General features: G+C 33.6%; 9 protein-coding genes across 19 annotated transcripts; 4 read left to right on the top strand and 5 right to left on the bottom strand.

Moving 5' to 3' along the window:
- Positions 1-1656: 1656 nt before the first annotated feature.
- LOC101219634 (dynamin-related protein 4C) lies at positions 1657-17539 on the top strand. 5 transcript variants are annotated; one of them, XM_031881282.1, is made up of 5 exons: positions 1657-1811; positions 5073-5141; positions 11917-12043; positions 15069-16009; positions 16323-17539. In XM_031881282.1, exons 4-5 carry the CDS (start codon positions 15085-15087, stop codon positions 17402-17404), a joined length of 2007 nt encoding a protein of 668 aa, XP_031737142.1. In that variant the 5' UTR covers positions 1657-1811; positions 5073-5141; positions 11917-12043; positions 15069-15084; the 3' UTR covers positions 17405-17539. The 5 variants fall into 5 exon arrangements, with proteins under 5 accessions (XP_031737142.1, XP_031737143.1, XP_011649036.1 ...); XM_031881283.1 differs by lacking the exon at positions 11917-12043 and having other exon boundaries at positions 5073-5110; XM_011650734.2 differs by lacking the exon at positions 11917-12043.
- On the bottom strand, positions 2585-4633 carry LOC101220189 (sugar transport protein 10-like). The gene is given in 5 exon segments (NM_001287460.1): positions 2585-3055; positions 3286-3915; positions 3996-4226; positions 4228-4319; positions 4501-4633. Coding segments are annotated over 5 exon segments (1557 nt in total).
- Positions 7542-10108, bottom strand: LOC105434574 (sugar transport protein 10). Its single transcript, XM_011650733.2, has 4 exons — positions 9632-10108; positions 9128-9450; positions 8418-9047; positions 7542-8187 (listed from the first exon to the last, which is right to left on the bottom strand). Exons 1-4 carry the CDS (start codon positions 9762-9764, stop codon positions 7717-7719), a joined length of 1557 nt encoding a protein of 518 aa, XP_011649035.1. The 5' UTR covers positions 9765-10108; the 3' UTR covers positions 7542-7716.
- Positions 17540-19568: 2029 nt separating the features above from the next.
- On the bottom strand, positions 19569-22418 carry LOC101219236 (mitotic-spindle organizing protein 1A). Of its 4 annotated transcripts, none has more exons than XR_004214584.1 (3): positions 22200-22418; positions 21514-21600; positions 19569-20041 (listed from the first exon to the last, which is right to left on the bottom strand). XR_004214584.1 is itself a non-coding variant. In XM_011650732.2 (2 exons), the coding sequence occupies exon 2, from the start codon at positions 20030-20032 to the stop codon at positions 19817-19819; it is 216 nt and encodes a 71-aa protein (XP_011649034.1). In that variant the 5' UTR covers positions 20033-20041; positions 20479-21351; the 3' UTR covers positions 19569-19816. The 4 variants fall into 4 exon arrangements, 1 of the variants encoding a protein (XP_011649034.1); XR_004214583.1 differs by having other exon boundaries at positions 21502-21600; positions 22200-22415; XR_004214582.1 differs by lacking the exon at positions 21514-21600 and having other exon boundaries at positions 22200-22365.
- Positions 22419-24314: 1896 nt separating this feature from the next.
- On the bottom strand, positions 24315-45630 carry LOC101218993 (ALBINO3-like protein 2, chloroplastic). The gene is made up of 14 exons (XM_004138848.3): positions 45125-45630; positions 44362-44468; positions 43320-43447; positions 40737-40808; positions 40312-40413; positions 39293-39352; positions 39110-39175; positions 38297-38344; positions 30859-31035; positions 30705-30760; positions 30455-30572; positions 25379-25468; positions 25093-25202; positions 24315-24953 (listed from the first exon to the last, which is right to left on the bottom strand). Exons 1-14 carry the CDS (start codon positions 45553-45555, stop codon positions 24797-24799), a joined length of 1722 nt encoding a protein of 573 aa, XP_004138896.1. The 5' UTR covers positions 45556-45630; the 3' UTR covers positions 24315-24796.
- Positions 45631-46880: 1250 nt separating this feature from the next.
- LOC101218763 (DNA-directed RNA polymerases II, IV and V subunit 3) lies at positions 46881-54716 on the top strand. The gene is made up of 3 exons (XM_004138847.3): positions 46881-47392; positions 47721-47958; positions 54011-54716. Exons 1-3 carry the CDS (start codon positions 46941-46943, stop codon positions 54281-54283), a joined length of 963 nt encoding a protein of 320 aa, XP_004138895.1. The 5' UTR covers positions 46881-46940; the 3' UTR covers positions 54284-54716.
- A 7087-nt stretch (positions 54717-61803) lies between these two features.
- On the bottom strand, positions 61804-66663 carry LOC101219953 (GDSL esterase/lipase At1g29670). Of its 2 annotated transcripts, XM_011650731.2 has the most exons (7): positions 66567-66663; positions 66299-66334; positions 64912-65238; positions 64676-64800; positions 63283-63528; positions 62501-62747; positions 61804-62313 (listed from the first exon to the last, which is right to left on the bottom strand). In XM_011650731.2, exons 3-7 carry the CDS (start codon positions 65228-65230, stop codon positions 62093-62095), a joined length of 1158 nt encoding a protein of 385 aa, XP_011649033.1. In that variant the 5' UTR covers positions 65231-65238; positions 66299-66334; positions 66567-66663; the 3' UTR covers positions 61804-62092. The 2 variants fall into 2 exon arrangements, with proteins under 2 accessions (XP_011649033.1, XP_031737227.1); XM_031881367.1 differs by lacking the exon at positions 66567-66663 and having other exon boundaries at positions 66299-66547.
- An 8014-nt stretch (positions 66664-74677) lies between these two features.
- LOC101218528 (protein PELOTA 1) lies at positions 74678-83103 on the top strand. Of its 3 annotated transcripts, none has more exons than XR_004214701.1 (16): positions 74678-74869; positions 75064-75146; positions 75754-75832; positions 76108-76182; positions 77048-77104; positions 77475-77520; positions 78034-78109; positions 80055-80130; positions 80250-80282; positions 80416-80484; positions 80663-80769; positions 80871-80943; positions 81046-81146; positions 81852-81946; positions 82340-82446; positions 82818-83103. XR_004214701.1 is itself a non-coding variant. In XM_031881487.1 (16 exons), the coding sequence occupies exons 1-16, from the start codon at positions 74819-74821 to the stop codon at positions 82889-82891; spliced, it is 1140 nt and encodes a 379-aa protein (XP_031737347.1). In that variant the 5' UTR covers positions 74691-74818; the 3' UTR covers positions 82892-83103. The 3 variants fall into 3 exon arrangements, 2 of the variants coding, with proteins under 2 accessions (XP_031737347.1, XP_031737348.1); XM_031881487.1 differs by having other exon boundaries at positions 74691-74869; positions 81046-81084; XM_031881488.1 differs by having other exon boundaries at positions 74845-74959; positions 81046-81084.
- A 10587-nt stretch (positions 83104-93690) lies between these two features.
- LOC101218290 (phospholipase A(1) LCAT3) lies at positions 93691-110360 on the top strand. The gene is made up of 11 exons (XM_004138845.3): positions 93691-94101; positions 100547-100638; positions 102160-102287; positions 102416-102551; positions 102651-102702; positions 103421-103521; positions 105321-105500; positions 106348-106505; positions 107021-107075; positions 108565-108618; positions 109830-110360. Exons 1-11 carry the CDS (start codon positions 93876-93878, stop codon positions 109992-109994), a joined length of 1347 nt encoding a protein of 448 aa, XP_004138893.1. The 5' UTR covers positions 93691-93875; the 3' UTR covers positions 109995-110360.
- The last annotated feature ends 11536 nt before the right edge of the window (positions 110361-121896 follow it).

Raw genomic sequence — 121896 nt, 5'->3', positions numbered from 1 at the left:
TTTTCTTTAAATTACACCTCAAAGTCATATATATATATATCATTTTTATTTTTATCTCAACTTTTTTTAGCCATTTGCAATTTGAAGTGATTTTCTAACAAAAAGAAATTCAAAAACATAAAAATTAAAGTTAAAACAGTAACCAAAGGAACCTAAAGTACACTAAAATATTGTAATTCATTATTTATCTCATCTTTTTGTTTTCTTAGAAAGTTTAGATTTGTTGGTTCTAATTTATTACGCTTCATTTTTTAATAATGATTTTGTTCACCTCTCTTAAGAAATTTTAGATCAAGTAAATAAGTTTGAAATCAATTGAAGTTTGATCTCGGTTTCAAATTAAATTTAACCCATAAATTGACTAATTTGATGATGTGAAATATTTTTATGGTGACCATTAATTAAATAAAACAATTTGATTCAAATTGATATTAATATGAAAAATTTATGAAATCAACCTACTTTGTAACTAATATTTCATAAATGTCTTAAAATTCAAATATATTTCATGATTATATTCCGAAAACATTTTAGAACATTTTTAATCTTTTGATTTTCTTTTTCATATTTTAATTTTGTAAAATTTTTAAATACAATATATCATTTTTGGATTTATTACACAATCTTATTATAAAATATTATCTCTCCTTAATTATCTTTTAAATATTTAATTATTTTCTTATTAATATATTTCTAAATTTCTAAATTTATTTTTTTATTTAATTATTTTTCTGTGAATATTTTTATTTAATTATTTTCTGTTATATTCACTTACTATATAATATTTTCAATGAATGTCTTCCTTTATTTTAGAAGGCTTTGTTTATTTTCTTTCACATTCTTAACTAAAGTTTGACTACATCTACTCGACATCTCCACTATATGTTAGATGAAATAATACCAATGAATAAAATTAACAAATATTTAAATTTCAAATTTGATTGTTTATTTTCAAACATAATTAATGTGTTTAATTTCAATATTTAAATTTACATTGTACACCTGCATAATTTATTTTGACAAAAAAAAAAAGTTGATTAGTTTTTTATACAAAATATTGATTAGATTATATTTAAATTTAAATTTTCATATAAAACTAACCCAACAAACAATTTGGTGATAAATCTAATTATCTAATTACAATTCAATACCAGGAAGAATTTCATAGGGATTGAGGATGGGAATGGAGAATGACGCCTTCGTCCTACCCCGCCCTGTCCCCGAACATCCCTACTAACATGCATGTTTAAATTATTGTTTTTCATGAAAGTTTGGAGTTTTTTTTTTTAATTACAAATTTGAATTTTTTTTTAGAAAAAATATAGCTATGAATGAAAAATACTAAATATAAATATTTTCTATATTTTGTTATATTTGAAAATGGTTGAAATATTATATTGATAGATTTGAAAAGTAATATAATATTGGAAATTAGGAGGAAGCTCACCCTTTGAGGAAGCCATGAGATGAGTCCCTGTAGAGAATCAAAAGTAGTCTAAGGCCTAAGGCCATCAACTTCAGTGGTCGTCTCAAAGAAAACCCCAACTCCAATAGTTCCCTTCCAACCATCTAATAAATACTAATATAATATGTACGGAAAAGGGGAAAAGTTAATAAAGCAAGTAAATAGCTCACTCCCACGTCATCTCCATGACATATTCATACTCTTCCTTCTCCCAAAACCCAAAGCTTCAAACCCCCATTCTCCTCTTTCCTTTCTCTATAAAATTACAATCAAAAGAATCCCTCTACCTCTGCTTCTAAACAAGTCACCCTCTCTTCATCTTTCTCTTCCCAGTGTCTTCAAATTTGTAAGTGCATTTTATACTCTTTAATGCCTACTTTTGATCTGTGTTTTTGCTTTCTGGAAATGGCTTCTTTCTGTTTTGTCTAAACGTTGATCTTTGATGCATTTACATTTACTTCATTGTCATTACATGTTTCTCTTTGTTTCCCTAGAAATCTCTGTTTTGGGTAAAACGTTTTTTCGTTGGTGTTACTGTATGATCACCACCTGTTTATGTTTATTCTTGGTGACCCTAGTTTTCTCTGTGCTTTTCTGTTTGCTTCCATACAAAACTTTGTATGAGCTTTAGGAAGAAGGAAAGTGAAAATGGTGGAAATAAACTTGTGGGAGTGATTTGGGCATGCCCAAACACCTCCCACTCTGAATTTTCATGATGAGAAGGAATGCTAATTAGTGCTTTGTGAGGAAGCTCACTTGTAGAGTGCTTTCAGAAGGGACGATTGATTGGGAAGGACATTGAGAGCGAGTACAAAACCAAACTTCAAAATCATATACTTTTGTTTGTTTGTTTGTTTTTCTTACTAAACTGCCTATTATAATATCATTACCAAGCAATTTCAAATATACACAAGTTTATTTGCACCACATAAAAGCCCAAATTGTTGAGCATCTTAGAATGTATTCATCAAAATTGTGAGATGAGTTAACTTTATTGAGAATCAAAATTAAAACAACTCCTTACTCTCCTCTCCTTATTATAATTGTCTCATATTCTACCAAAAATCTCAATTCCAAGGACAGAATAAAGCTCATTGCTGTATTCTTGTAACGTCAAATTCAGACACCTTTGCCATACGGCTCCATACTAACATGATGGCCAATCACTGCATCTTCTGGAATGAACTTCCCCCAAAACCAATGTGCCCTCCATACGCTGTTCATTTCCTCAATTGGGACATTCTTGGTCTCAGGCAAAAACCAGTAAATGAAAATGGTCATAAGCGCCACAAACCCTGCAAAGAAATAGAAGAGACCGAACTTCATGTGGCAAAGCATCGAGAGGAACAATTGACCAATGACGAATGTCCAGAACATGTTCACCGACACATTTATAGCTTGTCCAGCTGATCGGATCTCTAGCGGGCAGATTTCACTTGGTACCAACCAACCCAGTGGGCCCCAAGACCATGCAAATCCTGCCACATATACACAGATTAGAGCCAGTAGGATGTCTGCGTCAATACCTCCTGACATTGATCCTTCACCATTGACTCCAAAGTTCTTCCATATCATGCTTCCCACCGCTATCTGGGAACGAATATGCAAAGTTGTGTTAGAGTTGGATAGTCTTTAGGATTTGAAGGAGTGTGAAATAATGATTTTACGGAGCAAGTAATAGGAATATCTTAAATATGTAGGTCAAAACGATATATGAGGTTTTGATTTTCAACTCCAACACCAGCATTTTGAATATATTGGTCTTAGACCTATCAACTTGAGCCTATGAATTAGTGTTAGTTCAGTACGTAGTTGATTACCTGGGAGATGAACATTTGGGCGCCTCCTTCCATGAACAAAAATTTACGACCAAACTTGTCAACTGTAACAATAGATACGATTGTAGCAAGGACGTTAACGGCACCGGATATAACGGCAGACATAAGTGAAGCACTGTCACCAAAACCTAGAGTTTTATAGAGAACAGGAGCATAAAATGTAATCACATTGATTCCTGTAAGCTGTTGGAAGAATGGGATGACACTGCAAATGACAAGTTGAGGCCTGTATCTTGGTTGCATGATGTTCTTCCATGGATGTTGCACTTTCTTTGCAGACTCACATGCATCGACGAGTTCTTGAAATTCAGCGTCAACATTATCCAACCCTCGAATTTTTTTCAACATCTTCCTTGCCTTCTCCATGTCGCCTCGCTCGAGGATTGAGTTAGGAGTGTCAGGTAGAAAGAATGCTCCAACAGTCATCATTATTGCTGGTACTGCTGCAAGAGCTAAAGAAAGCCTCCAACCCCAACCATTTTTAATTTGAGCCGTTCCATAGTTAACAAGATTTGCAACCAGAATACCTATGGTAATGGCCATTTGGAAACCGATATTCAGGGCTCCTCGAATCTTTGGTGGTGCCATTTCTGATAGATAAACTGGAACAGACTGCATTGTTGGAAAAGGAAACTTCAGATATTGTTTGGTACGACAGATTAGAAGATATATGATTGTAGGATCAGGATTACCTGATTGGCAAAGCCAACACCAACACCAAGTAACAAACGACCGATGATTAGCATTTCAACGTTGACGGCAGCACCATTTAAGATCGAACCCACCAAAAACACTGAACCTCCAGTGAGCATTGACATTTTCCTTCCAAATGCCCTGGTTACTACTGAAGCAAGGAAAGAAGCAGCTAGTGCTGCTAAGTATAGTGAAGATGTGAATAATGTGAGTAACTGGCTATCAAACTTGGCAGTATTGGTTCCCTCCAGCTGCCTTGGCTTGTTGTTCATAAACTGATGGAAAAAACTGCTTGAGGAAATGTTCCATTGAAGTCACCCCTCCTGAAAAGAGACAGAAAAGAACAATATCGTACCATATCATATTGGAGATTTGGAGATTTGTTGTAACATGAAGGTTGTAGCATATTTTAGCCTTTACATTTCTTAGTTCCTTAAAAAGTTTGAATCACTTCAAAAAAGACAAAAAACAAGACATAAAAAGAGAGTAGAAAACAATGCTAACCAGAAATTCCAAGATCATATCCAAAGATGAGACCGCCCATCGCGGCAACCAAACAAGTGATAATAACAAAAGTATTTACATTTCCTTCATGGTGCGCTCCACCACCTTGAGAAACAAATCCACCTCCCGCCATCTTTTTTCTTTTCTCTTAATTGTCTAATTTTTAGCCCAAGATAACATGTATCAGAGATTTTTTTTTTGTTATTTTCAACAAAAAAAAATTATAAACTGAAATGAAATACACACATAAAAAAGAAAAAAGAAAAGGATAAAAGAAAAAGAAAACCTTGTTTCTTAAGTTTTATTTTTCATTATTTTCTACCGTTTGAAACAAGAGTTGAGGTTTATATATGGCATTAAAGTGGTTGTTAATGGCTGGAGTTTGAAGAATTTGTGGATCTCATAACGACTTGTGCTGTAATTAAGGCTGTTAATTGGTTTTGAAAGTAGTTGAAAGTGATTTTAAGTGGCTGAGAAGTTTTACTCATTCAAGCTTCTTGGCGTATATACAATTCTGCCATTCAAATTTTAGCTACTGGTATTTTACCAAGTCCATTTGTTCTCAATTCTAGGACCAGCCTCGTCCGCACGGCATCAAACTTTCATAAGGGTACTCATTTACATTTACAAAAAGCAATTAGGTAATTATAACGGGTGACAATTTAAAATAATTGTAAATATAGCAAAACTTATCAATGATAAATTTATCAATGATAAACTTCTATCTTCACTTTGACAGATTTGTTATATTTACAATTTTTTTAAAATGTTGTTATACATTTAATTATTTTGAATCTAATTATTATATATGCAATTATTCCAAATATTTTTAATTTAATTGAATCTAATTGTTATATTTGCAATTATCTCAAACATTTATTTGATTGTTTACTAGACACTATGTTATCTAACTTAGTTTTTTTTTTCTTTTAGATTAATGATAGTTCATTTTTATTGTCAACCTGGATTTTTTTATATTTTTTGCAACAAACTGAATAGTGATCTTTAATCAATAAGTTGAGTATCATTGTTTTTTAGTATAACTATTGGGTGTTAACGATGGATTGAACCTTCTACCTTAAATGGAAGATTAACCAAATTATCATTGAACTAAGCTTACTTTGAGTATGATTGTTTTTTTATCAAAATAAAAAGAAAAAAAAAAAAATACTAAGTTGGATATCTTTAGTGGATCATGATAATGATAAAGCCTTTTAACCTTATGCCTCTCTTTTCAAACCATTTCTTTAGTCAAGGAGCTTAGGTCTTTATCTAAGTATTTTGCAAGACTACCATAAGATGTAATTTAATTTGAAATTAATAAAACAGAATGTAAAAATCATAATTAATTAAATAAAACACAAAAAAATAATCTATGGATACTTTACTTAAAAAACCTACTATCATGCAAGAGACAAAAACCAATAAAGCAAAATAACATAATCATAAAGTTCGAAAACACTCTTGATCTCTCAACTTTGAAAAAAAAGGTAATAATATAGTTAATGTATTTTTAACAATTTTTTTTCTGAATTTTAATAAACAGCAATTTTGGCCCTATATTTTATCATTTGTAACGATAGGTTTGTCCCTATTGTAAAAAATATTATTAAATTCTATTGAAATTTATTATTTAGGTGGATAGACAAATTGAGTAGGAATCAAATTTGTCGCTACTTAATAAAAATTAACATCTAAGGTTGTTGATAAGATTTATCATGATAAGGACTAAATCGTTATATACTAAAGATTCAATGATTAAATTGTTACAAAACTAAATGTAAATAAATTAAAGTTTAAGAAGTGAATAAGGACTAAATCGTTATATACTAAAGATTCAATGTTAAAATTGTTACAAAACTAAATGTACATAAATGGAAGTTTAAGAAGTGAATGGTTACTTCGGTAAAAGCTTGAGGGACAAAATAGTCTTTTTAACCTAAAATGAACTAATTAAAAAAATGTAAACACATCTAGCAAATTTATGGATATTTTAGTCCATATAATTTATAGAAGAAATATTTTGAAGGTTAATGTTTGAATTCTAATTCATGGCAGAGAATTAAACATTTAACCCCTTAGCTGAAGTTAATTTTCATTTTGGAAAATTCTTATAAATGTAAAACAAAATATTTACGAAATATTTACAAAATATATGATTAACCATTGTAGATTTCGAAGTTTTGGTGTAATTTGTAAACATTTTGGTTCATTTTGCTATTTAAAAAATACTCATTTAATTTTTAAAATTATTATGTAACGTTTTAATTTTTGGTAGTTAAACTCTTAGTTTCTAATTAAGAATTTTTTTATATTCCAAAGAACGGAAGAAACGGACTCTCTTTACAGAGGAAAGATGAAGTAAGTAATGAAAAACAGAATTATAATAAAACCCCTCGAAAACAACGAATATCCTTTTGTTTCCCTATCGGACAAAAGGCGACGAAAGCAGAACGAGACACAATAAGAGCTCTCCAAAACCATAAGAACTCAAACTATCTACATATTGTGTTCGTTCTGAGATGCCTCTATTTTCTTTGCTCTTTTCTGTTGGCTTTTAAAAAATCTTACGAAAAAATCAGTTTGAGAGGAAAATTATCTTCCCTTTTTTTTTTTTTTTCTGTACACGTCACTTGGTGTTCCTGCTATGAATATGATCACTACATGTTTGAGTATCTTCTTAGAGTATCTAAATTTCCTCTGTTCGCTTCTGTTTGGTTCTTCCTAGAGAACTTCATATGAGCTTTAGGAAGAAGGAAATATAAAATTATGGGAAAAAACTTGTGTGAGTGCTTTGGTCATAGTAAAACACCTAGCACTCTAAATTTTCATGTTGAGAAGGAATATAAATTCCTTTTTGAGAAAAGTCAATATCATTCTCAACTGCTTTGTGATGAAGCACAGTTATGGATTACTTTTACTGGAAATGATTGATTATGAAGCACTTCAAGATCCAATATAGAACCAAACATCAAAATCTTGTTTTTTACTAAACTGCTTATTATAACATCATTACAAAGCACTCTCAGAGGCACCCATAAAAGCCCAAATTGAGCATCTTAGAATGAGTTAGTCAAAATTGTGAGATGAGTCTACATTCATAAAGAATCGAAATTAAGACAACTCTCTTCTTATTTTAATTATCTCATATCCTACTAAAAATCTAAGTTCCAAACACAGAACAAATCTTATGGCTGTGTTGCTGCAACTTCTAAGTCAGACACCTTTGCCATACGGTTCCATACCAACATGAGGACCAATCACTGCATCTTCTGGAATGAACTTCCCCCAAAACCAATGTGCCCTCCATACGCTGTTCATTTCCTCAATTGGGACATTCTTGGTCTCAGGCAAAAACCAGTAAATGAAAATGGTCATAAGCGCCACAAACCCTGCAAAGAAATAGAAGAGACCGAACTTCATGTGGCAAAGCATCGAGAGGAACAATTGACCAATGACGAATGTCCAGAACATGTTCACCGACACATTTATAGCTTGTCCAGCTGATCGGATCTCTAGCGGGCAGATTTCACTTGGTACCAACCAACCCAGTGGGCCCCAAGACCATGCAAATCCTGCCACATATACACAGATTAGAGCCAGTAGGATGTCTGCGTCAATACCTCCTGACATTGATCCTTCACCATTGACTCCAAAGTTCTTCCATATCATGCTTCCCACCGCTATCTGGGAACGAATATGCAAAGTTGTGTTAGAGTTGGATAGTCTTTAGGATTTGAAGGAGTGTGAAATAATGATTTTACGGAGCAAGTAATAGGAATATCTTAAATATGTAGGTCAAAACGATATATGAGGTTTTGATTTTCAACTCCAACACCAGCATTTTGAATATATTGGTCTTAGACCTATCAACTTGAGCCTATGAATTAGTGTTAGTTCAGTACGTAGTTGATTACCTGGGAGATGAACATTTGGGCGCCTCCTTCCATGAACAAAAATTTACGACCAAACTTGTCAACTGTAACAATAGATACGATTGTAGCAAGGACGTTAACGGCACCGGATATAACGGCAGACATAAGTGAAGCACTGTCACCAAAACCTAGAGTTTTATAGAGAACAGGAGCATAAAATGTAATCACATTGATTCCTGTAAGCTGTTGGAAGAATGGGATGACACTGCAAATGACAAGTTGAGGCCTGTATCTTGGTTGCATGATGTTCTTCCATGGATGTTGCACTTTCTTTGCAGACTCACATGCATCGACGAGTTCTTGAAATTCAGCGTCAACATTATCCAACCCTCGAATTTTTTTCAACATCTTCCTTGCCTTCTCCATGTCGCCTCGCTCGAGGATTGAGTTAGGAGTGTCAGGTAGAAAGAATGCTCCAACAGTCATCATTATTGCTGGTACTGCTGCAAGAGCTAAAGAAAGCCTCCAACCCCAACCATTTTTAATTTGAGCCGTTCCATAGTTAACAAGATTTGCAACCAGAATACCTATGGTAATGGCCATTTGGAAACCGATATTCAGGGCTCCTCGAATCTTTGGTGGTGCCATTTCTGATAGATAAACTGGAACAGACTGCATTGTTGGAAAAGGAAACTTCAGATATTGTTTGGTACGACAGATTAGAAGATATATGATTGTAGGATCAGGATTACCTGATTGGCAAAGCCAACACCAACACCAAGTAACAAACGACCGATGATTAGCATTTCAACGTTGACGGCAGCACCATTTAAGATCGAACCCACCAAAAACACTGAACCTCCAGTGAGCATTGACATTTTCCTTCCAAATGCCCTGGTTACTACTGAAGCAAGGAAAGAAGCAGCTAGTGCTGCTAAGTATAGTGAAGATGTGAATAATGTGAGTAACTGGCTATCAAACTTGCAGTATTGGTTCCCTCCAGCTGCCTTGGCTTGTTGTTCATAAACTGATGGAAAAAACTGCTTGAGGAAATGTTCCATTGAAGTCACCCCTCCTGAAAAGAGACAGAAAAGAACAATATCGTACCATATCATATTGGAGATTTGGAGATTTGTTGTAACATGAAGGTTGTAGCATATTTTAGCCTTTACATTTCTTAGTTCCTTAAAAAGTTTGAATCACTTCAAAAAAGACAAAAAACAAGACATAAAAAGAGAGTAGAAAACAATGCTAACCAGAAATTCCAAGATCATATCCAAAGATGAGACCGCCCATCGCGGCAACCAAACAAGTGATAATAACAAAAGTATTTACATTTCCTTCATGGTGCGCTCCACCACCTTGAGAAACAAATCCACCTCCCGCCATCTTTTTGTTTTTCTTTGAATTTTCTAATTTTTAACCCAAGATTTTTTTTCTTGTTTTACAACGAAAATAAGTATACACAAAAAAAAGGAAAAGAAAAAAAAGAACAAGCCCTTCGTTTCTCAAGGTTTAGATTTCATTATTTGTTGAGTTTAGATTAAGAATGGAGGTTAATATATGGATTTGAAATGGGTGGGTTTGTAGAATTTGTGGCTCTCATAACTACATTTTGCTATAATTAAGGCTATTAATTTGTCTTGATGGTTACTGACTGTGACTATGATTGGTTGATGATTTTGCTGAACCAAACTTTTTGGGTATTTTAAAAACGTGGCAATCCATTACTTACTCCTCTAAAATTGGCAACCTTGACCAGAATGGATCTCTCTTTGCTATGAAATTTCCATTTTTGGTCAAGATTTTTAATTCTTGCATTTCTGATTGCAAATTTTGTAAATAAAATTTAAGGCTCAATATTAAATATTTGCCTTTGATGTTCAGATATGTTCTTGATTGTCCCTAATCACTTCATCATCTTTGTTGATCTTGTCTCCTTTTTTTTTTCTTTTCTTTTCAAATCTTATTTTTCACTATGGAATTTCTTCGCAAAATGATGAGATCACATGAAAATTCATTTTATTAACCTCTACGAAATAAGGGAGGAAGAATGTCATAGTAATTACTGTTTACTTAAGTTCACTTTGATAACTACACACATTTGAATTTGATGAAATAGATGAGTTCGCATGTAAAATTCATAAAACTATTCTTCATATTAAAAATCAGTTAGTAATAATAATAAAAGTATAAATGTGAGCATAGTTCATGAGTAATTGACAATATATTATTTTACTTGAGGTGTGTTTATGTGTTGTGCTAAAAGAAGGTAAAATAGTTTTGAAAAAGTCTAGAATAGGCATGGTGATGATGGTTTGCATTACTGCATGTGCATTTGCTCAATCAGTTTTTATTAAAAGAATTAATCACTATTTATTTTTCCAAACAATTGTGAAAACGTTCTTATAGAGTCTAAATCAATTTTCTTCCAAATTATCATCTCTCTTTTAGATTGAAATTGACGTAATAATTTTGGGATTCCGTTGTGCTTATCCATTTATCTCAGTCTGTGCACTCATCAGTTTTCTCTTCAATTGATTTAAATTATCAAAAACCCATGTCAGGATTATTCATTCCATGTTTTAATATTTTTGGAATAAATTCATATTAGATTAAAGACTAAACTATAACAAAAAATTTCGAAAATTTTCTTAGTATTTTTTTATGAATATAAACGTTTAGTACTTGTTTGAAAGTTATGTTTGAAGTTAATACTACTAATGCATGACTACTCTAAGTCTACCGTATGGAAATACATGTATGTATGTTCATATATGTATACATCTATTATGTGTATGTGATTAATTCGTTTAAAGTTATTTTGAGTTTGAAAATAACCGATTTTAAAGCATATCAAATATTTTAATATATCTCGTATTTGTTTAGTTCTCAACACTAATTTTCTCAAATAGGCTTAAACTTGAAGTCTTTTGTGCAATTGCACCAAATATCAAAATCAAAACCTCATTATGAGAAATTTTGGTCAATCCGAAACTGTTACTAAGTTAATGACTCATAAATTTGTTGAGTATGTAACTTGGTGGATTTGAACTCAAGACCTCTCTTTTTTGAATACGTACATGTGTTAGTTGAGTTGAGTTCAGGTTGGCTAATGAATCTTAAATTTGAAATCAACTATATAAATTTATAAGTTGTCACGGCTCATTATTTTAGGGGTAATTATATTTAGTGACAAGTTTAGGAATAATAATGAAGTATATAGTAACATTTTTAAAAATTTGCAAATATAGAAAAATTTATGAGTGATAGACTTAGAATTCTATCGTTAATCCTCTTATGTTTTACGATTAATATTTGAAATATGGTCTATCAGTGATAGACACAGATTTTGCTATATTTGCAAAATTTTGAAATCTTGTTATATATTTAATTAAAAGAAATAGTTGCAAATTTAACAATTAGATTTAAAATAATTAAGTATATAGCAACATTTTAGCATTTTTGCAAATATAGCAAAATTTATCAAATTCTATCAATGATAAGAGTTCATCACTAATAGACTACGTTGTAAATATAGGTCTATCACAGATAAACCAAAATTTAGTGGAAAAGGTCTACAAAGACCCAAGCTCAAGAAAAGGTCCCCTGTAACTCAAGGAGGTCACTCTTCATTTGGAGAATTTAGTTAAAGATTGAGCCTCAAGGTATTTAAGAATTAGACATTAAGTTATTGTCATTCACCAAAAGGAATCAAAAGTCATAGCGTTTGGTTGAAAGTCTACAAACTTGAGGAAAAAACTCTTGAGTGGATCATCAAGTTAGTAGTTGATCTAAGTCGATCAACTAGCCAAAGGCTGATCCACTTTATCAATAAGGCAAAGGCTAATCCAAATTGATCAACAAGCCAACGATAAATTTAAAATAATCAAAAGCCAAAAGTCGATTCACACTGAGTAACAAATTAAAGGTTGATCCAAATAATCAATAGGACTAAGATTGATTATCTAATTGAATATCATCAAGCCCAAAAGACAATCATCTAAGAAGATTAACAAGTCCAAAGGTCGATCCTCCCAAATTATTAAGCCTAAATGTTGGTATTCTAAAAAGATCAGCAAGTTGATCAACTAAGAAAACCAACAAGTGTATGAATTAAAGTTTAAGCATGCAAGGGAAATAATTAGTGGGTAAAAATTTCAACCTCGAACACGTATACTAAAAATTAAGGACAAAATCTCATGTGAACACTTCTCTTAAAACTTACCAAATACTAAAAAGAGGTATTTAATGATTAACACATGTTATACTACTAACATACAACCTTGTTAAATGATCGACTTAAAGTATGAATGACAAAATGTTTTAGGTAAGTTAGGTCTAAGTGCAAGCATACACAGTCGAAGAAGTAATAATTTCAAAGTATTCCAAGTATCGAACCCACAAAACTAACAATAGTTAAAGTTGTTTGTGGATGCGACTTAATAAAACCAGAGGTATCCAAAGTGAATTTGTGTTGTGAATTGACTAAAAATGTTATTTAAAACAATAGGCGATGATGATCAAACAGGGCTAACAATACTTCAACATTTTGGGCTTTACAGCAAAAGTGATGCTAACGTAGCACACAAAACTATTGAAGTATTCATACGTAAAAATCTACACATGTTTGGTCTTGTATCAAGTTTCTTTAGGAGTTCGAAGAAGCTACTACCTAATGTTTCTATGGGTAGAATAGAAATCTTAGATTATTTAAAGTTCAATTTCTTTACCCTAGGGTGCTCCTTATTCCTAAAGTAACATGACTTTTCCTATTCATAGGTAGCTTTAAGTTTCATATCCTTTTGTGACATCTATTTACACCCTAGTCTTTCCAACACTCGAGTTACACTAGTTTGCTAAATTAAGTGATCAGGTTTTTTTAACATAGCTTTCGATAAAATCAACAAAAAGCAACATAATGGTGTGATCACGCCAGTACTTAAACTATACAAACCTTAAATAAGAAATTGCAAATAAGCTAACTTAACAGCTTTATAGTTTAATAAAAATAATCTGAAAAAAATGTAAAACGTGAGCCTTGAACTTCGATCCAGAAGAGTTGAGAGATAGTTTCACTTCTAGGCTAATTTCTAATATTAATATTATTTAGTTCCTTCTGTATATATATTATATAAAGAGTACAAAGTTGAAGACGTACTCTCAATAGGTGTGCATGTCAGTCACTTTGGCCTCTTAAAAGATATTTTATGTGCTCTATTACCATATCTCTTAGCAAGTAAGAAAAAAAATCAAATCATTTTTCAAAGTAAAAAACACTATAAAATTTATAAAAGAAAAAAAGGAAAGAAAAAGAAAAAGTTTGTGAAAGGATTCTTGACCTTCATTGCAATCTACACAAAAACCAAACTTTGGTTGCCGCAAAGCTTTCGATTTATGAGATCTTGGAGACAAGAAATAGACAATCCAATAAGCATAAGAACTTTTCTTTTCTCCACTCTTTATTCCTCTCCTTTTCTTTTTGCAAAACAATATGCCACTACCAATGGCTTCACAAGTGTTCTTCTTTATCCTTTTATAATTTACTTTTAAGATAGTTGTAAATGAAACAATTAGAAGTAAAGTATTAGCATATATACAAACACGATGTACTAGGATTTGCATATATAGTAAAATATAGATTTAGCTTTCATAGTCTAGCAATGATAGGCTATACTGTTATTAGGATTCTACATTAGAGATAAAACTCATTAGCTACAACAAAGTATATCACCAATAAATTTTGCTATATTTGTAATTCTTAGAAAATGTTGTTATGAACTGATTAAATATAACAATTAGACAATCCAATAAGCATAAAATCCCTAAACCTACTGTGATTATTCTCTAGTTTTTAAGATAGAAAAACCTAAGGAAAAGTCTTTGCTAGATTGGTTAACCATTTCTCATTTCTTCCTCCCTTGAATTCAAATTACCATAAAAAATTAATTTCACATCTGAAAACCTTTTGAATTATTTCGTTCTAAACTTTATCTTTTTTGTCTTTAAACTTTCATGTTTATGTTTATGTCTAATAAGTAATTGAAATTAACTACTATGGGTCGATTTAGTTGTAAAAAGGAAACACAATCTTAATAAAATAGTGAAGAGGTCAGTTATTCAATCCATCGTGATCATCCACTTAGAAATTAATTTTCTACTAGTTTTCTTGTCACTAAGTGTTGTTGGGTTAGGCGGGTTGTTCCATGAGATTAGTTGATATGTGTATAAACTAGTCTGCACAGCCACAGATATCAAAGAAAGTGTATCAAATTTAAAATGTATCTTACAACTTCATAAACTATTGTGTCTAATAGGTAACTTTCAAAATGTTAAATATCCAAAATTTCAATTTTATGTCTAACACAACCTTTACTTTATATCATTAGATTCATAGCACTATAAAAATGTTGGAATAGTTCATGGACTTGTTAGACTTAAAGTACCAAAAATTTAGACTTAAGCAACTTATTTCTCGAGTATAGCTTGTAATTTAACCCCTTTATAATAGAATAAAATACTTATGAAATAAAAACAATAATACAACATTCAAACTGACAAATAAAATAAGGAACAGGAAGCAATATTGAAATGATTGTTATATATATTTACTTGCTCATGATGAATAAGAAAGTATGAACTTGTTTATAATCTCTCTTTTCAAATTCTAACTATGTCTTCTTGCCTCAACAGAGCCTGCAGACAAAGAATGGCACAGTACAGTAATGGTAGCTCATCTGTTCATCAAGGAGAATCAAGCGGCCTCAGCCATTCAGTGTCGGTTCCACCCCTGATCATTTCCTACAATGATCGCATTCGTCCTCTACTTGATGCTGTCGACAAGCTTCGTCACCTCATGATCATGAGAGAAGGCATCCAACTGCCTACCATAGTTGTTGTTGGTGATCAGTCATCCGGTAAGTCAAGCGTCCTCGAGTCGTTGGCTGGGATCAGCATACCTCGAGGTCAAGGCATCTGCACCAGGGTCCCTCTGATAATGAGGCTCCAAAACAACCCTGATTCCGAACCCGAGCTTGTTTTGGAGTACAACGGGAAAATGATCCACACCGAGGAATCCTTCATTGCTGAAGACATCAGTACAGCTACAGAGGAGATTGCTGGCAGTGGCAAAGGGATATCGAAAACGCCACTGACTTTGATTGTGAAGAAAAATGGTGTTCCTGATCTTACGATGGTTGATCTCCCCGGAATTACAAGAGTGCCTGTTAAAGATCAGCCTGAAGACATTTATGACCAAATAAAAGATATAATCATGGAACATATCAAGCCAGAAGAGAGCATCATCTTGAATGTCTTGTCTGCGACAGTTGATTTTCCAACTTGTGAATCGATACGGATGTCTCAAAGTGTCGACAAGACGGGAATGAGAACGTTGGCAGTTGTGACCAAGTCTGACAAGGCACCAGAAGGCCTACACGAGAAGGTCACTGCGGACGACGTCAATATCGGCCTTGGTTATGTTTGCGTTAGGAACCGAATTGACAATGAGACGTATGAGGAAGCTCGAGTTGCAGAAGCCAAACTGTTTTCAACTCATCCTCTTCTTTCCAAGATTGACAAATCTGTTGTGGGCATTCCAGTTTTGGCTCAGAAGTTGGTGCAAATTCAAGCAGGTATCCAAACTAATAACTCACTCAAAAGCTTAGTTTCTATTAGATAACCATTTTGTTTTTGTTTTTTGGTTTTTGAAAATTAAGTTTATTTTCTCTAGATTTTGTACCATGATTTTCATCATTCTTAAATAAAAGAGTCTAATTCTTAACTAAGTTCCAAAAACAAAAAAAGTTTTAATATTTTTTAGTTTTCAAAATTTGACTTGGTTTTGAAAACATAGAACTTTAAATGTGAAAAGGGTGTTCATAGATTTTCATAAACTAAAAACTATTACCAAATGGGACCTGATGTTATTTGTCAATCTTGTTACAGGTAGCATAGCAAGATGCATGCCGGAAGTTGTCAAGCAAATTAACGAGAAGTTAGCTACAAATATTGCTGAGCTCAACAAGATGCCGAAGAAACTATCGACAGTCGCTGAGGCAATGACAACATTTATGCAGATCATTGGACAAGCGAAAGAGTCCCTCCGGAAAATTCTCCTTCGGGGAGAGTATGATGAGTTTCCCGATGATGAAAAGATGCATTCGACAGCCAGGATGGTTGAAATGATCAATCAGTTCTCCAATGAGCTCCACAAGTGCATCGGAACCGACAACACTGCTAACTTTCTAATAGAAGAGATCAAAGTCTTGGAGGAATCCAGAGGCATTGGACTTCCCAATTTCCTTCCCCGTGCCGCCTTCCTCTCGATTCTGCAGAGGAAAGTGAACTTAATATCAAATTTACCAGTTGAGTTTGTGATGAAAGTTTGGGATTACATTCAGGTCATTGTCCTTGCCGTGTTGATGCAGCATTCTGAACACTATCCACAGCTCCAGCAGCCCATCAGACGAGCAGGGAAAAGCGTCGTCGAAGGGATGAAAGATCGATCGATGAGTTGGATAACAGAGGTTGTAGAAATGGAGAAGCTCACCGACTACACCTGTGATTCTGCATACACAACAGAATGGAACAAGCTCATGACCCAGCAACAGACATTCTTAAATCAGGTGCTGAGAAATGATTACCGCCCAGCTACTGTATTCCTGGAGGGGTTTGGAAACATCGAAGTGGGGAATTTGTGGGAGCATCCAGACGTTCTTCAGCAGGCTTTTGATCTGAAGATGAGGATGACAGCATACTGGAAGATTGTATTGAGGAGAATGGTGGACAGCACGGCGCTGTACCTGCAGTACGGTTTGCAGAATCTGGTGAACAAGGAGATCGAGAAAGAGACAATCGGGGAGCTGATGAGTCCATCTGGGGGAGGGATCGAGAGGATGTTGGAGGAGTCACCATCGTTGTCAGTGAAGAGGGAGAAGCTGAAGAAGAGTATCAAGTTACTAAAGGAATCCAAGGAGATTGTTGGGAGCATTGTGGATTCTGTTTCTGTCTCTTACATTGGTGAGTGAGTGAAGTGATTTCATTTCATGCTGCTTTCCATTTTAAATGCTTTGGAATTGGAGTTTCCCTTTTATAATGTACTTTTCACTTTCCACTTTGTGTTTTCTTTAATGGGAACTAAGGATGCTTAAATATTAACCACATAGACGACATATATTATCAATTAGAAAACAAATAACCAAGTTAAGCACTTTTATTAACATAATAATTACGTTTTAAAATGATATAATTAAACTAACAATTTTAATTTTTGAATTGTAAATTTGGAACCAGCAATAGCTCTAAAACAATCTCTCTATTTATATAACTCTATTTAGTATTTGCTCCTTGAAATTGAACCACTTAATATGCTCTATGTTCATCTTCCTTCATTCTTGCATGGGATCTTCTTCACATCCTTGAACAAATGCCATTAGAAGTTTAGAGAGAAAGATGAGAGATAACAACTTAAGGTTGTCTAAGCTAGGAAGCACCAACACTTTTTAAGATGGTCAAGTGTCGATATCGAACACACACCAGCACGACCCCAACACGTGTCGGACACGTCAATTGGATTGTCAATTATTTTATCATTATTATTTAATTTCAGATAGACCCAGACACGATTGGAACGCTTCTACAACATGGAACTGAAAAATCTTTCTAAAACTAACATTTTAAAAGTGCAAATGCGTAGCCCAATGACAGACCATCAATCCCACATCTTAGGCTTATTATTATCGTCTCTGCCCTTTTCTTTTCCTTAAAGACAGACCTCCCACAACCATAATGTCCCTCATTTCCCCACGTCCAAATGGTCACACCCAACATTCACATCCAAACCTTCACACATAAACTCATGAATTCTGATGTTTAACTTGTTTTGATGTTTTCAAATGGAATATTATACAATATATTTATATACATTACATATATTTAATTTTTTAATAAAAAATAATGTATCCCCAATGTGTCGTGTCCTACTTTTTTGAAAATTTGTGTCTCTATTTGTTGTGTTCCAGTGTTTGTGCTTCCTAGTGTATTAGTAAGTTATTGTTGTTTCGTACTGTTTGATTATGTTGTGCGATGATATGAAGGAAATCATGATGCATACATTTTTTTTCTATTCAATCCCAAATGTAAACTTAAATAGGTTTTTAATGAGTCCAAAGTCGAACACAAGAAAATTGTCATCTTTTACTATGAGTTAAGGTTTTAGCCTTTTCCAACATAAGCTATAAATAATTTGAATCAAGTTGTGTTACGCATTCTAAATTAAATTAAATAACTAATGTCTTGGTGATATGTGATGGGTATGTATGGTCAGAAAACAATCAGTCTCGTAATTAAGTAGGCTTTGGATTGTAGGACGAATATATGATTATCTAGGGTTAAGAAGCTTTTCTTTAATCATTTAAATAAATAAAGATAAGAATCATGCGCCCAATTACTAATTAAGGTAAGCACTTTTTTGCTCCTCAATCCCATAAATACTATATTTCTAGATATAAATGATGTATTAATACTATATTTCTAGATGTAAATGATGTATTAGTATGCAAGAGACTTAAGCTTATTACTAAACTCGGTTCCATCTTCATTTAACTTGATCTCAACTACTTACTCGAGAGAGTAGTTAACTATCCTTACTTGAATTGCTCTTTCTGACTCGAGCACTTAACTATTACAAAGGTTAAATAAAATGATAGTTGTCCATGCTTATTCTATCATGTTGAATCTAACTTCCTAATGCGCTCATAAATTTAGCTACTCAGTGCATGGTAGAGAATAGAGATGGAGGCATAATAATATTTGTTTACAAAAATCAGATTTTCTAATACAATCACAAGATGAAAGCAATATGAGACGGAAAAGGGTGAAACTCAAGTCGTGGATCACAATTTCTCAATTTCTTGCTTTTCTCAATTGATCAATGACTATGAAAGCCTCTACGACTGATAGGTGAACAAATGGTGATGGTGATATGGGAATTTAGTAGAGTTTCAGCACTCGAATGTGTGTGCCTTAATTTGTGTGTCTTAGTGATTTTCAATACTAGTATTTATAGGCCTTCAGACGCTCATCGCCCAATAAGCATGTTCCTTGTCTTTCGATGGCCATTTGCACACTTGTGGGATCCATCCATGGTACGTTCAGGTAGAATACTCCCTCACTCTCATTCCAACAGATCTGTATAGAATACATGTGTGCCAATTCTGTTATTTTGACAAAATCAGCTAAACAAGCAATCTGTAAAGCAACAGAATGGAGAAGAAGGGATGAACACAAGATTATGAATAAATTGAACATTCTAAACACCAAGCCCACATCTATCACAAGATGCCATCAAGCAAGCTACATATATAGAAACATTGTTAAAAATACACATTTGTATTTCAACTTTCATCAGAAGAACAAAGTTGTTTCTTTGCTTGGGGAACTTATGACTTGTTACTGGATACGATGGTGTCTGATGAGGGTGGCTCCCGCCGTAATTCCTTGACCACAGCAGCCAGAGCTTCAGGGTTCACACCCATGTCACAGAGAGCAATGAGGACAGAGAGAGTGTGCCGATCGATCCCAGCATCAAGTACATTAGACATATGAAATGCAAGGTCTAGTGATTCTCGAGCAGTTCGTGCAGCCTCTTGATCCATTTAGATAATCTAATAAAGAAGAAAATTACGTTATACAAAATTTTCAAGTCTTTCTAAAATTATTTTAACAATGGTATAAACAGGGATTTGAACATTCCAATGATAAAACTATAAATCATCCAAACTTGGAAAGTTGAATGTAATCCCTATTATCTTCAAAAACACAAAGAGAAACAAGTTTCAAGACATTCAGGTAAAAGTTAGTGAGGTGTCTCAATTACCACAGTACAGGAAAAGGAAAAACGCTCCTGTCTAGAATAGCCAGAGCAACGTGCAATTTTCATTAAATCTTTCCTTGTTTCTTTATTCAAATCATTCATGAACAAAGTAGAAAAATAATTTAATTACATATCCAGTCATATGTGCAAAGATAAATCAAGAAATAAGAATGTCAATGTTTCAGAAAATATAAACGCAGCAAGGTTTCCTATACTATAAATGGTTACCATTTCTAAAAGTAGTTCCATTTTCATTGATACATTCTCGTTCCGTTAGCAAAATCAGGCCTCTTTGTGTGTGTACCCACTCATAATATACGTTTCATCTAAGATTTTAGCACAAAAGAATGAACATATGTGTGTGAAAATATGTGACACCAATCACCTAAAAAACCAATGTGTTAAGAAAGGAGACAGTGAGGGGGGAAGAGAAATTTAGCTAAAGGAGAAAACAGAAGCTACTGTACAACAAGGGGTAAATTCTAGGGCTGTGAGAAATTGCTTATCTTGCCGCTCGAATTATGAAATTCTAATTGAGTCATTCCTTAGATCGAAAATAGAAAAGGGCTCAAAGCCCTTCCTCTGTACTTCTTTTCTTTTTCTTTTTTTTCCTTCAATGTATTGTATCGATCCAACTTTTTGAGACAAACACACGACCAACAAGGAGACAACAGCTTGAATTAGAGAAAACATAAGTAAATAATAGAAACATCATTGAATAAATTTGTTCAAACTAAAATAAATTTTCCATTTGTGATCACTGGGAGAAACAATGAAGAAAGAGATTTATAAAAATGAGGACAAAATTGCCAGTTCTGAAACTATGCCTTATAAAACTGAAAATGTTTAGAAATTTGAACAAAGGTAGAAACAACATCACTACAAGTCATAATCCCATGCCACCATAAATCCAGATCCACTTAAAACCTAAAACAACCGTTCCAAACTATGTATAACCAAGAATAATGGTTATTACTGTTTTATCTAAAAGTATTAGTTTCATTTCATCATTTCAATGAGGCTTGAAGGGAAAAAAAAAAAAAAAAACTGAATTTCCAACAACTATAATTAATCCGAAAGGGATCTAAAGTCCACAGCAAAACGTACTCTTGATCTTGTTGGACAGTGGATGAAACACTTCAAAATCAAGATGCTATAACAAAAACAGAGTGGGTAACTTGTAACTTAATCTCTTGCCAAAAACTTAATGAAGTTCCAAGAATATCCACAAACTTAAAAAAAAAAAACTACCAACACTCTAACCGGCTAGAATCACTACAGCGGTTGGGCGTTGGACGGCGAAGATGCGACAAGATAACCGAAGAATATGAACCAACAAAGGAAGAAGTTCTGCAAAACCAAAACCCATGAGAGAGAGAGAGAGAAACGAGGGTTAGACAGAGACTGAATGGAAACCCACCAAAGCGTGGGAAACCAATCTGTCCTCTTTAAGCCCAAATTCTTTCTCCAACTTTCACTTTAATAAGTTCAAAGCACCTCAATTTAATTCAAATTGGACTTAGGAAACCCAATAATTTGGAAAAAGATAACTTGAAGTTCAGAGAACGGTATAAAATAACCACAAAAACAGCACCATTTCAACAAAATTTCGAGTAGTGCATAAACCTAAAATGAAAGTTCCCAATGTAATCGAAATTCAGAGTTGCAGAAACCAGGAATCGAATCAAAGAAAATAACAAGGATTCAATCGCGACTATATTCATTGAACTGCTGAGCTTAATAATCCAAACCAGAAGCATGTTTTAGCGATCGTTTTGAATCTCTGGATTGGTGTAATTCAAACAAAAAACCAAAAAGAAAAAGAAAAGAAAACCCTAGTGCGCATGCAGAGGGAAAACAAGAAGATTGAATGTATAAAAAGGATGATTAGAAGAGTATGAATTAGAACATAAATGGAAAGAAAAGGGAAATATAAGATTTGATGATACCAGTTTGAAGAGAAGGAGGATGTAAAGAATTGAGATGAAGTTTGAATATGAAGAGAGGGGGAAGGAGATGAGTATTGAGTATTGAGTATTGAGTATTGAAATGGACTCAAATTATGATGCTCAAATAATTTCGGTATTATAAATCTTAGAACATATAAAAGCAGAAAAAGGGAAAATATTTATATGCTCATTTAAAGCCATACTTTACAATCACACCTCCTCATGTTTGTGTGTGTAAGCTATCTTTCATTCTTTTTCTTTTCATTTAATTTTACCTTTCACAAATGGTAACAATATAAAATCTCCACTAACCTACACCTCCTGACAAAAGCATAACCATATCATTCTTATAAATACGGTTAATTACGTCTAATTCTTTAACTATCGTCAATTTCTCTGACATAGTTCAACCCTTGAAATCAACCTTTAGAAGTCTAATTTTTCTACTTACTCTATCTATAAAGAATGAGTAAATTTCTTATTGTGTAGTTTTTTTGTGTATATTATATCATCTCTTCAATCAAAATGAGATGAATGTGGACAAAAAGCTTGTTAGAAAGACTACAGAACTAAGTCCTTGGAAGAGGCTTTGTCACCGTAACTGCCCAAACTTTTAGTGAATTTTTATTAATTATCTTAAATTATTTGGTAAGATAATTTGTGTTGGAATCGATGAAAATTTTAAAATAACTAATTTATTGGATAAGATTTTGTTAATTAAAAAATTGAAATTTGAGTTTGATTTAGGATGTTGAAAAGGAAAAAGCTTGTTACTGTCGAATTGGAATTAATTAAGTAAATATATATGTGGGTGGGTATGTATACTTAATTAATAATTTATTTATTTTTTTCATGAAATATGATATTAATTATTTACACGAAACCAAATCATTAATATGAAAAAGTAAAATTAATTATATAATGAAATATAATTATAATTTTCGAAAAATAAAATAATTTGTTGACCTCCCTTCAAGTTGAAAGTTCGTTTTCAAACGGTTGGATTTAGAAATTATTGGTAAGTGATTTTCCCACTTGAGTCGGAGACAATCAAAAGTAAATAATTATTTTTTTTCTAGTTATGAAACCATATAAGCATGTTATTGTATAATGAAATAACTTGTGTGTTATATTAAGGATATTATTTACATTGAGAAACTTTGGACTGACATTATGCTAAAGCCTATCTATTGTTAATTTGATGTTAAGATTAGCGGTGATTGTTAATGCTCGTGACATGTTTATGTAACCTTATGTTTTGTGCTCCTTCGAGACCACTACTTATGATATGATTTGTGTTCTCTCGGGTTCATTGCCTACACCATGTTATTTGTACATTATATCTATGTTGAAGCAAGTAATTAGTTGTTCATCTAAAAGGTTCTGGTAAGGCATTTATTGAGTATTTTTATATTCATCCTTTCTTATTTCATCTTTTTCAAGTAAGACGAGTGTTGAGTAAGACCCATGATCGTGTAATTTGGATTTAGAGGAGATAAGAGGATTGCTTCTGCTCATATTTGTTTTCAAATTATTTAAATGTTTTGATAAGATATTTGTTTTCAAATTTTGCATTTACTAGGATTGCAGAATAGTAAATGCAAATGCAGCCATAGTGTCCTACTGGAAAAAAGGGCTTAACTAGTGTGGATATCTTTCAACCCAATCCAAGCAGAGTTCAATTTGTTGTGAATAAAGACACTCACTTTCATCTTGTAAAACACTCGTTTAAACATCCAGATAACCCACATAACAAAGGTATAATATGGGCCAATGAATGTTATAAATGTCTTCTATTTATATTGCTAATCTTTTAGATCCTCTTAAAGAAGTAGAAAGTTCAGCATATTGTGTGACTTAATCAAAATTTAGATTTTACATGTTCACAATAAGAAACTATCATCCCATCCAATCGAATTGGGATGCCCCAGATCTAACATGTAGCTTGCTTAGTAGAACATCTCAGAATTTTGGTTCTAGTCAATATAACATCGTCCCTAATAAAAGGGGAGTTGGATCAACACTGGACTATAAACCTAATTCAAGAATATATCATTCACAACTGAAAATCAAATCTCATCCTTCTTATGCTTAAACTACATGAAAAGCAGCACAAAAGTTCAAACTGAACGCATGTCAGCTTAAGAATATTAAATGCACCATACATTTCATAATTGTAGTTTACATCTCATCTAAAACTTCAATAAGAAATAAGAATATAATTATTTTTTTTGTGGAAAAAAATGTAACTTTAATAAGAATATAACAATAAAAGATATTGTTCCCAATGATCGTTCGCAATACTTAATGGACCTCTTCTTTTTTTTTTTAATTTCATTCTAACTATAAAACAATATTTTACTTGAATCAAAGTAAACTACAGGGAAGTTAGCTACCCAATTAAATGTGAGATACGATGCCATCAGCTACAGTGTTTGTCCTTTATTGGAGACCTTAGTTCTGTTGAAACTTGTCCAAACGATCCTTGTAACAAACCAAAAATCAGTCGAATGCCTATATAAACTGTGGATTTCCTCTGATGGATTACTTATCAGTAACATGAAAGGCAAGTCGGCCTTGTTTTTGAAAGGGAGCGATCAATAATCTCCTCTCCTACTGCTGACAAGATCGCCAACTAATTTATCATTGTCGTCCTCGCATTGATCCAAGTATTCTTTGTAGGCAGGATTATAAGCTACAGCTGACTTTAAGTATTTGGTAGCTTCAGCCTTGCGACCTTCATTGTATAGAGCACTGAAATGACAAGAAATAAGATGATAGTAAATTTGCTTGCTGAAGGAAGGGAATGCGAAAGCTTTTCGAAAATCATTTTCCCCTTGGGAAGAAGGGTGGGTTGATGAAAAATCAATCTAATCATTGGTATGGTTGAGACCTTGCTAGCAGAACCAATCCATCATAATAATGGGCTTTGCTTTTTGGTTCTTCTGGCTCTTTCAAATTAGCAACTCTTTCTAGGTGAGCAATGCCTTCTACCATTTTCCCCTGACATAAAAATAATGAAAGAAACGTAGTACTTAGTAGAACATTAACTGATAGTCAGAACGTGAGCTCCAAAAAGCAGTTAACATGGATATCATCCCAAATTAATCCGGAAAAAGAATGATGCAATGACAAATTGCTAGGGCCAGCACTAGAAGAAACCATGGATTTAACCTCACCTGCCTTATAAAGGCAACACCTGCCCATTGGGATGCAAGAATTAGAAGATCTACACCCTCAACTTCCGTAGGATGACCGGAAAGAAATAACTGGATAAGAAATAACTATGGTGTTAGCAAAATAAGAGATTAAAAAAATGGGCATCAGAAATATCTAAATACGTTTAAAGCCTCTTGTTCAGGGACGTAAGGAGATGATGCAACATGATAGCAACATAGATGGACATATGGACGAGGAAAATGTACCTATTAATAAAGCGCAATATTAAATACTTGTTGGAAGATTATCAAACCTCAATTGCTCTACATTCGATGTCGATTTCATATTTAATTATGTAAGTCTAATCTCATTGAAGAGAATATACCGAGTGTTTTCAGGACCTTGGGTATGCTAAAAATAGCTCCATTAGAAGGTTTGTACTCAACAAAACAACAAAACCCTTATCTACTCCTGTTGTCATTAACTTGCTCAAAATTATCAACAAAGAGAACGAATAGGAATATACAAAATGAAGATTCAAAACAAATGAAAATTTTGAAAAAATACAGGGACATACAAAAAATCAAGCCAACAAAAAGTGGAGACTCCCATATGGAAAGAAACCCAAATTTATCCAAAATAGTGCCTAAAAAATAATTATAAAAGGTCTTTGAAATCGAAGTCCAAACCAAAGAAAAATAAGAAGACAAACAAGGAACAAAACCTCATTAGTGTGTTCCTCTCCACCCCTCCAAACACCCTACCATTTCAATCCCCCCATAGAACCTACAAAAGGCCGCACAAACTCTGACAAGCCATAGAAAGCAAACCTTCTCCAAAGAGTGAGGAATTAGAAGAGATTAAAGCAGGGGAAGAGGTTGAAGATTATGAGATTTTGGAGAATATAATCAGCAACGTCCGCAAGTTTTTTGTGGAGGAAGGTGTAGAAGAAGAACAACCTTCTCTCTAGAAATCCCACAACACTTGCATGACATCATCGAAGCTTGTGGTATATCTTTCCTTTGAGTTCTTTAAACTTATCTCCATCATTGAAAGTAGTCTTGGATGTGATAATGTATCGAAAGTACTTTTAGATGTACAAGGGAGGTAGGAGTTAATAAAAGAAAAAAATTGGTACTTAGGAAGTAAATTAAGATGATATCCCAGTTCTGGTTTTGCTACAAGTACCAAAAAAAGTAAAATTTTGATTCAGATTCTTCAAATCCTTGTGGAGTTCTCTTGTACTTTTGATGCTTATGAACCATCTATATAAAGATTTCTGGATCGCAAATGATTATGGTCTGTATGATTATAGAGAGACTGTATTTGGCTGGAACTTATTTCTTTAGAAGAGTTCATTTAGGAGCCTTGATCTTTTGGAGGTAATTTCCAGCAAACAGTATGCCATGTGAAAGAAGAAGAAGTTTAGATGTACAGCAGAAAGTAGTTTGCTGGGAATTTTTGTTTCAAGAAAACTTGATGAAGAAGTGAGTGAGTTTCAGATTCTTATGGTGCTTCAGTCACACTTGAAAGAAAGGGTTATAATTGACCAAAGTTAGCGGCCATTGGCTCCTGTTGGAAATATTTTGTGTTAGTTCATTCCTTTTGTTGGAATTCTTTCCTTTTTTTCTAGGCTTTTTCCTTGTTAGAATCCTAGAATAATTATGGAAAGATTATGGGAATGTATTCCTTATTTTCCTAAATCTTTTCCTTTTTTATTCCATTGTGTACTCTATTTATTCTCCCTTGTACCTATTGCTTTATTCATTAGAAAATAATAACAACACAAACAATCGTGGTTTTTCTCCCGGTACTCGGGTTTCCACGTAAATTGGTGTGAACTCGTTGTCTCTCTTTTCAATACCTTTGAATTTCTGTAATTCTATGGGATTACAGAAGTCTACGTCGAGTCGTTAATCTAATTTGGAAAACGGCTTTTGGACAATGTTTGTATCCTTCAATTTGCACTCTTGCTCTGCCGCTAGTGACTCTTCACACAACATGGTTTTGATTGCTTATTCTCAACTTGATTGCATTGTTGTCAGAATTGTGTTTGGGAAGATTCTAGACATTTTTTCACAGCAAGCTTCTCAACGTAAGACCTCGATGGGGTCATCATCTTTTAGCGTCCTCGTGGTGTTCCTTCTCCAAGGATCTCGAGTTTGTCTCAATGCGAGTTTTTAAGCATATTCAGTCATCTTTTCTTTAGGTGGTTGTTTAGTCTGATTTAATCTTTTAGTCTTTTTATTTGTATTTGTATTTCTTTGTACTTCTTTTGGTTTTGTTTTGCTTTTGGACATTACGCCTTTGCTTTGGTTTTTAGCTTGTTTGGATATGATAAGGGTGCTATGGGAGGGGTATCAACCTAGTTGAGATGTCCAGGTGCACCACTTGATTCGTTGTTACTTGTATAATTCTCTTGTACTATGAGCTTTTGTCTCATTATTATTATATTAATAACGAGGATGTCTCCTTTTCAAAAAAAAAATACTCACCCTTTCCATGTTTCATTTTTCAAGCAAAGGTAAAGACAAACTGGCAAGTGACAAGAGAGACCTGTGACCGTGCCATTAGGGACTAGGCTAGATTGATGCTTCCGCTCATTTTTATTTCTATGGTTTAGAACATTTACGAACTTTTGCTTAGATGGTTTTTGGTTTTATTTAAACATCTAGTTTTCTTTTACTATTTTATTAGGAACCCTGATTCAATTATTTTTATTAATTTATTTAAACATTTTGTTTCCACTTGAGGTTATCTCTATATTTCTTTAATAAAATGATATAAAGTTTGCATAGTTTGGGTTTTGAAATTTTATTTTTACTTAAGTAATGACCTCAACTTAGGTTGAAAAGTTGGGCTGTTACAACCAACTTCCTCACAAGTTAATTCACCGTTAGCACAACCATGTAACACTTTCCACACCCATTAAACTAACAGCGCTTTATTCTGAAACCTTAAATTCTCAATTCCTAACCACCTAGTGATCGGTGTCTCATTTATCTCCCACCTAACCAAATGTAACCCCTACCCTTTTCCTTTCTCCAACCCTTCACAAAGTACATTGTGCATCATCTTCTCCAGGGTCTTACACACCTCAGTCGGGGGTTATAATATTAAAAAGGAATAAGAAACAAAAAGGGATGTTGCTTTTTCTTAAAAGGAAACACAGTTTACTTTGAAATAATGAAAAGAGAAGTCTCGAAGTTCAGCGGATTACAAGTAAACAAAAACAAACTAAACCATTGGATAAAGCATCTCAACTAGGGATGTTGCTCAAAACATATTGAACAAAGGTAAGTCTTACGGTGCTAGAGAAAAAACCTACTTTCTAAGAAGCTAATATTCTTCTAATTTTATTCATCTGAGAATTCCAAAAGGCTAAGGACTTAGAATTACTTCTGAGAGGAAAGCCAAGGTAGAAGGAAGACTCCAGCAAAGTGACAAAGTGAACCTTCTTAGCTTTCTTATTATCATGGCCCAAAACACTACATTTGCTCTTGTTGATTCTATGGACATGATTTTGTATAGTTGGACTACCTTCTTGTAGAGGGAGTCCATTTTTTTGTGGGCTTGTTCTTTTGTATGGTTGTGTATGCTTTCATTTATTTTTCAATAAAAGTCTTTTTTTTTTTAAAAAAAAAGAAGGAACATACAGCATACCATATGTCTGAAAGAACTCTCAAATACTAGTCACAAAATCACACTGCCAAAGAATATGATCCAAGTCTTACTCCGCCTTTCGACAAAGAAACAACGGAAAGCTCAACACGCAAAGGCAACTTCCTCACAAGCTGGTCCAACGTGTTTGTGACCACCACCTACTTTACCCCTCAGACCTCGTTAACAAGGAAGGAAGAACTCGCGTTCCTCAAACATCCCCACATTCATCATATACACCATTTATAACCAAAACCCTTCTTTGCCAACACCTTGACCAAACTATTCCAGTCTACGTTATCATAACCTTTTTCAAAATTGATACTGAAAACCATTCCTTTCTTTCTAACTCTATAATCCTTAATCGCTTCATTAGCCATAAGGGTTGAAGATATGTCTGGGCTTAGAATTAGCCATGTGTGGAGCTTCCTTTCTTTCCACTATACAATGAAGCTATTCTCACTAGTCATCACAGACATATGGATATATTAAAAAAAAAAATCAAGGACTTACATGAACAAGCTACATTCGATCAGGAGGGGGATAATTGAAAAGCTCACTTGAGCCATGACCTTAGTTGAGATCACTTTTTCTTATTTTCTAACCACTTTCCTTGTGTACATAATTTCTTCCATTCCTTTTGTAAAATACCCTTACCTTGCTTTTCCAATCTCTTCTTGCTAATTGGTTCCTACTGAGTTCTTTCCTGTCTTGTTCATTAGCTTTCTTTTAAATTAAATTTTAAATCTATTCCAATTCAATGAAAAGGGCGATTATATCCAATTCTAAGATGACCATATACTGTTATCTGAAACTCAAATAATTTTGTTGGGCCACTGATTATATTACAATATAGTAGGAAGAGTAGTTAGGAAAAAGCACGTGTTTGTGGGAGTGTAGCTGTTGATAGTATGTTTGGGCCCCACAGTTAGTTAGCACCGATTATGTTACAATATAGTAGGAAGGGTGGTTAGGAAAAAGCATGTGTTTGTGGGAATGTAGCTGTTGATAGTATGTCTGGCCCCCAGTTAGTTAGCACCGATTATATTACAATATAGTAGGAAGGGTAGGAAAAAGCACGTGTTTGTGGGAGTGTAGCTGTTAATAGTATGTCTGGACCCCACAGTTAGTTAGGCTATGGGGAGGGGTTTATACGGAGGGAAAGGAGGTTGGTAGGAGTCATGTTCATTTTGGTTGTTAGGGCATTCCGAGAGAGAGTGAGGGGAGGAAGTAGTAGTGTTCTTGTTTTGTGTTTTCATTGTTGTCAATGTCGTGTTTCTCTGTTCCTGTTCTTGTTACAGCCATTGGTTGAACCTTGATTGAATAAGATTCTATTACACTCGAGTTCTAACAAATTCTCAATACCACTGTTATGCACCAGCAAGATAAATCATACAGTAATAATGAAAAAGAAAATGCAACACTGGGACTCAGACCTTGGAAATTGCACGCTCTAAGTATACAGTAGCCTCTGCAGGTTGTGCATTTTGTAACAGAGTTTGCCCCATGACAACCAAAGCTCGAACATACTCAGGTTCCTTGTTAAGTGCCTGTCTAAAGTATTAAATTAGTCATGTGTCGCCAACTTTTTTTTCCCCTTCAATTTAGGCCAAAACAACCTGCCTGAGAAACCCATATAGAACATATACATGATAGTGGAATCTGAGAGAAGCCTAGAGAGCTTACCGCAGTAAAGGAATAGCCTTTTCTTTTTGCCCTTTTGATAGGAGTTGGACAGAAAGCTGTCAAGTTTAACCATTAGCTACCTGAAATGTTTGTATTACATATTTACACTAAATTGAACCAACACAAAAAAATAATTGAGCTCAGCATAATTTACAGCAAGCAATTCCTTAGGAGACAGCTTCTCTACAGAAATTTTTTTCCACTTAGTGGTTGTCTCCAACGGTATTTTGCCTGGATTATTGGTTTCTCTGAGAGTTGTAGTGCCCACAGGAGCATCCCTGGAAGGCAATCCCAATTTACTGCGGACAGCAGGATGTTGGAGAGTTAATTGCTGCAAGATTGACGTAAAAATAAGCTTCACAAAATATGCAAACTAAAACCAAAGAGTTTAAGAAACTACAGAATTTGAAAAGAAGCTTATTACTAAAAACCCAAATTGTTTGACATTGTTTACTTTAACAGGGGGTGGGAGCTTTGCACCCATGCAAGCCCCAAGCCTTAGACTCGACAGATCAAAGGTGATATAAATCGTCCAAAAATCAAATTATTAATGAGATTTTGTTTAATAATTTTGATGTAGTTTTAATATTTTCCAATTTAATCTTTTTTCATAACACAAGTACTGGTAATTTTATCTTTTTATGATCCATAAGGGTTTTTATTGGGAGTCGATTTAAAGTCTAGTCTTTAGATGGTTCAGAAGTGTAAGATTAATCAAATTTGGCTGTTGTGCTTCTTTCAAGTTTAGCCATGGAGATTCTTGAATTTTGCACTTCATGTGTTGAATTGCATGCCGGGAATATTCAAGTGGGATTTATCATCCTATTCATGGAGTGTTCTAATCTTAGGGCAGGGAACCTATTTTTGTTTTAAGATATTTGATCTTAAGGAAATCTGAGCATAACCCAATCCTTAGGGTTGAAATCAAATTGAATTTGGAGGTTTTAGTGATTGAGAACTAGGGGTTCTCATCACAATGGGTTTTAATTCCAATTGTTAGGATTTTGGTATTAAGTTCATCACTCAGATGTGATGTAGCGTTTGGCCATTTGGCTTTTGTAAGAAAAACGAAAAGGCTTTTGATAAAAAGAATTTCCTCTTTGTGAAGAAGCGTTTGGCCATTTGGCTATTAATACGACCAAACAAGAAGATTTTCAAACAATCTTGAAAGGAATCTCAAAATTATTAGTTTGCTCATACGTACTGCACACTATTGCTACTAATGAGAGAAGATTAGGGTCCCTAAGGTAAGTTCTCTCTCTCCCTTTCTCTCCTCTTTCTTTCCCCTCTCCAGTTGTCCTTCCTCCCAACGGAAAAATTGCCGAGTCTTTCTACTGCATTTGGTTTGACAAGGGGCATTTCAATATTGAAGATGTTGATTTTTAAAGAAATCTACAAGTTTCAAAGAATCAACTAAGATGGTCTATTGCTGCTATGTCGAATTTGGTTCATGATGAGGAATATTGTTTCTTTCCCAAAAATGGCAGAGACGCAGATGGTACTACAAGACTCACAAAGTTCAAAGCTCCTTCTGTATGGATAGTCAGATGTGTTGCTCGAAATTCCTTAGGGTTTCAATCCTTTGTGCACGTCTATTCATGGGGTGCAAAACAAGGATGGGTCTCTTTCTTATACATTCTAAAAAGCTTCTTAATGAATCACGATTATGGATTGTCGCACTCGTCTCTTAAACTGGCCTCTTGTTTACATGGAAATCAGATAAATCAGTCTACTCGCCCAGGCCTACTATGTAAATAAAGTGAAGGCCTCAAATTCAAATTTCTCCCCTGCGCAACATATCAAAAAACAGAGTCTGCTACCAAGAGAATCCATTAGTCATCCCTCCTCTCCTCCTTTAGAACTCTGAAGTTTGCAACAACGATGAGTTCGAAACTGTGATGATGTTATTAGAGAGGATTTCAATGATTTATGGATTATTAACAAGTTATTCATCTTTGATTATTGGAATGAAATCAAGAGATTTATTTCAGGTGAAAATCATTATTAACCCTCTTGTTCGTGAACAAATCAATTGTTGAAGTTAAACAAGGTAACATAGCAGATTTGAACCCAACGATGAGACTGCTTTGGTAACATAGAGGGTATAGGCAGCCATAAATTTATGTATTTGAAAAAAGATCCCCCAACCGTCAGAATGCTTTGGACCAATCAGAAAGTTCCCTTGGTTCCCCAAGGATCGCCAAGTGTCCGGCCAAATCTGGCAATTCTTTTATTGCAAAACCCCCGGATTTTGGTATGCATTCGTGGCAGATGAAGAGTCAGAAAAGGTTTCTCCAGTGCTGATTGATTCTTAAACTCCTTGTAATGATTTTTCCTCCAACCAGGATCGCCGATTAATATAAAGAAAAGTACTCCAAACAACAAATCTTCCTCAACATCAATCAAGAAACACCCCAGCGTTTCAAAGTCTTCCAAAAGTTCTTTAGAAAAGGGTGCACATCCTTCCACAATGCTTGGACAGCCTTGGCAAATTCAGATTTGTTGGAAGAAAGTTATGTGAGGCTTCTTACTCCCGATTTCACCTGTAACAGGTCAGCTAGTTCCTCCCCTTCTTTAAATGTTCACTTTTTCCCCTTCAAAATGGCAGGCTCAAATTGTGATTTTGTGCGAGGTGTTCCTTCATCAACAATTTCAAGGGCAGTAGATGAAGGGTCTGAGGATAAAGATTTAGTGATCAGTGTCAGTAGTGAAGAACTAATACAAGAAGAAGATTTATGTACAGAGGAAACAGAAGCGCCAAGTGGAGAGGCAGAAGATATAGATTCCTTTAGATCTGAGTTTGCTAATTTATTTCTCTCGCCAGAAAAAAAGGTGTTAGGCAAGGTCGAGGTTAACAACATTTCTCACCATTTGGTTCCTTTCATTGAAGGTTGTGATATTAAATTAATTTGAGACTCCAGAGAAGCAGAGAAAGTTGGAACTTTGATTCAAGTCATTAAATTTTGTGGAATTAATTAGTTTAAGTTGCTTTGAAATGTCAGAGAAATAGCAAAGTAAGAAAGATTTGAACCATGAAAATTCACTCCTGGAATACCAGGGGGATCCTAGATCAACCTAAACAATTGGCCATTAAAAGACTGCTTAAAAATACCAATCCAGATCTGGTTTTGATTCAGGAAACCAAACAAGAGGAGATTGGCATTAACCTTATCAAAGCACTATGGAGGTCGACCAAAATTAGATGGAGCTTTCTTGAAGCTCATGGAAAATCTGGAGGATTGTTGACTATGTGGGATGAAAGCAAACTTTCTGTTATTGATGTTTTGAAAGGGGGCTACTCGTTATCAGTTAAATGCAGAACAGTGTGCAATAAGTTGTGTTGGGTGACCAATATATATGGACCAACAGATTACTGAGAGGAGGAAATTCATATGGCCTGAGCTACTTTCCCTTACTGGGTATTGTACAGAAGCTTGGTGTTTGGAAGCGGATTTTAATATGATCCGATCAGGTGGAGAGCAGTTTCCAGAGGGAAGAACGACACACAGCACAAGGAAATTCAATAAATTCATTGAAAATTCAAAATTCATTGAAGTTCCTTTACTGAATGGGAAGTTTATATGATCAAGAGAAGGTAGAACAGTTTCAAGATCATTGCTGGACAGATTTTCAGTTTCTTTTGACTGGGACGAGGCTTTTGTGGACACAAGAGCAACCCGACAAATAAAGATCTCCTCAGACCACTTCCTCATTTTACTAGAAGCAGGGGCCTTCCCCCTTTCAATTTTGTAACAGTACTGCCAAATGATTGAAAATTTGTTATCCTTGAGCACTCCGCTGGGCTGGATGGGCTTCGCATTATCAAGTAAACTCCAGAACATCAAGGGTCAGCTCAAATCTTGGCATTTAGATTACAAAAGGGAACGGAAAAGTTAGGAAGAAACCTTATTAAAAGCCATTACACAAGAAGAAAGCAAATATGATCAACCAGAGACGTCCTCAATGTCACCTATTGTTACTTTCATAGAAAGCGGACCTGCTAGCTTTATATAGAAGGGATGAAAAGGATTAAATCCAGAAAAGTAAGTTGAATTGGCTAAAATTGGGGGATGAAAATACAAGTTATTTCCATCCTTTTTTGGCAGCAAAAGAAAAGAAGTCTGATTCCTGAGCTCGTTAGTGATCAAAGAATCCCCACCACCTCATTCCCAGAAATTGAACAATCGTTGATTTCTACAGCAACCTCTATAAGAAATCTGATCATGCAGGTACTTTCCCTTCCACTTTTGACTGGTATGTAGTTTCAGGGGATCAGAATAAAAGGCTCACTACAAAATTCAGCTTGCTGGAAATTAGGGCAGCTCTAAAGTCAATGGGGAGAAATAAAGCCTCAGGTCCGGACGGATTCTCGGTAGAATTCTTTATCAAATTCTGGGATCTTCTCAAGGTTATATCTTTAAATTATTCAACGAGTTCTATGAGAATGGGAAATTAAATGCTTGTGTAAAGGAGAACTTTATTTGTCTGAACAAGAAGGAAGAAGCAATAAAGGTAAGAGATTTCTGACCCATAAGTCTCACTACTCTGCTGTACAAATTGATTGCAAAAGTTCTTGCTGAGAGACTGAAAATAATCATGCCCAACATTATAGCTCCCATGCAAAGTGCCTTTTTGGAAGGCTGCCAAATCCTCAATCCTATTCTTATTGGAAATGAAGTTGAGGATTATAGGCAAAAGAAAAGGCAATGTTGGATTATCAAACTGGACATCAAAAAGGCATTTGATCAAGTTGATTGGGTTTCTTGGAAAAAGTTTTGAATTAGAAGAACTTCAATCACATATGGACCTCTTGGGTCATGGGTTGTGTTAAAAACCCCAAGTATTCAGTATTCATTAATGGAAGGCCTCGAGGAAATTCAAGCCTCAGGGGCTAAGGCAAGGGGATGCTCTCTCCCCCTTCCTTTTCCTTCTTGTTAGTGAAGTGCTTAGCAGTCTCATTACAAATCAACACATGAAGAGTTTGTATGAAGGATTCCGGGTTGAAAAGGATAATGTTCACGTTCCCCTTCTTCAATTTGCCGATTACACCTTAATTTTTTGCAAGCTTGATGAAGATATGCTTGGAAACTTAAAAAAGACACTTGAAATTTTTAGTAGTGTTCCGGGCAAAAGATCAATTGGAAGAAGTCAGCCATTTGCAGTGTTAATATTGAGGACAGCAAGATCTTCTCTGCAGCATCCATGCTGAACTGCAAAATAGAAAAACTCCCTTTGATGTACCTAGGTCTTTCTTTGGGAGGATATCCGAAATGTGCCTATTTTTGGCAGCCTGTCTTGGATAAAGAACCGAAGCTAGATAAATGGAAGCGATTAAATCTTTCAAGAGGAGGAAGACTTACTCTTTGCTCATCGATGCTCTCCAATCTTCCCACCTACTTCATTTCCACTTTTCTCATGCCAGAAAAATATCTAATTTCATTGAAAGAACCATGAGAAACTTCTTTTGGGAAGCAAACTAGGGCAGCAAATTGAACCATCTTGTGAAATGGGACTTGGTTTCCAAACCCAAGGAGATGGGGGTCTCGGTTTGGACAAGCTGAAAGTTAGAAATATGGCTCTCCTTGCCAAGTGGGGGGTGGAGATTCACAGTAGAATTCTCTTTGGTGTAAGGTGGTTCGTATTAATATAATTAGATTATTCTTAGGTGATATTATTTGATATTATTTCCTTAAGTGTATTTCTCTATGGTTATATATAGGTTTGTATCTCTACTAAATAATGTATGAATATATAGATTAATTCCATAAAATCAACATGGTATCAGAGCTATAGGGTTTTAGCCTCCTTGTATTCTAGCCGTCACATCCCCATTCGTCTGCCTCCGTTGATTCGTCAACGGAGGCAGAGCCATACCCATCAGTAATCAATACAAATCATTCCTCCAAGTAGTTCGCTCTGCCGCATAGATCAAAATCCTTGTCTCTGATTCTGCCGCCGTCACCACCACTACTCCTTCCGCTGCAACTGCCGCCACCACTGCTCCTTCCATCCATACAGTTCGCCACACTCTCGCGCCCACATCCGTGTCTCCGTTCATCCTCGCTCAGATCTACCTATTCACACATTGCAACCACCGATTTGTCTGCGCATCTCCGTTCGTGTCTCCAACTTCCAGATTCGTGTCTTATTTTGCCTTCTGCCCAGATCTATCGATCCTGTCCGCCTTCGAACCATACTATTCCAGATTAGACCGACCCGCTACCGCCGCCCCTTGCTCGTACCAAATGACTCCTTTCAGTTGAAAACTCCCAATCCTGACGAAGAAGGTGAATCTTTGTTCAGATCCACGATCCATCGCTCTACCCCACTCATAGACAACGACGCACAGGTTCGACTCCTTCTGCTCTCTGTTCGTGAAGCTCGCCGCCATGAAACCCATCTTCTCTGTTTGCGAAGAACGCCGCAAAGCCCTCTATCCGCTCAACCTCTCAGCTCTGTTCAGTTTTCGCTCTGTTCACCCCAGATTACCTGTTCAGCCTGATTTCGACTTGCTCTAGTTTAGTTTGTTCGGTTCCATTCTGATCCTACGAAACGCTCTTGCTCAATTCAGACCCCGTTTTCGTCCTGCTTTGATCATACTTTGTTTCAATTTTGCTCTTTCATTTTGCCCCCGGAGTTCTTGTTTTGTCCTTCCTAGGTTTTGTTATAGATCTCTATACGATGATCTATGTTTCTATCCCAGAAGTTCTTCGTGGGTTTGTTTTAGCCTAGAAGTTCTTCGTGTGTTTGTTCTTCGGGTTTTTTATTCTATTCTAGATATATAGGTTCGTAGTATCCATGCCAGCAGCATCTTCTGTTGGCACACAAGCTGCAAAGAAAACTCAAGCTTAAGAAGCCCTTGGATAAACATTTCTAGGCAGTGGCGTAAGGTAGAAGCCTTGGCAGTTTTTAAAGTTGGAAAGGGGACAGAATCTTGATTTGGTTGGATCCGTGGCTGGACAGAATTGCTTTGAATACCAAATTTCTGAGTCCGTACAGAATAGCCCTTCTTCCTAAAGGCTCGATTTCCAAATACTGGGACTCCTCCACCTGAGGTCTCTTAATTTTGGAAGATTGTTGAAAGAGGAGGAATCTCCGATATTCAACTTCTCCTTGAATCCTTGGACAATATAAGTCTTTCAAATTTAGAGGATAAAAGAAGCTGGTCACTGGAATCTCATGGGGTTCAGTAAAGTCACTATTAAAACACTTAGCTCCCGCCTCCTCATTGCATTAGGAGGTGCACCCGAGCATCTCAACTAGGTATATATAATCCTCTTGTACTATAAGCTTTTGTCTTAATGTTTATCAACAAATGAGACTGTCCTTCTCAAAAAAAAACAATCTTGAAAGGACAATAAAATGGAAGTGTCAATCTTCTAATCAAATAGTTTTTGTTAGCCAGCAAAGAGAACTAGTCAATGGACTGCAAAGGAATTAGAAATAAAGGAAAAGATTTGCTCGCAAAAATTAACTACAGGATCGCTTCAAAACTGAAAGTGCGTCCACACAACAATTGGTCAAAGTATTCATTCAACAAAATTGGTAGATTTTTGGTTCTTCGTCTAGGAAAAGCTAAGCAAAAACATTACCTGAATTGCAGTGAACGAACTATTCGTAACCCAGTAAACTAGACTACCCTGCCAAAGAAATAATGAGGGAAAAGAAAAATAAAGCAAGTTCAGTAAATTCATACACTAGACCAAATGGGTAAGATGTCATTATTGGTAACTAAGATTGAGAAGAAACAACCAGAATGATTGTTAATAAGAACTGTCAGAAAAGGTAAATGAAGCAATATTTGAGCAAAGACAAACTAACTACATAGGGCAGCTCATCTAGGTTCTGACATAATACCATTAGAGTAAATCAGTCAATCTTTAATGAAAAAGAAAAAGGTTAACCTAAAGTCTATTATTGGTCAGTTCTTCCTCAGATTATATTTGAACTCTCGTCAATCACACTGAATTCTAGTTTAATATTCTTTAGTCTTGACTCTCTTTAATGAATTGTTCTTCATTACTTAAACAAAAAAGGAAAGGAAAAGACTAAATGGAAACGAAAACAATAATTAATTGCTCCTGTACAAAGGTAATCAAACAAGATAACATTTGGTTCTTTCTTTGTTAAGTTTTTAAGCATATAATTTGTCATGGTTTGTGAAACCTTTATATTACCCTTTTTTCCTTGTTACTCCTTTAAGAGTATGTATCCTAAAAGCAAGCATCTCTTTTCTTCTTTATAATGAAAAAGTTATATCTCTTGTTTAAAATTTAAAAGTAAAAATAAAAGAAAATGATAATGATAATAATAAAGTCAAACTGCTTCCATTAAAGTCTACAAGAACGGTGAAATCTTATAAAATTTTAAAATGCCACTTCAAAAGTAATCATGAGCAGAATTACCTGTGGAATACAGTAACCAATAAAAAATAGTGGTACAGTCAGTAGATTCAAATAGAGTTTGTAGTACTGCAGAGAGAAAATGTATTTATCAGTCTGAAATACATCTAAAGCATTGGAACAAAACTATAAGCATGTGTTATTGAGTATATTTCTGTCAACATTAAGAACATCTTAAACACTTACTTTTGCTAAAATCCCAATTATGCCAGTTTCTTTTTCCAATGATGATTTTCTGAAAGACAACTGGGAAAAATAAATAAAGAAATGAGCAAAGAATACATACTGTTAACATTGAAAATTGAAAACGTAGATCATTCTTTGGCGAGATTGAAAAACCAGAAAATTATATTGGCCCAAAAAAAGATGTACAATATGGCAACTATTGGAGATATTAAGAGTCCCACATTGGAAAAACCAAGGAGACTCATACTCCATATAAGATAGATATGGTATCATAGCGCATTAGACCCAAACGGGTATTCGGTCCAAGATAGGTGAAACCAAAGAGGCACCATCTTGAGGGAGCATATTGGAGATATTAAGAGTCCCACATTAGAAAAACCAAGGGGACTCATACTCCATATAAGATAGATGGGCTACTCCTTTCATTGCCAAAATTTAACAGCAACAATAAGTTTAAACAACATAGATGCTTTCTTGACAATCAACAATGAGTAGGCAAGTGAAGAACGAAGAAAAACAAGAGTTTTCTCTTGGCATTCGGCTGATGTGTGATAAAAGTTCATGCATGTTTGTAATTAAATACCACATAATATCACAAAACTCTATTGGAAGTTTCTTCTATCTTCTCATCAAATCCCCTTCCTCTTTTTTCTTTTCAATTATTCACATACCCGATACCGATACGGCAACCATAAAACTCTATTGGAAGTTTCTTCTATCTTCTCATCAAATCCCCTTCCTCTTTTTTCTTTTCAATTATTCACATACCCGATACCGATACGGCAACCATAAAACTCTATTGGAAGTTTCTTCTATCTTCTCATCAAATCCCCTTCCTCTTTTCTTTTCAATTATTCACATACCCGATACGGCAACCATTCTAAGAATCTTAGGATGTATAGCCTCTTGAACACTTACCAATGGCATCGACTAATTTTCACTCAAGCTAGATCAGAAGCACCTAACATACCATTCAAAGAAATCTGTTTGTGCTTGAAAACAAGAAAAAGTAGGAATACCTGAACATTAATGAAGTGCAAGCTGGCAATTAAAAATGGAAATATGGGGCCAAAAACTCCATGTGGATACTCTGTCAGATTTTGGAACCATAAAGCTCCACCCTGCAATTAATACACCCCAAACTTAACCCTTGACTAGTTCCAACTTTAGTTACTAGAAATAAAAAAAATTAAAAACAGTGCAACTACAGCAGCTTGTTGATCATATCAAAGATCGGAAACGAAAGGAATTCCAGGAAGCATCTAGTAGTATAGGTCCTATAGGATGACCAGCTAAATACATCAAACTAGAAAGCCCAACCCATCCATGCCCTTGATTGCACTTTTCAAGAGGCAAAATGAGAATGATAACTTTTTCAGCCTCCTAGTTGTATTGTGTAAGAATTATATTCATATTTTCCCCAAATTTAATAAATCAGCCTTACATAGTCAAATCCAGGATAGTGATCAAGTGACATTTTGCGGATAGTAACCATCCACAATAGGAAGCATGGGACCTGCATGTACATTTGAAAATAAACAAGAAAAAGGCAGACTTTCATCAGAAGAGATAAACGGGAACAACATGCAAATAGACTTCATAGTATATGTGCTTTCATGGTTCTGATAATTCCATTATGGTTCAGAATACTGTCAATTAATTAAAGAACAGGCCATGCTCGTGATGGGTTTAAATGGAAAACCAAAATCCAGCTTGAGACAACTCTTTTTCCCCCTTCTACAAAACCAGAAGAAAATAGAAAATGCAAGGGAATTTGAAAAAGAAAAGACCAGAACTAAAGGATCCATGTAAACAAAGAACACAAGCTATCAAACTACACATTACAGGAAACAAGATGATGTATACCAAATGAGTGAATTTTATTAATGTTTAAAAGTTGTGAATACAAGAAGACGAGTACTTTATTTATAATTGAAAAGCAAACTAATCCTAATCCTAATTAATAAAAGAAATTAATCTTGAATTACATCTTTTTTAAGTTCTTGCAAATGTTCTGAAAATTGCTCTATGTTTTGAATTATCTCTCCCAACAAACGTTGTAATTTCTTGACATCCTTCTTCATTTCTTCAAAAAATTCACAATTGATGTACAAATTGGGTGTTCTTGAATAAACTTCTTCATCAAAATTGTTGTAGGATTGATTCTTGAATTTTCTTGCATATTTCTCAGTCTTTCTTGGTTGTTCTCTATAATGATTTATGTCCCAAATTGTAGTAGTTCTTCTATGAAAGTCCATTCTTGCAAAATCTTGATAGATCTTTGGTTTCTTTTTCTAGATGTGTGTTGTTCGACAATGAGTACGTACAAATTGGGTGTTCTTGAATAAACTTCTTCATCATAATTATTGTAGGACCCGTTCTTGAATTTTCTTGCATATTTCTCCATCTTTCTTGGTTGTTCTCTATAGCGATTTATGTCCCAAATTGAAGTAGTTCTTCTACAAAATTCCATTCTTGCAAAATCTTGATAGATCTTTGGGTTTTTTTTTTTTTTGAAATGTTAAGGGTTCCCCCTTGTTAGATGTGTGTTGTTCGACAATGAGTACAACTCACAAAGCCTCCTCTTGTGATTGATGTCACAAAGAGCTTTCCAATTTTCCACAAATTGCAGTCAATGATGGCCCAGACTGCTACTCTGATACCAATTTGATGAATACCACATATGAAAATTTTATTAATGTTTAAAAGTTGTGAATACAAGAAGACAAGTATTCTATTTATAATTTAAAGGCAAACTAATCCTAATCCTAATTAATAAAATAAATTAATCCTAATCATGACTAATAAAAGAAACTAATCACAGTCCTAATTAGTAAAAGAAACTAATCCTAATCCTAATTAATAGAAAAAACTAATCATAATCCTAATAGGTTATGGATTTGACCATAATGCCATATTCCTACTACATCACAAGACCAGCAATTTAAAAAAATGGAAAGAAAGAATAACCACTAGAAACCTTGGTGAGAAAAGCCCAAGGGCAAATGGTAGATTAAGCCTAGGCAAGCCCAAATCTCCTACCACGACATCCTCTCCCCTCACTTAGCTACTTAAAACCCACCTATTTTCTATAGTCAAATATTAGAAAAAACAGCAGAAAGAGCAGTCTGGGCTTCTACTGATCCTCTCACTCTCTCCCCCCATTTCTAGGCTTCTCTATTACTCTCAACAACTCTATTACTCTCAACAACGTATAACTCTCTTGTACTTTGAGTTTATTAAAAATATTGAAGCTTGTCTCCTTTTCAAAAAAAAAAAAAAAAAGCAGCAAGCTAGAGTTGCCCCTTTATCTCAAAAAGGGAAGATGGAATAAGACCTCATTCATCAATTCATATCCCACCACAATCTGCTATAATCCAAACACCAAAAGTTTCCAAAAGGTTATCCCAAATCATCGAAAACAAGCTAACACCCCCACGAAACATACTAACTTTCCTGAGACCTTCATAGTTTGCATCATCACAGCCCTAAAAAAACAAAAGATCATTCCTGGATATGGTCAATAGTGTTAATCTTCCCATGGAAGACCTAGGCAAAAAACTGACCTTAGGAATTTGTACCTTCCCAATCAAGAAAAAAAGAGAAACAAGGGGCAAGGCCATGCAAACTAAGAAGTATACCTAACAATACATCATTGCTGCGTCTTACAAAAAATCTATCAAAGAAGCCAAGAATACTATAACTATCCATTTTTTCCTTGAAATTTTTAATTTAAGAAAACTTTACAAGTCCATAATCCTTATCCAGAAAAAAAACAAACGTTCTTGAATACTTTGTTGAGTATTTCAATTGAAGGATTACCCCTGACTAACCTTCTCCCATGCTCATCAAGAAAGATCATGAGGTTTTCAAACATTGTTGGAACTTCTAGAAAAATAGACACTGGATGATTAACATTTACAAAGACAATAAAAATAGTGTAAAATAGAAATTTGGTGGAACCCACACATGAGAAAATAGAAAATTTTTCCAAAAATAATATAGTTTCTTATTAGATTAGAATCACCTGAATGAAAAAGTATGCAGCGAACCACAGAAATGAGGGGCATCCAATTGCCTTTCTTTCTTTTCGGAAAAGAGAAATTTGGTCGATGTAACTCCGTCCCGAAAGAGGTGGTGGCAGTGGAGGTGGCACTTTGAGAAATGCAAATAAAAGTCAAACTAAAGTGATTGTGTTAAAAAAGCAAAAAAAAAAAAGGTAGTAATGATTATATTAACAATTTAACTGTGAACAATTAAATTGCATTATTGTGTGTGAGTGCGTGAATATCTTTAAATCAGTCTAACTGGAAATAAAGTTAAAGGGAAAATACAACTTATGCCCTGAACTTTGGGGATGTATAAATTAAAACTCCAAACTAATAATTGTATCAATTTTCTTTTCTTTTTATGAAAACAGCTTTCGTTGAGAAAAAAAGAAGGAATACAAGGGCATACGAAAAAACAAGCCCACCAACACACTCCAACTAAAGGAAGGAGTTCAAGTAAGTAAAATGTTGAGTGAATAGTTACAAAAAAGCTTTCAAACTGAGGCCAAAAGGGAAACATGAAATCTAACTAAGACCAAACCTCACAAGGGTCCCGATCTCTCCCTATTAAAACTCTATCATTCCTCTCCCCCACCAAGCATGCCACACCAACCACCCAAACTACAAAAAACGGCCTTTGTCTATAAAAGGCGGATGGAGGAGGAACTTTGCAAACACAGCACAAACATCACGATGGCCAGCTAACAGGATTGATTTTCTGTTTATAGTATGCAAGTGTTCCTTCAGTATGTTTTCTTCAACCTAGCCTTTGGTTGGTTTTTCCTTTTGTTGTTATTGAGAGAGGATAAAAATGTGGTTTCATCCAAGAGTGTGTGATTCTTCAAAAAAAAATTTACATAATCACCCGTCAGCCTAATTACGACTGCTGGAGTTCCACCATAATTAACAATACAATTATACTTTTCCTTTATTCATTCAGGAGTTCAACAACCCAAGTCAAAAACTTTAATGAGTCAAGCAGTAAAGAGAAATAAATCAATTCGTTACGTTGGAACTTACACTTTGGAAATAATTCTCCAATCCTTTTCAACTTGTTGAGTTGAACAATGAGTATGGGAAGCAACGTAAATCTGAGAGCTAAAGTTGATGAAGCAATAACTGCCCACCTGAAATTGAAAGGATCAGCGAACTAAATTAAAATTTTAATATTTCCAAGAAAACCAAAATCGAAGCTGTCAGTCTTACTAGAAACCACCGTCCACAATCTTTCCTCACCCCAAAAAGATCAAACTGTTAGACATCGAGAACATTAAATTTTTGTGCATCTAACTCAAGTATACACGCGGAGTACAACAATGTAATGGGATGAATATTTTATTGTTATCCATGACAATACAAGGCGGTAATAGAAACTCTCTTATATAGATGAGCTTGAGGAAAGTAACAGAAAATTACTCGGCCAACTTACATGACAAAAGAAAGTCTGCAATAACTGATTACCAAAAGATTGATCAAACTAACTAATGATAACAAAGCTAACAACAATTGAGAACACATAATATGGAGTTGGAAATGCCAGAGTGAGCATAGCAGCTCAACTGGCATTAAGAAAATGCAACACTATACTAAAACTTTCACCCCATCAAAGACAGAGCTCGTTAATTTGGCCATGACATGCCGATATAAGATCAAAGAAATACACTATGACTAAAACACGATTCAAGATGTTCAAAATAGAAATCGAAAAGATCAAAATCCACACGCTCCGTACACTCTTCTAAGTATTCCTCCAGAATCATATGAGAAGCATTGAAATGCTCACCAGGGCATACCGGTATACTGATGGAACCCATCCAGAATCGAAGTAAGTTGCTGAATTGGTAAAATCGAATTCTCCACCGCAGTCGCACCAATGACTTCTTCAACAACTCCTCCAAGTTCCAAGTCTTGAATTCCCGTATCGTCGTTCGAGAGGTGGCTTGATTCAACACCGTAATGGGCAATCCGGTCGAACTCTGAATCGTCGTTTGAACGAGTCCAGAAGGACCGAGAGGAGAATGCGGTGAAAGCACTAAGGGAGCTTATATGAGGATCAAAACGATGGGAGGGAGTGGTGAATGGTTGATGGTGAGAGCTTGAGAGTGTGTGAGCTTCGTGAAGTCGAAAGGGCAGAGGAGAAGAAAGGGAAGAGATGGAGTAAAAACGAGATGGACGAAGACGGCGAAGGTGAGTACAGAGCTTCGACGTTGCCATTTTCGGCGGGGAGGGCAAACTCCGACCAACAGGGGATGCTGACTCTCTCCCACTTCGTATAGCTTTTATTTCCTTTTCATTTATTTTATTTTATTTTAGGGAATTTTTCATGAGATAAAATATTTATTCTCCTGTAACAAAATATGTATATAGCAAAAAAAAATATATATATATATATATATATTTCTACCAGTAATAAACGTTAATAAACTAGAAGTTTATTATTGATATAATTTAAAATTATGTTCATTATATCAAATTTATCATCTTTTACTACTCTTCCTTATTGCTAAAATGGTCTTAAAATGAACAACTTTGTTCTACTCCACCTTTTGGGTTAGTATACCATTAAAATTCTTAGTTAATATTTAAACTTAAAATTCAAGTAATTAATAATTATATTATTTATTTACTTATTATTCTTTTAAATACATTTTTCAAATTTATTTGTCGATGATTTTTTTAAATACATTTTCAAATTCATTTGTTGAGGGCTCCATTTCTTGAAATATGTCTTACTCAATAGTTGTTGCATGTGTATAAATCTAATTATCTAAAAATATAAAGATTTTGATAATATGACTATGAAACAATTCATTGAATCATACTTCAGATCGATTAGTATGTTTTTTTTTATATGTATCATATCGAATATTTAAATGGATTGTAATTTTGGACATCCATGTTGACTTTATTATTATTTGATTATTTGTGTTAATTCTATATATTTTATGTATTTCTACTATATTTGACAAATATAAATATTTAATAAATTTTCCAACAATTATAATTAGTTATTATTTTGAAATGAATAATTAATTTTAATGAAAATATATTATCTAAATAATACAAATAAATAAGACAATTCTTTTTCTTTTTTCGATCCCTCAATTATAAGATCCATAATATACTACGGTAATAAGCACATCATACATTAAAAATATACTTAATTACAAAGCAATACTTTTTATTTTCTTACCATCACGCTACGTCTTCCATCTATGCATGCTCGCAACAATTTATCTGTCACATTAGAAAAATAAAAACTTTCTATTTCATTAATTTTTTTTTTTTTGCAACTCTTTTGGGTTGATTATTGTAGGGTTCTTTTAAAATTTTAATTTTATTTGATCAAATATTGAATTTGCATATTTTTATATAAAAAATAGGGAACAAAATAAATATAAGAAAAAAATTAGAATAGAATAAAATAGATGATTTGATTTTTTTTCGCACCCTTAACAAAGTTATCGAACAATTTTTGTTTTTAATAAACAAAAATTAAATGGGACCTAAAAATGGAGCCTTCTTGCAATAGTTAAACTCTGTTCGTTCATAAACCCTCGAGAGAGTGAGAGTGAGATAGAAGGAGAGAGGAGGAAGTCATGGAAGGGAGTTCGTACCAGCGATTTCCAAAGGTGAAAATCCGAGAACTCCGAGATGACTACGCCAAATTCGAGCTCCGGGACACCGATGCCAGCATGGCCAACGCTCTCCGTCGCGTCATGATTGCCGAGGTTCCCACCATTGCCATTGATTTGGTAGAAATTGAAGTGAACTCCTCTGTTCTCAACGACGAGTTCATCGCCCATCGCCTCGGTCTCATTCCCCTCACCAGCGAGCGTGCCATGTCCATGCGCTTCTCTCGGGACTGTGATGCTTGCGATGGTGATGGCCAGTGTGAGTTTTGCTCTGTCGAGTTTCACCTTCGCGCCAAGTGCCACTCCGACCAAACCCTAGACGTCACCAGTAAGGATCTCTATAGTTCTGATCACACTGTTGTCCCCGTTGATTTCTCCGATTCTGCTGCAGCTACTGGTGAAGCGCTGGATACCAAGTATGTCATCTTCTTACTTTCTTCTCTTTCAGACCTGTTTATTCTTGCCATTTCATCAGATTGTTGCATTAGATTGGTATGTGATGTTTAATATGCAACTCCATTTGCTGTCTGGGTTACAAATGGAGGTTAAGACTTAGGAGTCTACACATCTTAGAGATAGTCCATTTCTACAACTCAGAAGCTCGGCCTCCAAAGTTCTAATTTCTTCTTTCTATGCAACATTGCAGAATGTTTGTTTTGAGAAAAATATCATTTTAATTTGGTGTCATTGTGGTTCATTAAGTAATTGCTCCCCAATTTTGAGCTGCTTTTGTGATGATTGTAGAGGAATAATCATTGTGAAGCTACGTCGCGGTCAAGAGTTGAGGCTGAGAGCCATAGCTAGGAAGGGTATTGGAAAAGATCATGCAAAATGGTCGCCTGCAGCAACTGTGACATTCATGTATGAACCGAGCATTCACATCAATGAAGACCTAATGGAAACATTAACTCTAGAGGAAAAGAGAACTTGGGTTGAAAGTTGTCCGACTAGAGTATTTGAATTGGATACTGTCACTCATCAGGTTCTTCTCATACAACCTTATTTTCTTTTCTTCTTATTTGTTGCTTTAGTACTATTATGTTATTGTCCAGAGGGTTGTGTTGAAGAGGTGATGTGGATGGTATTTGTCCTCTATTATTGCTGCCTGTTGTTTATAGTTTGTCATGCAGAGACTCATGCTTGTAACTTTTAGAATAAATATAGTACTCTGCTTGTTCTCTCATAAATAGGAGAGCTACCAGGTCACGTTTACCTAAGAAGAAAAAAAGTGCTTGTCTTGGCAATTTCCTTCCACAGGCAGAAGAACCTCTTCAAAGTTTTGAAATTGATGGAGCCTTTTAAGTAATCAACATTGTAGTTGCTTTTGACAACCAATCTCCAGAAAGCATCCTTTTCATGTTCAATTCTCCACAACCACTTAATAAGAGACATTCTTTTTTGGAGCTCAAAAAAGATATCGAAGATGGGCCTAAAAGTGTTTTCTTTTTAATATCTGTGTGTGTCTGGGCCAGCTCACGGGACAACCTGCCTGACCCTACAACATTTGGGTATCAAGGAAATTCATAGGAAATTAATTCTTAGGTAAGTGGCCACCATGGATCGAACCCATGATCTCTTAGTTAGATATTGAGAGTGAGACTATATCTCCCTTTTTACCACTAGGTCAACCCATGATGGTTGATGGGCCTAAAAGTGTTAAGTGTCTTCTATGGGAGATTGTATATTCTTGCTTTAATACTATTGATAGGCTCCAAAAATATGTTCTTGACTCCAAATCTCACCATCATGGTGGTGGTGCCTCTGCAAAAAGAGTGAAAAAAACTCAGAATCATGTCTTCTTCGAGTGTCCCTTTGTTGCAAAAATCTGGGCTATTGTCTTCTTTTCTTTTGCTACCTTGTTGGACACCATATCATGGGTCAGATCGTTGTTCATTGATCACCCATTCAAGGAAACAAAAAGGAAATTGTGGGATAGCATAACTTGAGCTGCTATGTGGAAAGTTTGGGATGAGAGGAACTCAAGGATTTTTATAGGACAGGGAAGGTCTGCAGAAGTTGTTCTTGAATTATAATTATTTAATGTTTTTTTCTGGTGTTAAAATATTCAACTTCGGCACTTTCACCTTGAATTTCGTTGTATCTAATTGGAAAAACATTTTGTAAACCCTATATGGGCCTCTTTTATATCACTTTGGATATTCCATTCATCAAGGAAATTGTTTCTTGTCCAAAAAAGGGAGAAATTCTCATAATGAAGATTTTCCACTTCCACCTCCCAAGGAATGATGAGTCATGATCTCATTCCCATTAGACTAAGTTTCATTTTCCAACTCCTTGCAACTAGCTTCAAGGTCTGTTGATAATTGTCATTCTGAAGGTTTTTCTCTTCAACCAATAAGACGTTCAAAGAGACATATTTTCAAGTTGATTTTGAGGAGTCTGATAATGAGCCTATTGTAAGTTCTAGTCGTGAAGACTTGGATCAGTAACATTCTTCATTGGAGAAAGTGAATCTCCAAAGCTCTCGGAGAGGTTTTTGATGATGAAGCTATTGGAGTTGCTTTAGGCCTAAATCTTCTCCAAATTTTCAAGCATCTTCTTAAGGAGATCAGGAGAAGTTCTCTTCTCTCTTAAAGCTTGTGAATTTGAAGTGTATGAGATTCCTAGCCACTCATTATGAAGTGTTTAAGTTTGTTAAGCTACAAGTCTTATCGCAACTGATTCTGTGTTTACTCCAGTTTTGGTACTCTTTATTAAAAGCAGTAAAGTAAAGTAGACATCAATTTACATGGAAACTTGAGTATCGAGAGAAAAACCATGATTGGCTTTCTTATTAATTTCTCACATTAACAAAAGATTCATTACCATCGGTTTCTGTTCTTACCTCAATCTCATCAACAATGGCCTTTTCTACCATATCTTTAGGAACAACAATATCAGATCTGTCATTCTCACTCATTTTACTATCAACTCATGATTCAATAGGATTAGTCATTCCTTGATCTTGAGGAGGTTCAAAGTCTTGGATCGGAGCCAGCTGATCAATAGAGGACTCAATTTTCTTTATGAGATTTCTTCTATAGTAAGTTCTTCAGGGAACTTGGTTTGTGGGTAGGACCATGGGATGAGGATCAGAGTCATGTAAGGTAATAGGAGTAGGATTGATAGACTCTAAGGTATAGTTAGACTCTTCACTCACACTCTCTCCCTCCTTAAAGATGGCTAATGGGAAAGAAGGGTCGATCCTCACAAAAGGTGACATCCATAGTGACAAAGTATTTACAAAAAGGAGGATGGAAACAATTATAGCCTCGCCGATGAAGAGGATACTTAACAAACACAAACGCTTGAGCCCGAGGGGTAAATTTGGTTTGATTAGGAGTCTAGGACCAAAACTATGGACATACATTGTACACCCAAACATAAGAAGGGGAACCTCAGAAGTTAGGCGGGTAGAGGGACAACATAAGGAAATTGCTTCCAATAGGTGACGGTTTTTTTGCTCGGCAACCCCATTTTGTTTAGGGGTGTAAGCATATGAGCTTTGGTGAACTATTCCCTTGGAGGCTAGGAAATCATTAAGGGTATGGTTTTGAAACTGTTGACCATTATGACTCCAAAGAATTGCAATTTTAGCATTGAACTGCATTTTGATGGTCTGATAAAAGTTCTGGAAAACATAGGAAACTTCAAATTTATCAGTGATGAGAAAGACCCAGGTAAGGTAGGTATGATCATCAATAAAAGTCACAAACCACCGTTTCCCAGAGAAGGTAGTGAACTTGGATGGATCCCAAACTTCACTATGGATAAGGGTGAATGGTTGGGTTGGTTTATATGTTTGTGAGGGGAAGGAGACTTGATGTTCTTTGGCCTGAATACACACATCACAAGATAAAGAGGAGACATCAACTTTAGAGAAGAGATTGGGAAATAAATACTTCATATATGTAAAGTTTGGGTGGCCCAACCAGAAATGCCACAACATACAATCTTGTTTGGGAATAGTAAAATATGAAGACAATAAACTAGTCCTAGAGATACTACTAGCAGAGTATCATCGTCAAGGAGATAGAGTCCCCTGCTATGCTGGGTAGTGTTAATTATCCTTCCCGAGCTCAAGTCTTGAAAAGAAAGAAAATTAGGCAAGAAAGTAGCTTGCAGTTCAGCTCACGAGTGATCTTGCTTATAAATATCAAATTAGGAAACCTTAGACACATGCAAAACATTGTGGAGGGATAGCCCTTCGAAAGAAGAAATTTGGCCCTTCCCAGCAATTGGAGCTAAAGAACCATCAACCATTATGATCTTTTCATTACCAGCACATATAATATAAATAACAAAATTCTCAGAGGAACTTGTCAAATGATTGTAGCCCTCGAGTCTAGGATCCAAGGATTATTCCCATCAACACTGATAAGACTAAGGAACTGAGGTATACCTGACTGAGCAGTGTCTCCTAGAGTGGAGGGTAGACTGGGACTGCTTTGGTTTACAGTAGGGCCAAATGGTTGGGAAGTGCCAACAAACTCACTCATTTAATCACGCCCTGAACTTTGTTTATCATTGGAGGAATGTTTCTTACCTCTTGAGGGATGACCATGAAGTTTCTAACACCGATCCTTAGTGTGCCATTGTTTCTTGCAATGCTCTCATATAAAGATTAGCTTCCCGTTATTCTTCTCACTGTCATGGGTTGAGGATCTAGCATTGAATGCAGCGGAGTTAGTAGCAGGAGTAGTCAGAACTGTCATGGCATTTGTACGGTCTTCTTGAAGACGCACTTTAAGTCATAACACACTTCCATTAAGGAGGTAAGAGGTCTCTATCCAAGTATATGACCACAGACAATGTCAAACTTGGGGTTGAGACTTGTAAGGAAGTCATAAATTCGATAAGCTTCTTCAAGTCTAGCATATTGTATACCATCATTCAGAGTATCCCATATCGTCTCTCTGCACAGGTCCATCTCTTGCCAGAGTAGAGAGTTTATTGAAGTAGGTCACATCCAAAGTTTCTTGCTTGCAATCATGGACTTGTTTCCTTAGTGTATGAGAAGCGTTTTGACGCTTTGAATAGAGTTTCTGAGTTGCGTTCCCTCTCCAGAAACGTTTCAGAGCATCATCGGGTGGGGGATGAAGAGTCTTCTCTGTCAGAAAACTGAATTATTGATGACCCTCAAGAAATATTTTGATTGATTGAGACTGGAAAAGTAATTTTGACCATTTAGCTTCTCTCTTGGAAAGACATTTGTAGATGGTGCTCAATAGCTCGTTATAGAATTTGAGGATAAGTAAGGGAGCGAAGTTATCGGGATTTTAGAATACATTGGCAAGATGGTTGGTTTGGATTGCGTCGAAGATTCACCAACTTCAAACTCTGATTTATTATGGACTTGATTGATCTCGGTACCATGGACATGCGGCTGCTGTAAAGAATCAAAGGACAACGGTGAGTGAAACAATGGCAGTCCATAAATGAAGGACAGTGGCAGTGTGTGGAGGTGCAACTGACTAGAAGGGCGGCTGGACTTGGGAAGACAGGTGGGAGTAGACCCGCTGAGCAGGGGAGGCATTGGGTGACAGTGCGTGAGGGTACGAGCCTGGCAGCGGCGGCGCATGGCCGGTCAATTGAAGTGCGTGCGACTGGTTTTCGCCATTGGGCTGCACGACTTACTCTAAGGGTAGGCCCACTGTGATTGTCGGCATGTTCTAAAGTTGGTGGAGCAACTTTTCCATGGCGGTAGTGACAGTGAAGGCGGCTGTCTCTGTTTGGGTTTCATCTACATTGTGTCTAGGATTTCATCTTTACCTAGCTCTGATACCATGTTAAAAGCGGTAAAGTAGAGTAGATACCATAGTTACCTAGTTATGTGGAAACGCGAGTATCGGAAGAAAAACTACAATTGACTTTCTTATTAATTTCTCATTTTAACAAAAGATACAAGAGTGAAGATAAATAGGTTATAACTTATGATAAAAAAGGAAAGGATATTATGAATCCTTTCTTGGGTCAAGCCCACTAATTCTAACACTCTTTTTGACTTTGTTGTTCCAATTGGCTTCCAGCTTTTCATTCGTTTATTTATTTGGGTGACTCCAGATCCGGATATGTATTCCTTGTTTGTGGTTGGTTTGTATTTCACTTTCTTTTATCATAGTATTTTCCCCTGTGGTTGGTTGGTTAGTTGTTTTTTGGCCTAATTTGGATTTTTTTTGGTGTTTTGTGTTTTGTTTAGTTTATGTTTTTGTTTTAAGGCCATGTTTACCGAACTATAATGAAAATTGATGTAATTGTAATGAAATTTCATTGATGGATTAATTGTAATGAGTTTGAATCACAAATGTAAATGAGTTGCTTTTGATCGTATTTACTTAGAATTTTGAATTTTGTTACATTTACCCTTACCTCTAAGGGTCAAGTGGTAGAAGTATCAAAATTCATAATTTTTTCCTCTAGAACAATATTGGTAACCGTAGCGGTACAACATAATTTTCAGACAATTGGATTGAGCACTCTTTGCTCGTCAATCAATTTGTGTTTTTCTCAATTACAGATTTGGAGGTGGATCACATGTGTCATTATAGGTGTAGAACACAAGTAAACAACACTAAAAGTATCAAATGAAATCCACTTTTCAACAACGGGGTAAATGTGGCCTAAATGTATTTCTTTCTTGTTCAGTTCCATTTTCTAATTGTTGGTTCTTTTTGGTGTTTTCCGATATTTCCTTCCTAGGGAGGTTGTATCCCTGAATTTTTTTCCCGTATGTCTATGCATGTTTGTTTCTTGTTTTTCTTAAAAAAGTTAGTTGGTGCATTAGGATTTAGGATGTGATTCGTTCGTTACTATTGCACCTGAATGGTTGTAAGATTGTCAATGAATTAGATTTCTTCATTAAGCTCAACATCCAAATTATACTTTGCCAATGGCTGAAGAAAGTACGAATCATCCTAACTTAGAAATTGTATTGTTTCTAATAGCCAAAATACATGTGTGTGTGTATATATTCCTTTTTGTTCTTTTTTTTCTGTCTTTATGCTGAGTTCTTGTTGCTCATTTACTTTAAAAAGGTTATGGTGGTTGATCCAGAGGCATACACTTATGATGATGAGGTGATTAAGAAAGCAGAAGCTATGGGTAAAGCTGGATTAGTGGATATTACGGCGAGAGAAGATAGTTTTATCTTCACAGTGGAATCTACAGGTGCAATCAAAGCTTCCCAGTTGATACTCAATGCCATAGATATTCTGAAACAGAAGCTGGATGCAGTCCGTCTTTCAGATGATACTGTAGAAGCAGACGATCAGTTTGGTGAGTTAGGTGCACATATGCGAGGTGGATGATCCAAACACCACCAGGCTTACCCATATGATATGTTCCTAGGAGGTGGGTGGAGGCTAACTTGAATTTTGTTTTCATGGAGATGGTGAAAAAACAATTTGTTGTTGGGTATCTTTATTAGGGATAGAAGAGTGACATCAAACATTTGCATTGAAGTTGTTAGACAATTGTTTTGATCTATTGTGAATCAAATAGCGCAGATATGCTTTCTGAAATGGCATTCCAAAAATGCTTTATCCATCTTATTGCCAAAGCAAAATTAAGCTTTGCTCATTGTGGATGAAATTGGTGAAATGATTGGGTTAAGGAGGTTTTTTTTTTTTTAATTGAACGTGTCTGTAATATGTAAAGTTGTCAACATTAGGAATGACTTTGAACTTACTTCTAAGTTCACTGATTTAAGAATTCTAATAGACAGTGGACTCGCCCAACTCAGCCTTGACATCTACTTCGAAATTAAAAATGAAAGTTATGCATAGAAAAGGTTTGGTAAAGTGCGCATAATTGAAAGGTAATTGTTATGTATTACCTTTTTTGAGGTTGATTTTCTACCAGTCGGGTTGTTGCATATACTTTTGGTCTTTAAGAGGTTTGTGGTTGATGACTATTTGATTCATAAAGTTTAAAATGAATAATTCAATTAATCTATTTGATTTATAAAGTTTAAAATGAATAATTCAATTAATCTGACTGTTTGTTTAGCCAACGGAAGAACACGTGGCATTTGAGTTTGGTACTTTCTATTAGGTTAATTCTACTTATTTTATATTTTATTTTTCTTCCATCATTTCATTTTTCTCTCTGCTCTTGACATTTAGACCATAAAGGAGGAGATGCCAATTAAGCCATAAGAATTAGACCATAAAGGAGGAGATGCCAATTAAGCCATAAGAATTGAATAGTGATTTACAACAAATAACTTTTTCGTGCTCTTAGAAATAAAAAGAGGTGTAAGTGGTGAGAAGCTATGAATCAATTTTAAGTTAGATATGAGGATGACTTATGTTTAAATGGTTCTCCATCTAGTGTGGAATAAAACCTTTTGAAAATAAAAAATTGGGTTTATAAAATGTTTTATCAAACGATAGGATGAGCAAATGCATATGTAATATGAATTATGATTTTAAAAAATGTTAATGTGAGACCAAATGGAGAGTATAACACATCATATGATTACACTGGCCTAAAAGCATAAAACCAATAACATTGTTTGAGTTGTAGTCTTACAAAACTATTACATCTTTTTTAAATAGTTCAAACAATTTGTCTTGATCCATCCAGAGCGAGAGCGAGAGCGACCACCAAGATTTGGTTAAGAATTTTTTTTTTTTCAATTTATCAATTGTGTTTTACCTTAATTTATGGTACCTCCTAATGAGAAGTTGGGAGTTTGATGTGTTTTATATCATAAAACTCGTAGATAGTAAAGTAATGCATTGACCGTGATTAATAAAATGTTACTATTATAATTTCAATAAATCGTTATTGATTATATTACTAGTTTTGTCTTAATAACCTAAATCTAATAAACTAACATACTAACATGTTTAACAAGTCTTGAACAATATGTAGAGAAATAGAGAGATCAATGTTCGAGATACAACTTGAAGGGTATATAGTATAGGGATAAGGTTGGATACCTTATCCTGATAACACTATGGATACAACTCACTTTGTATTTGATACAAATGCAATGATCAAATACATTTGTCTAGGTGACATTTGCGTAACGGTATCCTATACAATGAGTTTGCATAAGATGTACCGAACCACGAAATAGTAACCACTAGATATAACTCCATTAACTAGTTAGGTTTCTATTTCATTAAGATGATCTAGGTAACTTAGTTTTAATCTTGAGTGTATTATGAACTCTTGTTTGCAAGAAATTGTCCTTTTATAGGCAACTTTTGATGAAAAATTTCTAATATTCTAAACATGTCAGCACCGAATGTAGTCTTTGTTAAGTCACATCAACTCTAACTACCATTTTTGTCTTCTAGTGAACCTTCCTCCCGTGCTAATGTGGATCTCGCCTAGAAATTGTACTTGCTAGACAAGATCGTCTCACGAGCCTTTGCGCGTGTTCCTCTGCGATTCACTAGTCTCTTCTTTTATTCATAATCATGCGTTAAGATACTGAAAATATGTTGAAATGGGCTAGAGACTTATATATAGTGTATTTATGAATGTTTATGAATTTAATACAACATAAGCTACGCATTTTGACACACTTAATATGCATTTCGGTTTCATCATTCTATCTAGAAGGCTATAATAACTTTTATTTCTACAAGTTATCAATATCCTATGTAAGGAGTTGACATAAGGTCGGACTATATAATAGTACTAACAACTAAATGCAACTCCGTTGACTAGTTAGATTTATATTTCAATAGAATAACTTAGACGACTTAGTCTTAATCTTGAGTGTATTATGAGGCTTAAACAAATCTCCTGTTCACGAGAGGTTTTCCTTTGATTTGTACGAGTGAGAGTGACCAGATTGCCGACTCAATAAGACAACCATTTTAGGAAAAAAACCAAGTGGAAAGCTGAAAATATAATCACACAAGAAGAAATTAACTCATTCTCGAATTTCGGGTAAGTAGATGAGTGTTTCATTAAATGGTGTATTTGAGGCTTGAACAAAAGGCCCTAACCTCTCTATGGCACGAGAGGGGTTTTTGATTATTAGTTAGACTCTAAACAGGTTGTTCATTAGACAAACACTAATATTTAAGGACTAAGAAGTTGTGAGTCCTAGGTTCAAAATGGAAGGGTCATTTTGAATAAGTATTTTGTGTTGACATATATACTATAAATCTATATAATAGATTAACTCAAGATCATTCATTGCCAAATTGTCAAGAATAAGTTACATACATGATTCCATTGATCTTGACTATAAAATGACTATTATCTTCTTCAACCAAAATCCTAAATGCCCTTATAGGGATCTTTATCTTAATGGGACACAAGAAAGACTGAGTGCTTATTGTTTTGGTATATTGGGGACCACAACCCTAAGTCTCTTTATGTACTAGTTCAGTTAGGATCCTCATTAAATCCTAATCAATCTAGAAATAGGCTTCTACCTATTTAATCTATACTCAATTTGGAATATTGGGCCTTAATTAAATAGATCACATAATAAGTCTAATAAAATAAAACAACCCTAATGTGATAAATTATTAATTTACATACATAGCTCACATTTTAATTAGATGTATTATTTAAATATGTCTAACACTTTGAAATAGACATTCTGAGTAGTAATTGGCATTAAAGCTAGGCAACATGATAAGAGGAAGTACATGTTCAATGCTTAGGGTTAGGCATTATGGTATAGCGCGATAAGAAAGTCGGTGTTTAAGATTTAGTATTTCAAGAAAATGTTTAATCTTGAGTTGATAGCTCGTTACGTGTTAAGTTTGAACTTAGTGCACGGTCTGATGAGTTTTAAGCTGACACGTGTAAAGTTGTAAGCATGAGCTGACAAAGCTAAAAGAAGCTCAAGAATAACTAATCATATTAAAGGACTAGTATAAATAAGATTGAAAAGATCAAAGAAGGTGATGTTGTTTTGAGAATTTCGTAAGTGTTGAGCTATTGAAGGAAGTGCTAGGTGAGAAGGAGCTGAAGTTACGCATTCTGAAAGGAAGAAAATTAGATGTTTTTATGAGTGAATTTTATAAAAGAAAGAAGTGTTTTGGAAGCATTCTTTTTTAGTCTTATATTGTATTTATGTTTAATGCATAACACATGTTGATGTTGAAGTTTTTATTTGAAAGAAAAGTTTCTAAACTAATATTTCTTGATTGATGATTGTGATGCTTGTATGAGAGTAAGCCATTAGTCTTATTCTTATCAGTGAGCTAACTATTATGTGTGTACATAATGGATAAAGAAAACCATGTAGAAAAGGACTACATGACGAGATCAACGTGAGCAATGGAAATTAACCAGGGAAATTCCTCAAAGGATGCTGGTAAAAGGAATCTTAGGTCTAAGCGTTGGATGCTGGTGAAGTGAATCCTGGCTCTATGCGACTTGATGTTGGTGAAACGGATCCTAGGTCTAGGCGAGAGAATGGTTTATGTTCTTGGATGGAAAGGAATTAATAAATAAAGGCTAATATGGGATTTATATATTTTATGAAATGAGGGGTTGAGAGCCTTTTTATGAAAGCTAAAAGGAATTTATTTATTGTATTGTATTCCCCGAGGATTTAAAAATCATCACTCACTAAGTATTTGACTTATGATTTCAATTTTCCTTCCCCAGGTATTAGGCGTTGAGGCTAAGTACAAAAGGGTAAAGTGAGATGCTATGCGTTGAGGCGCAAGTTAGTGTTAGAAGTTGTGCTAAGTGTTGAAGGCCTAAAGTTTATGTTTTAAGCCTTGTTGTAAAGAGAGCATGTTCATTGTATTATAGAACACATGATGTAAAGTTAATAAAGAGAAGTTTGATTGTTATATTCCGTCGCGTTGTTTTTATCAAAGATAAGTTGAGATTGGTTGTTGAAGTAAATCTGCTTACTAGGTATTCAGCGTGCTATCTCGCGGGAGATACTTGAGTGTCTAGATGATACGTCTCCACTTGTTTACATAGAGTGACCTTGGGGCGGACTGTAGCACCCCAAAAATTAAGATAATTTTAAATTTAATTATCTTAATTGAATTTAAAATGTGTTGAATTATTTGGATATTATTTAGATAATTGGAGGGAATTGTTTGAAATTGTAGAAATTAAGATTAATTAAGTATTTATTGGAAGAATATTTAATTAATTATTGAAATTTGAATTTTGATATTGTTATGGATTTGATAAAGATAGAATGATTTTGGTAATTGTTTTTTTGTTGTGAGAGTTAAAAGATTTTGCCTAATTATATATGTATATGTATATAATTAATTAATTTATGGAAAGTTATAATAATTATATTATTAGAGATAATATAATTATTAAAAATATTGTATTATTATATTTTGGGAAAGAGATAAAAAGGTTGATCGGATGAGAGATATTTATTGAGGAGGAAAAATGATTTATTTGGTTGGATTTTAAAAAGGAAAAAGGAAAAGAAATTAGAAAATATAATAATAATACAATTATTATTATATTTAAATAGGCCCATGAATAGCATGTGTCTTTGTCTTCTTCCTCTCTTAACCATGTAAACTCTAGCCGCATGCAGCCGCTCTTCTTCGTTTTGCTTCATTGTATGCGACTTGCTCAAACAGAGTCGAAGACCGCCACCCAACCGAGAATCAGATCGTTCGTGCTGCGTTTCCTAGGTTGTTCGAGCGGAGCGTCTTCGTCCAGTCTGCTATGATGTTCCTCTATCTGCACTCTTTCATCTCCGATCATCAAAATCCATCGAAAACTTATAAAAAAGTGGCTCCAAAAAGGGCAAAATATGGCCGAAAATCTTGGGCAGATAGAGTTCCTCTAACTTTGTTTGTTAGAGTCGTACCTATATGGGTGTCCCTCGGGATCACCTTCTATTTATGCTTGTGTGGCTAACTTTTATGAGTGATTCGACAGGATCACTTTTAGTCCGATTCTTCTTTTAGGCGTTCCTTCGAGTCATCGAAAATCAGTTTCTCTTAGGTGTTTTGTTGGGATCACCGAAGACCAGATGTGTTCCTTCGGAATCACGATAGCGTGTGATCGGAAGCACGGTAGGTAGTTATAGGTAGTTATAGGATACCTCCTTATAGACACGTGGTAGGACTAGTAGTGGTCCCTTACTGAGTATATGTTTATAGTCATTCTTTCTATGTTTAATTTTTCAGACAAAGGCGAATGACAAGAAGAGACCTGGTTCGCCATAGAGAAAATTTTAAATGCTTCTATCTTTTGTTTTCAGTATTTTGATATTTTAAATGCTTCTACCTTTATGTTTTGAGTATTTTGATTTACACTATTTTATTTCAAAACTTAACAGTACTCTTATGATATTTTCTTTTTATTTTAAATAGGGTCCGAATTAGTATTTTATTTATTATTTTATTCCTACATAGCTATTTATGAATTATAAATAGGATCGTTTTAAAAAATAGAAAAACAAATTAAAATATTTACGAGTTATAGCAAAATTTGGGATTCCATCAATGATATCTTCTATCACTATAGCATATAAAGGACTATTAGTGATAAAAAAAAATTTATAGGTTGTAAATATTTTTGTAAAATTTGCTATTTTTGAAAATTTTCCTTATAAACAAGTATTTGAGGTTTTTATTGAAAGATTTAGTATCTTCTTTTATTTATTTAGTTTCTTCTTAAAAAATCTTTGTTTAATTTAATAGTAATGACCTCAACTTAGTATAAAAAGTTGAGTCATTACAAGTAAGCTAGGAATAGAATAAAATTTACTAAGTAACCATCTAGTGTGTGGGAAGAGGTGTAGTACTTCCTCTTAGGGTTAAGTAAGAGTGGCTAAGTTACTAAGCAAGAGTTGCATGTGTTAATTGACATAAGTTATCAATGATTAATTAGATAACTAAAATAAATACAATACCTTGGGATACCCAAGCTAAATGACGTTCAGTGTTTTGCTTTTCACAAACCGTGCACGCATTCGCTCTCTCGCATTGATATTGTTTATACATTTTGTTTCATTTTCAATACAACTTACAAGCCCTCCCTTTAGATTGACTTCAAACTTGCTTTTTATCTACTACGTTTTGAGTAATCACCTATATAGATTCATTTGACTTGAGTTGGTTTGGATTTAGACAACAAAATTTGCCCAACCAGCATGACTTTAATAAAAGGCTAAAAGGTTATAAGTTTAGTTCAACTATGACTACCTACCTATGAAATAGCACCTATAAGCTTAATTTCTTTGATACTTAAAAGTTATAAGATCAAACGATTTATCTGGTGACTTGATAACATGTAGAATTACATACTGTTATAACCTTTTATTAAGAATAATTAAAAAAAAAAAGAGAAGAGATTGCCTTAATTTGAAAAATTAAATCGTGCGAACGGATTACACATGTTTACAAAATCCAATGTATTATACGTAAATTATGAGTTATCATAGTTTTGAACAGCAAAAATTGGTAAAAAAAGAAGCGTTTATCTATAAAGAATAATGGAAGCTACAGTTGTGAATGGAAAGAAGGAAGAGGGCAACTAGAACTTGCACTAGCAGAAGTAATCAAGTTAGAGATTACCTTGCATTTAATTTCAGTTCTGTTGCACCATCTTATCGCATCAAAAATTCATTGATTCTAATACGCTTTGGTCGAAGTTGGTTACCAACTTGCTTGATTTGAAAGCTATCAACCATGCTTGTTATTTTGTGTGATTTCTCGTTGCTTTTATGTGTGATTGTCTAGTTCATTTCATCTACATCCATGTCACTTGTTCCATTCTACCTAAATTTGTGAATAGTAGGTTGTATATAGTAGATTTATCATCCAATGCATATATATTCATCACAAAAGTATATCTCTAGGTGTTCAATTCAATAAATCGATAAGTTCCTGTGTTCTACCTTGGATGTACCCAAGAAATCTGTCTTGAGTTTTTTCCCATTAATATATCAACAAGTCCTTGTGTTAAACTTGAACTTACCCAGAAAATTACTTGTCCTGAGTTTTTTATATACTTGAACTTAAAGATAGAAAAAATTGTACAAAAGTGTCAATATTCACTCTTTAGAAGCACGAATACAAGCTATCAGATGAAGTGAACATTCATTGCATACTAGAGATGTAGTCCGATCACTTTGGAACCCATTTAAACGGTTCAAGCACATCTGCGAACAGACATTAAGTCAAGAGATGCTTTTAAGATAGATGAACGAGGTGGTTAATATCAAAAGGGTAAGCTTCACCAGGTTGTTTGGCATTAAAGGCTCTACTTGCTACTAATTTAAATCCACTTTCAGTCGGATGAACTCCATCCCAAAACATATAATCTCCTCTATTCTTACACACTTTTCCAAATGGAGAACATTGCATTGCTCCTGCTCCAACTTCACAGCAAGGAGCATCTAGAACCATTTTACCTGCAATAAATTAATACATTTTCTTTCAATTTTATTTTCTCTATTATATATATTTATCTATTTATTTTCATGATCTAAAAACTAAGAATTTTATCTCCCATATCCTATTTAGTTAATTGAATAATGAATACTAAATTCATATTGGTAACTTGAATTATGATTAAGGTTAAAGAAGAGAGAAAGTTACCATAATTCAAAGGGTCAACAGTGGAAATTTGGAAGACATCAATGAAGGTAAATTTAGCAGAAGGCAAGTTGGCATTAAGGTGTTGAACAAGAGACTTGAGGCCAGAATTGAAAAGTTGAATAGCACTATTTATTTCGTCCACACATGGAAGCCCTGTGTGCTCAAAGTTTTCCCTTGCATATGGAGTACAACCTATGGATCCCACTCCAAAAATGGCCACCTTTCTTGCTCCATAATTATATAGATTCTGCATAAATGTATTTTCTCCAACATATATTAAGCTAACTAATTCAACTTTCTTGAAGAAAACAATAGATGGAAGTGAATACATATATATATATATATATTTATATAGAAAACAGCCTTTTAAGTTTTCACTTTTTTGAAGAGAACATTTGGATTTATTGTGATTATATTCTTTAAAACAAGGCCAAGTTTTTAACTACCTTTTAGATTTCAAAACTCTTCATCACTTTTGAGAATATTATTCAAAAGTTAGACAACAAAATAAAGAATTTTGATTATATATCTTATAGCTCTTTAGAAAACATTTGAAATTCATACCCAAATTTAAACAATAAAAACAATTTTTAAAAAACAAATATATATATACACACACATTTAGTTTTCAAATCTAGAGTTGGATAAATACTTTAAAACAACCCCTAATAAAATAGATATGAAAGTAAAGAGAAATTCATATAAGATATCTTAAGGGCAATATGTGCATAAGTAGTGTAGTTTAATTTAATTAATTAGTAGAAGAATATTGATAAACTAACCTTCAAATGTTGAGAGAGATTTTTGTTTAGGGCAGTGGCAAATGCTTGTGGAGAATATTGAGTACTTGTCATATAGATTTTTGGCATAAAATAGTTATTAAGGTAATCATTGCTTCCAATTTGAACTGTATATAAGCATTCTTTAAGATATCTATTAATTTTACTACTGCTTCCCAACAACGTATGCATCTGTGAAATTGTGTAATTGTGATTTTCCAATTGCTTCTTGATGCTTGATACTTGCCCCTACAAACAAATTAATTACACACATCAATATATATATATATAATTCAATCTACCTAATTCTCACACACACACACACACATATATAGGATTTACCATAATTATCCATTAACTATCATTTAAACATGCTTTATAAATTCACAATCCATTGTTTAAACTTCTAACACCCTACATTATAGGTTTAACTATAACCACTTAATGATCTATGGTGTAGTCTATGTTTTTAGTTTTCTATTTTTGAATTTTATGTTTGTTTCTTCTCAAATTTTACAATTATAGTTTTCATCTTTATTTGAATTAATAAAAGCAAGGTTTTGATAACTTTTTTCCCCAAAGATATTTGTATAAAATTTAATTTATAGGTGAAAATAATATTTATAAGTCTTACTTTTTTTTTTGTTGGTAAAGTTGTTTTTTGGTTTTTAGTTTTAGAAAATCCACCATTAAATTTGTTTAATTAGTTATATTCTTTTTAAAACAACCAATTCAAATCTTAAAATTTGAAAAAGTAGTTCTTAGAAATATTTTTTAAAAGTTTACCTTAGAATTCAATTCATGAAAAACATTGCAAAAATTGATAGAAACTCGATTGCAAAAATTCATAGAAACTCGATTTCAATATTTTTTAAAAACAAACAATTACCAAATAAGACTCAAATTCATTACTGAAGGTATGTTATCAGAACACATCTCCAATCGCTATCACCTTCATCCTAATCAACCAAACTTTGACACACACATTCATTATAATAATCACCAGGTGAATATTTGAAACCTCCAACCCACGTATTGAGCTAAGAAAAATCCACACCTACTTTGTAACTTAACATGCTTAATTATCTATTGACTACACCTGCATGCCATCATCTATATAAAATGGATAAGAAAACATAAAATAACTTATAGGTAAGAATAGGGTTTATAAATTTAATTTTTAAAAATAAAAAATCAACTAGTTATCAATATACGTTGTCCCATGCATGTAGACATATTTCCAATTATCATCCATTCAATCTAACGTAGCAATTATGACACACATATAATAAAGTTTTATATTATTACAAATTCGTTACTACTCGATGGCTAGTGATTACAAGATTAAGGTTCAAATTTTCAGCAATGGAGAAGAATAGAAAAAGTTAGTAATTACCAATGTTCTTCCAGTTTCACGGAGAATTCCTGCACCTCCAGATGCATAGTTTGCACCTTTAAGAATAGTCCGACTCTTTGTAGTCCTAAATGGTGGAATGTAATCGTCAAACCCTAAAAATTTAGCTGAAAAATGAAAAATGAAAAATGAATATGATGATGATCTTTGTAGCAAAATCGATCTATGGTGGTGGGTAGACGACGTACGTAAGAGGGGGGGGAAATAATAATTAGTACCGATGAAATCAGGAACGTTGCGGGCATTGGTGAATCTGCCAGTGGGTATGTATGATGATGATGACGATGAGAAGTCAATGCCATAAGGCTTATAATCAGCTCTTGCACGTCCGTATTCTCTTTCTAACATGTCGTTGTTATTTCCATTGTCTGCTTGAGAGTCTCCAAATACAAAGTAACAACTACATATACCCCTACCACTACCACCTTTCCCTTTGTGTTTTGATGATGTTGATGCAGCTCCATCAACCACACCATTTATTATTACTACTACTACTACTGCACAATAATAATACACCTTCAATAATTCTCCCTTCATTATTGCTGCTGCACATTTTTTCAATGTTAGTCTTCCAAGTTCCAAATACCCAAACAAATTATAGGCCGTCAAGAGAGGGAGAATAAAGTCAGTTTTCAAGAATTGATCTCAACAGATTCTAGTTGGTATTAAGAAGGTTATGTACATTTGTTTTAGAGATAATAGGACATGTGAGAAACTATTTAACATGCTTAATTATCTATTTGTTGAATTCATTTTTTTTAAAAGAAAAGTGAAAGGTAGAATTAGAAATTAATATAGGCAACAAGTATAAACTTAAAAACCAAAAACACAGAATTGTAATCAAACTAGGCTGCTCAATAATATTTTTGTTTTTGTTTTCTCTGATAAAGAAAAGAAAAATGTCTTTGGTTTCTTTTATCATTGAAAAAAAAAAACATATACATTTGGTAATGGTTTCTTGTATTTTATTCTTCCTTTTATGTTTGACAAAGAAAATTGAAAAAAATAACTATAAACAATAAACTTTTTAGGGTTTGCCAATCCTTTGGTATTGGTTTTCAGTGTTTGAAAATGAAACCTACCATCATCCTCTTTACACCTTTAAATTTCTTACTGTCTTATATAGTTTCTAACAATGTTTCAAAAAATCAAAAGAAAGTTTAGAAACTGAAAACAATAGTTTCTTAAAACCGATTGTATTTTTCAAATTTGGTTTAGAATTAAATTCTAATATTAAAAAAAAGATAAAAATTACAGTAAAAATGGGGAGAAAATAAGCTTAGTTTTTAAAAATATAAATAGTAATCCTAATCCGATCTTACTTTTAAGAAACGTTTCAGAAAAACCAGAAAAAGCAATAATAACAATAGTTGTCAAAAGCATTTGTTTCTCAAAAATTCAAAATAGAACAACAATATATATATATATATATATATATCCAAATGGCATATGCATAAATTGTAGTCAATTAAGAGGCAATAAACGATTATTTTATATTGAATATAACAGAATAATGTGTGTTAGTGAAGCAAAATAATGTATTTGAAATTGAAAAAAAGTTGCTAAGAAATTAAAATGTATTTGAATGTGTGGCAAATTTCTTACCAACGGGAAGCTGCTGCAAACCACTTCTCTTCTATTCTGCATATATATGGGTAAAAAAAATGAATAAATGCATCAAAATAGTTATACATGGTAGTTTTCATTATAACACGTTTGGATTGACTTGTTTTTAAAAATGTTTATAAACAATCAGAAAATCAATTCAAACACGTTATAGATAAAAGCATATTTAAGATATTATGTCCAGTAGAAGTTGTAAGATTTCGAGAGAGAGAGAGGATTGTTGTTAAAGAGAATATATGTTCCTAACTTCTCCAAAGGTTCACCAGCATTTCCTCAGCTTTGCTTCTTTTTCTTTTAGATCAAAAGTAAATGAACAAAGCCCGAAAAAGCTTTCTAAATTTTCCAAGAATGAGAGATGTATATGAACTATGTTAATCCTTCTCTCCTCTTTATAAGCCCCACTTTGTTTGACAAATTCTATATCAATCACTTCCTCTTTAATAGGGAGAGTGAATGGTCCATGTTAATTAAAGAAATAATAAATATGATATAAAAATAGAAATCTTTCACATATCTAATGCCTTTTCTTTTTCTTTTTCTTCCATAAAATTGTATTGGGAAGAAAAGTATGATTTAGATTGGATAAAGAGAAAAGGAATTACACATAGCGTAAATGTGCAGACACTATGTACCATTTGTGTCCTAAATTCTTTAGTTGATTAATTTGATTATTAAATAGAACTATTTTAAAAAAATAACAAGATAAATTAAAATATTTACACGCTATGACAAAATTTTTATCAAATTCTATTATTGTCTATCAATATCACTAATATCACTAATAGAAGTATTATCAGCTATATCTATTATTGATTAAATTTAAAAATTTTGTTATATATGTTAGTAAATATTTGGTTAAATTTACTATTTTTTATAATTACCCTATTAAATATACAATATTAAGTGATTGTTAAAAAATCCAAAGTTATTATATGAAATCGTGCACAACAAATAATTGACATGTAGTGGGTAATGTCAAACCCTTACTCTTTCTTTTAACTATGTGTGCTTTTTTGTTTTAATGTCAAGTAATTAAAAGTGTAGAAAGATCGACTCAAAATAGTGGTGTTTCAATTGATGCAAGTACAATATGTAGATCAAGTGTTTCAAGAGGTATATGCATATTATGGAGTCCTAACCAAAGTTATTTTATTAGATTACTATGTTTACTGACTTTCATTGTTTAAGTGTGATTGGGCTAAAATCCATAATGGTGTTAAAGTTGACGAGGGATTTACACTTCTTAATCTGCATCAAAACCAAGGTCAATTCTCAAACGAGCCATACATTCTTGGATCACAAGCTAAACAAGTTTTTTATGCAAGAAAAAATGACAATTCTCCTTAGTATGTTGTATTGAAAGCACGACCAAGAGGATTTCATGAATTAGACAAATATGATGAGAATGTTGATACAAGCTTTGTAGATGATGGATCCTCCCTAGCACTTCATGATATTGATGACAAGTTTGAATGTTGCAACAATTCACGGAACGACTGTGAAGACATCTTATTATGATAACTTACGACTTATGATCATTTTGTAAATTTGCACTAACATGTGACTTGTGGCCATTTTGTGAATTTACACTCGTATAGAGTTAGTGGTCATTTTGTAAATTTACATTAATAGTGCATACTTAACGACACTTAGTATAATATTAGTTGGTTTTTTTTGTGAATATAGTGTTAGCCAGTCATTTTGTAAATATGCACAGACAATTACTAGGTTGTACATTTTACATGTATGGAATATAGTGCTAGCCATGTATAATTATAGTACATTTTGTGAGTATGGAATATTTTACATGTATAATTAATATATATAAGTGTTCTCTTTATTCTCACTTGAACCATCGTTATGCATGCTAGTGCTCTTTTTTCAGATTGTGTGAACTTTTTAAGTCAAAGAGCTTCAACCATTGGGAAGAAAATGAAGTCGAATATGCATGTAAGTTATCTTTAAATATGTATTTAGATATAAAATATCATATATATATACACACACACACACATATATTATACTAATTTCAATGCTTTATGTCTTAGGATTTTGATAAGGAACAAATGAGACAAACTGTTGGGAAGAAATAAAAAAGACCTTGTTCTACAACACATATATTAGAACTACGATGATATGATTGAACATCAGTAAAAACCATGGAGATTTGCAAAGTCCTTTTGTATGGACTTAACTCGACCTAGTAGCGATGATGGTGAGAACAAGAGAGAAGTGATGATGAGAATTGTAAATGATACAAATAATGTTGCCAACCCTAGTACAGAGAGAGAGAGAGATTAGGGAAACATCACCTTATTCCGACCCACTTCACCACAATAACATGGATTTTGAGGAAGCTACTACTCCACTTCCATCTACACATGTCAATATTATGATTCATCCCCAGTCTAAACGACCACAAAATAGGCCATTAGACTCACCTGCTGCTCGTACTAGATCAGCTGTGTGTAAATTACCCATTGAAGAGGTTCAACCTGAGTTAGAAGAAAATGAAAATGTGGATTGTGAGGAAGTTCATACCAAGGAAGTAGGTCCAAAAAAGACAAGAGGTAAGACAAATATGAAAACAATAGCAATGGAGCTTGAAATGAAAGTAAATGTAAGGTACAACAAATATGGACAACCTATTGGAGAAACATCATAGGGGTTGTCCTCATTTTTGGGTTCACTTGTTTGAGAATCGGTGCTAGTGAATGTTGAATCTTGGAAGAAACTTTCAACCCAACAAAAAGAAATATTGTGGCATTCTATTCAAGTATGTAATTTATAGTTATATATTTATATAATGAGTATAATTTGAGCTTTCTTATATACGATTACTATCTAAATGATGTTAGTTGGTTTGTTTAATGAACTATGCTTAGACGCCACTTGTTTCAATCTCTTGTTTAAGTTATTGCCCTTTGAGTAGTGAAGTTTAGTTGAAGTAGGTTTTAAATATTGTGACTTTCTCTAATGCCTTCTGCCTCCACCCCCAATGATCTTTTTTATGTTCCATGTTTTATATACTAAGTATTGACAAAGTATTGGTTAGGCCATTGGATTATTGTCTTCAACTAAATGACTCGTTGCTTGTTCCATGTTTTTTTTAAAGTTATGTTGCCATTTGAGTATTGAACTACCATGTTTTTTAGTTACTATCATTTGAGTATTGAACTGTCATTTTTATAGTTGCTCCATTTGAGTATTAAACTGCCATTTTTATAGTTGTTGCCATTTGAGTATTATACTGCCATTTTTTATAGTTTCTACCATTTGAGTATTGAACTAACATTTTTTTTATAGTTGCTGCCATTTGTGAATTTCTCTAATGCCTTCTTCATCCCCTCCCTCCCCCAATGATCTTTTTTATGTCCTATGTGTTCTTTATTGTTGAGTATTAATTTGTAGTTGGAGTATTGCCATTTGAGTATTGATTTCTTCATCTAGATGACTTATTTCATGAACTATGCTTTACGCCACTTGTTTCGATCTATTGTTTGGTTTTTGCCCTTTGAGAATTAAGGAGTTTTTAAATGTTGTGACTTTCTCTGATGTCTTCTCTGCCCCCACCCCCAATGATCTTTTTTATGTTCCACGTTTTGTTTACTAAGTATTAGTTAGACCATTGGATTAATGCCTTCAATTAAATGACTTGTTGTGACTGTCTCATGTCCCCCCCCCCCCCCCCCCCCCCCCCCCATGACTTTTAAATAGTTACTCTATGTTTTTTTGTTAGAAGCGTATTGAACAAAATCGTGTGGGAGCATCTTTTTCGGGTAGTGTAATTGAAGATGCAATTAGTAGAGTTATCGGTCTAAATCAAGGCTATGTAAGAGGATTAGGATTTGGTGTGACTTGATCGAAGGTGGCTACATCAATTCTAAAAGATAAAACCATCAAATCTCTTGAAAGAAAGTGTAACAACCTAATGTCCGATGTAGATGAGCTGAAAGGTGTGGTAGCTTCCTTACTAAAGGACAAGGTAAATTTGTCATCACACTCTTAAAGTTTCTTAAACTATGTTTTATAGCATATTTTAACATTGTTGTTTAGATAGGAAAAAAACAACTGAACAAAATTTGAATGATCCTGTTGGAGTACCATCATCGACGAATATTCCTACTCCTACTCCTACTCCAATCATAAATTCCCCACTTGTAAATTCATCTGTAACTTTTTTGTTCCTTTATTATTTGAAAATTATTGTTGTTTAAGATTTTTCTAACCATATTATTATTGAAAAAGAGTGTTACTACCAACATTCCCCACAAATGTTTGCTACTAGATTGGATTGGTTCAAGAGAAGTCATTGCTGAAGGTAGATGGATCCGGTCCTCCAATGATCCATCAATTCTTGTCCACCATGTACCTCTTGGCCCCAACGCAGTTCGTGTGTGAGTTGATACAGTAAAAGTATACCAAATTCCTTTTTATGGAGGTTTACTACTGACATTATTGTTATTGACGATGTTGTGGTCACTACTGTAGCATGACCAACGAATAAGGACAAACTATGTAAGAAATTTTATTTACTTTGTGAATTAGGTATTTATTTAGTTTTTTAACTAATTTATTGTTAGAGTTAGATAATGATATTTCTTTTTATTTTTTTCTTGGGTGATTGATGTGTGAAGAAAACAGTGGAACAACACATATGTGGGATTATTTTGGTATTGCTACAATTTGAACATTTTTTTTTACCATATCAAAATTTTGGAATTATATATATGAAGTGATTTTATTTGAATTAAGAATTTAACTATTAGAACAAGTTTAGTTGTTCTAATAGTTAAGGAATTTGTTGGAACTTATAAGCGTTGATGACTATTTCAAACATTGAATGAATATAATGCTTTTTTTTATGTTATAAATTTAAATATTTTGGTTATAATTATGAATGTAGATTTTGATGAATGTGAGGTATATACCTTTCTACTATGACAAATTATGACTTGATCGATAAATATCTATATGATTATAATTTGATTTTACAATAATAATATTGGATAGTTGCTCTTAGCATGTTTTCGATGCTATCGTAACTGATATTTCTTATAGTGTTTGTTATATTTTGAAACCTTCTTATAACCATACTGTTGTAATGATTTCATGGACGTGTTTTCTAAATGTTCTTCCACAATGAATGTTTAAATTATATTTTCAGCTCATTTATGCATTAATTAAAGTAAGTCAGTTCAAGTCAAAGTCAAGTTGGTCAGTAAGTATCATAAGAGGGTTGATGTTTGTTGGCATTATGATAACTTGTAGAAATACAAGTTATAATAGCCTTTTATATTTAATAACGAAGTAGATTCATGATAAAAGTGAGATAACGTGTAACAAATTTCATGAAAAAATGACATATGCGATCTAAGAGTCGCAAAAGACAAAACAACTATCTTATTTCTTATTCGATCATGAACGAGAGGCTCGTATAAGGATAGGAGTGAACTACGTTGAGATCAGAAGCGAGACAGAGAAAACGAGAATGAAAATCAGCGGAATGCGTAGAAGGCGCGAAGCGAAGCGACTGGGAAGGAGTGCAAGGATGACCTTTCTTCTGCTTCCGATATGAAGAACTGCGAAAGATCATTGGGTCTTAGGCTAAATAGAGGTTGATCAAGCCCACATAAGGACCGAACTCACTCTAACCGAAAAAAATTGTCACTCCATGAGACCAGATGAGAGCATGCTGGCCATACATTCATCGTGTACCTCTTGCGAGATGATGCGATAAACACCTAGTAAGTGGAACAACTTTTTTTTTTCTCCTTGTCTCTTTGCAAAATCCTTCCCTTCAACCTTGGGGATTTCAAAAATCTCTGCAATGGAAAATAACTCTTCAAACTTAGCTTCATCACCTGGTACTTAACAATTAGACTCCTTAATTTGTAGGCGATAAGCACAAAGATAAACACAATGAAATTTTTTACAACTTTTGGACTTTGCTTCGTCGTCACAACTCAATTTTAACTTCTAGGCGACAACTCAAAAGATAACAAAAAAGCAGCGAATAAACTTAACTTCTTCTCTTTATTAACTTAACACATACCGAGTTTACAAAATACAAATTACAACTCTTAAACTTGATTGCATAAGATAAAATCAAGTATGATTTTTTTGTGTCCTTTTCACCAAGGTGCAACTCTTCCTCCCGCATCCATTGCCTAATGCTACTCTCTGTAGCGGGGTTTTGAGGAGTATAAGAACTTCAAATTCTCCTTTATACTTAGATCATCGACAATTCAACTCAAGGACATCTTTCAGGTTCTTCCTTTTCTTTCTTCGCCGCTAAACGTCACTTCTTAAGGCAGTACTTAGAGGTGTAAAGACACACTTCGTCCTCCGCCTTGCACGCCCATCCACCATCAACTTTGTAGCCAATGTTTAGGACTTCTTTTCCCTGACTCAGCTCTTCTCGACTCTCTGGCCCTTTGGGTTTGGCCTTATCAATCTGGATACCGCGCTTGCTTTCCTTCTAAATCGGATCATTTGCACTAAGGAGTAATGCACTTACCAACTAGCTCCTTAGGCGTATGATGAAATGTCATGACTAACATGTCATGTAAGACTAAAGAATAACTCTACCTTTCCCTTAACTAGGCTACAACACTTGGGATCCATCTTTTGCCTTGCTTCAATACCTAACAACCTAGGGAGGAAAAAACTTAAAACATAAGTCAAACAAACTTAGTGAGTGACGATCGAGTTTGAGACAACCTTTTGGAAAAATCACATAGAAATAACAACAACAATAATAAAGGTCAATCCCAAAACATAAATCTCATCGCATCAAGCCTCAATGATTCAACTATCACAACAATCAGCGTTACAAGCACCACGTGCTTAGATCACCTTGCACACAAGCTTAACCTTGAGACCTTAGATTCTCCCCTCGTCGACACCTAAGACTTACATTTGACTAGCATCACACGAGTTACTTGGGATTTCCACTAGTGCCCCTTCACAATTAATCATTCTTAGACTTGGAATTCACATTTGACCAGCATCTCACCATTGTCTTGCTTAGACATGAGATTCTCTCCTTGTCGAGACTTGGAATTCACATTCGACAGCATCACACGAGTTACCTGGAATTTTGACCAGCGCTTAGTGTCAAGAACACATAACAAGAAGTCGTCTAGTGTCAAGCACACGACAGCGTCACACGAGTTACCTAGAATTCACACTTAACTAACATCGTCTGTGTTACCTGAGATTTCCACCAGCATCGTGCAATAGATCAAACCACATCACAATGCACCAATCACACATATAACAACAAGGAAGTACGAACTCAAGCTTACTACATAATAGCAAGATCATCGCATAAGCATAATCACAAGATTATGAAAGAATACTTACAAAACTACATTCATGGAACAACAACGAAGATCATAATACAAAAGTTTTTTTTTTCATTTCAACAACTTTTCACAAACATTTACTTAAATATCGTCTACTAAAAAGAAAATAAAGGATGAAAATGGGAAAATTAGAAAAATAGCACACTTTTTATTTTGAAAAGTAGCACATTTTTTTAAACTTGTTAAAATGTTTTTCTCGATCACCGAGATCTATACTGAGATTTCCTAAAATATTAAAATTTTAAAACTTATTGATTGTTTTGAATTTTATTGGTGCATCTAGATACGCAATTAGACTAAGATTCTATCCTTTTTCTAATCTTATCAAATCTTATTTGATTTATTTTTATCTTTTCAAGACAAATTATTCAAACATTCCCAAATCTTCACTAATTTTTGCTATTTTTGTCAGTCTTCCAAATATATATGTATATATTCATTCAAATAAATAATGATTCAAACCTTACCAAACATTAACTAATTTTTGTTATCTTTACCGATTTTTCCAACTAATTTAGGAGCCGAGAATTTGGAAAAGCGAAAAAGAAGAAAGAAGTAATAGAAACAATGAGAGGTGAAATAGTTGATTGGGCAGAAGCAAAAAAGAAAGGGAGCGGTGATGTTTGGTGTGGCAAACCGAGTGAAAGAAGGTTTTGGGTTGAAGAAGAGAAAGCTAGGAAAAGAAAAAATAATAATTTACAAGAAATAGTTGTGAAAATTAGCCAAAGTAAAAAAATAGTTAAGATTTGGGGGAAGGTTTGGAAAAGTTTGAATAATTTGAAAAAGGACAGAATCTCGGTCTAATTGTTTAACTAGATACATCGAAAAAATCCAAAATAATCTAGTTTGAAAATTTTGAAACTGGAATCGATCTTGCCTGAGATTGATCAAGAAAAACAGTTTACGAGTTTTTAAAAATCGTACTAATTTTGAAAACGAAAAAGTAAAAGTAGGCTATTTTTGCCATTTTTCCAGAAAACGTGCCAGAAAAGAATAGTAAGCTGGAGTGTTAATGTGAATTTAGGGCATTTTAATATGCGATATTAACCTCTCTATATGTGATTGAAGTTCGTTACTCTTGGAGGCACTGAAACCTGATATTGGAAATTCAGGCTTCTTTATTGAAATCATGAAGATCGTACGTAAACAGCTTGATCCAAATGGACCTGGTAGCGTCAAGGTATTCCCAAAAAGAGAAGAAAGAAAAAACTTGTTATACTCAATTAAGATTTCTAAATGAATTTCTTTGTAATACGCGATTCTCCTCGTCGTAAGAATTTTTTGTTTTTTTAAAATTTTTTTTATGTGGAACCCAATTGATCAATATACATTTGTGGCTAATTTCTGTTGTGGAATCAATCTTGTTGGGGGCAGATGGTGCCGATTGATTCAGATGATCTATGGCATGCGTTCAATCTGATAGCTCCGGGAGACACTGTCATGGCTGTCACCGTTAGGTATCTCCTTCTCCCATGCTCCACTTCTTATTTCTGATTTATTGGTTCTTGTTTTAGTTCTATTTTATTTTGGGTTTATTTTTCTGACGTGAGTTTGGATGAAAAATCAGTTTGAACACTTGCAGTTAGTTAAGTAACTAATTCTCAGCATTTGAACTTCCAGTTTTGTTAATTGAGCCCTAAATTTTTTCAAAACTACAAAATTCAAAATTACTCACCAATTAAGTACTTAATTATACAGATATCGACAAATAACATAATAAGAAAGCAACCAAACCACAAAAATTCCCAAACCCAACTTCGGAAAGGTAAGAAACCATGCTACAAAATAAAGCAGGTGAAAAGACGCTCCAGCTATAACTTAAATGATGAAATCTAAGTTCATATTTATCAACAACCTAAAGGGAAGAAATGAAAACTAAACTGAGGGAACTAATTTTGAATAATTTTAATAAAATTGAAGGTATAAGGTTAAAATGAGTTTATTGAGCTTAATTCTTATCCAGCTTAGCATGAGTTAATTACAGGGATAAAAATGAGTTCTCCGGCGAATTCTTTAGGCTTCTTATTCATATAACTCTTTTGTCATGCATATGATTGATGACAGGAAAGTCATCAAAGAGAAGGCTTCTGGAGGAAGAGATGCAGAACGAGTGAAACTCAAGCTAGAAATAAAAGTTGAGGAGGTATGACATTCTAACAACTTAGCATTAGCATGGCAAAACAAATGTAGGAATAAGTGATCCTGTAGGAACTGCTATAAGTTCTCCATGATTGTTCATTAACTTGTAAAGCAATTACTCAGAAATATGAAATAGTGATAGTAACTCTTTAGTTTGTTATTCTGAATTTCATACTCACACATCCTTATTCGGCATTTGTTTTGTGTACAATTTATAAATTGGAATTTCTTTGAAGCTGCTATCCCATATAATGCTTGTTCACATGGGACATCTTTTAGGTGGCAGATTATGACAAAGTTGGCTCTATTCTGCGGATACGTGGAAAAAATATTCTTGAAAATGAGCATGTGAAGGTAACTACATTTTTTATTGTTTTATTATTATTATTATTATTATTATTATGTAATAACAAGAAACAACTTCTCATTGATACTGTGAAAAGGAAAAAAAAGGAAAAAATGTTAAAGGGATGCCAACTCAGAAGGGAGTGAAAATGAAGAAAGACAAAAAAGAAAAAAGAAAAAAAAAAAAACAAGAATTTAGATGCAATTACAATCAAATATAGTTTGGTGAATGACATATATTTTATTGAATTTTATTTTTATAAATAGTCAAACTTTACTTGAGAAAAATGAAAGAGTACAAGAGAATATTTGGGCTATGTTGGAGGAGTTCCTTTTGCATCCGCCTTTCAAAGAGAAAGTCCAGTTTGATGGCTTGACCCCGTGGCTTGGGACATTTGGGACGTAAGGAACTAGAGAGTTTTTAGAGGTCTTGAGAAGGGACCCTTACGGGATTTGGTCCTCTGTGAGATTCCATGTTTCTGTTTGGGCTTCAGTTTCAGAGTTGTTTTGTAATTATTCCCCTGGCAACATTTTGCTATGTGGGAAGGTTTGCTTGTAGTTGTATTGTTTGTGTGGTGATCTTTGTTCACCCTTTCTGATTTCATTACTCTAAAAAAAATTGCTTTTTTAATAATAATAAAAAAAGGAGTACTAAGAAAAAAGAGTACAAAAAATAATAATAATAAAAGAGCTCACAATAAGAGGTCCCGCTAATGAAATGGACCCTAGTCAAGTACAATAAATATGTTTAAAGAATAATATAGTAAGTTTTGCTGTTATTAATTTAAGTGATTTTTCCCTAAAAGATTAGGCATGTATTATTGTTTTGATATTCAATGATGAGTTAGTTTATTAATGCTATGTTTCATTTCAGATTGGGGCTTACCATACTCTAGAACTTGAGCTGAATCGGCCATTTGTTTTGAGAAAGGTAAAATTTTGTTTGCCCTTTAAACATTTGGTGGCTATAGTATTTCTGTCCTCCCAAAATATTGTTTTTCTCCATCCAGCATACTCCCCACAAAAAAATTAAAACCTTTTAATAGATGGTTTATGTTTGAAACTTAGAGTGTCCCACCCCGGTTTTGATAAGAATCTCATTCTTTCCCTTAGTTTTGATTCTCTTTAATTGGGGACCCGTTTTGCATATAGCTAGCTAGTTAGTTTTCTTTTGTTGGGTCCTTTTGCTATGGTGGATTTTGTCTCTCCCTATACTCTTTTCTTTGTTTTCTTCATGAAAGACACATTCTGATTTAAAAAAACAAATTATTGACGAGGAGAAAATTTTCTCCATTTTCTAGGATGTTTGGGACTCTTTTGCACTAGATGTACTCCATCAAGCTTCTGGTATGTTTCTGGGCAAACTGTTTCTGCTTCTGTTATGATATAAAGAAAATGTTGTTGAATTGGTTGCATTAAAAATACTACTGTGGATTGAGTTTCTTCATCTAGAGCGCAATTACTATTTTTGAGTTCAAGAGTATGTGTTGGTGAAAATTTGAACCTTCGACATTTTGGCTGAGGATATAATATGGTAACTACTTTTAGTTATTCTCATGGTGGCTAGAGAGAAATTATTATTCATAAGATATCAATATGGTTGATTTTATTGCTGAATATATTTGACCACGTGATGGTAAATTTGATTTTAAGTTTGTTTATCAGTGTGGAAAGAAGTATCTACTGTTTCTGTTTATGAAATTGTTAGGGTTCTTTCACATGAAAAATCAAAATACTTCTTTAGAATGTGATCAGCTAGCTACAGAAAGTGTTTCCTTTTATATAATTATAATTTCCATCTATTAGTTTTTAGCATGTCAAGGACGCTGATGAATGGTTGCTGAATTCTCTAAACCTCAGATCCTGCTGCTAGTGCTGATTTGGCTGTGGTTTTAATGCAAGAAGGACTAGCACATGTTCTCCTTGTTGGAAAGAGGTAAATTTATTGTTGGGATTTCATTGAGGTTTTACCACGTATTGTATGTAAGTAGTCATTTTGATGTACAGATGAATGGAAACTTTTTCTAGCCTATTTATCCTCAGCTTAGTTGTAAACATTGATCAATATTTATTTATGGTCAGTTACAATTTTCGTCCTTGAGCTTGCAAGTTTAGTGTCTATTTGGTCTTATAAAATTCTAAAGAAACACTCCAGTACTTGAGGTTTGAAAAATAGTTCTAAATGGTCCCTAGGGTTAGTTTACTTAATGGAAAAATGACAGGCAGTTAATTGGTGATGAGACTGTAATGACCAGTCATTTTTAGGTGAGCTGACTAAAAATATATATTTTTCTTACTTGGCCTTTTCTCTTTCTCAGTTATTTCTCTCAACCCTACTTCTCCATTTTTTGTTTGCCTCCAGCAGATCTTGCTGCCCATTATCAACTTCGTGCATTTATTTCTTACCTAGTTGAACTCATACTACTGCTGCTAGTGTTGCTCCAATTATAAAGATCAGAAGAAACACTCACTCAGCTTAACTCTTCTATCATTATTGAACCAATTAACATCAAAATCAAACAGTTGAGGCTTAAATTTTTTGAGGGCATTTACCACTCGCCACCATTTTGCACATTAAACTTCCTCCTCTACTTGCTCCTCCTTGGGACAGAAAAATTACTCTAAGTAGAATTGTTGTAAATAAAATTGTTGACCGAAAGCTTCACAAGATTTCTTGTTTGCAGTGTTGGGCGTGTCACACTTTCTTTGATTTCCATGGTATTTCTTTTTTATTTAAATTATTGCTTGTTTATTATTCTAAGGACATAACTTTAGAATGCAAATAAAAGAGGAAGGTGTGTGGGTTTTCTGTAGTTGGGTTTTGATAGAGGGGAAGTGGTGGGGCAAAAAGAGGATAGAAGATGAAGACGCATGAGGACAACTGTCTATCATGGCAGCAGTGGCAGCAACAAGATATCCTGAACGAGGAGGGAGAGTAGAGGAGTAGGAGGGAGAAAGATTAAAGGCGACATAAGAAAAATAAATAATATAAAATTAAAATTTCTTTGTCAGCTCATTTAAAAATGACATGTGAGTAGACTCCTATCATCAATTAATTGTCATGCCATATTTCTATTAGGTGTATTAGCTCAGCTAACTCTAGGGACTTTCTAGAACTATTTCTCAAGCTGAAGGGACCAAAATTTGAAATTCTAGGACTAAATAGATAGATACTGAACTTACATTTCAGGGACCAAAACTGTAATCATCATAATTTTTAATATGGAATCTATGTTATCAATGTGGATTCTAGTCTGCTGCCGTTATTCTTTTTTGTGTACAAAAATAACTGATTTAGCAAAAGGAATGGAATACTTAAAAAACTTCCAAGAATTCTAAAAGAAGAAGAAATTAAATTGGAGACTACAAAGAAGAATACTTTGAAAACATTTATATGCCAACAGAAGCCAAAATTTATTAGCAAAAATACAAACCACAAAAATCGAAAGGAAAAAAAAAAGCAGACACACACACACACGATCTTCATGGCAAAAAAGGTAATTTAGCATAGGTATTTGCATTTGGAAAAAATAGTGATTGGAGAAGTTGAAATTTGATACTCATACTCCGTAATTAATTATATTTTTGCCTGCTATTTTTTCTACACCAATTTTTCTTTTGTACTTCTTGAATTGAAATTCTAGTTCAAGGGTCCAAAACGTGTCTAACAAGTCTGAGGTGTCCAAGTGTTCAGTTGTATCAGACATGGACACATTAGCCAAAATTAAGTTCTCTGGTTCATATTTCCATTGAAACTCTGGTTCTCATCCAATAAAAAGATAAATTTTTGTTCAATGTTCACTTTCTATGAGAGTGTTATCTAACTATTGCATTGCGATGTAAGTGATTTTGGTTTTGTTGTGCTTATTTGTAAATCACAGTATGACAATTACTCGAGCTCGAATAGAAACTTCAATTCCTCGCAAGCATGGGCCAGCCATTGCTGGTTATGAATCGGTATGGTTCTGCTAGCTGGAGTTACTTTTCACTTCTTAAGATCAGTGTAGCAGATGCCTTTGTTCTAGTTGTTAGTAGGTTAGAAACTGATATCTCCAAATTTCTTTTTTCTCCCACAGGCCTTGAATAAATTCTTCGACAATGTTTTGCAGGTATCTCTTGTCAAAATTTGAAGGTTTTGTTGACCTTAAATAAGTGTTGTGATGCCTTGACTAAGCTCTCACGTTACTAAACAAGATTAGGCGAGATCTTTTAAGTTCTAACTGGTCTTTATACTTTATGTAGGCTTTCTTGAAGTATGTTGATTTTAATGTGGTGCGCTGTGCAGTGATAGCTAGTCCTGGATTTACAAAGGTGTGCAGTAAATCCAAAATATTTAAGAACTGAACATGAAAACGTGCATTTAATACTGAACTTTATTTAATTTTTTGTTTTTTTTTTGGAGTTTGAATTTCATTGGAGTGTGTGTATATATATATCATATATATTTATTGTTATTTTATTTTAGTCTTGGTTTTGCTATCTACTTCAGGACCAGTTCCATCGACACTTATTATTGGAAGCTGAAAGAAGACAGCTAAGACCTATTATTGAGAATAAATCTCGCATAGTTCTTGTACATACAACCTCAGGATACAAGTATGGTCTATATTTTTCTCTCTGACGCTGAAATATTTCAAAGAAAATTAATAAGTACATGCGTAGTCTCAAGTAGTTAATGATTTTCCTTTTCTTGATAGGCATAGTTTACGAGAGGTTTTGGATGCTTCGAATGTCATGAATATGATAAAAGACACTAAAGCAGCTCAGGAGGTTCTTTACTCTCTATATTGCGAACTTCAGTGCTTCACATTAATCTCCTCAAGTTAATTTCCCTTTTCCATTCTTCTTTGTGTTCTCTTTTCTTCTATCTAGGTGCGAGCTCTAAAGGACTTTTTCAGCATGCTCTCCAACGTGAGCTTCCAGTTCTGCGTTTTATGCATTGAAGTTATTTTTTTAAAACACATATCATATTGGTAAATGATCTTTAGATATTTTATTTGTATGTAATAACATCTTGTTGTTGCCTCTGCATTTCTCACTTTAACTAAGACAATCTTATAGACACTATATGTACTTCTCTGTTATCGTACTTAGGGACATTGTTCACGTGATTCCTTTTATAATAAGGTGATCTAATCTACCAGTGGAACTTAATTTGGGTTGAATTCAGATAAACTTAGAACTGGGAAGGATGTGAGCCTAGAGTTATCAACTAAAAAAAAAGACGTCTTGATTTTGGGGAAAACAAATCTCTTGAAATGGATTTCTCCATATAGTGGTTGGATACGGAAAAGCTAAGGGGATTCTGTTTAAGAGTACTTAAATTTCTCAAAGGACATTTGAGGTTGAGTGATGCGTCTACTACTCTGAATCATTTAATAATACCTTGTTACTGTCCTGCTTCATAAACATCCGTGAGACATAAATTGATGTTGCATTTAACAGTTGATATGCATGCACGAGTATAAGTGATAGGAGAACTTTCGTACTGTAGTTGGCGATTGAAGGTTGATTGTCTAATTCTGCTTAGTTTAAAAGATAACCCTAAGAATATTACGTTGCAATTTTTCTTCCTTGAATCTGGTCGGTGGCTGAAGAGAACATTCCTGTTTTCTTATATTTATTTTACATGCCATTTCATTCTGTTTTGCCATTTGAACTCATGTCGCTGTGTGCAGGATCCAGACCGTGCTTGTTATGGACCAAAACATGTGGAGGTTGCCCATGAACGACTGGCTATTCAAACGTTGCTCATTACTGATGATCTCTTCAGGTGATATTTCCTTTGACTATTTCGTGATGAGTTTCTGATCTGCACTGTTGTGTTCGATTTGAAATCATTTTAAGGGTGTGTTTGGTTTAACTTTTTATGAGTTTAATTTTGGAACACTTCCAAAGTTCATTTTAAATCATTTTGATAAAAAAGTCAAAATAAAAATCACTTTTGTTCTCTCTAGTTTGGACTAGAGACTCCAACATATGTAATGATTTGCAGGCTCAATTTTGTATGAGCATGCATATTGGATAAAATTCAACGAACATCTCATACAATCTTAGTTTTCCTTTGGGGTTAATCGTACTTCTCAGTACGGCACATTTGCATAGAAGAAAACACAAGTTCTCAATTTTACATGGTGGTTTATTTTGACAACATAATGTTCTGCAGGAATAATGATATAACGCAGCGGCAAAAGTATGTCAATTTGGTTGATTCAGTTAGAGATTCGGGTGGCACTGTTCATATATTTTCATCCATGCACGTTTCGGGGGAACGTAAGTATATGTTTGTACACTGACATAAGATTTGCAAACTGAAAGGGAATTTGAAACCATTTCTTAGAACACGGAATGCAATTTCAAAAGTAGTAAACACGTGATCTTACTGGCGGTCATTGTTTCATAACAAAACAAGTGTTTCATAACAAAACAAGTGTTTCTTTCACCTTTACCCTTTCTGTTGGATGAATTCATTAAATGGGTATTGTTAATCCCTCAGGAACCTGTCTCATTTCACATATATATATAGTATTCTTTTTCTTTTCTTTTTGAGAAATAAAGTTTTCCATTTAACAAAGCAAAAACTTAAGGGAGAAAAAAAAGAGAAAGAAAAGTGCACGACTAACAATTTGTTGTGGGATGAACAGAACTTGCCCAGATAACAGGAATTGCAGCTATCCTACGATTTCCTCTGCCGGATCTTGAAGACATTGAAATGTAAATGTAATGAGGTTGAATTTTTTACAATGTTATTTTTGTTTAAAACATTAATTTATGGCCATTGGCCTGCATATAATAAGATGACATCTGTATCTTTGTATTGTTCTAAAATTTGTAGATTGAACAAACAGTCTACCCCTAGATTATACTATGTGTACATGTCTAACTTTCAAAGTATATGTTCTATTACCATACAATCATATTTGTCTATTAGTCACTTGGCTTTTAAGCTTCCAACCTATAAAGCATGAATACCCTATAAAGCGTGAATACAAGATAAAGATGTAATAGGTTATGCCTCAATTTCTAAAAATACTAGGATGCGGATACCTTGAAGTTAACATTTAAAATAATCTAGGATATTGTTGGAATTTTTTGTCCTAAAAACTCTTAGTTTGTTAATCATATTCTATTCAATAAAGTCGTTATTGAGAAATTGAATATTATAATCTTAAATCTAATAAACTAAGTTTCGAGGTTATTTTTGAGTAAACTTGAACTTTATATGTGAAGACATAAACGTGGATCAAACTCGAATATATAACCTAAATAGTATATAGTATATGAATAATGAGTTGGATGTCTTATATAGAGAAACTATGGATGCGACTCGCTTTGTAGTAAGTACAAACGAAGTGATCCTGAATCTTTCATGTCTGACATCCTATGTAAAGTGCTTATAAGACTGAACCATGAAATAATCACAACCATGAAATAGTCACATCTTTTATTGATGATCTAGGTAACTTAATTTTAATCCTGAGTTAACTATGAACTCATGTTCACATAAGATTATTCTTATATCTACATAAGTGATGACAACGCATCAGTGTTGGTCCAATAAGCCTCTCATTTCAGTGGTAAGATCGGAATGGATAAGATCGAGTGGATAGCTGGGGACATAGTATGCAAGTCGGAATTCACTCCTACTCGTTTTAGGGTTAGTACTTAGCAGATAGGTTGTTATCTTAAGCACTGAATCCAAATCTTGAAGAAAGGCCCCACCCTCTCATTGGCTTGAGAGGGATTAAGTTTATAGGTTGGATCTTAACCCAATTGTTCAATAGTGGGTTATTGGGACTAAAGGGGCAAGATGTAGTCTTGGGGGTAAAACGGTATTTTGACCCAGCCAAGGTTACGAACAACCTGTGAAAGATTAACTTACTGATTATGGTTTTATCAAATGGGCACAAATAGATCTATAGTGAGGGGAGTGCAACTACGGGATTTTAGTGGAATTACTTGTTAGTTAATGAATGTTGATTAACTCGGTCTAAAAGAGTTTAGCTAGTTAAACTTGAATCGTTGGAGTCCATGATCTATAGGTTCATTAGGTTCCCCTACTAACTCATATGGAATAAACTTAGACCAGTGTGATGGAATAAGTCGAATTGTTCGAATTGGGAGAAGAGAGAGAAATCGACAAGTATATGTGATATCGTCGAATTTCAGATTAGAAATAGAGCTTTATGTTTAAATAGAGCTTTATGTTTAAATGAGATTTAAATACTATAAATATGAATACGAATTAATACTAGGAAGCTCGAAATTGATGGAAATGGTCAAAGTTGTAAAAAGTTCAAATATTGACTCTTAACTTGAAAAGTCAAAGTGACTTTTGACTTGAAATGTCAAATAATCATTTTACCCTTGGACTAAGTTAGTGAAAAAATTTAACATTTTGTTGAATAATCCCACTAACTCTTAGTGGGATATGTGGCTACATGAGATGTAGACACCTAGCCCACTAAGTTCCACTAATTGTTAGTGGATTATTAGTTATAAAGAGGGTTGTTTTTATTTTGGTTAAAAACTTTTGCCCTTGTCAAGTAATTTTAGAAATTACAAATTTATTACTCTTCAAAATCTCAACCAAACTTCTACCTTCCAATTTACATATATTTTTCTTAGTTTCTTCACCAAATTGGGACCCACACCCGGTTTATTGTCCAGAGGATAGTAGGTGACTACTAGTGGTGGTCCGTTCGAATTGGCGAGAGGTATAGACGTTCATATTCGAATAGCTACAAAGGTTTTTTAAAAAAACCCTAATTCTTTTAGTTTAGGGACGTTGTATGTTAAATAGGTACAATTAGGATAATCATTCGATTCTATTTTCCGCTACGCATGTCTCTTTCCATCCGATATATGCATATTTAACTTATATTAAATGCAATCTACTTATAATAATCATAAAATGTAAGTTAATAACAATAATACAAAATACAATACAAACATTAAAAGTTGGAATACAATAGTCAATAACATTCAATAGAAAAATTGGGTGGCAGACCAAGGCTAGATCAATAAGAAAAGAAGAAGATTAGAGGGAAACGTGTGACAATAAATAAATAACTTCTTTGAATTATTTCGTGCAATCTTGCAAGATTTTGTGAGGACTTAGACATGAAAGACAATTTTCACGGCTCTAGGAGTTTTTTTTTTTCTTTTTTCTTTTAGTTTTCAGTTGGGGTTTGAATGGTTCTCTTAAAGACCCGGTGGCTGATGTGGAAGCTTCTTCAAGAATAGAAGGATAAGCTTTTTTCTCTAGGTAGAAAAGAGGTGCTATTTTTTTATTTTTAAATAAAAAACATTTCATTGATAAAATTAAATAAGGGAAAACTCCAAGCATCAAAAGGTGATTACAAAAAGAGTGTCAATTGGAAACTAAGACAGATAGGCTAAAGTTCTTAAAAGAGTGCCCAAATTTGCACCAATAAAAAGTCGTGGACAATACAATGTCAAAAAAAGAAGTAAAAGAGGGAAATTAATCTTGAAAGAGATGCCTATTATGCTCGCCCTATAAAGCCCAAAAGGAAGCTCAAAGAATAGCCAACCAAATAACTTTCTTACAACAAAAAAATAGGTGGCCCACCATAAGAGAGTTAAGTATGTAAAAAATATTTTTAAAAACAGTAGACCATCCAAAAACCTCCAAAATGAGATCCCAAAATTGTCGAGCAAAAGAACAATGAGTACAAAGATGAGTAGGGGACTCAACATTAGCACAACCACATAATACACCAAGATGAAGAAAGAGACATGTGAGGTATACAACGTTGGAGACGATCAACAATGTTAATGGCTTTATGGCTAAGCTCCCTACGAGACCCATGTCTGGAATAGAAGGGTCAAATTTTTTACTAAGTGTAATTAAGCGTTTTGAGAAGAAACTTGTGTTTTGAAAACTGTTAAGATAAGGCAAGACAAGAAGTGTTAGGCGTTTAAGGTCCTTTAAGCATTTTGGAAGCTACACAATTTAAAGTCAAGCGAGAAGGTGTCAAATCTAATTTGACATGGATTGACGTGTAAGATTAAAGACTAAGCATAGTTAAGTAAAATCTAAGTATGGTTAAGTAAAACCTAAACATGGTTAAGTAAAATAATAAGCTTACACATGTAAAGTTATAAGTAGAGCTGACAAAATTTGAAGAAGCCTAAGGATGACTAATCTGATTTTAGATTAATATAAATAGAGCTTAAAAGGATTTATGAGAATTCGTCCTAGTGTTGGAGCTGTGAAGGAAACTCTAAGCGAGAAGAAGAGTTAAAGCCATGCGGTTAAGTTAATGGAAACCAAGTGTTGTAAGTGATTTTGAAATGTGTTTTTTTGTATCTAAAAGCTTTCTTGAAACTTCATGTTGATTTGTAATGATGTTTTATATTTGAATATTTCAAATGAAAGCTTATGTTTAAAGAAGTTTTATGTTGTTTAATGTGAAAACATGTTCAAACCATTAGTTTTATGCTTATTGTTGAGCTAACTATTATGTGCACATAAGGGTATAGGCAGTCATGTAGAAAAGGCTTGCATGGTGGAGTGAAGTCAACCAATGAATAAAAGATTTGTATTGTATTAGGCAGCCTGAGCAACAAGGAATGAGTCAGGAGATTCTCGAATGTTGTTGATGAAAAGGCTTCACAGTAGTCTAAACACAAGGCGATGAGTCTTGGAGTTAGTATTGGTTCATGTTCTCGAAAAGAGGATGCAAGAATAATGTGTTATATGATATTGTACTAATGAAATGAGGCAATGAGCCTGCTTTTGATCTAAAATGTTTATGTTTGTGAAATGCGTCTAAAAAAGGTTTTCTTAAAAACCTCACTGAGTCTTTTGACTTATGTTTTAAGTTCTTTTCGAATTCAAGCGTTAAGACCAAGTAAGGAAATGGTGAGAAGCTATTAGGTGAGATAAGGTTGTCAAACGTTTTGTTTAAGTTTTGAGTTGTTTTCTCTATACCTTACAAGTTGTAAATCTCATGGCTAAAGTTCATAAAAGTTTAAGGTTATATCTTCCATTGGGTTATGTTTTTCTTTATCACTAATTAGTTTAGGCAATAAGATCAAACCTCAAGGACTTAATCTAAATCACATCTTTTCCACATTACTTGTTGTTTTTGGGTTGTTTGTGGATTAAGCCATGACACTCCCAAAGAAATACTTTAGTTTTCTTCAGAAAATGATTCATCCAAATAACATAATAAGAATCCATTTCAGAAGGCTTGAGAGCACTTGGCAAGTCATCAATAATAGATTTCATAGTAAAGTAGATGGGGAATCAATAGTCCATCTTCAAGCATTAGACACCATATGAAATCTGACAGAGGACAAAATTGTAGACAAAGAGGCTCATTCTTGAATTTCATATTTAGTAAAATTACATAGAAAGTGAAAATCCCAAGTGTTGGAATCACAAGACATGCTTCAAGAATAGAAACATCAGGAATACAAGAGAAAACACAGAGAGCATATCACAATTATGCCAATGATCCTTCCAAAAGAGAGTGTCACCGGTACGAAGACAATGTTGAGTCTGAGAAACTATAAGGTTAGTAGTGTGGCAAATGGAGCCCTACAGAAACTTTAATGGCCTTCTAACAGTAGATGGCCAAACACATGAGGGATAGTAGTACTTAGCCACAATGAGCTTACGCCACAATGCATCATGCTCGTGTAAAAACCTCCAGATCCATTTTGCCAAAAGAGCAAAATTTAGATGACAAAAATTACCAATGCCAAGACCACCAAAAAGCTTAGGGCATTGTGTGTAATCCAATTAACATTACACATACCATTTTCACCACAAGAACCATCCCAAAGAGTCAAGAATCAAAATTTTCAAGCGATTAACAACATCATTAGGAGCATAAAAAAGAAATAGATAATAAGTAGGCAAGCTGGAAAAGAGTGGCTTGTATAAGGGCATGACAACCAACCCTTGGAGATATAGGCATATTGTCAGTTATGAAGCTTATGATGGATCTTCTCAACAAGGATTGTCAGAAAATCATTGATTTAGAATTGTCAATAAGGGAAAGGCCAAAATAAGAAGTTGGTCAATGTCCCCATTTACACCCAAAAGCATACACCATCCATTACAATCATGACTAACGATATAAATACCAAGAAGCTCACTTTTAGAGAGATTAATAGATAAACCAGATACTTGTTCAAAGACATGAATAACCTCAAATAAACATGTAAGTGCAACATGATCAACAGTGCTAAAGTGCAAAGTGTCGTCAGCAAATTGCAAGTGATTCGGGATAAAACTAGAAACATTAATAGGGTGAGTGGAAATCAAGTCTTTAGATAGACCATGGTCCAATAAATGACTTAAAGACAACTTAAACAATCGACAACCAATAGAAATAGAAAAGGAGAAAGCGGATCACCTTGTCTGATACCATGAATGAGGATAATCTTACCATGTGCTCTATCATTAATAATGTAACGACCCAATTGTTTAGATTTAAGTTGAGATCATTACTTAAAATAAATAACATTTTCAAACTTTAAAAACGAAACAAAATCTACTTATTTTATTAGATAAGACATAAAACAAACCATCTAAAATTTAGAGTTTGGCAAACAAAAAAAATAACTTCTAAGAAAATAAACCTAATTCGGTACTTATCTAGTTTTAAAGAAAATAGTAAATAAAGTATCCACAAGGTTCTTTAAAAAAAACATGCAGCAGACAAATCAATCATGAAAAAAGCGAAACCATGAACATAGTCTCCATACGACATATCAATGTTGCTCGCCAGCTTACCTTTTCCTTTACCTTCGACTGAAAAGTTAAACATAAAGGAAGGTCGAGTATTAAAATACCCAAGAAGGTACCTTGACTCATATTAGTCTCTAATTGGTAACCTCAAATTAGTTCCAAAATAAGCCTTTATTTAGAAACTTAATCAACATTTGATGGGTATTTCCAAAACCCAACCAAAGTCAACATGAGTGACGGAGACAGAGGGATAACGGTGCGGCGACGATGGCTCAAAACTCGTGATGACGCAGAGACAGAGGAACAGGAGCTGGCTCAGCTTGGGTGGAGGACAACTCGCCCTGACAGTTCTCGTGAACGGCTCGAGAACGGAGAACTGACTCGGTTAGGTTGCTGATTGTTGGCCGGTCGTCAGCTCGCGTTCGAGTCAGTGGCTGGGCGAACGTGCGGCGGTCGGACTTGCACAGTGGAGAGGGGGGAGGCATGGCTTGATGGAGAAGAAGAATGTTTCTTTTACTTCCACTCCAATGACATAATTTATAAACTCAATAATGAAATGGTACCATTACTTTATTATTTTATTTTCCTTTCACATTTTTAAAAAATATAACAAACATGCAAAAATATTTACACCATATAAAATAATTTTTAAACAAAAAGAAAAAAGTCATTAATCGGCCATATACGCGCGACTAATTTTCTTCGAAATGATCACAATACAAGATTGTGTAGATAATGATACACAATTGTGTAGATCATTTTAAACAATGGAAAAATGGACAATATGCGATTAATCGCACAATTGTGTAGATCATTTTAAACGATAGAAAAATGGACAATATGCGATTAATCAGTCACATGCACACAAGTAATCTTCTTCTAAACGATCATAATATAAGATTGTATAGATAATGATACACGATTGTGTATATCATTTTAAACGATGGAAAAAAAAAAGGCTCCAAATTTAAATGCGAAACAATGGCGAAAAAGCTTTAGACATAAACTAGAAGTGTAATTGAGTTTGGTTAGGTCGGTTTTTAAAAATTGACCAACCCGAACTGCATGTTTAGTCAGGTCTTTTATTTATTTTTTTTGAAATAGTGTGTGATTAGTTAATACAACCTTATGCTATATACACATATATTGTCATACATATATAACTATATAGACACACATGCCTATACCTTACATTGTGTTATATTAGAATTATGTCAATATAATGATATTCCAAGTTGCCTCATTTTGATCTCTATCCATCATCAACCTTCCTTCTGTATAACCTTCAGAGTTACCAACTCAAGAACTTGGAGAATTAAATTAAGATGATAGACACCCAAACAATCAAATTAAACAGTAACCATATCATATATCATATAAATATTTATACTCTTTTGAACATGATAAACTTAAACAGAAGCAAAAGTCAAAAAATTCATAGTCTGATCATACAACCCTAAAAGCATAGTATACTCAATCTAAACAAATTATAGCAAATGTTGCAAGTTCAATTAAAGTTATTTGATTAGAGATTCTAGTGTGAAGGAAATCTAGGGTTTTTATTTTTCTTAAACAAGAACTAAATTTGAGATTTTAGAATAGGATAGAAATCTAAATTTAAAAAATAAATATTTCACACAATAATCCTCTTCGACGACAATTTTGACGCAATTACTCTCGGAGAACACCCAGTCATTTCACTCAAAACTCTCCCTTCCGACTTTCACATTCAAAAACCAAATACCCAACTTTTTGGGACCGGTACGACCCAAAAAAACCTCTAAAAATTCTTCAAACCTCACAATATTTCATTATTTCATACCCTTTTAGGCAAACTCCTAAAAACTTAAAATTTGGAGACATAAATAAGGAGAAAAAAAGTTGAATCAAGAAACATATTGAGTAGAGATGACATCGAAGATGACTTCGACAACTATGATAAGGAGAATGAATGGTGTAGAGAAATCATTTGCGCCGAACATGAACTGGTGTAGAGAACGAATGGCAAAATGAACAACACAAATGTATTTCACAACTAATGAACGACATGTGCTTAATTTTAACCTAATCAGATGAACCACGAATCGAATCGAATCGAACTGAACCGCTTTAGTTTGATTCGATTCAGTACTATTGTTCTTGTAAACCAGTCCACCTCGAACCAAACCGAGTTGGTTCGGTACGGTCCCTTGGTTCAATTTGATTTTTTGCACCCCTAACATAAATGATCATTTAGATTATACAAAATCGTGTAAATAATGATAAATGATTGTGTAGTTCATTTTAGACGATGAGGATATAGACTTCAAATTTAAATGATTGGATAATGAACTCTAAATTATGACGAGAAAGCTTCAAACATAAACAATCGTTTAAAGTATTCTAAATGATAGTCAGATTCGTATGCATGATCGCTTATGTAAGGATAAACGATCATTTTGAAAAGTCTAATAGAAGGCAAACCCAATCAATCAAAAATTACAAAAATATCATCCAAATGAACGCAGTATAAAAAGGTGAACCCTCTTCTTTAGGTCTTTTCTCTTATTCACACTTCTTTGTCTTCTTCACATCATTTTCATCGTACATCTTCTTCTTCAATCGCTCATTTCCACCTACCTTCTTCAACCAAAGTTCCAAAATTCTCCTTCTTCTTGTTCTTCCACATAAATTATTTTTCGGCATTCCGTTTGTTGCTTAATATTTCAGTTTCACAACCAAATCTATCTCCATCTAACTATTTAAATGAGTATCTCTCACATAACCTATAGTTTTAATTTAATAAAATAAAATTAAGCTAAACTATCAATTAATTAATTACTAAATTAAATCTTTTAGATTTAATTTAATCCAAATTTGAATCATATTCAAATATAAATTTCTCTCTTAACTTATAGTTTTAATGAGTATCATACCTAGATTGAATTTTGACCTATAGTTTTAATATGAATCTAATTCACATTAAATTAATATTTGAACTCATTCAAATGTTTTATTCTCTCACAAATTAATTTTGAATCATATCCAAAATTAAATTTATACAATAAAGTTTAATTAAAATATAAATTTTGTATTATAATGTATCACCATACATTATATTACATTATAATAATTCTCAAAGTAAATTTGAACATTTCAAATTATAACCAATATAGATAAATCTTATTATCCTTTACGAGCTAGGAAGGAGACATGATGAATCTACAAATCAGAAGCTGCAATGATAAGGAATTAATGGGCTAAACACATTAACCATATTAATCAATATTCGTTAATTGTGTGTACACTCTAATAAAATCTCACGGTTGAACTCTTCACACTATAGATATATTTTTGTGTCCACAGATATATACCAATAACAATAAGTTAGTCCCTTCCCTTACAAGTGTTCGTAAAACCAGCTAGATCAAATTACCGTTTTACGCTTGAGTTACTTCTAGTCCTTAAATACCAGTGTTCCTCCAATGAACAACTTATTAATAGTCCAACCAATAAACATAAAGCCCCCTCATGCCATAGAGAGGGTGGGTCTTTTGTTCAAGTCTCAGAGATATCATTTAAGGGAACACTTGTCTACTTACCCTAAAGTCGAGAAGGATTGAATTTCTTATTGTGTGATTATGTTCTCAACTCCCCACTTGGTCTTGTCTCCAAAATGATAAGCATATTGAGTCGACAATCTGATCACTCTTACCCGTACAAATCAAAGGATAATTCCTAGAGAATAGGAGTTCATAATACACTCAAGATTAAACTAAGTTCCTATTTCATTAAGATGACATAGATAACTTAACTAGTTAACAAAATTACATCTAGTGGTTACTATTTCGTGGTCTGGTCTTATGCAAACTCATTGCATAAGATACTCCCACTCGCATGTCACCTACACGAACGCGTTGGATCATTGCGTTTGTATCAAATACACAAAGTGAGTCGTATCCATAATTTACCAAGATAAGATACCCGACCTTATCCTTATACCATAGACCCTTTAAGTTGTATTTCGAATATTGATCCCTGTATGTCCCTACATACTACTCAAGACTCATCAAACAATTTAGAATGTTAGTTTATTAGATTTAAGTTATTAAGATAAAACTAATAATACAATTAATAATACTTATTGAAATGATAATAATTACATTTTATTAATAACAGTCAATAAATTACATTTATTATCTACGAGTTTTAGGACATAAAACCTAACATGATTTTATATTGACGCCAAACTCACACCTGTAACCCTCATCATCCAATTTGCCAATAGAGATAAGATTTATTTTCATCACAGACATAAACTCTACATTCCAATAACACCAACTTTTTGTTGGGTTTTATGTTTTAAAACTAATAGACAGCAAGTGTAAAAATTAACTATTATCAATAAAATGTTATTATTATCATTTCAATAAAAGTTATATATATTGAGATATGGAAGAACATTGAAAACCATTTTGTAAATTAAAATGAAACAAAATATTTAATAAAAATAAATTATTGTTATTTTATTCCTCATCTCGTTCAACCGAACAACGGTAGAGCATTTTTAAGTTAATTGAGTAAAATGTAGATTTATTCTATCATTTTAAATTAATGTAACAATTTTAAATAGAATTTTTTTAAAAAATAGTAGATTTTACAATCTAATATAGAAGTTATATCACTTATAACAATTGATACGATAGAATTCAAAATTTTAGTATATTTTATAAATATTTTAATTGATTAGGGTAAGAGAAATAGGAAAATACACAAAATGCACCAAACACGTAGACTCCTCGTTTCTTTTTCATCTAATAATCTTCCAATAAATAAACAAATAAACAATAATGATCAAAGAAAAACAATCAATTTTCTTCTTCCACTTTCTTCTTCAGGCTTCCACCAGTCTCCATCTGAGAGCTTCTCAGTGTAAGCAGCTTCCAATCACACAGGTTAATTAGCTGAACAGAAGCGCACTTCACTCTTGGGAGCCATGGTCGGAGGAGGTGGGCTTCTTTCTCTTCCATGTTTCGGATCCCGGAAGTCCGAACCCGAACCCGATCGCGACCCGGTCCTGCTCGTCTCCGGCATTGGAGGCTCAATTCTTCACTCCAAGAACAAGAAATTGTTCGGCTTGCAGACACGTGTATGGGTGCGGGTCTTCCTGTCCGACATAGTGTTTCGTCAAAACCTCATTTCTATCTACAATCCCCACACAGGTCCTTACTCTATTTCCTTCCCAATCCAATCCTAATTGTTTGATACTTTTTCCTTTTTTTGGGGCTTTTAGTTGCTGCTACAGAAGTGATGGAATCTCGATGGTGTTAGATTATTATCCACGTGTTTTGGGTTTTTTTGTTTCAAATTTTTAGAGTGGGTGATGTTTGAGATCACTTTTTTCTTCTTTTTATATAAAGGGAAAGTATTCATCCAAAAGTGATTCTATTCATCTTTATTTATTTGTTTTTTTGACTGTTTTTTAATCAAATTTTGTTTTGTTTCTCTATAGTCATAACTACGTGATTTTATTAATCACAAACTTGTTATTTCTCAAGGTTCTTGATAAATACTTTTTCTCTCTTCTTCTTTTAGAATCATCTTTTAAATATTTTTCAAAATAATATGGTCTTTTAAAAGTAAAAAAACAAAACAAAAAAAAAGAACTTTTAGTTGTCTAAATAATTTCTTATCAAGGATCATTCTGTTTACCAAGTCAAACTGCTGGTAGGAGAAAAATAGAAACCGGATAATACAACTTCGAAATTGTATTGAAATATCAATAGGAAAATAAAGCAAGATACTTGCCAGTGGTTGCACTAGTTTGCAGTGAAATTCACGTAATATCCAGATCTGGATCTTTGTGTTTGCCAAATTCGGTGATTAAATGGATTTTTGAAGTTTTAAATGGTTGGAAATTTAATGGAAAAACTAAGGTTCAAGCTTTCCTTTGGGAAGTTTTAAGTAAACGATTTGTAGTGTTGTCGAAGATATGACTTACCTTTTTCTTTTTTTTTTTTTCTTCTTGGAATGAAATTATTCAAAGAGTTAAAAAATGGATCCCATTCGAAGAGAATTCAAAAGATGTCTCGATTTTAAAACTATGACTGTGACTTTTGAGGGTTGTTAACTTTTGCATCAAAATGATTGGGAGGAGTTCTTCACTAGCTTTTTTTTTTTTTTGGGGGGGGGGGGGGGTTCACCCTTCCGCCTTTTAGGCTGTACTTCTTTTGTGATTGGTTAATACACTTTCTTTGTTTCTTATAAAAGAAAGATTATTAATTTGTTTATCATTTTTTTAGGAATCGAAATATTAGTTTGGTAAGTATTTTGGATTAATTTGTTTATCATTTTTTTAGGAATCGAAATATTAGTTTGGTAAGTATTTTGTTTTTTGTTTTTGAAAATGATGCTGGTTCCTCCATAGTTTCCTTGCTATTAATTATACCTCTTTAATTGAAATATTTGCATTCTTAGCTAAGTTTTTTTAGGAAGTCAAATATTAGCTTGTTTGATAACGATTTTTTTTTTTTGTTTTTGAAAATTATGTTTGATCCTCCGTAGTTTCTTTGGTATGAATTTTGCCTCTTTTAATGAAATATTTGCATTCTTAGCTTTATTTAAAAGACAAAAACAACATTTTTTCCTTTTTTAGCTTTCAGAACTTGGATTGGCTTTTGAAAATATTTTAAAAGTTAGATAATAAAACAAAGAAACTTATGAAGGGAAGTAGTATATATCGTCTTAATTTGAAGGAACAAAGAACCAAAAACTAAAAATCAAATGGTTATCAAATACGTTCAATCTTGTATGCTTCGAACGCAGAAAGAAAGAGAATGCAGCTTACTTCCATGTTTCTCATTCATTTATTTGTTTTAGGGAGGTTATCATTTTTTTCTTCACTAATCCTCTCTGATGCCGTGTTTGATTAGTAGGCACAAAGCTTTCTCCTTTGTATTTCAGATGAAAGTTAATGTTTCTTTTTAGTACCAAAAAGGAGTTTTAAATACTATTTTAGTCCTATATGAAGCTTTGGTTCGTATTGGTATCTACTTTTTTGAAATGGAGACAAAAACTTCTTTAATATGAATTCTAAGTACAAGAGATTTATACAAAGAGAGCAATAAAGAAGAAAAAGAAAAAGAAAGGGAGAAAGGGGGAAACTATAGGATCAGGAGGCGCACTTCTACACAATTTCCGCACTTCTACACAATTTCCAATTTCGTACTGGTATCTATACTTTCCAATTTTGTTCATTTTTTGGTATATAAACCATAAGGACCATGTACTTCTTAAAGTAGACTATTTTGGTCTCTCCTTGCAAAACTTTTACACAATTTTTATAGGTAACTGAAAGGAGCATTTTCAAATATAGCTAAAAATTGAATCTATTTACAGAATATAGCAAAATCTATACAATTATCTATAGCCCATTTAAGTTTTTAAACTATATTTTGTAAATAGTTTCAATTGGTTTTTGCTATTCATAAGAATTTCCCTAACTAAAATCCATTACATTTCAAGAAGTGTATTAAGGGGTAGCTGTCATATTGAAGTTGTGATTTGGCAAAAATGTGATAAAGAAGGAAAAAACGAGAAAGGACTAAAATGCTCATTTCTTTAGAAGTATAAGAATTAGAACAGACATTTCGAAAGTACACAGCTAAGTAGGCAAGCCAAAAGTGCTAGAACCAAAATGAACAAAAGTTAAAGCAACAAAGATCAAGAGGATATGGAACTACTCCCTAATTGGTTATAGTAAAGAATAGAGTGGTTGCAAAAACAATTACTGAGAGGATTCAACTAGATACGTAAATCAGAGCCAATCCTACTATATTTTTTTAATCATGCCTGCCAAAAAATTTCATCTCCTTCCAAATCCCTCAAAGGGAAACTAGAAAGAGAACCATTAGTGGACTGCGACTTCCTAGCTTTAGGATGTGACTAGATGCAATGGCAGATTGTAACAATTGATGCCTAAAGATCATGTTGAGAGGGATGGATTCTAGGCAGGAGGAGGACATTGAAGCTAAATTGAGAGAACTAGGACATCGCAACAGATTGCTACAATCAACATGATGTTTAGGCAATGAGGGTAGGTTATCACCTATCAAGTTGGTATTCGTCGGCACCCATTTATAATCATTGTCCACTTTTAAGATCTTTCTTTCTGTATAAAAGGCTCTTGAGCTTTTTGTGGAAAGGGCTGTAGGAAGGTAGCCTGATATGGTTAGTTGTAGTCTCTATTTGATGGTTTGATTTAAGAGTTGAAAAAATTAATCTCAGGCATTGTGATTTTGTGAGCTATGTGTGGGATGTTTTTTCTGGACGTTTTGCATACTTTGGGTTTGCCACAGAGACGTTAGAGTTATGATCAAGGAATTCCTCCTGAATCCGCCTTTTGGGGAGAGAGGCTGGTTTCTTTGTCGTGCTTGTGTTTGTGCTATTATGTGGGTTTTGTGGGATGAGAGGTATCGTAGGGTTTTTAGAGCAGTTGAGAGGGAGGCTAGAGATATTTGGTCTCTTGTTTGTTTTCATGTTTCTGGTTGGGCTTTGATTTCAAAGGTTTTTTTAGCTATCTTTTTGACATAATTTTGTATAGCTGGGGTCCTTCCTGTAGTGAGGGTCCCCCTCCTTTGTGGGCTTATTTTTTGTATGCTTGTATATTCTCATTTTTTCTCAACGAAAGTCGTCGTTTTTATAAAGTAAAACATGGAGGATCAAATTTGGAATCTACATCCATCATGGAAGTTTTTTTAATTACATCTTTATTCAATACACTGAGGTTGATAGGGACAAGAGTCTTCCAAAGGTGACATTACAGAAGCTTTTTAAGAAAAGGAAAAACTAGAGAAAAATAAACTTTGTTTTTACTTGGACCTCGACCCTCTATCACAAAAGGATAGACATAGAAAACATACATTCAACCAAGATGTCCAAGATTTTCTTTTAACCTACTTGAGTTAAATCTCTAAAAAAGATAAAGAAGATGAAGCTCATTTCTTCCATGAGCTTGTGCTGGCTGACTTGTGGTTTGAAAAAAACCAAAGAGTCTTCCATGATAAGGAAACTCCTTGGTTTACTAGATTTGAAGCAGCTCGATTGAATGCATCCCTTTGGTCCTCTCTCTGATTATTCGAGTCAAGACATTAGTTTAATCTGAAGTGCTCTCATCTCCATGAATTAAATTGTTGACAGCAACAGTGGAAAATATGACTTTCTTCCTCTACTACACTTCATAGTTTTGTTTGTTATTTTTTAATATTCTTGGCTAAGGGGGTGTCACCCTAGTTGAGATACCCGGGTGCACCTCTTGATCCGTAGCTTTATGCTTGTTGTTTCCTTTGTTCTTTGAGCATTAGTCTCATATCATTATCTTAATGAAAAGACTTGTTTCTTGTTAAAAAAAAGATCAAGTTCATTCCTTCCATCATGCATGTAGCAGAAATGTTAGAAATCACTGATATTAGAATTGGGCTGCATTTTGATTTGTGATAAGTTGGTCCAAAGCAATTATCAAGCAGTAGCTAGGTGGACATGTAATTTTGGAGGAATGGAAAAAATCTTTGCCCGAATGCAATTATGGCTTTCATTCGAGATATGAAGTTTGAAGTTAATATGTTTGTGGAGTTAGGACGTCTAAGTTTGAGGTGTAAAGTTAAATTATTAAGTCAGAGGTATATGGTGGCGTTTTTTGTATTCTTATGAAGTACGATTTTTCTAATGGTTTTTTTGTTTGCTTAACTTTTTGTTTAATCCCTCAATTGTACATTTATTTCCCAAAATTTTAAACATACTGAATTGTGAACTTAACACATCAAATATATATATTTTTTATAATTTTTTACATGTAACCATTGTGCTTAAGTATTCAAAATAATCTTATTTCATACAAAGAACAAAACTACAGTATACTTTCACATAAATGGAACTTCTGAGTGTAATCGACTCAAAATAAAGATACAAACATGGTTGATGACCTTTTCTCGTAAGTGTTTCTATGCACAAGTTTGTTTGGTTTGGCTATATCCACAAAGTGTTCTTATTAATGTTAAATTACACTATAAGATAATTATTACACACTATAAACCAATAATTTCAATTTTGGATTTAAAAACACTTCCACAGATCAAATTTTCCAATGTTTTTTTTAGTATATGATTGAGTGTGTTGGTTGTTAAAGTGAGTTGTTGGGGATGATCGATAAAGTCGGTAGTTGGGGTTGATTACCGAAAATGATCGTCGAAGTTTGCCCCTAAAGGTGGATGGATGTTGGAGGTGGTCGTTAGAGATGGTTGCTGGAGGTAGTCGTCGGAGGCAATCATTGTTTGAGGTGGTTTCATTGTTTGGTTGCTAGAGATGATTGTCAAAGCATGTCACTGGAGCGAGCAGCAGTAGTTGCACGACGGTAGTTGTGGTTGGAGGTAGTTGTTGGAGCATCTCATGTTCAATGATTGTCGTTGGAATTCCCTTGCGGCAATGCTTGACGGGTGGAGTCATTGGAAACATTAGTAATTAGAGAGAGGGAGAGAGGGAGAGAGTAAGAGTAGAAGATGGAGTCTCTCGGTAAATGTGCAAACTTCAAAAGTGAACACTATTGAAGTTGGTGGAGTTGAGTAATTTATGGACCAAACATTGAACAACTCAAATCATGTTAACTCAAGTGAATGGCTCAAACACCCTCTAATTGAAATGAGTATAGTTGGGTCGACGTTTCTGATGTTACCAAATATGTGTGCTCTTGTTGGTGTTCCATTTCTAGTTCTTTTTATAATTTTTCACTATCTGTTATTAGTTCAAACAAGAGAGGATTTTTGTGTATCTCCATGGGAAGAATAGAGGATGCAGACCTTTGTCGATCTTTTCATGATATCAATTAAAATGTCTCCTATCTCGAAGAACATCTGATCCTTCTATTAATGGATATCCCTATTATTTGACTAAGTTCTACAAGTTAAGAAGAGTATGCACTTTACTTTGGCAGTGGCAGGTGGGGGGGGGGGGGGGGAGGGGGGGTTAACATTATTGTTTATTTTTGACATTGTGTGCAGCAGCCAGCTGGTGCATTTTTGTGCAAGAATATTCGTGGGAGTGTTGGGGCTTTGTGCTCTTTTAATCTTAACATACGTGGCTTTCTGGAATGATTTCAAAGTTAATTTGGCTCCTTGTTAGTGAATCAGGGATGCTTTTATATGAGCTATTTCCTTATAATCCATTCTTGTGGAGGGGGAGGTTTTTTAGGATAAAGTTGCTTCGTAAGAGCAGTTTTGGAGCGCCTGCACACTATAATGCTTCTTTGTGGCATCTATATCTCCTGTTTGTAGTCCTCCCTTTTTTATTGTTGCAAATGGGAAGGCGTTACCACCACTTCTTGCCTTTTATTTTTTTTGTAGTTGGGCACTTTATTGAAATAAGGAAACCCTTCCAATTTCAATCAGGATGGGTTTTCCAAGCGCATGGAACAAAGAAGACTTTAAAGTGATTTTTAGCCAATGTTGATTATTAGGTTAGTAGTACCACACTTTCGAGACCTTTTAATTTAATATATACCAACAATAACGTCCATTATAAACTATTTGAAGGAAGTTTCTCCACCTTCTGATCTTGAGTATGCAAAGTCTTATCTGGATTTTCCTAATGAACATCATTGGATTTTTGTTTTTTCAGGTTATACTGAATGTGTAGATGATAACATCGAAATTTTGGTCCCTGATGATGATGATGGCCTGTATGCGATTGATATTTTAGATCCATCTTCGGTGAGATAACATGAAAATTTCTAGTTGATTGCTAATCAAATTACATCGATGCCTTTATAACTTGTTCTAATAGGAATGCTATTGGGAAATGATTAGACTATTAAGGGTTTATGTTTCATGTATCCCATGGGTTTCGGTTTTGAAGTATTTTGTTTTGTTTTGTTTTTTTTTCTAAAGGGACAACCCACCTGACCCTACAACAGTTCGGTGTTAAGGAAAATCATAGGAAATCAATTCCTTGGTAGGTGGCCACCATGGTTTGAATCCATGACCTCTTAGTCAATTATTAAGATATGTTTCCTTTTTTTTACCACTAGGCCAACCACGATGGTTGTTTTGAAACTTTTTTGTAATTATTCACTTAGTAAGAATCCCTTTAGTAGGGATGTTTTGGTGGACTTTTTTTTGAATGCCCTTACATTCTTCTTTCATTTTTTTCCATGAAAGTTGTTGAGTCTACTAGAAAGAAAAAAAAGGTATTTTCTATAATTTAGCTTTTTTAAAAATAAGAATGAAAAAAAATAATAGTTACCAAACACAAGTGTGTTTTTGTTTTTTAGTTAAAAAAGAAACAAAATGAATTCCTACCAAACACAGAAAACAAGAACTAAGAGACAAACAAGAAACAAAATGATGCCAAAAAGACTAAAAAGTTGCATTGTATTTGGTATTGAGGATATTTATCTGAAGAATTTTATAGATCTGTTTGATCAATATTTAAACCTTTTACCTTATACTTTATCATTTACTCTTTAGCAGTAGGCTTGAGTTGGACTGCCTAAGTCTGCCTTCCCATCTTTTTATGTTTTTTGTGTGTATTACTTATTAAACCACCAATTCACCCAAAAGCTTAAGCTAGTGGTTGAAGGCAAATTCAATTATACTTCACCAACACTCCCCCTCACTTATGGGCTTAAAATATTTGAAAGGCCCAATAAGTGGAAATCAATTTTAATTGGGAAGGAAACGACAATGCAGGGACTTGAACACAACCTCCATGGACCTGCTCTGGTACCATATTAAACCATCAATTCACTCAAAAGCTTAAGCGGGCGGTTGAAGGAAAATTTAATTATATATCACCTACATTACTCTAATTATATAACGAGAAGAAATCATGTACCATAAGTAGAATGTTATAAAACGAGAAGAAATCATGTACCATAAGTAGAATGTTGTAAGTGCATCAGCTTTGTCTGAATTGTTTTTTCTCCATTGTCATTACAAAAGATATATATATCATATATTCATATATAGTACTTTATACAGAGGGCTTGTATCGATCACATCTTTTCTGACAAATGTAGAAGGAAAAGATAGATTACTAGTGTAGAACTACTTTTGAAGTTTTTGATTTGGTTGGCTTCATAGTTTCTATTTGGTGCTCTTTCCCTAAATTCTTCCCTCTCTTGTGCACCCATTGGAGCACCTTTTTTGTATTCACCCTATTTGCTTGGACTTTGGGTGAATATCTTGCCCCTATCGCCTTCCTTCTCTTGAGTTTTCCTTTTACTGTTCCAGATGGTCAAATGCCTCCATGTGGATGATGTGTATCATTTTCATGATATGATTGATATGCTTGTTGGATGTGGGTACAAGAAGGGAACCACATTGTTTGGTTTTGGTTATGACTTTCGGCAGAGTAATCGGTAAATCATTCCTCCTCTATGAGTTTATTGTAATTTCAAGTAGCTAAGGTTGTTTTAGGTACTGCAAATTTTTTATTATTTGGATGAATAAAAATTGATATAGGAACATTGATTGTTCTTAATGTCAGAATTGGCAAGGCTATGGATGGTCTTAAAGCGAAGTTGGAAACTGCCAGTAAAGCTTCTGGTGGTAGAAAAGTGAATTTAATATCTCATTCCATGGGTGGGCTACTAATTTCATGTTTCATGTCACTCCATAATGATGTGCGCACATACCCTCTTACTAACTCGTTGAAACTTTGCACTGATGTGATGAACTTATTCTTAGAGATTCGGCCTAATGTGATTATTGTTGTTTGGCAGACTTTTTCCAGATATGTAAATAAGTGGATCTCTATAGCTTGCCCTTTCCAAGGTAATTCACACCCATTGCTTCTTCTCTCCTTTCATCAATTGCTATGATCTAAATCCAAGTCTAAATTCTTGTTCTTTGCTAGAAGATTGCCCATTTGGAATTTTTTGTTTATTGGGCATTATTTTAAGGATTGGTCACTTTTATCTTTCATTTTGTTCTTGCTCTTATATTTTCTATATTGTATTTTGAGCATTAGACTCATTTCGTTAATTCAATGAACAAGTCATGTTTCCGTTCAAAAAAAGAAAAATAAATTGCTATAATTTAAATCTGGTTCAAACTTCTCCATCTGTGGGCTTCCTTCACTCATGTTGTCATGTACCGACTACATCCTTCTAAGTTAGCTCCTCGTTATCAGGTAATCAACATTAATTACATTTGTTCCAAAACTGAAGGAAGGAGATTGTGCACCTCTTTCTGAACAATCACAAGCAAGAGCTTAGAAGAGTCCCAATACAAATAGATAACAAAAGAAGAATTTTTTTTCCAAATATTAGCATGAGTTAGAACATAGAGAATCTATATGCTGTATATTCTCTTTAATGGACATAATAATAATTGGTAAGTTGTTACCTGCCTCCTTCCTTATGTTATCCTAAAGTTTGTCATGAAGCTGGGTGTGCTAATCATTTTACAAATTTTTTTTTGAAACGGTACAAACTTTTTATTGAAAAAATGAAAAGAGAATAAGGTTATTCATTGTACAAATGATTGACAGGTGCTCCAGGATGCGTCAATGATTGTCTATTGACTGGATTGCAATTTGTTGAAGGCTTTGAAAGCCAATTTTTTGTATCTCGATGGACGTTTCACCAGCTGGTAACTATATTCTTATCAGTGTTTAGGTGGTTATATACACCTAAAATAAGAACAGTCATTTATCATTTCTACCATCTGGTTGAACAATTCCTACAAGTGAAAATTTTACAATTTTACAACATTTATCATACTACAATTATTATAATTTGGTATTTTAAATAATAATAGGAACAATAATAATTATTTTTAGTATTTTACTTAGTTCGTCCCCTTTCTTTTAGCTGCGATGTTTTCTTAGGCTGGCCTCCTTTTTTGTATGCTCTTGTATTCTTTCGTTCTTTCTTAATGAAAGTTCTTTTAGTTGGGGTGTTTTGTTGGGCGGCTTCTATTTTTGTATGTCCTTGTATTCTTTCCTTCTTTCTCAATAAAAGTTGTTGATTTCATTAAAAAAAAATTGTTTCTTTCCTATCTTTCTATGGGTTTACCTCCTACGACAAATTCTGGAAATTTTCTTTTCAAATTGAATAAAGGTTGCTTGTGACTCCTGTCACCTAGATAGTGCATTTCTCAAGGTAGAAAAAAGGACAAATTTCCACTTTCTTCTTGCTCCACTGGGATCTTTTAAAATATTTGTACGACTTATTGGTGATTTCCTTGTAATATAGGAGACTTCTGAAATCAGATGGTTGTGTAGTTGCCTTTTAGAAGATGAAGTTAAGATTTTCTTCCTTAAAGCAACTAGGGTCACTTTATGGAGAGTAGGTTTATAAATGAATAAGAAACCTTGCCAAGAACTTGATTAGAAGATTTGTGGGTTTTGAGCTAGTATACTTCTGTTTTTCTTTTAGAGTTTCTTAGCCAGGAACTTTTATAATCTCTCTTCCTTTTTCATGAAGAGTACTTTTTATAATTTGTGAGGCCTTGTATAATGAAAGTTTATGAAAGAAAGAAGTGCAAGATGGGAATTGCTCAAGCAAGAGGACCTTAGTTTTACCAACCAAAGAAGTGTTCTTGTGATGATGGAGGAGTCCCTCCTTCGTCTGCCTTTCCGAGGGAAAGGCCATTTTTTGTGGCTTGCCGGAGTCTGTGCTGTGATTTGGGATATGTGGGGGCAGAGGAATAATCAGGGGTTTAGAGGTAGGGAAATGGACCCTTGTGAGTTCTGGTCCTTGGTTAGATTTCATTTGTCTTTTTGAGCTTCAATTTTGAAGGCTTTTGTAACTATTCCCATGGTAACATTTTACTTTTACTTAGTTGGAACTCATTCTCTCAAGTGAGGTGTCTCGGTGTGATTGTTTTTGATATGCCCTTGTATTCTTTCATATTTTTCAATGAATGTTACTTTTCTCAAAAGAAAAAGAAAAAAGGTTAGCAGGGACCATTTGAGCAATCTGTTGATCTAGATGGTGGGGGGACTAGAATCAGAGGAGAATGAGAATATTTTGGGAGGGATAGCCCAAGGATAGGAGAGGTGACTCTCTCAAATAGCAGATTGTCTTGGTGTGTTCTTTTCTTATTTTCTCTTTATCGTTCTTGCTGGTTTTAGTGTTATTTTGGACTCATCGATCTTGAACTTTGAACACCATTTGTAAATATATAATAGAATTGGACAGGGAGGCTGATTTATCCTGTTTAGTGGTGTTTATGTGTTCTTTTCAGGCGTGTTTGTGTATTTCCTCTGTGCAGGAATTTGGATACTTGACATAATGTTTATTAATTAGTTGGATACCTTATGGACCATTTTTTCATCAATGGTATCATGCCTTCTGTAATCAAAGAAAAGAAGTGACGGTGACACTACTTTTTTCGTGTATGTTATATATCATTGTTATAGGTCTACCATTTATTTTTATGTGCAGTTGGTTGAGTGTCCTTCAATTTATGAAATGCTGGCAAGTCTAGGATTCAATTGGCATGCACAACCACATATCCAAGTCTGGCAAAAGAGTTCTGTAGATGGGGAAACTTCTGTTAATTTGAAGTCATATGGCCCAACTGACAGTATTGCTTTATTCGAAGAAGCATTAAGAAATAACGAGGTACTATGCTTCAGTTTGATTTCTGTTCGTTTTGTTTTATATTTTGAGTTTTGCGCAACTGAAGAGGGAAAACTTCTGTTGGTTTGAAGTCATCTGGCCCAAATCTTAATGAAGATGCTTGTTTCCTTTTTAAAAATAAACTTCTGTTCATATCTTTTCTTTTCCTTTGTGTAATTAAGAAATCTGTTCTCTGTAGAGAGAAGAAATCTTATACTTCTCAACTACCTCACTGGGCTTAGTTATAAAACGCTCACTGAGTAGTCAAGCAATCCTCTATTGATAATAAATCATATTTGTACATAGAGCATCATTACACAAATTCAAAAATATAAGGAGTCCTCGAAGAAATCGTTTACAAACAAATCTCATCTGAAGCACAGAGAAACAAAGGAGATCATTATCTAGCATTAGCTTCCCTAGGTCAATTTGGCGATAATCCATTTCTACTCTTAAACTGTTTTCTCTTTATCTCTCTGTTTATTTTTTTTGAATGTTACTCTTAAACTGTTGAATTCAGCTGCTTCTGTGAACATATAGAAGAATCAAGGAAACCTTGCCACTAGGAAAGTTTTTACTCTCCTTACTGATGAAGGCAAATAAATGCTGTTTGATTATTTTCCTCACATGACAGGAATAGATAATCTTTAAGGTATCCTTAAAGAAGTTTAAAGTTGTACTATAAGTTGTAGCTTTCTTCTTCTTCTTCTTTCTTTCTTTCGTCCACATAATCATCACTTCTGTATTTATTTATTTATAATAATTATTTTTGTTACTATTTTTTTTAGCTAAATATTTTTGAAGGTTCATCCTGCCACACGTGAAAGAATTTTATTTTCAATTATTGCAGATTAAATTTCATGGAAAGACCATTCCTTTGCCCTTCAACTTTGATATTCTCAAATGGGCTACTGGTACTCGCCAAGTAATTGATAGCGCAAAACTACCAGATGGAATCTCCTTCTATAATATTTATGGAACATCATTTGATACACCTTTTGATGTGTGGTATGTTTATGAACTAGAGTTTGAATTGTGTAACAATGTGCTAGAATATTAGGAAATATAGTATTTTCCGATTTTTCTATCTGCACGGTGCTTAAAGACTGAACTTCAATCTTTATTTTGAGTTCATTTTGATAGGGTCTTGCAAATTGCATTTATGACCGATTTTATAACTAGTGCTGCTTATTTAGTTGTTAGTCAAAACACTCTTGGTTCTACATCAAATGTAATTCTCTTACATTAGATGTAATTCTGTTGTAAGTGACTGAATAACTTATTGACTTTATGTTCGCCTGGTTTCATTTGATCAAAATCTCCAATTTTCAATGCAAAATTTTAGATAGTCTCCACTAGATATGAAATATTATTGTAATGATACTTGATGAATGGGTCAGTTTAGTAGTCCAGAGGTATGGCTGTTTTACCATTTCTCTGCACAACTTATGTTGCCAATTCATTGTTGCTAATGTCTTTGTTTCTAATTATTATGAACATATTGTATTTTAATTATGATGCAGCTATGGCTCAGAGTCTTTGCCGATTGAGGACTTGTCTGAAATCTGCCAAACTTTGGTGAGTGATTTAATTTCTTTTCTAAATCATTTAGGACGTCAGAGTCATCTAATTTGAATATTTTGGATGTTCTCATTACCCGAATTCCTTCTTAGAATGCAACCTTAATTTGAAACCTCTAGAAATTGCTGAGGCATTGCCTTATTATAATTGTATCATGGTACTCTAAGATTGAAAAGCTTCTGCATATTTGAAATGTAAGTTGCCATACTCATAAAATTTGTGACTGCCTATTAATTGTATTCTTAGTTTTATCCTCATTGATGTACAAAGATTCACAGACAACTGAATTCTGTTGGAATCCAAATGCCCAGTGTTGATTCTGTGGTAGCTTTCCTTCTTCCTATCTTGGTTTGCCCCTTTGATTCCGTAGTGGACAAAGTGAGAAATCAGTTAGCCTCTTGGAGAAAAGGCTTCTTCTTTGTAAAGCAGAGCGTTCTACTTGATTCTTGTTGAGTGAAATTCCTATTTACTTCTTATCCCTTTTTAGAGCTCCATGCAAGTTTTGTCAAAACTTGTAGAGGTAAATGTGGTTATTTTCTTTAGGAAGGGGTTGAAGAAGGAAAGGGGTATAGATAGGGAATTTAGCCAAATAACTTTTCCGTTGTATTATTTGCTAGTAATCCTGGCATCCACCCTTTGAGTAGTTGTCTTAAAGGGTTAAAGGTTCTCACTGAAACTCGTGGAAGATCATTTTGAAAGATTTCCCTTCCTTTATTCTTTTGTCCTTTTGTGGTGGGGGAGGAGAGAGACTTATTTTTGTGGAAGATCATTGGGGTGGGGGAGATGTCTCTCTGTTCTTTGTTCCCTTGCTTTTATCATTTGTATGCTCTCAAAAATCCTCGTTGTTGATTTTCTTGTGTGGACTGGGGATTGTGTGCCTATTCTTTTGGGTTCCATTGTTTTTATTTTTTATAAATATTGAAGCGATAGAGGTAACTGATTGTATTTCTTTATTTGAAGGCCCCCCTTTTAGGTGTAGGAGAAGAGATATGGGGATTTGGAACCCTAACGCTTTTGAGGGGTTTTTGTGCAAGTTTTCTTTCCTAATTTGGTTCATCGTTTTCTTTTTCTTTTTTCCTTCGTTTTTTTGAAAAACAAATGAAAGAATATAGAATATACAGAAAAAGCCCACAAAAGCACCCTCTCTAAAGAAAGAATTTCCAAGTAAGTAAGATGTTACCTAGAGAATTATTACAAAAAAGCTTCGAAACCGAAGTCCAAAACGAAACATGAAACCTCCTTGAGATCCCAAGATCCTCCTTTAGGGTTTTTGTTTTTGGTGTTTTGGAGGATTAAGATTCCTAGAAATGTGTGGTTCTTTACTTGGCATGTTTTACATGGCTGTGCTAGCACGATGAATTGGCTCAAATAGAAGTTTTCCTCGCTTTGACTGACTGCTTATTCTTTTTGGTGTATATTAACTACCATTATATGCACTTGTTCTCTAAATGGCTGACTGCTTATTGCACTTCTCCCCCCTCCCCAGCCTCAGTATTCCTATGTGGATGGAGATGGTACAGTTCCTAGTGAATCAGCCAAGGTATGCTATCTGACCATTTTAGTTCTTTTTAGCTTTAAAATAAAGGAAGGACTATGTAGGTACACGAGGACAGTGTGGTATTGAAGTTTGCAAGGGGAATTTTGCTTCTTTGAGAATCCTAATCTTTTGTTTACTTTCAAAGAAGTAAGAAGGTTAATTTTGTTATGGTTCAAATCCAGTTTTGATTATAAACTTTTAAGATTTCAATTTGGTCTTAGACTTTCAAAATTCCAATTTTAATCTTCGAGTTTTTTTTTTAAATCACAATTTTGGTGACTCTCTTCTCGTTCAGTTGGTTTGTAGATTGCGGATGATGTGACCTAGAATTTTTGTTTTACTTTACTTAATATACATTGAAATCATATATAAGTTTGTTGAAGCAGTTATCAAGTGGGTAGGTATTGGTTACTAAAAAAGAAAGCATTTTCTGTCACATTAAATAGAGTTTGATTCTACCCCCAAAGAAATGAGGAAAACTAAGGAGGGACTTGATGGCAGAACAAAATTGACAAATGATTACCTTTGAAAGTTTGGAATATACTAGAAACCATCGAAATTTAGGGACTACAACGTGATTTAGAAAATGCAATCTATCTAGATTTATTGTAGTCTAATAAAACCAAAATGGATGATAAGAATTCTTCAAGAAATTAGAAATATAGAAGTAAAAAGAAATTTGAACTGTATTATTCACCATACCTTATTTGTTAGTTTGTTTTCTTGGGGAGGCCCTCTCGTCCCTTGCCAGACTTTTCTCTTTTATTCTCATGAATATATCCGTTTCTTATCCAAAAAAATAAAATAAAATTATTCACCATACTATAGTCAGTTTCTAAGCCATTCCAACTTTAGAGTATTAATAGAGGTCATAACAACTAAACGGAGAAAGCTCGGCTGTCCATTGCACAAGTTTTATTGAGTAACTCCATATGTTTGACAGATACTTTACATGTAAAATTAAAGCCATGTTTTGACACCCTTTTGCCTTTTTAGTCTCATTATTTCATCCTTCTAAACACCAAGCTGCATTGTAATGAAGAGAATCTGTTTTAATTATGTGTCCTTGAGTTCTTATAGCCTATGCTCTTGACAAGAACAACAAAAAACTTTTTCATTGTCATTTGTCAGTGTTTGTGTGCATGTGGATGCTACTCATTTATTTATTTAATCTTCATTTTTCTTTTGTTTTTTCCTTTGTGCTGTTGTGGAAGGCTGATGGTTTTGAAGCAACTGAGAGAGTCGGAGTTGCAGCGAGTCATCGAGGACTTTTGAAGGACAAAACAGTGCTTCAATATATTCAGAAGTGGTTGGGAGTTGAGCAGAAGGTTGGTAAGCACCTGACAACTTCCAAAGTGGTCGATGCTTCTCTGAAGTAGAATTAACAAGTGAAAGTTTAAAAAGACCACAGAAATATGTATTTTATCCTTTTTTTTAGTTGATGTTGGAATGAAGAGGAACTGATTCATGTTCCTTTTGAGTTTCTGTAATATACTCTGACAATGTCTCATTGTCATAGAAACTTGAAGTTGATGCTTTAATTAATAGTAATTTAAAATCTTGAAGGCTGCTCTAAAGTGTCCAATAAATGTGTCACAAGGGCTGTGGAAATAGAATGATAAAGATTGTAAAGGCTTTGCTGGACTACATCACATGAATTTTGATTTGCTCTGTATTAGGGTTTGGTTAAGTTGTGGTTAGTAACTATTTGGTTCTTTTTTTAATATATATTTATCTTTGTTCTAGACATTATTCCATTTCCTACCAATTTCTTAAAATAAAACAAGTTAATTTTTTTTTCCTTTTCTTTTTCTTGATTTTCTCTATTAGGCCTTGGGTAGAAACAAGATACAAACAAAAAAAAATTGAAGGTAAGGGGGATGTTTGTTACTTCATTTTTTAAAACTAAAAATGATATGGTTACTAAATGATACCAAGGAATTCATAATATAAACTATGTACATAATTATTGATTAAAAGTAGATATATGAAAGTTTCGTTCATTCTCAACAGAGAATTTTATAACATACCATGGTTGGCAACTTACCTATACAATGCTCATTAACGTTTTGGCCAAGACCGTAATATTTGATCGCGGTAACAAACCTAATGTTTCAAGATTTGGATGCTTGTTTCAACTTTATACGAATTGATTGGACTGTGACATAAAGATACTCTCTTCGAGATTACTATTTAGAAAAGCAATCTTGACATCCATTTATCATATTTCATAATCATAAAATGTAGTTATGGGCAAAAGAATCCTTAGAAACTTTAACCTAGCGAGAGGGGAAAAGTTTCTTCATAGTCAATCCCTTCTCTTTAGGACCCTTTTGCTACAAGCTTAGCTTTGGAGGTTTGTACCTTCCCAGCTGAATCTCTTTTTCTCTTATAGATCCTTTTGCACTCTATAGATTTCACTCCTTCAAATAGATCTACAAGCTCTCACACTGAATTGAAGTATGTAGACTCCATTTCAAGGTCCATGGCTTTGACCAATTGATCCTTGTTTACATCATTCATTGCCTGTTTATAGGACAATGGATCCCCATCATCTAGTATAACAACTTGAGTTTCAGTTAAATTGTGAGATCCGTGTTTGGAATGGAAGGGTCATTTTGACTAAGTGTGAAGAAGAGGCTTTCTGAGAAGAAACATGGTTTTGAAGTTGGTGTTAAAGTGAACTTTGACTCATAATACATATAGAACTTGTTGTGTAAGGACGATTACCTCTTAACACCTATTGTCCGCACTTGTTCATCTTTCAGGATACAAATGTTGGAAGATGTCTCTCGCTAAGGATAAGTCTGTTACCAAATTCCTCTTTGCACGCATTAGTTTTATCCTTACTACTTGTCCTCTTGGGTAGTTGGCGATTGACACTAGCCAAGTGATGAAAATAACTCAACTAATGCAATAAGAATTATAAGTTAAACCCCTTATTAAAAACTGATCACAACCCTTCTTCTTTAGTAACACACAAATAGATGAAAAGTTAAGAAGTAGTATATTGAACATGGATAAACATGTAGTTATATATAGAAAGAATATAGACATTTGGCCATTGTATAGTATAAACAATACATACACTATAATAGAATAACAAAAATGATATAGACAGAAGAATGGAAAATGCAATTACAAGTTCGAAAATTAAACACAAAGATTCTTTTATTTTAGCCCAAACGATTGATCTCTAGGTAGCTTGCTCAAGCATTCTTTCTCTGTGCAACATCTTCACCAGCCATTCGAGTCTATTTTCTCTATCTCTCTCTCCCTCTTTTCTTGGTGGAGGTACAATGCTTAATATAGGCTACTTTTTCGACAGAAAAACTTTGTTCCTTTGAATGTGTCAGTGTTGTAATCTGCCCCTTGTGAAGTCACATCATTCAAACTACCATTTTTGTTTTTTGGGAGATTTTTTTGTGTGATGTTTAGGTTCATCACCTGCAGTTGTTAGTCGCTTGACATGATCCATCGTCTTGTCTTTGCACAGGATGTCTCGTGCGAATTGGTCCTTTTTGCTTTTTTCCCACTTGTCGTGCATTTAGACATGTTAAACGCGCAAAACAGGAACTACATTTATGTAAGCCTCATTTCCAAGTATTTATGCTTCTACAACATAAGTTATGCGTTTTGAGCATCCCTTGTGCGTTTTAACCCCATTATTCTAATAAAAAATGCTATAATAACGGTCATATTTGCACGTTATCAGTTGACAATTTTACCTGTTCTTGTCTTTTAGCGATTGATTTCACCTAGCATCATTGTGTGGGTGGCCTCGTTGGTTGACGTAAGCATTGCCTGAATTGGCTCCTTCATTTTGCTTTTTTGCTTCTTTTGCTAAAATCCTACGTTAAGACAATAGAGCCGTGATAAACATACGTTTTACCTTTTGTGGCTTGCATATCACGTTTATCTTATTTCAACACATCTTACTATGTGCTATTCCTTTTTATATCGCAATGATGCTTCATTATTCTACTTAAAAGATCATAATAACTTGTAGAAACTTCGTATACACTATATGTCATCATTTATTGAGATCGTAATTCATTTATTTCCTTTGAAGATGAGAGGCCTGCCTCGATTGCTTTACTCCCAAAGTTTTGAGAGTTCTTCACCATAGTAGAGATACTTTGGATGATGTTTTGTCAACTAGAGCAAAACCAATGACTACATCGATCGTGCTTCAGTCAGAGGGCCAACAAATCAGAGTAGAAATATTGAATCAAGTATTAGTTTGAGATTTTGTAGAGTGGGAAGCTTGCATACAACTCCTTGTATCTCTCTCAATATTCGAAAAAATGAGATTCTCCAATGGCTTGACAGATACCATAGATCTTTGTTCTACTATTTGGGGCTCGTGAAGCGGGTAAGAACTTCTTGAGAATTTTTTTCTTGAGACCATTCCATGTTGTTATTTATTTGGGTGGTAGGTAATAAGCCATTTTTTTGCATCGTCGGTTGGAGAAAATGGGAAGGCCCTCGAATTTAATTGGTCCTTGGTTACGTCGTGGGGTCTCTGCTTGGAGTTTTTTTTAATTATGTGATGTGTTATCATTGTGAAGTCAATCCTACTCAACAGTTGGTTAGTTAAATCCACGGGCTTAGGGAGAAGGTAAAATGCTATGTCGTGCATGCATATCTACTCATATGCAACAAATAATTAGAAACTTGAGAAATAGTGTTGTTGTCTATGTTGGTGTCTCATTGTACATGATGCATCATTGATCAAGATCATTGCATGCAAAATGCTGGGTAAAGATCTCTTTCATCATGTACTAATAAGTCCTCGTTGTGTATAAGTTTTCTATTGTTTGCCCAAGTGTAAGCAAAACAATAGGTTTTTCTGGAGGATCTAGGGTCGAACATAGAGAATTGATATTAAAGTCTAGTTCTAGAGTCTACTTATCCACCAGACAGTATAAAAGAACAACTATACAATATGGAGGGGTGTATGTTTAACCTATATCTACTTATGTACACTAGAGAACGATGTAAAAATAATTTAATGAAGCTGGTTGTGCGAAAGACGCGTAAGTGAACTAACTTGTATTGAAAAATGGGGTGAGGGAATTTCTAGTGCTACCAAGCGAATAAAGTATATGAAAGCCTTGATGCAATATGACTTACTTAACTAGCTTATGATTAAGACAAACTCCTCTTGGAGTCTTTAAACACCACACTTGGTCTCCTTTCAGGATCCAAATGACTAAGCTTATCTAAACAAGGTATATCTAGAAGAGTTTACTTATAAGAGTTATAGAGCTTCACATTTAAGGGTGACAACCTCTTCGTGCCTAATACCTACAGTTTTTCTCCTTTCAGGATACAAATTATGAAAGTTATCTCACCCGGGTGAAGTTTGTCTTCAACTCCATCTACCACTTTTGTCTTTTAGCAAACATCTTCTCGCATTCTGATGTGGTCTTCTTGCCTAGTGTTCGTGCAAGTTCTTTTGCGATTCACTAACTTATTCTTTTTGTTCTTTGGTCTGTGTTAAGACACTAAAAACATGGTAAAACAGGCATGGATGCTTATGTAAAGTGTATATCCAAATATTTATAAATTTACAACATAAGTGACACATTTTGATATACTTCTTATACATTTTGATCTCATTATTCTATCTAAAAGGTCATAATAACGTGTATTTCTACAAGTTATCAGTCTCATTCAGTCACAAACTATATTAAAGTGCTTCAAATGTTTGTGTGGGTCTTCTTTCGAACTCCTTTTGAAGATGGGTAAGAGGCAGATAGACAATGAAAAGGGATCTTTGCATAAGGTCCTGCTCGTCGAACTCTCTCTCAACGTCCTTTCACATACTTTGCCCTTTTCTTCTCTTCTTTGGTGTACTTCTCTTCTTGGAACATCAAACTCTTCGAAATTTCTTTCTTGATGTTAATTTGGATCTTGATGTTGATTTGGAACTTGATGTTGATTTTGACGGATTTTTTCTTCTCCTCTCCCTTCATAGTCTCCTCTCCTCTTGGGTGATATCTAAGGGAAAACTAAACTCAAGACTCCCGGAAGAATGGGTCATACAACAAAGGAAAAATAGAACTCAAACAACCTATGTTTGGTATTTATCTAGAATTCAAGATCTCAATTAAAGATTGACAACCCATTACCAAGTTTTTTTGACAACGACGCCATTTTGTTAGCTCGAAGATGCGAGGGTTTCATTAGAAGAAAACAAATATGCAAAATGGTTCAAGAATCCCTAAATAAAAATTAACAAAAGAAATTTAATAACCCAAACTTGTTTATACAAACTTATTAACAAAAGATAGTAAAGTGTAAGTTTGTGGTCGAATCCAAGAGAATGCATGTTAAGGAAACAACACTTTAACGAGAAATCGAGAATTCTAACATATAGAAAGAGGGTTTTATGGTAATCAATGCGAGAAAGTAAAAGGAAAGCAAGTAGATGTTTTGGGGATTTAAAAGAGATTTTAAGGCACAAAGATAAATGAAGTTCTCTCAATCAAATTAGAGTGGGAATGGAAAATATATTCTACCATTCTTTCCATTGTAGAACAAACATATATATTGCAAATAATTTCAATCCACACCTAATTAGTTAACAAAAATCAAGTATAAATTCATATACTAAACTAAAAGAAAACACTTTTGTCTTTGATGCTTATATATCTTGTAACCATTTGATCACTGCTATAAATCTAATATTTCAATTAAAATCATTTGACAGTTAATCTTTTATTTTTAAAATCATCTGTATGTTACAAATTTAAAGTTAATTTTAAATCAGATTTTCTTTTACTTACGAGGAAAACAACTTGGGTTTTATGAAGAAACATTTTTCTTCTCTATTTTCTCCATCACTTCGATTTTCTTTGAGCAAATGTGTTTTCTTTCTTGATATATCAACTTTTGTCTGACAAGTGCTCGTTTGTTAAAGAGTACTGTTAACGTAGGAGAACAACTGACACGAGATGATTAGCACCGTAGTTGTGCTGCAATTGCTTTCAACAAAACAATTATCATCATTTCAATCCAAGTTTTCAAATTTACAGAAATCTCCAATTTTCTTTGAAGGATTATGAATTGATAATTCAAAAGTGGGGAAACCAAGACCAAAGGAAATGGTTTAAAAAAAAGTATTCTCAAACTACAATAGATATTACAAGTGTCTAGAAAAGATAAAATAAGGTCCAAAAGATAGAAAAATGGGAAGAAGAAAAAAAAATTTCTTTGGCAAAACTTCAAAGCGGCTAGGATTTTCCTCGATGATGGTCTTTAATTTTGGAGATTTTGAACATCTTTTGTGCGGTACAAGAGCGGCAGGCACCATTTCAACCCAATGTTGCATTCTTTTCACCATTTTTATTTTGAAGAGAAAAATGTTTATAACTTTTGGTGCTTGAAGTAAGAATATATTGGAGTTGGAGGTGAAGAAGGTATAATTTTGTATATATAATGGAAAAGTGGGTGTTGCAGAGGTTAAAAATAGGATTTTAATTTGCTTGGCATGGTTAAAAATGAGAGATCTACATTTTGAGAAATCGAAGAAATAGTTGTCTCGAATAATTTTAAAAAATAGTTATGGTTTTTTAAAAAAACAGTAAATACACAAGTTTGTTTGAGAACCTATTTACATAATAAATTTTATATTTATAATTTTGAGATTTCTTAGGAACTATTGGGAATTCTATTGTTGTACTTATACTTGAAATTTGTTATTTGCTTTAGTAGAATATATTAATAGTTTCTTGTATTTAAAAAAAAAAACATCTAAAAATAATTATCTAAACATGTTTAGGCTTTTATTCCAAGAAAGACAGGAAAAATAGCAAATAAAAGTAAGTTTGGCAAATTAAATAATTTTTTGGATTTGTAAATTTATGTCTTACAATTTCTTATGGTAATAATTTGGGTTTAGGGTTAGTAACTTTTCAAATTTCATAACCATTACTTTTCGGATTTCATAACATATTTATAGTTGGTTGATTAAAGACAAAGAAATTTTGATTTATGATACCTATTACATTCAATAGGCCTCATATAATATCTTCACTTTGACGTTTTTTTAATTTTTTTCTATGCTACATTAACATTGTAGCTAATTAGGGTAATAAATTATGAGAGTTTTAGATTTTAAATGCATGGGGTAGAATATCAAAGGTTTTATTTTGAGGCTGTATAAACCTATATAACTTTTGTTGAGATCTAAAATATCTAGAAAGGTAAAGAATACATGAATATTTGGTTCATTCAAGTGATAATGGATCAATCAAGGACTATTTGGAGATTCATATTTGTCTAATCTTTGTTTGTTTGATCATGTGTACTATTAGTCTATGTTAAGCATTAGTTCCATATTAGTTTTAGAGGGGTTGGAGTTGAGTTCTTTTGGGTTTTATTGTTATAGGTTCTTACATTTGATAGCTTTCTTATTCAAGGTAAAGGAAACCCCCACATCGTCAAGGTAAACCCTCAATAATAATTGAATTGATAAACAATCCTATGAAAGTTATATAAATTTGACTTCAAAAGATGATAATAGATTAGAATATAAAAAGGAGAACTTGTTCTTATGTTGGATATTTTGAAATTTACCACAATGTAATTGATAAAATTAGATTGAAAGTTGTACTAAAACATGCATTCTAAACATAATAATACAAAAAAAAAAAAGATAAAAAAATAAAATAAAAGCTTGAGGGAATAACTTCAACTTGTTTTCAAACAACCAATGTTCAACACCATACTAATTTAATTGAATGGTCACGCTTGAAGGACAAAACCTTTCACCTATGTATTTTTGGTTAATAGAAAATTTTCAACCATATATTCAAAACTTGGTAAATGTAGGTAGATGAAATAAATTAGTACATAATTCATTAAGGTTTGGGAGGAATTTGGATATTCAGATTCTACGTGTTTTTTGGATGACTTTGAAACTTAAAAAGTTGCAACTTTTTAAGTAAGAATCTTAACTTGTAAGTAAATGTTTAATGCTTTATGAAAACTTGATAATTTGTAGAAATATAAGTTAGGATAACTTTTTATTTAGAATAATTAGAAAAAATCAAAAGACACTAAACAAACTTGGAATAAAAATCATAAAAAAAACTCAAGTTATGGGATCAAAATTTATAAACCCCAATAAACATAGATTATGAATTTTGATGACTTTGAACCTAGGAATGGGTAGAAACAAGCCATTGTTTATTGAGAAATAAAAGTTGTAGCCTTAAGCGTGAAAAAGAAAGAAGGAGATCAAAACTTGCACGCATTCAAATATAAAGCAACGAGATGACAAACCACGCGATGAGATGAAACAAAAAATGAAGAAACACAAAATGATAAACGTGGTTGGTAGCCTTCAAATGAAGTAAGGTGGTAGCTGATTTAGATCAAACTGTAATTGTTGGGCGCCTCTCGGATCACCTACTCTCGACCCAAGAAATGGCACGAAGTCATCATTTCCCTTTTGAACAACATTCAGCTGTAGCTTAACTACTGACTTTTAACATATAAATGCGGCCTAATACTTTAGAATTTAATTAGCGGGCCAATAGCTTTAATAATATCTGTAATTATTTAAGTGATTCTATCAAACAAAACACTATTTAAAAGAAAATCACATACTAATAATTACAAACCAATGTTAAAAAAGAACAATCTTTCAACATCCCAACTAACTTCTAAACTCAAGACATATATATGTACAAAACGTAGCTTTATTTTGAACTACTAACCACTAACTAAACAAAATCTAACAAACTCGCATAACAGGGTGACAACAAGTTAGGCTCTCAGATCACAACCTCTTCATGGAAGTGGAAAACATTTGGAAAGGGTGAGGTAAATAGCCAAGTGAATGACTGTTTTATAAAGCATGCTTTTGAAATAGTTAATCTTTAATGGTTAACTCTTAACATAAATAATTTATCAAACTCAAACAGTTTACCTCAAACTTTCTCTTTTAGTTGCTATATCACAAAGAATCACACAACAAAAGTGATAAACTGGACATGGAAACCCTATCGTGATACAATACTTAGAGACGAAAATCTAGGGATTAGTAGTGTCCTATCTCGTTATAGCTACTATGAGATGAGAAATCTAGGCGTCCGTAGAGGCCCTCGTCTCTAAACTAGTATCAGTGATGGAAAATCTAGGTATCTACTGAATACCCTCATCAAAGGACCTCTGTTGCAGGAAAATCTCTCTCAAAGAGTTGCTATGTTGAACGCCCCAAAAATTAAGATAATTTTGGAGCTAATTATCTTAGTACTGTTTAATTAGGTTTAATTTATTGGACATTGTTTAATTTTCATTTTTCATCTAATCAAAATTATTTGGTTTTGTGGACATTGAAATTAATTAAATAATTTGGATGTTATTTAATTAAATTGTAGGGTGGAAATTTTGTTGGAGATTTGATAGGGAAATTTCAAAGCAGCAAATTTTACAAAATATTTACAATTTATAGCAAATTCTATCACTGATAGTAATTGATATGCTACAGTAATAGAAGACTATCAGTGATAGAATCCAAAATTTTGCTATAACTTGTAAATATTTTAATTTATTTTGTTATTTTTAAAAATGTCCATTCAAATAATACATTGCAGATTTATTAAGGGGCTAGGGGGCACGTGCCTCCCTCACATTCCTGACTTTTGTATTTTAATATTGAAGTGTTAGATTACAATATATTAGATAATGTTTATTATATTATTAAAATCTGCATCTGGCATAGTGGTTTTTGTATTCTTTTTTTTTTCATTTAGTGCCCCCTACATATGATTTATGGATCTGTCACTGTAATACATAGTATATATGATTATCTGAGTATTAGTCAAACATATAACACCATGTATATTTCATAAATGTTTATCATTTAAGTACGTATTCACCTCTGCATCGTCAATTACAATAGGATTATCTTCACTGGACTTCGTTGACCTAGAACTTGAACTAAGAACTCTTTTTCTTCTATGAACTATATATGCAATCAAGAATATACCAATTTTACTCGTTAACTTTCTTGTCTACCCAAGTGCATTTTTATCTATGTTGGATAAAAGTATAACTCACGAGCAAGGAATAAAGAAAGAGGAGGCAAAAATTTTAAACAATCGAAAGTCATTTGAATTGTCCCATTTCTTTCTCTCCTAAATTCAAGCTTGCCCTACATGAGGGCTCTTTGCAGAATTAATTCTGAACATGTGGTGGCATTGGGTGGTGAAAGAGATACTAGAGCGATCGGGTAGAAAGCTAAGTTTTAATGGTTGAAAACTGTGAAAGCATTTAAGATTTCTTATTTAAGTCTTGTATTGGAATTGTGTTTCACGTTATTGTTGTAGACAATATATATAAACACAATAGTAAGATTTCAGTTTGTATATACACATTAAAAGAGAAATATTATAGTTTCTAAAAAAGTATTAATTAATTTTATTGATTTGTTTGGGTAAGAAAAAAACATTTATCAACACGAATTTATAATGTCGGTTTTTAACTATTTGACGTCATAAAAAATGGACAATAATGCAACTATTTAATAAAAATAAATTATGAAAACGGACCCATGAACAAGGGTTTAATGTCAATTTTAAACTGACATTATTGGGGTTATATAATATCGGTCTTAAAATGACATTGTTGGCCTCTTTAATGTTGGTTTAAATAATGTCGTTTTTAAACCGACATCAAAGCCCAACCAACATTAAAGAGCTTTAATAACACTGTCAAAAATGTCAACTTAAAACCGACGTTAAAAACCTTTAATGTTTGTTTTAAACTAACATTAAAGCCCAACCGACATTAAAATGCTTTAATAACACTATCAAAGATGTCGTTTTAAACTAATATTCAAGCCAAGTTTTGTACTAGTGACCATAACACATATATGAAATATATAGGAAACTACATGCATGTCGATTCCACGAGAAATTGAAAGCTGAAAAATCAAATATTCTCTAATATTAATATACATAATATACCCAAACAATATTTAGTGACAACAATCACACATTTCTTGCCGAAACTAACATTATTGCATATAATCACAAGAATGTTCAAACCATGAGCGGATTTATTAAGGGGCCAAGGGGCAACGTGCTCCCCACATTCTCGGTTTTTGTATTTTAATATTAATTTTGAACTGCCAGATTACAATATATATTAAATAATGCTCTAATTTAACTAATTTTTAGTTTTGGTTCAGCGGTTGTGCCAATACAACAATTATTTTTACGAAATAGTTTTTATTACAAATATCAATAATTTTCTTCCCCAAATGATTTCCTATGCAAGTTTTATTCAAAATATCAATAATTTTCTTCTCTAAATGATTTTCTAAAATGAAGATAATTTGATTTTTCTTTCTAAATTTCAATGATTTCCTAAACGGAAGATAATTTGATTTCCTAAAAGCAATATCATTTTTTAAAAAGAGGAACAAAACCTATCTAAGATAAAACTTTATCTTGTATCAATTATTTTCTTTCCAAGTTTTATTCAAAATATCAATAATTTTCTTCCCCAAATGATTTTCTAAAATGAAGGTAATTTGATTTTTTCTTCCTAAAATTCAATGATTTCCTAAACGAAAGATAATTTAATTTCCTTAAAGGAATAAAATTTGATTTCCTAAAAAGAATATAATTTTTTAAAAAGAGAAAAAACATATCTAAGATACCTTATTTTTTAGCCCTCATTTGTTATTTAACAAATATTTAGAAAAAAAATGTAACAAAGTTGATGGTCCAAACTTTCACTCTCAACAATATTCCTTGAAAAAGGTACTTTTTTTTTTAATGAATTTTTAAATCTACAAATTTACATTACAAAAAACCATGTGAAAATTGTCAAACTTTCTTTATTGCTGGTGAATGTTATTGGAGCATCAGTAAAACGTCGAAATATATATTTTTTTTACATTTTTTTAGTGTGTTTATTATATACTGTCAGCCCTCCTATGTAAAATTTCTGAATCCACCACTGGTTCAAACCACGTATAACACTAAGGTGACATTAATTAAATGAGAAATATATACCACAACACATTTGTGAAATACAGAAGAAACCATATGCATGTGCATTCCACAATAAACATGAAATCAACATAAAAGCACATGCATGTTCATTTCACAGCAGAAGTTAGTCCTTTAGTTCAATTCCACACATTGTTTTCCTTCGAAAATTTAAATTTGGAATAAAGCTCAATTTAATATACACATAATATATCCAAACAAGTGAACAACAATAAGACATTTCTTTCCGAAACGGTATTCTATG

This window comes from Cucumis sativus, chromosome 2 (genome assembly GCF_000004075.3).
Source record: "Cucumis sativus cultivar 9930 chromosome 2, Cucumber_9930_V3, whole genome shotgun sequence".
In the NCBI taxonomy this organism is placed as follows: Eukaryota; Viridiplantae; Streptophyta; class Magnoliopsida; order Cucurbitales; family Cucurbitaceae; genus Cucumis; species Cucumis sativus.
This window is presented reverse-complemented; position numbering and strand designations above follow the sequence as displayed.

Coding starts and splice junctions, on each gene's coding strand:
- LOC101219953 (XM_011650731.2), bottom strand. CDS start 65,230: ATGAAGGGAGAATTATTGAAGGTGTATTATTATTGTGCAGTAGTAGTA. Junction 63,529..64,675: donor GTGAAACTGGAAGAACATTG/GTAATTACTAAC, acceptor ATTTGTTTGTAG/GGGCAAGTATCAAGCATCAA. Junction 62,314..62,500: donor TGTTGACCCTTTGAATTATG/GTAACTTTCTCT, acceptor AATTTATTGCAG/GTAAAATGGTTCTAGATGCT.
- LOC101218993 (XM_004138848.3), bottom strand. CDS start 45,555: ATGGCAACGTCGAAGCTCTGTACTCACCTTCGCCGTCTTCGTCCATCT. Junction 39,353..40,311: donor TGCACTTCATTAATGTTCAG/GTATTCCTACTT, acceptor TATTTTTCCCAG/TTGTCTTTCAGAAAATCATC. Junction 38,345..39,109: donor TTGGTTACTGTATTCCACAG/GTAATTCTGCTC, acceptor TTTCTTTGGCAG/GGTAGTCTAGTTTACTGGGT.
- LOC101218528 (XM_031881487.1), top strand. CDS start 74,819: ATGAAGATCGTACGTAAACAGCTTGATCCAAATGGACCTGGTAGCGTC. Junction 74,870..75,063: donor ATGGACCTGGTAGCGTCAAG/GTATTCCCAAAA, acceptor TGTTGGGGGCAG/ATGGTGCCGATTGATTCAGA. Junction 75,833..76,107: donor TAGAAATAAAAGTTGAGGAG/GTATGACATTCT, acceptor GACATCTTTTAG/GTGGCAGATTATGACAAAGT.
- LOC105434574 (XM_011650733.2), bottom strand. CDS start 9,764: ATGGCGGGAGGTGGATTTGTTTCTCAAGGTGGTGGAGCGCACCATGAA. Junction 9,451..9,631: donor ATATGATCTTGGAATTTCTG/GTTAGCATTGTT, acceptor GTCTCTTTTCAG/GAGGGGTGACTTCAATGGAA. Junction 9,048..9,127: donor GTGTTGGCTTTGCCAATCAG/GTAATCCTGATC, acceptor CCAACAATGCAG/TCTGTTCCAGTTTATCTATC.
- LOC101218763 (XM_004138847.3), top strand. CDS start 46,941: ATGGAAGGGAGTTCGTACCAGCGATTTCCAAAGGTGAAAATCCGAGAA. Junction 47,393..47,720: donor GGTGAAGCGCTGGATACCAA/GTATGTCATCTT, acceptor TGATGATTGTAG/AGGAATAATCATTGTGAAGC. Junction 47,959..54,010: donor TGGATACTGTCACTCATCAG/GTTCTTCTCATA, acceptor TACTTTAAAAAG/GTTATGGTGGTTGATCCAGA.
- LOC101218290 (XM_004138845.3), top strand. CDS start 93,876: ATGGTCGGAGGAGGTGGGCTTCTTTCTCTTCCATGTTTCGGATCCCGG. Junction 100,639..102,159: donor ATATTTTAGATCCATCTTCG/GTGAGATAACAT, acceptor TTACTGTTCCAG/ATGGTCAAATGCCTCCATGT. Junction 102,703..103,420: donor TATAGCTTGCCCTTTCCAAG/GTAATTCACACC, acceptor AATGATTGACAG/GTGCTCCAGGATGCGTCAAT.
- LOC101219236 (XM_011650732.2), bottom strand. CDS start 20,032: ATGGATCAAGAGGCTGCACGAACTGCTCGAGAATCACTAGACCTTGCA.
- LOC101219634 (XM_004138852.3), top strand. CDS start 15,085: ATGGCACAGTACAGTAATGGTAGCTCATCTGTTCATCAAGGAGAATCA. Junction 16,010..16,322: donor GTTGGTGCAAATTCAAGCAG/GTATCCAAACTA, acceptor ATCTTGTTACAG/GTAGCATAGCAAGATGCATG.